Source organism: Rosa rugosa, chromosome 1 (assembly GCF_958449725.1).
Source record: "Rosa rugosa chromosome 1, drRosRugo1.1, whole genome shotgun sequence".
Taxonomy (NCBI): Eukaryota; Viridiplantae; Streptophyta; class Magnoliopsida; order Rosales; family Rosaceae; genus Rosa; species Rosa rugosa.
In genome coordinates, this window is record NC_084820.1 from 70909285 (window position 1) to 71051119 (window position 141835).

General features: G+C 38.4%; 10 protein-coding genes, 5 long non-coding RNA genes and 1 pseudogene across 19 annotated transcripts; 9 read left to right on the forward strand and 7 right to left on the reverse strand.

The window, feature by feature from the left end:
• Nucleotides 1–5739: 5739 nt before the first annotated feature.
• On the forward strand, nucleotides 5740–9992 carry LOC133706866 (uncharacterized). Its single transcript, XM_062132416.1, has 17 exons — nucleotides 5740–5990; nucleotides 6106–6209; nucleotides 6291–6399; nucleotides 6485–6549; nucleotides 6642–6680; nucleotides 6924–7020; nucleotides 7118–7214; nucleotides 7323–7386; nucleotides 7473–7549; nucleotides 7670–7748; nucleotides 8275–8354; nucleotides 8546–8630; nucleotides 8735–8803; nucleotides 8882–8949; nucleotides 9032–9080; nucleotides 9211–9715; nucleotides 9817–9992. Exons 1-16 carry the CDS (start codon nucleotides 5924–5926, stop codon nucleotides 9595–9597), a joined length of 1536 nt encoding a protein of 511 aa, XP_061988400.1. The 5' UTR covers nucleotides 5740–5923; the 3' UTR covers nucleotides 9598–9715; nucleotides 9817–9992.
• A 1612-nt stretch (nucleotides 9993–11604) lies between these two features.
• LOC133726615 (mitogen-activated protein kinase kinase 3) lies at nucleotides 11605–15456 on the reverse strand. The gene is made up of 9 exons (XM_062154201.1): nucleotides 15172–15456; nucleotides 14836–15081; nucleotides 14037–14255; nucleotides 13800–13937; nucleotides 13459–13626; nucleotides 12907–13020; nucleotides 12713–12820; nucleotides 12432–12523; nucleotides 11605–12171 (listed from the first exon to the last, which is right to left on the reverse strand). The coding sequence occupies exons 1-9, from the start codon at nucleotides 15274–15276 to the stop codon at nucleotides 11811–11813; spliced, it is 1551 nt and encodes a 516-aa protein (XP_062010185.1). The 5' UTR covers nucleotides 15277–15456; the 3' UTR covers nucleotides 11605–11810.
• Nucleotides 15457–19420: 3964 nt separating this feature from the next.
• LOC133726616 (protein LATERAL ORGAN BOUNDARIES) lies at nucleotides 19421–21676 on the forward strand. Its single transcript, XM_062154202.1, has 2 exons — nucleotides 19421–19850; nucleotides 20923–21676. The coding sequence occupies exon 2, from the start codon at nucleotides 20932–20934 to the stop codon at nucleotides 21394–21396; it is 465 nt and encodes a 154-aa protein (XP_062010186.1). The 5' UTR covers nucleotides 19421–19850; nucleotides 20923–20931; the 3' UTR covers nucleotides 21397–21676.
• Nucleotides 21677–25868: 4192 nt separating this feature from the next.
• LOC133726618 (oleosin Ara h 10.0102) lies at nucleotides 25869–26951 on the forward strand. Its single transcript, XM_062154204.1, has one exon. The coding sequence runs from the start codon at nucleotides 26194–26196 to the stop codon at nucleotides 26719–26721; it is 528 nt and encodes a 175-aa protein (XP_062010188.1). The 5' UTR covers nucleotides 25869–26193; the 3' UTR covers nucleotides 26722–26951.
• A 59-nt stretch (nucleotides 26952–27010) lies between these two features.
• On the reverse strand, nucleotides 27011–30481 carry LOC133726617 (protein ANTHESIS POMOTING FACTOR 1). Its single transcript, XM_062154203.1, has 10 exons — nucleotides 30342–30481; nucleotides 29976–30076; nucleotides 29370–29479; nucleotides 29220–29286; nucleotides 28741–28840; nucleotides 28519–28635; nucleotides 28282–28419; nucleotides 28004–28085; nucleotides 27872–27921; nucleotides 27011–27488 (listed from the first exon to the last, which is right to left on the reverse strand). Exons 1-10 carry the CDS (start codon nucleotides 30420–30422, stop codon nucleotides 27306–27308), a joined length of 1029 nt encoding a protein of 342 aa, XP_062010187.1. The 5' UTR covers nucleotides 30423–30481; the 3' UTR covers nucleotides 27011–27305.
• A 2379-nt stretch (nucleotides 30482–32860) lies between these two features.
• LOC133734352 (glutathione synthetase, chloroplastic-like) lies at nucleotides 32861–40297 on the reverse strand (annotated as a pseudogene).
• An 803-nt stretch (nucleotides 40298–41100) lies between these two features.
• LOC133734360 (probable trehalose-phosphate phosphatase 3) lies at nucleotides 41101–42906 on the reverse strand. The gene is made up of 9 exons (XM_062161999.1): nucleotides 42811–42906; nucleotides 42572–42724; nucleotides 42394–42465; nucleotides 42157–42282; nucleotides 41982–42038; nucleotides 41782–41883; nucleotides 41605–41682; nucleotides 41371–41514; nucleotides 41101–41247 (listed from the first exon to the last, which is right to left on the reverse strand). Exons 1-9 carry the CDS (start codon nucleotides 42904–42906, stop codon nucleotides 41101–41103), a joined length of 975 nt encoding a protein of 324 aa, XP_062017983.1.
• A 2022-nt stretch (nucleotides 42907–44928) lies between these two features.
• Nucleotides 44929–57252, forward strand: LOC133726619 (protein RST1). Of its 3 annotated transcripts, none has more exons than XM_062154207.1 (25): nucleotides 44929–45342; nucleotides 45480–45761; nucleotides 45928–46011; nucleotides 46176–46452; nucleotides 46569–46819; nucleotides 47112–47292; nucleotides 47428–47615; nucleotides 47731–47831; nucleotides 48499–48574; nucleotides 49195–49326; nucleotides 49413–49494; nucleotides 49937–50009; nucleotides 50274–50442; nucleotides 50784–50914; nucleotides 51025–51116; nucleotides 51587–51678; nucleotides 51782–51997; nucleotides 52090–52167; nucleotides 52845–53027; nucleotides 53206–54102; nucleotides 54199–54495; nucleotides 55018–55668; nucleotides 55926–56076; nucleotides 56432–56550; nucleotides 56663–57252. In XM_062154207.1, exons 1-25 carry the CDS (start codon nucleotides 44944–44946, stop codon nucleotides 57023–57025), a joined length of 5565 nt encoding a protein of 1854 aa, XP_062010191.1. In that variant the 5' UTR covers nucleotides 44929–44943; the 3' UTR covers nucleotides 57026–57252. The 3 variants fall into 3 exon arrangements, with proteins under 3 accessions (XP_062010191.1, XP_062010189.1, XP_062010190.1); XM_062154205.1 differs by having other exon boundaries at nucleotides 44930–45342; nucleotides 46173–46452; XM_062154206.1 differs by having other exon boundaries at nucleotides 44930–45342; nucleotides 46173–46452; nucleotides 46581–46819.
• Nucleotides 57253–59123: 1871 nt separating this feature from the next.
• LOC133726620 (protein RST1-like) lies at nucleotides 59124–64741 on the forward strand. 2 transcript variants are annotated; one of them, XM_062154208.1, is made up of 6 exons: nucleotides 59124–61649; nucleotides 61746–62046; nucleotides 62565–63158; nucleotides 63444–63593; nucleotides 63940–64058; nucleotides 64171–64741. In XM_062154208.1, exon 1 carries the CDS (start codon nucleotides 59265–59267, stop codon nucleotides 61119–61121), a length of 1857 nt encoding a protein of 618 aa, XP_062010192.1. In that variant the 5' UTR covers nucleotides 59124–59264; the 3' UTR covers nucleotides 61122–61649; nucleotides 61746–62046; nucleotides 62565–63158; nucleotides 63444–63593; nucleotides 63940–64058; nucleotides 64171–64741. The 2 variants fall into 2 exon arrangements, with proteins under 2 accessions (XP_062010192.1, XP_062010193.1); XM_062154209.1 differs by having other exon boundaries at nucleotides 61122–61649.
• A 131-nt stretch (nucleotides 64742–64872) lies between these two features.
• Nucleotides 64873–72679, reverse strand: LOC133726621 (uncharacterized). Of its 2 annotated transcripts, XR_009854890.1 has the most exons (12): nucleotides 72295–72679; nucleotides 71559–71617; nucleotides 71140–71259; nucleotides 70608–70649; nucleotides 69940–70003; nucleotides 69774–69829; nucleotides 68683–68755; nucleotides 68492–68564; nucleotides 67220–68197; nucleotides 67028–67108; nucleotides 66820–66883; nucleotides 64873–65828 (listed from the first exon to the last, which is right to left on the reverse strand). It is a non-coding gene; the product is annotated as an uncharacterized LOC133726621 (long non-coding RNA). The 2 variants fall into 2 exon arrangements; XR_009854889.1 differs by having other exon boundaries at nucleotides 67028–68197.
• Nucleotides 72680–73372: 693 nt separating this feature from the next.
• LOC133726622 (uncharacterized) lies at nucleotides 73373–75204 on the forward strand. Its single transcript, XM_062154210.1, has 2 exons — nucleotides 73373–74511; nucleotides 74906–75204. The coding sequence occupies exons 1-2, from the start codon at nucleotides 73537–73539 to the stop codon at nucleotides 74942–74944; spliced, it is 1014 nt and encodes a 337-aa protein (XP_062010194.1). The 5' UTR covers nucleotides 73373–73536; the 3' UTR covers nucleotides 74945–75204.
• A 6276-nt stretch (nucleotides 75205–81480) lies between these two features.
• Nucleotides 81481–83938, reverse strand: LOC133706882 (uncharacterized). The gene is made up of 3 exons (XR_009844774.1): nucleotides 83501–83938; nucleotides 82726–82796; nucleotides 81481–81766 (listed from the first exon to the last, which is right to left on the reverse strand). It is a non-coding gene; the product is annotated as an uncharacterized LOC133706882 (long non-coding RNA).
• Nucleotides 83939–84495: 557 nt separating this feature from the next.
• On the forward strand, nucleotides 84496–96719 carry LOC133726623 (uncharacterized). The gene is made up of 16 exons (XR_009854891.1): nucleotides 84496–85006; nucleotides 85126–85206; nucleotides 85976–86251; nucleotides 86473–86574; nucleotides 86863–87470; nucleotides 87920–88044; nucleotides 88195–88290; nucleotides 88395–88466; nucleotides 89307–89377; nucleotides 90316–90408; nucleotides 90668–91620; nucleotides 92939–93180; nucleotides 95735–95784; nucleotides 95942–96031; nucleotides 96178–96225; nucleotides 96476–96719. It is a non-coding gene; the product is annotated as an uncharacterized LOC133726623 (long non-coding RNA).
• Nucleotides 96720–98946: 2227 nt separating this feature from the next.
• LOC133734371 (protein FAR1-RELATED SEQUENCE 5-like) lies at nucleotides 98947–101241 on the forward strand. The gene is made up of 2 exons (XM_062162008.1): nucleotides 98947–99183; nucleotides 99241–101241. The coding sequence occupies exons 1-2, from the start codon at nucleotides 98947–98949 to the stop codon at nucleotides 101239–101241; spliced, it is 2238 nt and encodes a 745-aa protein (XP_062017992.1).
• A 12750-nt stretch (nucleotides 101242–113991) lies between these two features.
• LOC133706890 (uncharacterized) lies at nucleotides 113992–116482 on the forward strand. The gene is made up of 3 exons (XR_009844783.1): nucleotides 113992–114480; nucleotides 115185–115263; nucleotides 116226–116482. It is a non-coding gene; the product is annotated as an uncharacterized LOC133706890 (long non-coding RNA).
• A 931-nt stretch (nucleotides 116483–117413) lies between these two features.
• LOC133706895 (uncharacterized) lies at nucleotides 117414–119533 on the reverse strand. The gene is made up of 3 exons (XR_009844788.1): nucleotides 119159–119533; nucleotides 118528–118604; nucleotides 117414–117666 (listed from the first exon to the last, which is right to left on the reverse strand). It is a non-coding gene; the product is annotated as an uncharacterized LOC133706895 (long non-coding RNA).
• Nucleotides 119534–141835: the final 22302 nt, after the last annotated feature.

Here is a 141835-nt window from a genome sequence, read left to right on the forward strand (position 1 = left end):
TAGTGATGGTGTCTTGGCTTCTCCTTTCTAATCAAGTATACTTCATCTCTCAGTTTTCTCTTTCTGTCTTACCCCCCACAATTACTAGTTTACTACCAAGTCAATCAGTTCTTAAATCAAAATGAAAAGTACTTCATTCATTTATTTATTTTTATCATACACGTTAGGCACACATGGTATGTAGCAGATTAGAGGATGACAGCAGTTTTTGCATTTGTTCATCCCAAGTTCCTGTAAATGGTTTTCAATGGGACTACTTTGACCTCAGATGTCTTCCTGTTTTCTCTTAAGTCCGGACCTGTTCAAATGTGTTATATACAGTGTATCATCAAAGAAGAAATACTAGAATTGAACCAGATTAAGTATTTTCTTTTTGTGAGCAGGTTTCCCGCTAATGCTTTTCTTGTTTTCCATTAAGATTGTTTTACTGTAAAAGGTACCCTAACTTCTTTGTAAACTTTATCATTAGGCAGATGCTGCATGGTTTGCAGAAGGGAGGTAGAAAACAAGCTCGACCATCACCCAAAATGGGTGGGTGAATCAGCCTAGCCTGAAACTTTAGATAGAAGACCATGTGATCCTAGTGCTAGTAGCTTTCAATCATGTGTTTCGAGTGAAGCACGGTTGATTGCCCTTTTAGGCACAGCACTTGGTGGAAGAGATCAATGGAGGATTAGAAGAGTCTACTATGCATTATGGCCAAAATATTGTAGAAGGTGACAACTGTGTCACAATGAAGGAAGCTTTATCTTGTCAAATATGTGACTAGCTATAGCTTGACCTCCCTTTGCTTTTTGATACCATCTGAAAGAACCATCTTTTGGCCCTGTTTCATGACCTCCTCAACAAATATAGCGACAAAGTAACTTCCAACAATCCTCCAGTGATTGTTTCAGACTGTTCCATGACGCTGGTGAAGAACTTGGAAATTGGAATACTTGGTGCACTGTTCTTAGTTTTCAAAGTGTAGCAGTTTCAGTTTGGTCGGGGTGCAGCAAATAGCAAGCATCCCATCAAAGAGTTGGAACGCATTAGTTGATCACCAGCCAGAGATTTTGTTTCTGATAGTCATGTAGTTTTTTTTTTTTTTTTTTTTTTTTTTTTTTTTTTTTGAAGAAGAAAATAGTACTCTACTGCCGGGAAGGCATGCATTAATTCGATCCATTATTAGTAGCCTCCTATATGCCCTATCATGTCACTTCAACGTTTGGGCTTTCTTAGCCAACTTGGTCACAATTTTAAACAAGATTTTAGCCAAATTAGTGCATTGTCAAGTGCAGTAGGATGTTATATGACCATCAGAGCAGGGTAGCAGTCATATCGCCTCCTGGATATGAAGCTGCATCTTAGTTGCATAAAGGATACTGTCTATACTCTATAGCCCAATACTGAGAAAAGTTTAAGCCTCATAACCAAATTTAGACCTTTGTTTATGTAGACGCACGATAAAAAATGTGGGGGTAACTTTGCAAGCTCTATGTATACCGTAGATTCCAGTCGGTTTAAAGGGAGTTAGACCTGCAACAATTTAACGATATCGATCAAGTGACTTAGTACGTGTAGAGGCTTAATTTGGCCCTATGACTTGGTAATTTAAGACTCTGTCATATGCTTTACGTAAGTACTAGATTGATTAATTTTTGTTTCAGAAATTAATATGCTAATAAAATCCTAGCAAGTCTTGGAAAATTATACTCCTCAAATGGTTTGAGGAGATGGATAATTTCCCAGAACACAAACGTGGCATAGACAATGTTCAGTTACACGAAGTTGGGTTGGTAAAAAATCGTACAAATTGATCCAAATCCAAATTCCCTCCACAGTTTCCAGTACACAATACCTTTTCATACAGTACACGATACCTCTTCATACGTTTTACGTTATCCACCAAAAAATCCACTGCTTGCGACGCGTGGCGCACAGTATTCACCAGACCGCGACCCAAATCCAAAACACAAACGGGCCCCACCCATCCGCACCCATGATCAAAAGGGTCGCGGTCCATGATTCAAAGGGCTATATTATTCGCGGTCCATAGTAATTAGGTCCCTCCCCACATTATTCAGTATTAGGTCCCTAAACCCTAAGCCCGAACAATGTTCCGCCATTAGCTACTACTTGAAGAACTTTTTTTTTTTTTGATCGGGTTAGTTGTTAGTAACGCACACACCCATGCAGTGGTATCCCAGCGCCAGGACACCTGCACCGACAGTGCGGCGAAAGCCTGGCAAAGCCAGACTAATCCACTGCACCGCAGACGCACGAACCCAAAGGGTCCCTCAAATCTGCTGGCCACAGGATGGAGCGGGGATTCGAACGCTAGACCTGGGGGTTCCAGACTAGGCCATTCGACCAACACACCACACCACGTGGTTTACTACTTGAAGAACTTGTAACTCCAAAATTAAAAAAGAAAATTTTAATATACACCCAATTGATAAAACCAAACAAACATTTTTTTTTAATAAACACCCAAACCGTGACAACTAAGATAAATATTATGTCTAATGAATATTGGTCTAGCACTATGTACAAAAAACAAAAAACCATCTAAAGCAAAGAAGGTCCTTCTTCAGTGTCTTGTACTCGAAGAAATCTCCTAACCCTAGCAGTAAGGGCAAGGAGAAAGTCTAGTTTTATTTTGAACTATGCCTATTACTATGTCCTAGTTTTATCGTAGTTAATAGACTTGCTTTAATAAGTGAGCACCAGATGTCTAATGAATGGTCTAGCAGTATGTACCATGTGTTACCCCCACAACCTCTTGTCTATCTTTGAATGGTAACGGAGGAGTATGTAATGGTCATTCTGGCTTGAGCATTGAGTAATATAATCATTGATGGATTAATTATATAAAAAAAAAAAAGATAAATATTATGTCTTATTTTTAATAAATTTATACAAATTCCCACAACTTATAATTAACATAATAAATTAGCATAATTGACGCTATGCTTTTAAATACCTTCATTAATACTTAAATATTTTGTTATTTTATTTTTTTCATTATTATTTTGAGAATTCATGCCTCCAAAATCGGTAGTTTGACCAATCAATTTTTGAACATTTCATAATCCTATTTTAACCTTGCTACAATTAAGCTGAAAAAAAAAATTTGAAAAAAAAAATAAAACTCTAGTTGGTAATCCTCTCTCTCTCTCTCTCTCTCTCTCAACAATTGCCTCTAAACGAGTTGGGGGTGGCAATAACACAGGAGATGAGGAAAAGAGCCACAAAAGCTGCTAAAAAACATTAGGCTTCTAGGTTCTCTGATATGGTCCAAAACAATTGAAATAAAATAGACAAATAGATGTTGCACAGATTGTTCTGTTTCATGTTCTCGTTTGAATAACATAGGATGTTGTTGATGCTCTTGAGATCGTTTTTATAGACGTAGGGGAGTCAACTTGAGTAATGAAACTACCGTTTGGAGTGGGGAGAAAAATCTCTTCGATTGAAGATGTTGATGCGGCAGATCGTAGTAGAGGTACAAAGGGAGCAGAGAGGTGCAGAGAGAAACCAATAAGGGAAAAACTGAAAAAATAGTGGTAAAAATATCATTGGAGGTCCAAATACAAATAATGGAGGTATGAATATAAACACTCTTTTGAGAATCACGGAGTTTTAGTATAATTTTTTTTTTAAAAAGGTGAAAAATAATTTATTCTGTTTGTGGTATATAGGTTATTTTCGACTATAACCTAAAATTTTGTATAATAAGGTACCTAATCATTAAAATATTTTTTTAGTTAACTTGATTTCAAATATGTATCTCTATATAAGAATTACTTTTTGTTGTATCATACCTGTTTGTTAGGTTTTCTACTATATTGCATATATAATTGTGGAAGATATATATGTATCATTGTAGATTGATGCGGTGGATGAGTATTGGTGTTTGGACCACTTAACTTGAAGACAAGAAAGTTACCTGCTTCTAATCTAGCTGCATTGGTACGTGATGTCGCTGAGACACAGCCCTAGCAACAATGTGACGTTTTCCTGATGCTATTACGGGCAATTTGGTCTGAAATAAACATAGTTCTTTGGAATGGTGGCTCTTTCAACCCGTTGAATATGGCATGTCGGGCATCTAAGCTTCTTTATGATTATTAACAGGTGCACAAGGTTATAGTTTCGAAGCAGAAACATCCAATGACTCGATGGCAACACATATTAAGTGGTAGACTAAAATTGAATGTTGATGGGGCCTTTCTAGACCTATAAATGGACCGGATTTGGATCGGATCGACCTAAATCCAAATCCGTTTACTTAAAAAAAAAATTTGATCTAAACCCGCTCCGTTAACCCGGCGGATCGTTGATAGCTCGATCCAAATCCGTATCCGCCGGGTTAACGGATACCCGATCCGCTAATCCGACCCGTTATAATTTCAAATATTTTAAAATTTTAAATAGTAATATTAAATTTATATCATGATACCTCATAAGATATTAATAAAATATTAAAACAATATGAAAAATATCACCAAAAGTAGAATTACATTATCAAAATTTTTAATGCTTCTTAGAATCTTGGGTGATAGACTGTCCTTTAGATTTTTACAAAAAAATTGTATTAGAAATTCTTCATATTTTATATTTTATATTTTTAAAAAATAATAATATATTAATAAAAAATAATATTTTATTATTACAAAAACGGGCCGGATCATTAACGGATCGGATCGACCTAGATCCGTATTTGATCCGTTAAATAAACGGGTTAACGGATTCGGATCATTAACGGATCAACGAATCAAAACTTTCGATCCAAACCCGTCCAATAGTCACGGATCTGGAGCGGGTCCGGATCAAAATCCGATCCATTTACAGGTCTAGGCCTTTCACGCAAACAGTGGGTGCGGAGGAATTGGGGCAATTATTCGAGATGAAAATGGTACATTTTTAGTTGCTATTGCACGTCCCTTTTCTTTTGCTCAGTCTGCCTTACACATGGACATTGAAGTTCTAATAGCTGGTCTCTTTCTTGCTATTCACCAAGTTATGATCAATATTGATATTGAAACTGATTGTACTATAGTGGTTACTGCACTTAATGGAGATATGGAGGACATGTGCGAAGTTGGCTGTATTGTGGAGGATTGCGCGCTTACATACAATTTATTATTTCAGTTAACTAGGATACAGTCTATATATCGGAAGCGAATGGTGTTGCACATAAATTGACACACCTCGCTAGTATGTCTTACTTAGATGAGTATTGGTTAAAGGAGACCTCTGTTATTACTCACGACGGACTCTATAAGGATTTTTGTACTACTACTCGAGGTGAAGTTTATTTGTCCCCCTCGTTGTGCAATTATTCTCCTATTATTAATAATATTCAAGCGTAGGGCTGATCCTCTCAGTTATTTTAGGTTCCAAACCCCTTTAAAAAAAAAATTGTGATTCTATGAAATTTGTCTCTCATCTTTCGAGTGAGAATAATTAACGTTTAGTTTTTTTTTTCTATTGGTGTTTAACTGTTTATAGATGTATTCTCTTAATAGGAGTTGTGAATGCGTTCAGTCCGTAATTAAGTATTTTAGAAATGAAATTTACTTTGATACAAATAAATTTTGGCATGTTCCGTTATGCTTTACATTCTAAAAATCAGACCCTACTATCGGTGAGCTTACGATATTCTTTTATATCAAGAAAAACGTTTAACATGATTTGGCCCGATGATATGATCGGGTCGGATCACATTACCTCCACCATATTTTGGTGCGGCTATTGGCGCCACACCGCCAAACTTTTCACGAAATCAAAACCTTCTTCCCGCCAAAAATTTCCCTTCCCCCAAAATCCCCAAAAGTCAAATAAAGATTATAAACCCTCATTCTTTGACCTCCGCCATTTCCCCTATCTCACATCTCCGTCTCCTCCTCCTCCTCCTCCGTCACCGGAAGCTTCACCGATGGAGACCTCAAATCCCCGGTCGTTCTTCCAAGGCATCAGATCCAGAGAGCTACACGGATCCCGAGGTTCGGTTTTACTCTTTTAACTCTGCATCTTCCATTTCTCGCTCTCTCTCTCATTTTTCCGATCGGAAATCAATTCCGCTCTGAACCTTAGGCTTTTGATTTCTCTGTGTTTCAGTTCCGAAGCGGTCCTACATCGATTGCCTGGCTTCGGATTTCTCCGAAATCGGGGCCATTGCCGCCGAGCACAACGGACCTCCTATGGCAATTTCGTTCGGCAAGGTATCAGAATCAGTTCGCCGCCGCGTTTTTTTGACTCGTGTTTTTCAATTTTGACCTGATTATCTTTCGCGGTTTTGACAGACCAGTAGAAACTCTCACATCGTCGCCATGTCTGATGAGGATGGGTACTTGAGCTTGTTTGACACGCGTCGCAAGTTCTCGGCATCTGCATCTCACCGGGAAAATGCAGGTATATCATTGGGTATGGATTTTCAATTGCTATTGTTTTCGCTGTGTTTTGAAGCAAGTTGATCTTTTGTGTTGTTGATTTTCAGATAGAACCAAGGTTTACGATTGGGTTGCACATCAAAATGCCGTGTTTGACATCTGTTGGATAAAGGTATAATAAATGTTAATGCGATTCTTATCGTGGTGAAAATGTAGCAGATGTAATGTGATGGTTATGCTTATGCAATGTGATGTTTTTTACAGGATGATACTCAGATTGTGACAGCTTCTGGTGATCAAACTGTAAGTGGTTTAAGTCCATTTCAATTTTCCAGACCTATAGTGCTTTGTTTTCGCTTAGAGGGAGTTCAGAAAAGTTGAAATTGACTAACCAGGATTAAGGACTTGAGTATTAACACATGAATGACGAAAAAAGTAATGTAATCTGGTAGGAGGAAAGTTATATAGAAGTAATTCTGCCTCGTATAGCAGTTGGTTTAGTTACTAAGTGATTGTGCTGTTTCTTTGGATTTTTGTTTTCTCCAGGTTAAGGTATGGGATATTCAGGAAAAGAAATGTACTGCAGTTCTGGTGGGGCACACTGGAAGTGTGAAGTCTTTGAGTCCTCATCCGACTAATCCCGGTAGGTTTAGATTTTTTCCTGCAAGCTGATTTTTCGAGTGATCCTTTTGTATTATGAGAAGCACAACTGATATAAGGTCTTATTTCTTATCTGACAGAGATTATCGTCTCCGGTTCAAGAGATGGCTCCTTTGCTCTCTGGGATATGAGATGTAATTCAACATCCAAAAATACGCTTGCGGAGCTCTGCATATGGTAAATTATTTCATGTTTTGATGTGTTAAGTATGTTACATCTTCATGGTAAAGTGAGTTTTATTTCAAGAGATTCCATCCCACTAAAGTTCAAAATTAATTCATGTAGCCCAACTGCTGTGGTTAATGGGGCTCATCTAACCCCACGAGCAAAGCGTTCACGGCGTGGAAAGGTGTGTTTCTGATTATAGTTCTTATTCAATTCTTTTGTACTCTTCATTCAGATTTCAGCCTCATTTTTTTTTTCCTTTTTTCCCAGGCTGCTCCAAGGAGCATCACATCAGTTCTTAATCTTAAAGATGAGGTTTCCATTGCTACTGCTGGAGCTGTGGACAGGTATATGCATGTAACAGTAGATAAACGTCGTTAAATGCCAAATACTTAGTCAGAGGTTAAATCATATGAAGTGATATGGTATTATTGCTAATGTGATCTTATGGTTCATTCTGATTTCAGTGTTGTCAAGTTCTGGGACACTAGAAGTTTGAAAAGTATAGTCACACAGACATGTCCTCATATGGAGTCAAATGAGAAGGTTAGTCTGAAGTATATATTGTCTCATTCACATTGAACAGCGAGTTAATGTGCTAGAAAGATTTGTTGAGTTAAAAGATGGACCAGACTTTATGACTACCTTGGTGGTGTCAGGATCATTGCAAATGCTTTATTGTTTGCTTCTTTGTTTTCTGCTCTATGTACCATCCACAAACACAGTGAAAATAGCAAAGGCTTTACGTCATTAGTACATGGTAACTTAGCAGAGAAAGCGTTCTATAAGAGACCTACCTCTAGCTCGTCTACTAACTAAAGAAAACCATTTGGGCTTTCAATATTTGGTAAATCATTTGTAATAGTAGCTGTAGATGTGATGTGTGGGCAGAAAATATGTTTTGGAGTATAATTGGATATACTTAGACTACTTGTTTCAGTAAAATAGCATCTGTTTGAGAAATAGCTGGAAACCTAGTGATATATACGTGTGTGGATGTGTGGGTGCTTTCTTTCTGGTCTAAGAGTGTATATATTGATGTCTTGATAGCTACTGATCCTCTTCATTTCAGGAAAGAAGATTTCATGGCATAACTAGCTTATCCCAAGATTTAAATGGAGTGTTTGTTTCAGCCTCTTGTATGGACAACAGGTAGATCCCTTATTTCTCTTGTAAGAACATTCTGAGATGTGGCCTTCAGTGCTCACACATAGCCCTGTACATTGTACAACCTTTAGACAATTTCCATGCTCAAAAATGCATTGCACAATATATAGTTTTGTTTTGTTTTTCTCTTCTTGTCTCAACTTATAACACTTGTTTTGTCTTATGTTTTCTGTCAGCATTTATTTGTATAATGTGCTTCAGCTAGAAAAGGGTCCTATGCAATCCTTCTCTGGAGGCCGGATTGAATCTTTTTTTGTAAAGGTAAGACCAGAAGTATTGCTTTTCGTAAGTCCACTAAGCCAGTTTGTCATCTAGATTGATTTCCTGCATGCTTATAAGTTTTCATTTTGATTATGTAATTACAGTCGGCTATTAGCCCTGATGCTGCTCACATACTCAGTGGTTCTAGTGATGGAAACGCCTACATTTGGCAGGTTAGAATTAGTTCTCCTTTGGTGCTTAGGGATATTGGTCTTGCTTGATGGATGACTCTATTGGCCATCTCAATCCAGGTAAACAAGCCTCAAGAAGATCTGGTAATATTGAAAAGCCATGAAGGAGAAGTTACAGCAGTTGATTGGTAGTCTTTTTACCCTAATGCTGTTGATTAAAATGACTTTCATCTCCTAACAATGATTTAATACTTTCTTAACTTTTAATAGGTCCCATTTTGAGGTTGGGAAGATAGCAACTTCTTCAGATGATTTTACGGTATGCAAGACAGTTCAATGATGAGATTGTACATTTATTAGTTTTCTACACTTGCCATGTTTTACATGCTTGAAACGTAATACTTTTCACTAGCATGTCACCTAAATCAATGTCTCACTTCCTGCAATAGGTTCGCATCTGGAACTCTGAGAATCGTTACTGCCCAAGCACACCATCACCATCTGCAATTCGAAGAAGAATAATGGCAATCCCAGGTGCAGAATGTAGAAGGCTTCTGATGAATGAATCAATGCATATCTCAAAGGATTCCAGAAATTCCTGTCCCTTGGATGAAGGACTAGATGAAAGTAACTCACTTCATCCAATTAAAATGCCTAAAATCTGTACTCCTGAATCACAGAAGAAGCAATCCAAGTTAGATTCTGACATGAGTGAAATGTTTGAAAAGACCCCTGAAGCTACATTGAAGAGCCCCTCTTCTGTTCTGAACCCTCCCTCCTCTCTAAAAAGGAAAACTATCCGTGATTACTTTGCAGCACCTACTCTGAACTTGTAGGTTTTCATTTTCTTTTTGCTGGCATAGTTTTGGAGTTCACTGTACAAAATGCCGATATCCCTGATGGGTATAATGCTTCAGAAGCCGGGTGCCTCAACCCTTTTTCAGATTATTAACGGTAAGTATTTGAATTCTTCTTTAATGCTTTGTTAATGTGTAATTGTATTCGCAGTTGCCATGCAAGATCTTAAGGTTGATTGAGTTTTAAAATTTGTGCAGGGTTGAAGTTGGAGTGTTAAGCCGGCACACAAGGCTTGTATCATGAATTATCACACATCAACTTTCTGCTCCAAAAGGAACAGATTGCATTGTATTGATGACTGAAGCTGAATATGTAATTATTTGACATGCTAAATTATTCACAATGAAGATGTGAAAATATCACTGGAATTATGACTATGATCTCTGTTTCAAAGTGAAACAGACAATGTTGGATCATCAAAAAAAAAAAAGAGCTTAAAATGTTATCTATAAACGTCAGTACTAAATGTCACACTATGAAGAACATCAATCATTGAGACTCTCCCTCTGCTCAGTCATGTCCATTATGACTGCCACAATAGGCAGCTCCGGCGAGGCAGCCATGTCATCAACATCCTGGAATAACTTTCCAATAATACTTGGATGTTCAGCTTCTGGAACACCCATGCGCGAGAGAGACTCAGTCACCATCTGTGTACACTCACTCCTATAATTGGATAATGATTGCTTGATAAGAAAGTAGTCTACCAAAACTTTTAGCCACTTCGGTTTGCCTCTTAATTGTAAATTCACCACCACTCTGACGGCGGCTTCCGCTTATCTTGTAGAACAGTAGTTTGATCAGAAGCTTGTCCTCTCTACCTTCCCCGTTTGGTGTTCTTGATTGGAACATTGTGCTACGAAAGTAACGCATCTCCATAGACATTGTGCAAGGAAAGTAATCAGGTGTCTCCACCGACATTGTGCTTGCAAAATCGAAAGATGAATAGAAAGTAGTTGATGTCTCTGGTTTATGGAGTCCCTATATATAGGTTTTCATGTTCTTATTTCATATTGTTTACAGTACTTTAGAGGCCTTAAAAACTTACCAAATCCATCGTCTCCTAAAATGTGTTTTGGAAAGTTTTCTCGTAGCTTTACTAGGAATCCAAGAGTCTGTTTGTATTGGGGTAAGAAAAGAAAATGGTTTAGGATTCCGTTTGTAGTATAGAAAGGAAATGACTCAGGAAAACGAACTTGGCTATTGCTATGGACTGAACTTTACACTTCTCTAGGAACTCAGAAGCTTTTCCAGTCCCTCTGCAATGGCTCGAAATAAGGATGCTACAGTTTTGGTGATTGATGTTGGTCCATCGATGCACAAAGCTCTTTCGGAAATGGAAAAGCTTTGTTCCATGCTAGTAGAGAAGAAGCTCATCCACTGCAAATATGATGAAGTAGGAGTTGTTTTGTAACGACCTAGCAAGGGAAGTGGGTGGATTCATATAGTGGTTTCACAAAATATCGAAGTTGTGGATGAACATGTTGTTGAGGCTCTACAACAATTCCCACGAGGCACCTGTAACTATGATTTTCTTAACGCCGTGATTGTTAGGATGGATCTGTTGATAAAGAAATATGGAGAAAGAAGGAACTAAAGAAGATCATGTTATCACCATTCCTGGACGCGTAAAGGCACAAGGCATGAGAATGGAAACTATAGTAGTAAGAAGAGAGCCTAATGGGGAAGCAAGTATAGTGGATTAGAATGATCATCTATTGGATATATTTTCATAGAAAACATGTTCCAAGTTAGTGCATGACTGCAAGTTCATTGCTAGGTGCTCTTAAAATGTATATCCTGTTACAATATTCAGAGGTGAGCCCCAAAATGAAGTCAAGGTATGGGTTCACAAGAAAACATCAGAAGGCAAGTTTCTTACTATACCATCTGCCAAACGGGGTGTGGTCAAGTTCCGAGCAGATCGAAAAGAGTGTGAAACTTGTGGGATTTGCTGATGCTCATCAAAACATAAGGCGACACTATTACATGAAAGATGTTGATATTTTCATTCCTGAACCGGGGTAATGACTATGATTTTGATCATTTTATGGACAACTGATTACAATAGTGTCAATGATACATAGCAAGTTTGTCGCGGTCAGATCATTTTGGCTGTTTCTATGTTTAATATCACATGCTGATACTTGTTCCAGCATTAATCCAACAGTTAAGTTGGATTTTTCAATATTCACTGCATAATATAAAGTTCTTGGCTAGCAATTGAGTAGCGCCCTATAATAGTGCTTGGCTCCATAATGAACTGCTCACGGAATGTACCCATTCGCTTACTCGAAATATCAATGGAAAGATCTTTAATACTGGGCAAGCCCTCTACCTGAACACCGTCTCCACATATAAGGAACTGATTCCCAACAATGAAGGATCCTGATACCCTAATTGCTACTCCATCCTGACCTTGAGCACGGCACTGAAGCTTTTCCACAACATGCACAAGCCTCTCAGGAGGCCAGTCACCAGCTAATGTACTTCGTACACTAGAGAGTGAGGCAAATATATCATTCGCGCCGACTAGTTGCTTGCCAGAGAAACTAACAACAACAAAAATTTATATTAGGGGCAGGGCTTGTTTAGAAAGTTACAGTTCTTGTTCGTTATATTACTCTGGTTCTATAAAGCAGATGTTTAATAAAAAGTTTGCTTGCTATTGGATCTCCTTTTGGTTCTGTTGGCTGACAAGTGCCAAGTAATGGTGTTTAACTGCAACAAAAAACACTTGGACAAAAATGCGAAATCTAAATTTGACTACAAGACAATGATACAAAAAAATTCTCATAACAGTGTTCAGTACCTGAAAACTGAATCTTCATTGTATAACGTCTTTGCATGTTGCCAGAGCTCATCAGATCCATCAAAGAGCAAGTAAAAATGTATGGTAAGCATCTGCTCAGAGAGTGATGAGTTAGAAGATGATTAGTGGTAGGTTGCATTCTCTATTTGGTTGAGATACTATCATACATTGCCCCCACATTCAACTTTGCATTTGAAGCAGATAAAATTCACATGTTTTATGTAATTCTTTTGAGCATAATTTTTGTAGGATAATAAAGAGTGCAAGAGTCAAGTACTCACATCTGCCAAGTCCTTCATCCTTTGCGTTGGATCAAAAACACTTCGAACAAATGCTGCTAAGTCCACTTGGGACTTCTCATACTTTGTAATGAAGGGGTGTGAAAGTAGCTGCAGTTGGAGAAAACTGATTAAACAATTGGTCAACCTATCATGTCTATATTGTATAGCCTGGCTAATCTATGGTATTTGATCACCTGCTCTGCAGTTGGTCTAGCATCTGCATCCTTCTGCAAGCAAGCTTCAATAAACGAGCAGAACTCTGGTGAAAAGTTCTGTTTTGAAGGTGTCGGTGATGGATCATCTAAGATCTGCCATTAGACCTCAGTACTTTAGTGACAAAACAAAGGATCCATGGAGGTATGGAAAAAGCATAAGAGTTCAAAAACTATGCATGTCTAATAGATTTCAAAAGCAAAACATTTGGATTAAAGATTGGACTACCAAAATCTTACCCCTCCCCTAGGAGACTAAACTCTGACATCAGATCCATGGTTCTCAGATCGATACTAAGCTTAACAATTATCAAAAGACATGTTTTCTTGTGGCATATAAGTTGATGCTATCAGAATTTGTCTAAGTAAATGAGTTTTAGCAGATATGACCTACATATGAGCATACATGGCAATTATATGAAAAAACTTAATTGAATCTGTCCTCACTCGTGGTTAGGAGCATGATTTCATAAACCATGAAAATCTAATGCAAGGAAACATAATGGTGATTGTAGACAGGTTTTGGCACGTTACCTGCAACATAAGATTGACAGGTCCATCATTGGCTGTATATGGAAATTCTCCAGTACCACACTCAAAGAGAGCAAGCCCAAGACTCCAAATATCAGCTGGGTAAGAATAATTCTCATTTCGAATTCGCTCAGGCGACATGTATGTAACTGTCCCAACAAATGTTGCACACTGGTAATTAAATTGTGCGAATGTCAATACCAGAAAACCAAATAGATATGGCTCAAATATAGTATGAAAGTAGACACTACCCCACTGACAATTTGTAATGTATAAACTAAAGAAAGCAATGATGAACCATGATGATTAAACCAAAGCACAAAGATGCATCAACTATCACCAACCATTGCCATAGAATTCTCCAAGCCAGCACTTATACCAAAGTCTGTTATCTTTGGCTCACCCTTTAGATTTATAAGCAAATTGGCAGGTTTTATGTCTCTGTGTACTAGATACCTAACTCCATGCAAGTAGCTCAGTCCCTTCCAAAGTGAAAACAGAGAGAAGCTAAGTATAACAATAAGTTGCATCAACTCACAATTAAATGTAGCCAAAAACTGAGTGCAAATATGCATGCTTACATGTAGAAGCTTCTGAAACATAGAAGAAAGTAGAGGTTCGGGTATTCTTTTCCGCAACCGTAAGATATCTGCCAGCGATCCTCCATCCATATACTCCAAAGCTATGCTTATCTGTCCGGAATCCGGCGTATAAAATGCACCATGAAACTCTACAAGACCTTGGTAACAAGGTGCTTCACATAGTGTCCTTATCTCAGTAAGCAGCTGCTGCCTTTTCTCCTAATATGTAACAAACAACAATCTAATTCAATTTCCAAACTCAAATTTTACTGAATTCTAACACAAACTGCAATTGGGTCACTAGCCACTAACATACTTTGGATTATACAGATTGGTAACTAATCACTCACATATAAACTGACACTGGGTAAATTCAAACCTCTGAAAAAGTAGACCTTAGCAATCGGGTCACTACTAAATGGCATTACGGCTCTAAATTTGGATTTCACAGATTGGTAACTAATCATTCACATGTAGATCAGTATACCTTCCCACACTCAAATTCTGCTGCATTTTAACACAATGTGCAATTGGGTCACTAGTAAATAGCATAAAGGCTCCAAATTTGGATATTACAAATGGTAACTAATCACTAACATGTTGATTGAAAATGGGTGAACTCGCAAACTGTAAAAAAGTAGACCTTTCCACACTCAAAATTTTGCTCAATTTCAACACAATGTGCAATTGGGTCACTAGCCACTACCATCATAAAGCCTCTACATTTGGATTTCACTCATCGTTAACCACTCCATCACAAACTGGGTAAGTCCGAAAACTGGTAAAAAAAAACTTATACCTTTTCGAAAATGTTGATCCTTTTTAGCGCTATAATCCGATGAGTGGGAATGTGAATAGCTCTCTGCACAACACTGCTGGCACCACTCCCAATGGCCCCAAACACCCTCATCTCATGCGAAGCGCACCGGTAGGTCTTCTCTGTGGTATCGTCCACCGTAGAAGACGTGCACTTCTGCAGTCCCAGCTCGTTGATGTTGTACACGCCGTACGATCGGCTCAGCAACTCCACCGTTCTGTCCGAAAGCTTCACCAAAAACCAAAATATATAATGTTATCAATTTTCCGAAAATGAAAATGAACCGAAATTTCAGAATTTTCAAAGCTTGTTGCTTACTGTGTATGAATCTGACGGGTCCAAGGTGGACGATCCCAAGCCCAGACCCTTCTCTGCATCGAACAAAGGTGTCAGCTTTTTCCTCAGTTCTTCTAGTCCGGCCATTTTCGATTGCTGGGGTGTCTTCAAATCCGGGTTTGGTTTGGTTTTTCTGGAAGTTTTGTGTTGGCCATTGTTGAAGCTCAGGTTGTTCGAATCTGAAGGCAACCTCAGTTTAAACTGCTTTCGTTTTCTTTTGTGTGAAGCTCCGTTGAAGCCACACGGTGTTAGATTCCTGGAGTTGTCGAAGGTGACCAAATGACCAATTAGAAATTTACAAGTGATGGTTACATCTTTTACACCCGAAAATGATCAGTGTCACGATAAACATAATTTACTACCACTGCATCGAAATTTTTGGATGAAGTTAGTAACTTAGTAGGGCCAATGATATGGCTCGATAGTAGATATATGTTTTGAGTGTCGACTTGCTTCTTCTTTTTTTGAGAATAAAAAGAAGATCAAATTGGTAATACAAAATTAATAGTCAACTAAACGGATCACGCCTGTCTATTTTTTAACATGCTATTAAAGTGAATTATTTTCCTAAATCACATAACTTCAGTATTGAAAAGATGAGTTAGCTTCAAGTTAAAGGTATTAGAGGAATGATATATGTGTTTTCAAAAAGATCTGTTAGCTCCAATGAATATATGATGGATGGATATTCTAATTACTTTGATAAAAAAAAAATTGTCTTAATTTTTAAGTTCTCTCTGTTCAAAAATTATTATTTGAGGATAGCAAATTTTGATGAAAAAGTAAGAACATACGATTGTAACCTAAAATCGTGGGGATTATAGTCCACAATTTTACATAAAAATCATGGTCTTTGAGTATTTTTTTTTTCTTTAAAAGTTATGGGATTCAATTTACATAGGATTGACACATGACAATATAGCTATATTATAGTTTTTCACGTTATTTTTCTACTTTAAGATTAATTAAACAGTTTTATATTTAATATTATAAATTACTAATTAGAACCTAAGTAAAGTAACAAATTAAGAATTAGAGATTTTTTTTTAGGAAAATGAATAATTATATATTTGCACAGCTTCACTGAGCCACCACTAGGAAAATACATACACCAGAGCAAGCCTAAGTCCGGCCTAAGCGGGGTACAAAGCCCTAACAAGTAAAAACTCCATTAATTGTAGAGCTAATTGCCCACTTATTCATGATAACAGACAAAACTAAAAAAGAAAAGTATGTTTTGACTAACTACACAACTCTAAAGAGAATGAAATGGAACATTGTGTCAATGCACGCAATTGCGGTTCGCAAGCTATCATCCTTTCAAGTCAACCCTAAGTTATCCACAGTCAAAATCAAAGAGACCAACTCAAGAGCCGACTTGCCCTTGAGTTGAGAAACAAAATGATATCAGTAACTAAAATGATATCATTTATGAGCACATTAAAATTTATATTTAATTAATTCATCCTAAATTATATGATCAATTGGGCTAAGTATGCACTTGAGGAACAATTATTTGAGAATCTTTATATTAACAAATACTGCAAGATCAACACGTACCTCCCTTAAAGTTTTGGTCGACTAGCATACAATGATTTCATCTAGTATATTTTACAATTATAGCTAGATTCCATATTCTGAAGCTTGATCATAAGCTTCCTTCATATATAAACATATCTTCCATATATCAACCAATGATTGCCTCTCTAATCATTAGGACCACTCTTTACTCATCAGCTTTTCTGCTATAAACTAGTTAGCAATTCATTAATTCGGGCTTCTTTCTCTGCTCCATACAAATTATTCAATGATACAATCCAACCAACCCACAATGCATGCGTGAAGAGACTTAATATTCTCAGCATGCAGCAAATTAGGAAAGTTCCTTGTGGTGGAATCACTGGGGACATTGTATAGTTCATGTTCATCACAATAATTGTATGATTCATGATTGATTAGCGGCGGCCATTATGGATTTAAAGATCGAAGTAGAACATACATAAGAGCAACTCCAACAGTTTCCCTATAATTTCTGTATTATAGGGAAGCAAAAGTCAAAGCTTTAGCCTCTTTTTCTTCTCCAACTCCAACATATTCTCTATTTTACAACAATCTCTAAAATCTCCATATTCTTCCTTAAAATTTTAGAGTTTGCTGTAAATATAGGGAATTTGGTTTTCTATTTCCTCACTTTCCCCGAAATAGAGATAGTTATAAGGAATCTGTTGGAGCAAAAGCGGCTTATTTTTCCCTAAAGTAGAGAAAAATCAAAATATAGGGAATCTGTTGGAGTTGCTCTTAAGCTCACCGGCCACTTCTTTACACAGGATTTTGTAAGTATGATCCTTTGTAATTAAGAGAATTTATAAATTTTGTACATGATCTAATTATGTATTTTTTTTAAAAGAATTTAGAACTCAGCATAACTGGAAAAACGTCATTTTCTTTCATTTTCTATCGTATATATAATGTATCTAAATATTGGTTCACGGGGTCATGTAGCTAGCTCGATCTCCATTTGATTACTTTTCCTTGATTACCAAAGATAAACCCCAGATGTATATGAATTAGTAACAAACTACAAAAAAAAAATGCTGTATGGTACGGTCGACATTACTCGATATTAATTAGCCTAGCCAAACGAGCTATTATTGTTGGCACATTTGTAGATTATTTGGCATAAAGTTTCCTCGGCAACGAATATCTCACACACATATATAAGGCAAATATACATGCATATGTTTGACCCAAAATTTATATGACAGGGGGGGGGGGGGGGGAAATCTAATTAAAGGAAGCTTATCATTACATCATCAATAATTTCATCATATGTATGATTATGAATTAGATAGTTATTTATATATGAAAGTATTAGATATGGAGCTAGAAAAGTTTTGATTCTGTATCTGACTATTTGGAGTGGTTTAAATATGTATTCGGTGGCGGAAAAAAAGTTACATATTGGGGTATCTCATGTTTAACTATTTGATCATGCATACTCAACTAAAAGTGCTCGATGGTTATATTCTACTCGATCGTTATTTAATATGTAGAATTATCAGCCCTATACATACCTTTGTGGCTTTTCCAATTAAATAGATAATTATATAGGCTAGGCTACTTTTTTAGTATAGTTGCCAAAGGGGACTGAATACTGCCACTTTTTGGTATGAACATTCATCTCATTCCTAGATATAGCCTTTTTGTTGGTATCAACAAAGTCATAATCTATAAATCGAAAAAAAAAAAACAAAGTCATAATCCATCTTATCAAAGGCTCATGATGTGATCGATCAATAATGTGTTATGTGTCCTAGTAAAGTGTTAGGGTGAATGGATGGACTATTGTTTTTAAGTTGAAATTTGCATTTTGTACGGTCTATTTTTAAGTCAAATCTATACATATTGCATAGCGTAAAAATTACATAAACAACATATATGTTACAGATATAATTATGTGATTAGTTTTATGAGGTAAGACTATGGAGCAGATATGTAACGTTTATTTCCAACTCAAAATAGGATCATATTGTGTAACCAGGCTAGATTTAATTATAAGGTAAGACTATGGAGTAGATAGAGACTCTGGGTGCGTATGATCATATACTGCTACATACGTACATTAATCATAACGTGAAATTTATTACCTTTGTAAGCTAGTGACCAGGAGACCCTAGAATTTAAATTGGAGAAACGAGTAGTACATTCAATTATTTTGTTTTAATTCACCCTCATGGTTTCAGCTGATTTGTCTGTAGTCTGTACTGAAATTTAATAATGGAAGCAAACAGTAATGCTGGATTGATATGAAAGCTTTCTCTGCAGCTTCATAATTCATCTACCTACCAATTAAACTGTCAATAATACAATTGCTGACAGTACCAAGTTTATATTAAAGTAAGGAGAAAAAAAAAAAAACGCGTGTACATGCATGTGCCACAGAGAAAAATCATGACTTCGATCTATAGCGCTCTCTTCTTCCTCACTTTTCTTTCTTATAATTAGGTTATGATCATAGAGTCACTATGGAAGTAGAAGTGAAATCCTTTAATCTTCTTTTTGAAAAAAAAAAAAAATTAGGTTATTATCAAGTATCCATTCCTGATCAATTTGCTTGTTGCATTAATATCTGTATTCAATTGCAGTGTACGGGCGTATTCAATATGTATGTACGTACGTAGGAGTATAAAGGATATATATGGGACAATCTAGTAATTGGGGAAAGTTTGAGATCATTCTGCCAAATTTATAGCAGTGCATGATGATTGATGTTATTATAAAAGCAGTGTCATACGCATCCTTTTCCCTTGATTTGTATAGAGCCCTCATGATACTCTCTTGTCTTTTGCTTTTTCCATCCACTGAAAATGCTCTTTGCCTCTCCCCCGGCCCTTCCCCCTCTTCTCCCCCACTCATCACTTTCAATAGCTTTCTTACCTAATTCTGTCACTGTGCTTTGCAGCCCCCCCCTCTCTCTCTCAGTCTCTCTGTCCTGCGTTTCTAGGGTTTCTAGTTTTCTTTGAACTAATTTCACAGATACTCATATATATATATATATGTATGTAACAGTGACAGCCATTAATAATTGTCTCTGCAACTTCAATTTCTTGGGAGAGTGTTTCAGAGGAGAGATCTTGTAACAGTACGCTGCGCAATTCAAGGTAATTAATCTAAGTCAGATTATCACATTAGACTCTATATTATCTATGTATATGTATGTGTGTGTGCATGTGTAGATCTCATCATAAAAATCTAAGTACAAGCAGCTAGCTGGCCTCTTTCTTCTATTTCATAATTGTTTCAATCATCGACATATTCATTTCTTTTCTGTGAAAGCTGCTTCATTAATTAAAATTGGGTTGAAAGGGTTTGATATATCTAGGGCATTAACTGGGTTGTTGAATTGGTAGGTGGAAATAGATACTACAATAATTATAAGATCGATGAAATGTCCTTGATTTCAAGAGGAAAATGTATAGAAGCAGCTATCTGTAAAGAAATATGATCATACTAGGAACTATACTTATACCAGATCCATCAATCAGAATCAAAATAATGCAAAAGAAAGAAACTTTATCCGCGTAAAATTGATTAATATAACTTTCTTGCTAATATTAATCGTTTGCCCTGTTTGGAATATTTTCATGTTATAACTATTTGTCAGGTTTAATTTCAACCATATGTCTCTCTTTTTTTGGCCTGAAATTTCAACCATATGTCAGAAAAAATGTTTGAGACACATATATTTTTCAAAGCATATGCATGCAGTAGCTTTCAAATTCAAGAAAGACTGCTCATTGTCTGGCAAGAGTAAAGGAAGTTTGAAATTAAACAACAGGGTGATGTTTTTTAATGTACACATCTGTCAGCTAGTAGTGCCAATTATTTAAGCTGTAACCCTAGATTACTGAATACCAAAAGTTTTTTCCTACTTAAGTACTGATTCATCGAATATATATGGTTCATATAATGATCCTTCTCCTCATTGGTTTACTCTCAGAAACTTGGTTTGATTTTCATGGTGTTGGCTTTAGAAATGGTAATTAGATGAAAAAGGTCCGAGTATTCTTCCCCCTTTATTTGTAGAAATTAGGCTGTCCAACTCAAAACTTATTGGTAATAAATAATGAGGCATATCACAAGTACTAATGGATGCATGAAATTCTGTATATTTACAAAGGCACTAATGGATGAATTTAAATTTCGAATGAATTTCTAATTAATTTGCTGCAGATAGTATGCATGGCTTCGTCTAGTAGTTACTCATTATCCTGCAATTCTCCATGTGCTGCGTGCAAGTTCTTGAGGAGAAAATGCATGCCGGATTGTGTATTTGCTCCCTACTTCCCACCGGAGGAGCCGCACAAATTTGCCAATGTTCACAAGATATTTGGGGCCAGCAATGTTAGTAAGCTTCTCAATGAAGTGCTCCCTCATCAGAGAGAAGATGCAGTGAACTCTCTTGCCTATGAAGCCGAGGCAAGAATTAAAGATCCGGTGTACGGATGCGTTGGAGCCATCTCAGTCCTCCAAAGGCAAGTCCTTCGCCTTCAGAAGGAACTCGACGCCACTAATGCCGATCTCCTCCGTTATGCCGGCGCTAGCTGCAACCGTGGAACCGGAAGAGGGTCTCATCATGGTCAAAATTCGGGTTTGTATAGCTTCTCTTCTCCATGGAGTAGTACTCATGACCCTTACGGAAATTAACCAGAGATCATGAGGACAAGGAAACTTGTAATCGATCAGTCATATATATGTTATGTAAGTGTCCATGATTATGAGGAGAACTAGACTTGTATTATTTAGGGTTACATTGGTTAACATATGCAGGGTTTCTCCTGGCTTCCTAGCAAGGAACCTAGCCTGTATAAACTCTTCTGTATGTCTATTTATTGTCCGGACTGGGAGAAGATAGTGAAGGTCAGGATTAATTAATTAAGGTGTTCCTGTCCTTGGCTAAACCAGGAAATATTTATTGGTTTGTTCATTGTTCTCTTCAAAAATGGTCATATATTAACTAACTAGGAAATTATTAGGTGGTTCCGGACCAGACCATAGTACACGTGGTGGTCCTGATTGGTATTATTGGCCAATACAATTTGTGTTTGTTTCTTATTGGTCTTTTAATTTAATTTATCTTTTATTTTTTCACCATCCTACATGGTCCTCACGAAATTAGAGTGATGTTATTGGCTTGGACAACTACATGGCAGTGCCACGTAGTAGTCGAGGACCACATAATAATTCCCCTAACTAAACATGGAAAAAGATTTAGAGTTTCTGTTTTAGAGTTTAAGGTTACTTTGCGCGATGCTGCGGGTTTGTTTTTTTTTTTTCAAGCTTTATATGTAATAGATAAATACTCGCAATCTAAAAAATATAGGCGCTACTTAGAATATCAATCATGTTAATAATAGATTAACAATAAATTGGATACAACAACAACAACAAACTTTTTCTATGATTTGTAGAAATTTACAAATACAAAACAGAATTGTTCTCCCTTAGAAGAAAAAAAAAAATAACAAAAAAAAAAGAAAAAGTTGTGGCAAAATTGTAATTTGAGTCAAAAGACGGGATAAAACCGTCACTTCATTTTATGAACAGTGATAAACAGTACTAGAAGATTTAGTATATTTAGAATAGCCCCGTTCTAACAATAGCTTTTGCAAATTTGAATGAACTCTTCCTTTGCTAGTTTCCTGGCCTGTAAGTGAGTAATTGAAATCTTTTATGTTGTAGCAAGGATCATTATAAGCTTGATTTAATTAGGATTTTCATTCTCAGTTTAGTTTTACGTGATCAAAGTTTTAGCTGGATCAATAATTCATTAAAAATTCATTAAACTAAATTGCATGGTTTTATAGGAAAACACTGTCTTCAAACTGGACCAATATATTTATATAGTAGTGTATGTGTCTGTGTACGTTGATATCGATATATCATAAATCACACATAATCTATCACAGTGAAAGGGCAAAAGGAAATAGATGGGTCGCATCCATAATACCCAACACATGGGCTCCCTTGATTCCTATCTTGTTCATGCATTGTATATATCAACCCTAGCCTAAATGTGATACAGAAAATGAGTGATTTAATTAGTTTGCTTTTTTCTTGTCAATCTTCAAGTATCAACCAAAAGCATATAGCTAGCTGCTGCCTCTACTTGAATTGTTTTTACCCTGTTCTCCAGATCGAATAATCTGATTTAAAGGATTGGGACGTGGACAGATAAAAAGTGACTTCTATACACCCATATAACTAAATTTCTTTTTAACGTTATTAATTATACAGGTACTGGTAGCTCAGTAGGTTGTGATAGATGGAATTTAAGCCTCTCTGGTCCTCTTCATCATAGCACTACGTACAGCCACTACTGTGACCGACCACTGTAGATCTGAATAAGCTACAGAGGTAGCTCGCAGGTCCTAATCCATGAAGTGAATTAAGATCCACAAAACTCGAAAAGGGGATTGTTTGCCCATGTGATGAAGGGTACCTGCACCTACAGAAAAATTCAGTTTCCCGACCCCAGAACGTTGCTTTGGAAGTTTGGATTTTTATCCTTGTCTTAATGCGTGCATGTCTTTCCTGCCCTAGCTATAGATATATAAAATATATATATCTCAGGTTTACTGATTATCATCATATCATGTCCCCTTTGAGCATATATATGAATATATTATGCTGTTCAATTTTCTTGTATCATGGAATGCTATAGCTAGCTAGGGCAGGATCTAGGGATATTTGGTTGAACACTCACACTAGGCAAAAAGATTTTGAAAAAACAGACAGTGGTAGTAACTATAGTTTTTTGTGTGTTACATTATTTCCCTTCAATTCACAGATGCATGCATGCATCCAATGATTTGGATATAAGTCTTTGAAATAATACTATCGGGTCAATATTAGTGAGTACTAATGCATAGAGTTGAACATATATAGGTGTATCCATACAGGTTTAATTTATATAAAAAAGAAAAACTCAAACTTTAAAACAGGAACCCTAGATCCTATATCCTAATTAACAAATGCCTTTGTTTTAGTATATATGGAACAGAAATATAAGTTGAATGATACATCACTCGATCACCTTTTATACCAAATGTATAACAGAATTTTTCATATATGTCCATGACGACACTTGAGTGAGTAAAACTATGTTAATTCTCAGGCTAGGAATTGATCGACCTGGTTTGTGGGTGGTGAACTAGTGATGTAATGTTTGCTCGAATCATGTAATGAGGGTTTAGTGCAATGTATTACTCATCAGATGAAGTTGAGAGGTGGACAATGAAATCTGAATAAAATTGAAAGGATGATATGAAAAGATCCCATGTCTCTCTTTTAGCAATGCATAAAGGAGCACGCCGAACAGAAAACAGTGTAGAATTAAATGTCAATTAAATTGTGCGCGTCTTAATGCATGATGATGAAGGGAGTCCTCCTAGTTTATAATATAGTCCTACTCCTAGTCCTAGCTAGGCAGATCATGTCTGTATTTCTATCCAAATGTTGGGCCACCATAACCGCCCAAAAAGGTAAACCCAGAAACATGCCAGGAATGGATATGCCTTCTTACACAATCCCAATTCTTTGACCGATTGATTTAACAGTTCTTTTAGTCTTTTTTTTTTTTTTTTCATCCTGTAATATTAAGCGATTGGTAGCTAACCACTGGTGTGATAAGATTGGTCGAGCGACCTAGCATAAAATCATATGTCTAGTCTCAACTTCTATAAGTTTGTGAATAACATATTTAAAGGGCTTTCGGGTTCGTGTGCCTGGGGCGGAGGATTAATCTAGCTTTACTGAATTATTGGGATATCTTTGTAGATCTCGATCTGAATACTGATTGGTAAGTATGTTACTAACTCAGTCCCTTATCCTTGATGAAAAAAAATGTGATGGGTAGTTCTGTTGGTCCAAGCCTAACCAATGTTGGGGCTGACCTGAGCAAAAAGGTGAAGGCCCATTACTAATGGTTGGGCAGCCCAATCCACTAGGAGTTGGCGATCTGTGATTGCTTGGATCAGAGGGAGGGAGTGGGATTTACAATGATGGCAGAGGGCCGGGCACTGTCCAATTAGTAGAGCTTGATTGGTGACTTGTCTGGCAAGCTTAGGAATTGGATGTGTCCGACAGTCCGACAGTCCGAGTGTGTGATTAGACTCTAACAAGGACTGATTACTTCTCATTTCTCAATCACTCAAATCGCTAAACCGAAGTTGCCCCAATCGCTCACCCTCTGTCTCTCTTTCTACGTACCTAGCAAAAAACTGAGAAACGAAAATTGATATAAATCGAAAATCTCCGAAGCGGTGCGATAAGGACAAAACAACCGGTAAGAACGATTCGGCGCAAAAAGCAAGGGCAAAAAAGTCAGTCAATTATTCATAAGAAGTTTACAGTTCGGAAGGGACTCCGCCCTTTAGAATAGAGAACTAGTTCACGACTTGATGTGGGATGTGGTTTCTCACTCTTGTATGGTGAATGAAATCTAAATTATTTTGTTTCTCTTCTAAAACGAGAGTAATATGTAAGAATTATATAATTTTGATCCGAACTTGTTGTTAGATAAATGCAGATTGATCTTGATAACATCATATTTGAAAGTTCTATTTTCGGCCGGTAATACTTAAAAATAAAAAAATACTATAATATAAGACACGCAATATTAGTTATCTCAACTCCATTGTCGACCATTTCTCATTAACACAATGTCACCCGCGAGAAACGCAAGCATGTTTCTAGTAAATATATAATGCTTTCGTTTATATTTTGGATGAAGCCGACCACTGAACCAACTTGCTCGGTTCGCCATTTCTGGCACTGCGACCAAAACCGAAATCAACTGCTTAATCAAAGCGATCTTAAATGAGGACTTGGTTTTGGCATATTTAAATTTCACGAATTTATAATATGTTGTTTGATTTGGTATCTGTTTAACTGAAATAAAAATTTCTATTTTTGCACCATATAAACAACTCGACATGAAGCAAGTCTGATTCCTCATGAGGGACTTTGACATTAATTGACCATGAGGTCAAAACAGTCTCTAAATTGTTACACTACGCAATATTATGATGCAATATGCAGAAAATTACACATGCACGATATGATTTATGACCTAATGAGAAGTTTCGAGTCTGGACGATGATGATCACACACAACGACAAGTCGAGCAAAACCCCCCGTTTAACAAGAAGACGACAAGCAAACAATGTGATCAGAACCGCATGCAAAATGTGGCAGCAGAGTCTCTTCGACATGAAGCCACCTCATTTTCACAGCTTTAAACGCTTCTCACCGTGTTAGGGTTGAGTTCCCAAAACACCACCCTGAAACTTGTTCCTCATGCACAGCCCCAACTCACCCTCCTCCCCACTACGTGTCACCACCTCTAAACCTTGAATCTTCTATAAAATATGACCACCTCTACCTCTCTGATCTCAATCACTATCCTTACACTACTGAGAAAGCTAATTAAGCATATCAGTAATGGCCGACCGTCCTCAGCCACACCAGATCCAAGTCCGCCCGGCACAGTCACGATTTGACCAGGTCGGAGACTACAAGGGCATGCAGGTTCACCAACAACAGCGTGGTCCATCGACCGGAAAGATCCTTGCCGTGGTGACTCTCCTTCCGGTCGGTGGAACCCTGCTTGGTTTGGCTGGACTCACACTCATGGCCACCATCATCGGGCTTCTTTGTGCGGCACCGGTTTTCCTTATCTTCAGCCCGGTTCTCGTTCCGGCTGCCATTGCTATAGGCCTTGCCGTCACGGCGTTCATCACGTCTGGGGCTTTTGGGCTCACTGGACTCTCGTCACTGTCTTGGGTCACAAACCACCTCCGTAGGGCAACTGGGGGAGTGCCGGAGCAGCTGGACTCGGCCAAGAGGCGCATGGCAGATATGGGGGAGTATTTTGGACAGAAGACGAAGGAGGTGGGTCAGGACATCCAGCATAAGGCGCAGGAAACGAAGAGGACAACCGGATACGAGCCGGGTCGTGAGAGCCGTTGAAGGAAGACTTGAGAGTATTATGAGAAATGGAAGGGAAATAAAATGTGTGGATGTTGGTTTTCATAGGTGCTCCTAGTTCTGCTGTGTTTTCATAATTTGGTCAGGAATTAGGGAGGTAGATAAATTTGGGTCACTGCTACCTGTATGCGGCACTTCCTGTTTTTCATACTTGTGTTTAAATGTGTTTACTGCTTATGTCTTTAATGTAGTGAATTTGGTACACAATGTTTTCCTCTCTCAACAAACCCAGTTCACAAAGAGTCAACTGACCACAAACACGAAATATAAATAATGAAAAAAATGAGGTGTGGATAGCTATTTTCCAGTAATGAGCAAATATTCAGTACCTACACAACTGCAGATACACCAATATACCAATGTATCTTCGATATTTCTATTGAATGTATCCTAATTTTAACCTTGGTACACTAATACATAAAAATAAAAAGCAAAACGAAACAAACCAACCCTGAGCATCTTCTTGAATGCAGTACTGATATCGCTACAGGATGTATATATAAAAGCACAACAAAACAATACAAAACAACCATCCATATCCACAGGCAGGAAGCAGATAATCTACTTCATTGAGAAGGATGTTGCGATTCAGCACCGGCAGTGAGCTCAGTGTCCATAACAGTGGGATCAGCGTTTGAATCGTTTGGTATCCAAAAGGTGAGAACAGTCGACGCAGCAGCAAACATAGCTCTGCGAGGAGCCCACTTCAAACATGATGGGACTCCAATATGGCTGTTCCAGCTTGCGACCTATGCAAATGGAAATATAAATTATTGGATTTGAGCATGTTGGCTCTGTTTTTAAGCAGATACAACTAGCATGATTCTGCCCAGAAAGGGTTTCCGGAAAGATTCTAACACTAGTGTGCAAACTATGTAAAACAACTGAAAAACTGTAGTAAATGGATGTATCACATCGGAGACAGGTAGCAAATGGAGTAATCAGGATGCTTTTTTATGTTAAAACGGGAAGAGAGAGAGAGGGTGACAGAAGCAGGGACAGTCAGAAGGACATTTTGCAGGATAGCAAGCCACGCTCATGCACAAAATCAGAAAGGATAAGCAAATAGTCATCCTGATTTATGACATAGCATCCAAAACCCATCATAAGTAGTGTATAAAGAAATTGATACCTCATTCCGCCTGTTAATGCTCCAAGCATGCAAATTTCCATCTCCAGAGCCTTGCGAAGATGGAAGAAAAAGACATTTAGAATACATACATATGTACATTTATAATATATCAGCCAGTGTAAAGACGTATACCTGACAATACGTACTGGCCATCTGGGGTAAATGTTGCCTCTATACTCGTATTTGGAGATGGTTCCATGCTGTAACCACATCGCTGCAGAAGGCAAAGTTCCAAACTGTTATACATAGGATCAATTTAAAACCCCTAAACTTCAATTGAATATATAGCAGAGAGGCTTTTCAGAAGTGTGTGTGTGTGCACGCACTATTTTGTTCAATCTATTCAAGGATAACAATGCAAGGACGCACCCAAATAGTAAATACAAAATAACCTAAACAAGAAAGTAGACCTTCTCTCCTGCATAGGCATCAAGAACATAGATGTTATTGTTCGTGGTGGTCAGGAGCATTGATTTGCCATCACTGCTAAATTTGATATCGCAAACTTCAGCTGTATCTCCACCAACTAAAAACGTATCAAATGGGCCCTAATTAGAAAAACTTTGGTTAAATTCATACTATGAAACAAGAAAAAGAAAAATGAAGATACACATATACTGCAAATCAGTACTTGATTAGGTTATAACCTTGTCATAGGAGCGTGAATCAAACAACTTGATAGCACCCCCTTCCATAGCTACAGCGAAAACAAGACCTTGTTGGTCATAGGCCACTGTCGGTCTACCACGAAGATGTAAAATTCCCTGTAAGTATAAATTACAATATTGTCTTTAGAATACTGTGGATTGAGTTCTCTGGTTACTCTTTATTCAACCTACAATCAAGACATGTTTTAACCAGAAGCCTACCTGGCATGTATTTACACGAAGATCCCATATTCGGACACTGTGATCCAATGAACCAGACATGAAGCTATCGTTGATAGGAGACATACAGAGCGAAACAATTCTACAGCAGCAGTTAACAGAAATAATGAGTAAACTTCCTTGCAAGATAAAATAATGATAAAGATAACTATTGAACTCTTTACTGTACTTTTAGGATGTCTGATTTTAAGATAAAAGAGATGGACAATATGAAGAAGAAAACGAAACGATGGAGGAAGAAAATACATTATTGCATTGTTTGTAAACTCAGAACTTGATGTTCCTAAAGCAATTTTAGTGATTTTCAGCAAAACCTACAGATCCTACTGCTTTAAACAGAACTTGATTACAATAAGCAGTTTATGAACAATTAACAACTGCTTAAGTGTTATAATCACATTATCTCCTTATTGTGACAGACTGACAGTAACCAAAAGTAACAGGCAGAGAAACAGATCTACCTCTCTTTATGGCCTTTGAAGTAGCGAAGGCATCGATTATCATACATTGACAAATACCGCAGTGATTCTGCCAGAGAAACAGTTGACATCATTGCTCAAATATGTTGAGGGATAAAAGGTTACAATCAATGGCACGTTATAGAAACTTACCTCCGGTAGAATCCAAGTTGTATCTTGAAGAGCATATCACAGAGCTTGGGTGATGAGTAAAGCATATGCGATCTGCTCCATGTTTCTTATGATATGTGGTCTTCAGCAACCTGAAATACATGAAGAAAAGTTTTTATACAAGTAATGTAAAGACATCGATACACTTTCCATTCACTGGTTTATGTAAGCTACACCCACAGAACATAGTAAATTTCATACTGAGGATCAAACTTGAAAGTGGACAAGCACTAACAAGTGCAATCAGTCGGTCAATAATAAATACACAAAGACACCTGCAAATGTCTTAAAATCAACGAAGTATCACCACCACAAAGTTACAAACCAGGCAAAAGCGCGGAGAAAAAAAAATCTTAGAAACCGCAATCTCTTCCACTTAGACCACTAACGCTCAAAGCCGACCAACATTCAACTTCAAATTAGACAACATTGTCCCCTCAACTAACAACAACATTATCCAATTTCACAACAACTTCACACTTACTAAAGCAAAACCGTCAATATGAGTATCGATGTGTACACAGTAACTAGTCGAACCCTTGCAAATACAAACAGTTAGTTACTTCTATCTAGTAAGAGTGAACTCACTTAGCAGTTGCAATGTCATAGAGTCGCACAGAGTCATCCTCACTGGCAGTAACAAGTAAATCTTCCTTTCGATGAAAATCGAGTGAGTTTATCTTCCCACCCTGCAAATTTCACCTCATTGTCAAAAAACCTATACTTACAGTTTACTACAATCACTGAATAATCAAACTTCTCCATTGCTAAACCTCTTACTTCATTTAAAAACATAGTAATCAATTTCTCAAATTGCGCATTCATATATGAACAATCACAGTAAAACTAAACTCTAGCCCTAGGCTCAAAATCAAAACCTAAATTCACAGTAGTTGAAATAATATGGATCGATTTTGCCGGAATAAGAAATTAGAAGAGCAAACTGAAGCTTACGAAGTCCGAGAAGACGGCGCCGATGGCCATGCTGCGCACCGTTTCGTCATCGAGCTCCGTCATCGATGACGTCTTCATCATTGTACAAAGAGAGCAAAACCAGAATTGGTTATTGATTATTGAACTGAAGGCGGAGCTCAGCAGAGGAAATTAACCGGGTATGGAAGTTTGTTGTTGGGCTATCGAAACGGGCCGGACATTAAAAATTGGACGTGCCTGGTATTGAAATGGCCCGAATAAATTCTATGCTAAGCCTGCCAACTCTTTTTTTTTTTTTTTTTGGCAATTACTAGTAGGGGAGTGAAATCCCCACTCCCCATTTACAATCCACATTCCATATTCCTTCTTTTGACAACTTAAATGTTGTCTTTTTTTATGAGAATTTGGACCAAAAAAGGAAATATGGAGTGTAAATTACAAATTAGAGTGCTTCCCCATTCCCCTTTATATATGATCAGGAAGATGAAGTTTTCGGGCACGACTTCAAATGGTTGCTTTTTTTATAAAAACTGCCACTTAGTTATAAGGAAAGGATCAAGCTGATTATCATAATGCTGATTTGTTAAGGAAAATGTGGAGGCTTAATATACCTCCCAAGGTCAAAATTTTTAGTTGGTTGCTTATAAGATGAAGACTTAAAACTAGTGATTAAATTAACTAGATTTAGCTTACTAAATGATAATACTTGCCCAATTGCCCCTTATTCAAAAATGACAATGAAACTGCGGATCATATTTTTGGCTATTGTGATGTTACTATGGCAATTTGGAGATTTGTAGGTATAATTGACACCACAGATTAGAATGCTGGTATTATCACGGATCTCAGGAATTTGTTTATCAATAGACCATATGATCAAGGTTTATTCGCCAAAATACTCATGTTATGTTGACAAATTTGGAAAGGCATAAATGACTCAATTTTTAAGAATACTACACTCAATCCTCTTAGAGCATCTTTAGCAATGCTAGCCATTTTTTAGTTAAATTTTAGCTAAAATAGCTAGAAAGTCATTTTGGCTAGCCACTTTAAAAATACGTCTGTATCAATGCTCTTTATTTTAGCTAATTTTGAATTTATATTATTTTTTAAATGATGATTAAAGAGTTTAAATGTATTTATAAATTACATAAAATAACTTAAAAATAATGTTTTAAATTATAGAGAGTCTCATCTCGCTCTCTATATTTAGGAGCGAGATAACTAAAAGTTATAATGGATAGCCACTTAGGAGTCTGGTGCAGCTGTTAAAATAAATAAAAAGCTAAACATGCTCTCCAAAATAGCTAAGGAGCTCAAATAAAGAGTCTGCTAAAAATGCTCTTAGTGTAGGTTCATGTTGCCTCTACCTATTGGAATATATACATGAGTCACACCTCAGATTGTGGGGGAAAAAAAAACAAAAAAAAACCAACATGCCATCATTAAATGGCATCCCCAACCGTTTGATAGTCACAAAATCCAATTTTGATGGTTCGGTGAATCAAGCAATGTATTCAGGAATTGGCTTCATTATCAAAGATCAACATGGCGTTCCTTTTGTGGAAGGTGCCAATTGTGTTGGAAAAACCTTTGTTCTAACTACTGAAGCACTTGCTCTAATAGAAGGACTAATTAAAGCAAAAAAGAAGAACATCAAGAAAATCATGGTGGAAGGAGACTCCATAATCATTGACTGCATCCAAGAAAAATGTAGTACTCCTTGGAGACTTAAGGCAATCATTCAAGACATTAAGAAGATTGCTAGCTGCTTTGAATGCTTTTTTTTTATATAGGAATAGCACGTGGAACGCGTTCCTGTATTTTTAAAATTGGCTAGTATGTTGGAGATACCCTAAGAACCTCTCTTATATGTATAACTTAAAAGCATCTTCTTGAGTTTTGTTATCTTTACATCATTGCTTGAATGAGGATGGCATCAGTGCATATGAGTTTAGGGACTTCTTTCCACAATTTGTGAGGTTAAGAAACGTCAGATTATTCGGGACCATTTAACCGATGGCTCCTATGACTTTGTAGTTGTTACACTTCGCATAGAGCAAGCCATACTTAATGATCTATTAGGGATGGGTTACAAGCTTGACTTTGTCAGTTCAGGTGAAATGTATTTAGAACCAAACTAAAAGAGTCTTGTTCGTGCCCTAGCTAATTTTCTTCATCTTTTTCTCAGTGATAAATAGTCTTCTTCATATATATGCAATAGGTGGAGATTTCATAAAAAAAAAATAATAAAAAAAAAAAAAAAAAAAAAAATTAGTTCCAAAGAATGAATATAGAAAGAAGGGTTACAAAGAAAATTCAATCTTAACTAGGAGCCGTTAGTGGTCAACACAACTTCTAGAAGAAATTGTGCACTTGGTTCTAAAACGGTTATGCACGAGAGATTATCTTCAGTTTCCTCAACTGCAAATACAATCGGAGGGATGCGGGAGCTTCCGGAGAAAATGTTTTAATAAAATCGATCATAAACTGTTTAGCTCTATTGATAAACCCAGTTAGGCAATAGGAAGCAGGCTTCTTCAAGTTAAATATAAACTATCTAAAACTGCAAATCCAGCTGCAACTCCACCTTCATCTGATGATGAAACCTTGGTTCGCATTAGGTAGCCACATTGGTCATTCAAAATCACTTTCTCGTTGTTCCTCAAGTAGACACCATATACTCCAAGCTCAGATATATTGTCTTTATAACAAATTCCCTCTCTCATCAAGAATGTGCGAGAAACAGGAGGGAATAACCTCTGCATCAAGATATAAGCAGCGTCAGCTTCTGACCCTTTCTTCTGCAATTTAAGGAGGGTTTCCCTCACATCATTGCCATAGATATTGTTCCCTCCGCCTTCTCTTTGGGGCTTCATGACAAATAACTCTGGCTTTTCCATTGCTTTTCTAACAATTTCTGAGTCGTCCAAACTCCACAATCCTGCAAAGCATTTCCACAATTTTGCAATGTCTTCTATATCATCAAGGAACCTCTCGAGAACATTAGGCTTAGCAAGTTCTTGTTGAACTTTTTTTGTTCTAGCTAGATGATAAGATATTGATGGACACTTGATGGCGGGTGATTGCTCCATAAGTAACCTAGCTTTCCACTCTGATTCAGAAGGATAATCATTTGGGGTATACCCAGCTCTGAAATAAACTATTCCAATTACTTGGCCGCCAACAACAAATGTTCCATCTGGTAGAAACTCCGCCTCGGCGTCAATTTCAGCCAAAGTTTTTCGAAGAGTTGATATGTTATATTTTTCCTTCAATGAAGTAGAGAGCCAATGTTGGTCATACATGTTGTGTTCTTCAGCCTGAACGACAAATAGAATAGCTGCCCTAGGGTTGTTGTATTCAGTCCAAGCTCTGGCCAAAGCCGCTGAAAACTGACTGACTGCAGCATTATCAGGAATCCTTTTGGGTTCTAATATAAGAAATTCTCCATAGTTACCAAGTAAGCTCCTGTGAAGTTGGCAGACAAGACTAGCCCTGCAAATGAAGATGAAATTGTGTTCATCTCTATCTAAAGGAGTAATTTAGACTGTTCATCAAACATATAATCTGAGCGATGCAAACATAAGTGTATCTCCTCTTTCTTGTTATTCTCTAGCATCTTGGCATGAATATCTAGAAGTCTAGATGTAAAAGGATCTGCTTTCTTCGTTCTGGACAATGAATCCTGCAGGAATCTCGTATCCAAACTCACTCGATCAACAAGTTCATTAAATATGGGAGCCAACTCTTTTGCTTTATTCAACTGACTTTCTGGAAATGACATTGGAATTAAAGCGAATGGTGCATGTATCACTATAGGAAAACTGATCATTCACGACACGTAATTTACGGTGTGCATTGAATGTGCGCCGTGAAAGAGTATTATTTACGACGAATAAAAAAAGCACGTTGTGAATGATACATTTCAATTACATATTTTACGGCATGCGTCGCATGCGCGCCATTAAATTTGCAGTATTGTTTGTATTAAAGGCTTGCTTTGTTTGTGTCTCGTGATTCTGCGAAAAGCGCCAAAAAATTTTGGCCAAATATTGAACTTCCCTCTCGAATGAAAAAGAAAGAGATAGAAGGCCAGTCAAACTTCCCTCCCAGAGACTCTCTCTCTCTCTCAAAACCTCCTCCGCTCCCAAAACCCTAACCATTGCCGTTGCTTCTCCTCCTCCACTTGCAACCCTTTCCCCGCCGCCCGGCCTTCCTTCCTCGTTTTCTCCGGCGGGACCGCCTTCAACAGTGTCGTCGAGGAGCTCAAGAATTTCACCACTGCGACGGAGGAAGCACCGCCGAGATTGTCCGCATCCTCACAGAGACTCATTATCTTAAATCTCCTCTTCAAATTGGATTTTGGGAGTCCGATGCCGACGGTGCAGGAAGATCCGCCGACGGCAGAGGCGATATCCAGAAATCTGACGCTGTTACGGCGATGGTCCTTAGAACCGAATAGAGAAAAGCCAGCTACAGCTCGTCAAACGTGAAGACATCGATGATGAAGATGACCTCTTCGAAGCCATCGATAAGAGTAAGCTTCCCAAACATTCGGTTCCGTCAATTTCTGTTACACGCTTTGATTTTAGTTAATTTTCAAATTCCCGATGGATTTTCTTAGTTTTTTCTCGACTTCTCGCCGGAATTGAGTGTGTTTGCTCCCAATTTTATGATTCGAAGTAAATTTCAAGCGAAAATTGTTTCAGAAGTGACTAAATCGAAGTTCTAATGGAGCGATGAGATTTATGTGCAATGATTGCTCAGGGAATCAATGTCGGAGATGTTGAAGCTTCAGGACGCAGAGATCTACACCTGGCAACTTCAACAAGAAGGTAAAGCCAACTCCACCTCCGAATTTTTGAAACTGTAAATGTTCAAGTTGGATTTCCATACTTTGATTGTTGTTTGGCAGAACTTGACTGGAATTAAATGTTTATCTGAGGCCAAAGTCGATAAGATTTGTAAACTTGCTGAGAAGATAGTGGTTAGTGCTCAAACTTGTCATAATCTGAAATCCATTGTCTTAATCAGGTACTTATTTTTAGTTTCATAGTTTGTTCTATTCTCTACAAAGCAATTCATTGGTGTGTGTGTCAATACAGCTTCTGGCACAATGACAAGTCTATGCATTACAATTTATTTTTTGCACAAGTGTTGTGGCTAATGCAAGAGGCTCAAGCACCTGTTCGGTATTCACACTGGTTCAATTTATTCCTAATATCTAGATGTAATTGAAATCCATGTTATGTGCTTGCTTGGAAATCTGCAGAAGTATCTTCTAGGAAGATGTTATTTTGTTGCATTACTTTGAAACTCCATTTAAGTTTAATCTAATGAAATGCAGTTAAGGAAATCCCTTATTGTTTAGGGGCCGTGACCACTTACCCAATTTTACTCTACAAATTGCCCACTTACTCCACCTAGAGTTTTTTAACCCTATTTACCCAATCAACCATTCATTGACAGTTTTGCCCCCTAGACTCCTCTCAAACTGACTCTCTCTCTCTCACTTTCCGGTTACGAGCAAACACACTCTCGAGCTTTCTCCCTCTCTCATCCTCACGGCCCAGATTCTCAGTGCCCGCCGATGATCTTTGTCGGCGTCGTAGCCGTCCTCGTCGGTCACCCAAACCAAACCTCCTTATCTGATGGTGGCGATGTCGAAGTCATCGTCTGAAACTCTCTCTCTCTCTTCTCTCTCTCTCTCTCTCTCTCTCTCTCTCACTCTTGCTCGTCGACGACTGATCATCAGAGCAATCCTTGCTGCTTCTGCGGCGGCGAAGGCGATGAGCTCGTTGTCAATGGCATCGACGATCGGAGCGTACACCATTCCTCTGATTCGCAGTGAAAACCCCAAACCCATCGGAAATCGGCGACTCCGATTCGCAATCGGACTCGGAATCCTGATCAAATTCAGTTTCTTCAGAACAGCCACTCGATTCAGAGCGAAGGCTATCCAGATCAAATTCAGTTTCTTCAGAACAGCCACTCGATCCAGACCATTTTTTTTTTTTCGGTATCCTGAGATTGCAATGTAACTATGGGGTTTGTTTGATGGTCTACTGGGGGCCAGTAGACACATTATTGGCCCCCAGTAAACTTTGATACGAGGGACAGGGATCACTATAGTGTGGTGTTTTGATAAGTTACCTGTTGTTTTCTGTGTATTAAAGTCAAATTATATGTGAATCCTACAAAATGGTGCATTTTTGGTGGTCTATTGGGAGGCAGTAGAGACATAGTATTTCTATTGCCCACCAATAGACCAACATAGTACACTACATTTCCATACTATAAACACAAATAAACGTATCAGCTATCAAAAACATAATTCCCACAAATAATAACATAGTGTCAATAGATTATTGGGGGGGCAATAATATGATTATTGGAGGGTAATAATATGATTATTGGGGGAGAGGAAAAAAAGGGGCCAACATGAAAATCAAGGAGAGTGATTGGAGATTTCGATTGGAGGAAATCAAGGGAGATTTTTAAGGGCAAAAAGATATTCTTGGAGGAGTTAATTATGTGTTGCCGTAAAAAGCCAAGAGAGAAACAAGGAAATAACGTGGAAAATCAAGGTGATTGACGCCACACAAGGAATGATATGCATAGAGATTTTCAAGGGAGAATTTTAAGGAAATAAGAAGTCCAAAACAAGTCTAGGTTCATCCTACAATTCCTAAAGGAATTTTGGCCGAAAATAAAGAAGAAAATCAGAATTAATTCATGGATATTTCGGCAAGAATATATGCAGAAAATTATGGACTTATTTTGGATCTTTATGATTGGTTGGATGACATAACAAAGGTGACATGGCACTCTGTGATTGGTCGAAGCTATGATTATTAGGCAATAATATGATAGGCAATAATATGGTTACTGGGTATTATTGGGGGGCAATAAATTCAGCCGCCGGAATCCGGTCACTAGTCCGGTAGCCGGATTCGAGATTTCGGCGACTATTTACCGGATTCCGGTGATCCGTTGCCGGAATCCGGTCACCAGAGTCCGCGGCTACCACTGGTCACCGGGGCTTAGCAAGGTGGAGGATGACTTCTCTCTCTAAGTGAGAAAGAAGGAGAGGGCAAAAAAGTCCCAAAAATAAATAAAAAGAATTAAAAAAGAATTAATTGGGTAAAGGGGAAATAATCCCTTAGAGTGTTTTGGGTAAATGGGGTTTTTAAACTCTTCGTTGTGTAAGTGGGCAATTGTTAAGCTGAAATTGGGTAAACGATCATTTCCCCTATTGTTTAACTTAAAGACTTAGAAGGTGTTTTGGAATTTGATTAGAACATAAAGTCATTAAAGTGTTCATGTCATTTGTACTATGAACCATATTAAGCTGTCAATTATCAAGTTGTTAAACTAAGACCTTGTCAAGCTTTCGTTTTGTAAAGTTTTTAATTGTACCATCAAATAATGAAATGTTTATTATTTACAATTATCATGTATTCAGTGTGTTTGATAAATAAATTGAGTTACCTCTCTAGGTTTCTCTCTCACCTCAGAAACCCTAAGGCCTAAGCCGTTCGAATTCTTGATCTCGTCCGGCAGCGCCCGGATGTTGGGATGGCCTTTGGCCTCCTACCGTCATAGGGTTGCTGCCGGACGGGAGAACTACTGCCCATGGTGACTTCGTCGGAGGAATGCGCTCTGGCTTTTCAGTTGGTTCGGCTGGGATGGTTCAAATGGTGGTCGGGCTGCACGGGCCGGTATTACGATCCCCACCGATGGGTTTCCTGGATCGCAGGCGTCAGGGATCTCGATCGATGGCGGTGGGGTTTTGGGGCAGCCTGGATCGGGGATGGTTTTGGTCTGTAGTGATGCAGGTCGTGGCGGCGTTGCTTGGGCGTCGTGGTGATGCAGGTCGGTGCGGTTTGAAACACCAAGAGGATGGCGTGGCAGTGCACAGCGTAGCGACGTGGATCGGGTGACGTGGATCGGATGGATCTTGCCGGATGGTGCTGTAAGACAGGGATGGGATGAGCAGGCTGACTGGCCCGAACTGGTTTGATGGGCCTGGGGCGAACTTCCTTGCGGATTACCATGTTGGGCTGCAAATTATTGGGCTGGGTTTCTGCCCTAGTCCAATGTTTATTTGGGCTAGGGTTTAGGGCCTAGGCCCAACCCTATGTTTTTAAGCTTTATCTAAATTACAATAATTCCTTGTATTAGGAAACTAGGCACCGATGTGCACTTTATGCATGTCTCTGTAGCGTCTCTGAAGTAGTACCGAAGGAGGATATCCGCTATCTCTACGATCTGAAATGTATAATAAGTGGGTCTATTTCTGCGTACCATTGTGGGTACTACCACTACCTTCTTGTCTGTCTATGTCCTTAAATGACAGCGGCAGGGTATGTAACGGCCTATTCTGGCTTGTGATGAATATACTATTTCGCCCCGTGGGCTTGATTCAAAAAAAAAATAATAAAAAAAAAAAATTGAGTTGTTAACCTTAAAATTTTTGGGGTCCTGCAAGATATGCTTTGAAGAAACACACCGCTAATAGACTAGTATATTGCTTCTCCCCATCTACTGAGCGTATTCCAGATTGTATAGCCTCCTCATTGTCAAGGTAACTAGCTCTTATAATCAATCGCATATTAAATTAGGTTCATTTGGTGTTTTCATATTTTTTTTTTATGATTCCCGCCCAGAATATTATTTCCATTGTGATAAAAAAATTCATATCAAAGTTTTAATAGTTAATTTAAAATCTAAGAGTCTTAGTAGAGCTGTTAACTCATTAGAAACCCCAAAAAATCTCTCCATTGAATATATGAATGAAGCAACCATGCATGTTTCATCTATTCATTTATTAATCTGTATAGATGATTACATTGGAAGGATAGGAAGGTATACAATTTCACCTATGCAGTTACTGTACTAAAGAAAATGAGAAGTAGTTTTCTATGCTAGTTCATTAGTCTGTTTGAGAATGTAAGCTTACTTGGTTTCTGTTTGGTGTCTAGGCATTAGTTGTATTCTTAAACTCTGATAAACTCTACTTAGAAGCTTTGACACTTACCAATACCACTTGTTGGTTCTGTAAATTCTAGGAATTTATCTTCATTCTAGGATGTATGTGTTGATAACTTAGCAGACTTATGACAATCTATTTTATTAATGTCTTATTCAATATTGTCCAGTTCCAACTTCAATGGGGACACAAGAGGCATCCGTAAGTGTTGAAATTTATCATGAAGATCCAAAGTGAAGCTGGCCTCTTAAGAAACAAGATGTATTTCAAGTGGAATGTGCTATGAATGTTTGAGGCAATCCACCCCTATGTACTTTAGGTTTATTTTTTTTATTGGTTTTGCTATAAGCTTCATCTGTGATTGCTTTCACAACATTTGTTTGCATGCTACTCAACTTTTGATATAAGTGAAGGTTCTTTGCAACAAGTAAAGAATTAGTCAGATTTGTTATTCTTCTTATTTATAAATTTTTGGGTGATATTGGAACAATAGAGCATTGATTTTTTTTTTTTATATTTAAAAAAATTAAATTTACGGTGTGCAAAGTATGCCTTAAACTAAATTTTATGGCGTGCAAAGCATGCCTTAAAGCAAATTTTACAGCATGCTTTTGGGTCATTTAATTACGGCGTGTAAAGCAAATTTTACTGCGTGCTTTTGAGTTATTTACAACGTGAAAAACAAATTTTACGGCGTGTTTTTGGGTCATTTACGACATACATTATGCACGCCGTAAAAAAGTAGTTACCATTCCTACTCCAGGTATTGTTGATGACCTCTGAACAGAGACCTGTCACCAACAACAAGGCCATGAATTGAGCTCTAAACAAGAGCATCATACACCATCTTGTCAACCAGTCCCTGATCAATCCCATCAACATTAATTGGCCTTGTGCTACTTTCATCCTGGGTCTCCCTAGCTACAAATTTGCCACCATTGGCAGGCAAAACTTGAGAGGGTTGAGACATGGTCTTCACCATCTTGTCAACCAGTCCCTAATCAATCCCATCAACATTAATTGGCCTTGTGCTACTTTCATCCTGGGTCTCCCTAGATACAAATTAATTTGCCACCATTGGCAGGCAAAACTTGAGAGGGTTGAGACATGGTCTTCACCATCTTGTCAACCAGTCCCTGATCATCCCATCAACATTAATTGGCCTTGTGCTTCTTTCATCCTGGGTCTCCCTAGCTACAAATTTGCCACCATTGGCAGGCAAAACTTGAGAGGGTTGAGACATGGTCTTCAACTGGCCGGGTCTTGAAGATTTGGTTAGTGGGGTTCTGTAATCTTGATTGAGAAAATAAGGTGGTACTGGGATTTGAGTGGAGAAGGGTGGTGGTATCAGCGGTGAGAGGAATGGAAAGTGAAGCACCCATCTTTCATGATTCCTATTTGAAAATGCGAAATATAACATCTTCGGCATAATATTTAAGCGTTTAATTAACCGTGTCGACCTAATTAATTAGTGAATCACGTAGGTTAACCATGTTCAATCCGAACTGGGAAATATGTTGTATCTAGCAACGAATCAAACTCCAAATATAAAAAGGATCGACTAAGTAAGTTGAATCCGAGCTGGGAAATATGTTGTATCTAGCAACGAATCTAATTCCAAATATGAAAAGGACATACTAACTCGCACAAAGTGATGAGATTTGCAAGATATATAAAAGGTAACCAAAAATGGGTTCAACCAAACAAAGACAATAACAGTAAAGTTTTGTTAGCCATTAGTGTTCATAAGCCCTAAAAGTTTTCCAGTAAGTTCATGCAACTTAATTAGACGGAGCCTTCTTCCATCCACTTCGCAAGTTGTAACAGGAAACGCATGACTTCCGTTGGATCACGTAACGAGTAGGATGCTTCGGTCTCCCTTGGAGTGGAAGAAACAACAATGGGAATACCTCGCCCAATTGTCTTTATAGCCTGGGAAAAACCACAACAAATCATTTAGGTAATAAGCCACTTAAGGCCAATATGTCCTTCCCAAAAGATAAAATACAGCTCTGAATGACCTTAAGTGTAAGAACCTATCTTATATAAGTATACCTTAAAAGCATCTTCATCAGTTTTGTCATCTCCTATAAACACTGGGATAACATCATTACTTGAGCTGCCAAAATCGGGTGTGTCTAGCAAATATTGCAAGGCCCGACCTTTGTCCCAGTCGATCTTAGGGCGTATTTCCATAACCTGCTCAACACAATTCTGATTAATCATCCACAGCCTCTCTGGAAAAACATTCATGGTCGATCAAAAGCACATACATAATTGTCACAATACCTTTTTCCCTTCCGATATGCGAAAGTTATCGTAAGCTTCCATGAAAGATTCAACCGTCCCTTTAAGTTTGTCCACCTTCTGCATGAGCATATATAAATACAGTCTGCTTTAGCCTTAATTGGATCAGTTTGATAATTAACAAAGTATACTAAGATCAAAATTATAAAATGTGCTGACCTCTTCTTTGACGCACCGATAGTGCACAGAGATGCAGAATGTATTATCTTCTATCATGGCACCTTCTATACCCTTTATTTCTTCTTCCAGTGCCGTCTTTATCTGCAGCATGTTATTTTCACTAATAAATACATGATGAAACATCAATGCAGTTAATGAAAATTCTTAATATATATGTCAAAAGTCAAAAATATGTTTACCTTTTTAATGGTGGGCAAAAAATCTACGGCTGGACGAAAGACATCGGATTCATTTCCCTTAAAAATAAGATCTTATAAGATATTTTTTTCTTTTTCTTTTCAAAATATAATTCGAATTAAATATGATCCGTGGAGAAATTAATAATAGTTAATTTAGACCTAGCTAGCTACTTACTTTTCCATCAGTGGTTCTAGATTGATGCTTATGGTTACTATATTTTGAAGAGGCTGATGGGGTCGATATATCCAAGCCGTGGCTTCCAGCATAACAGAGATTGTCTAATTTCACAAAGTCATGGACCTAGCAGCATGAATAACCATTAATATATATGAGAAAAGGAGAATTAAGAATATCGATGACAAGAATTAGGTTAACTAAATAATTAGTTGACAGACTAATATGATTGATCACCTTATCTCGACGCCTTCCAGAAATGATTGCAGTAGGGAAACAGTTAGCAACTTGATCTACGGCTGATCGCATCTGCAAATTTTCATCAGTGAATTGGGTCAAATTTCATATCGGTATGTACTTTGATAGTATGGGCATATTATGAAGTACGTATTATTAATTAGGTCGTATTACATACTGCTTCAGTCATGAAAGCTTGATCAGGGTCTGGTACGATATGGGAAAGAGTACCGTCGTAATCCAACAAGACGACGATTTTCTTTCCCTTGGCAGCTGCCATGCTCGTCATCATCATGTCTTCAAAACCATCTAAAGCAGATGGATGATTTGCCTGCACTTCATGTATTCATATAGTAAATAGCCGGCCTTAACGATCTTAAACCCTAGACTATGAGCATGGCTAAGTTAAAAGATTACCAGCCATGAAGTATGAGATCCCACATCATCAGTTGGTTCTCTATTATCTTCGTGGCCTCTTGCTTTCCAGGACTCCGTTTCATCTTGGTGTCCCATACAGAACTATATTCTTTAGAACAAAAAACCAAAATCAGAACAAGTAACGCCTTGGCCACCAAGTGATTATGTCATTTATAAAGATGCAAAACATTGGCAAGGTAGGTTCAATATATACATTTCCATGTACGGACCAAATACGTAGACATACATATTGACCGAATACACAAACTGACAAACCACGTATAAGTAAGTTGAGAAATAAATTGATTGTAAAGCCATAATTAATACTTTGATATCACGTCATGCGAGATACAACTGTCACAGTTATTTTTTCTTTATTCCCAATCAAATATCGTAATTAGGTTATAGATCAAGTGATGACCTATAGCTAAGTTTTATAGAAGGGATTCATGTGAGATATCTTTCCAAAATAGACATTGATCGAGTTATGTTTTCCCGGAAAGCACGAACTAATTAATTAGTTAAGGGTCCCTAACGTACTCATAATGACTAATATAAGAAAAACATTCCCCATTAGTCGAAACATATACACATACATATTCCGATCGTATACAGAACCCGAGAGTCAATTAAGTATATGAGACCTAATGCACACGAAAGAAGAAAAATCGTACTTAGCTCAATAATTTAAAGTAAAAAGAGGATGGAGATGTATCAGACAATATCAGAATCACTAGACAGACTGCATGTGATTTCCAAATAAACTGAGCTGAAAGTCAGTTTGAAGATTTGAAATAATTTAGATTTGAGAAAAGTACATGCAAAGGTAGAGCTATACATTAGGGCTACCCTTAAACTGTAGCTCGGAGTCTTAATTTGTGGAAAACAGAAAGTTTAATTACCGCATTACTTTACCAATTTTTTTACGTAAATTCCAATACTAAGCCACCTTATTATTCCACATAGATTAATTTAGAGCACTAAACTCACAATTAATTTTGTTTAATTATGTAAAACATGTATCGCACCGACGCACCTAGATTTAGCCCACCCTATTAAATTCCTAATTCCGTCTTTACGCACTTGCAGCTTGCAGCAGGCATATGTAGGAAGAAGATTATATATAGAAGCGAGACACTAAGAAGATTTAGCTAAAGGGAGCTAGGTTAATATATGCAGGAAGGAGATCGAATAAAAGCAAATTTACCTTGATTGAGCTTGGAATGTTGAACTGTATATGTATGATCGACTAATAATGAGAGAGTGAGAGATAGATAGATCGATAGAGATTTTGAAGCCTTATAGAAGCTTTGAAGGTTATTTATAGGGCTTTGTTTTCCTAAAGATATATTGGAAAGTTAATTACTCACGTAATATATACTTGCCTTAAATTGTTACGATCTAGTTTTTATAAATTTTCTTCTTTTTTTTTATTGATGATTTCTTTTTGGGATAAATTTTTAGACATTGATTGTCTAACTATCTATAAAGAGACTAATCAAAAGTGTGTATATGCAACACGTATAAATTAAATATAAAAGAGGTTATTTTAATTTGTTGACAATGGGACATCAATCGTGGCACCCTGAATGGGGTTCCTACAACGCCGTTAACTCCAAGCCAATTTCGAGTGACACCAATTTGGGTAGGTCGAGGGACAACTACGGCAAAAACTCTTGGGTTCCCTCGTTGCATGCGGTAGTCGCCAATGTTTGATCACGAAGCGTTTGGTTCATCCAGGTAAAATTCAGTCCAGAAACAAAAATTGAAAATAGGTTAAAGTTTTTCCATCCGTATTTTGTTTTAATAAACCACAAATTAGCATTGGCCTTCCATGTCCACACTTATTTTGTGCTGAATTAATACAATGCTCAAAAGCTGCCAATGATAAATAAATAAATAAACTGAGAAAAAAAGAAGAAGAAAAAAAACAACATAATGCAATAAAAAACCTTAAATTTGCATTGGGCATTCTAAATGGACTTTTAAACTACAAGATCACAGGCTTTTACACACCCGAAAAAACACCCGGCCCAAGACCCATCTCCCAACGCCGTCGTTTCGTGTTACCGCCACCCCTTATTCCTCTTCCCTCCTTGAAACGGTAACTTCACTCTCTCTCTCTCTCTCTCTATGGACTCCTACACTCCCCTACTGGAGAAAACCCGGGTTCCCCAACCTTCCCTCCAAAAATACGCCGTGATTTCAATCTTCTCGAAGCTCCGATCCGCCCCGAACTACCTAGACTCCGACTCCGAACCCGGAAGAGAAGCCATTTCTCAGTGCCTCCACTCCGCTTCCCCCGCCGTCGTCGATCAATCGGTTCGCGAGCTCTGCGGCCTCGTCGCCGACGACGGCTCCAAAATCGATGTCCACCGCGGCTTGCTGGAGCTCCAGTCCGCGCTCGAAGGATCCGATTCGAAGTTCGTCGACCTGTTTGTGAAAGGTTTGGGGTTTTTGGTCCGGTTAGGGTTTCAGAAGAGCAATGGCAAGTGGTCTTTCAGCAACACAGAGTCTCACCCCTTGATTAAGGTAAAGGAAATCCATGATTGCTCGGAAGTTGTAGTTTTAGCTTAGGAATTGTGAATTGAGTTAAATTTTCTAGCAATGCTGATAAATTAGTGAGAGGTTTTGAATTCTGTGAACTGTGGTGGTGGTTGATTTTTTAGGTTCTTTCGTGCCGGAGCGATGTGGAGGCTGAACTTGTGCAGCAAGTTTTACTGTTTATGGCACAGAATAGGCGGTTGGGAATGGTGGAAGTATGTGAGTTCTTGAGACCGTTTATAAACTATTTGATTTTGAGAATACCGTTTTCGGAAATGTCATTTATGTTTGCGAGGCGTTTAGTATCATCAATGGCGTCTCTTTGTTGCTCAATTCCTGTTGATGCAATGCCGGTGCTTAAATTGTTGACAGAATGTCTTCAGTACGTTCCGCACAAGAGTTCAGAAGTAAGTGTACTTGTGTGACTTGTATTGCATGTATTGGCTGATCCTGCCTTCATTGGATCATGGTTGGGGAGGATAGTTTAATTTTCAGGGGATGATGAATTTATGTTAAAGTTCCACCGGTTCGCATTGGCTTGGTGCTAATTAATTGATTCTTCAAAACTGTCAGGATTTCCGGAATTTCATATATTTAGCAGAATGTATGGTGGATGCATATACAGTGGTTTTGAGGCATTTAGCTGGAACTAGATTGGTATGTTTTTGGCCTTTTGATGTAATTTGTATTCATGTTGTCTTTGTGCAGATCGGACAAAGATTGTTTAATCATTCTTTTTCTCTCTTTTTCTTTTTTGGTTCATTTGCTTTTTTCTTTTTTCATGGAATTAATATTTTTTTTTTCCCTGTCCTTGATAGCAGCTGATTGCTGAGGCTCAACTCTGTGGTTTGGAACTGTTTGAGAAAATTATATCGATTTGCACAACTGGTCATAAGCACTCCGGTTCAATCGAGCCTCTAGTTGAACTGTCCAAGAACTTATTGTTGTCCCAGAAAGATAATGGGTTTCCTTATGCACCGAAGTTATCATCAGCTATGCTTTCGTTATTTATTATCCTTGTCCAATCAGAGCTTGAGCATGAACAACTTTCCACATTGAAACTTCTGCACCTTCTCTTGAAGTGGAAGTATGGAAACGGTATGCTTGACAACACTCGTCTAGACAATTTACATGATTGTCATACTCATTGTTTTTGTTGCTGTCATGATTGTTATGTTTCTTTTGGTTATAAGCATTTTTTTTTTTTTGGGTAGAAAATGGTGTAGACAGAAGTGGAGGTGCTATGAGCGAGGAGCTTTTGTTCATATTTCCAGTCGTTGGTCTACTGTCATCTCCTTCTAAACATGTCAAAGGAGCGGCAACAGATCTGCTTGTCATGCTAGAAAGACTTTTAGTAAGAGTTTTGGTAGCACCAAAGGATAAACCAGCAAAAGAAGCAGGGCATCCCTCTCTAAGCACACCTGGATCTATTGTGTTTAGAATCTTACAGCATCTCTGGTTTCAGGTGTATTTTCTTTTCTTCTCATATCTGTGATTCTTTTCCATGTAATCTTGTTGTTATATCCAAGTATTCTGCGACTATTTATCTTATTACTGTGTGAACGTTCTATGGTTCAAATTCATGGTTACATTGTTGTTCTTGTATACGTCCGAGTTTGTAACCCTTATTAAAAAAGAAAGAACATAATATTGGACAGATATAATTGTCAATAATCTATGTTGTGATTTTAATGCTTCTACTATAGGATTTTGTAGCACCTGATGATTGGAGTTTTATATTTTCTTTTGCTTTTCAGGATTCTTCTTCATTGTCCAGTTTGTTTTTAAATTTTTCTTCTATCAGTAAAACTAATGGCGAGGAGATTTATGATGTACCAAGATCGTGGGCTTCTCATTTACAAGAGTATACTCTATCGATTGTTGACAAACGAAAGTCCTCCCTACCTCTCTCGCAGACTCAAGAAATATACATAACTGGTAAACGTTCAGAAAGCAACTTCATTCCTCAAGTTTCTAAGCATGAATACCTGGTAGTTATTTGTTTTGCTGCATTCGTTCTTCGTATTACTTTCACTTACTTGATACTTATGTACTCCCCACTATTTGCTGTAGAGATGCCCTCGTTACTCTCTGCCATTGCTGGTCTTTTAGTGATGAATGAGGTACAAGGAGGCACTGCTCTAGATTCTTTGGCTGCTATTGCCACGATGGATCCTAAACTGGGAGCTCAAATGTTGCTGGCTATCCTATTTTACAATAACATATTCACTAGAAAAGATATAAGTCGCTTTACCATGTTGGTAAGTTTTCATTTGTAGTCTGAACTCTTTAATTTTTGTTACCAATGAATAGTTCCTTTTGGGTTTTTTTTTTTATATATATTTTTTAATTTACTCTATTTAACTGTATCTGCAGCCAAAACTTTTGACAATGCTTCCAGCACTTGCCTCACAGTCTGTGATGATTCCTCTTGTAGTTCAGACTATCTTACCAATGCTTCATAAGGATGCGAAACCGTAAGTATGGAAATCTTTTCTTTTTAGTTATTACTATAATCATTTAGGGGTCTTGCTCTTGCCTATCTGTTCTGGTCAGAAGGTGGCCTTATGTCAAAGTGTTCAAAGATTCCAAATTGTTATAGTAATGGGTTTCATTACTAAAATGAGTATTACATACAGTAAGGTAAATATCCACAAATTTGCATGCTATTGTGCTTGATATTTCATTACTGTCTAAAGTATATTCTATCTAAGGCATTTATATTTTCAAACATCCCAAGGACGTCTTGAACAATACACTTGATTCTGAATGGCAAATTGGTTCAAAAGTGTCACATGTGTCCTTGGTGTCATTCTGGAATCTCAAGTCATGTTCATTATTGTTAATGAAAATAGCATCTATGTTAAGCTCTTCACCAATCTTGAACCTATTATTTGCAGTGCACTTGCAAAAAGCGACACTTTTAAGATCTAGCTCTTTTCCTCTGCATTAAATTCTATTAATTGAACAGAAAAAGTTGAAATTTTTTAAGTAGCATATGGATTACTCGTGCAAAGTAGTAGTTTTGAATTCCTAAACTATTAGATTTTGGGCTTTTCTTAAAGTTAATGTCTGGAGGAGTTTCTTTTTGTGTAATCTATTTTTCCCAAAAAGCCTGTTTTCAATGGTTAATTTAATTTTCAGAACTTTACATGCGACAGCCATTCGCTTGCTTTGTCAGACCTGGGAGACCAATGACCGTGCCTTCGGGAGTTTGCAGGTAAAATTCCTTTTCCGTTGTTCATTATATTACTAAATTCATAATCAACTTGAGTGTTAATATGGTCATGTCAAAATCCATATTCCGTCATGACCTTGGAGAGTGCCAATTTCCGAATTAGGTGTCTAGCAGACTCGGGAAACAGTAGAGCACAATTGAATGCTGGGGTGCCTAATGGGGGCTCTGTAATTGCATGCCAGATCTTGCTCTAGTTGCATATGTAGTTGATGAGCGAGTCTGCATGTTTGGAAATTTTTGGCCCCTGTGATGCTTCCAGAAGTAATCTTAATCTGTTTCCAAATTGTATGTAATTAGTAGGTCTTTTATGTGATTATTAACATTTTGTTCCAACTTTTAAGTCTTACAAACAGTGTTGGAAAAATTATGGGGTTAAGAAACGAGTAATGAAGTTGAAGTGGAAGTAAAGGGATATGCTAGTTGAAAGATTTCTTCTACTCCATCATGAATTCATAATGATTAGTATTTAGATAAAATGATTACTGAATCCTTGACTTGGGAAAAAATATTTCAGATGCCAAATACTACTTATTATGTGCGCCAGCTTTCCTCTGTTTCTGCTAATTTGTTCATATTTGTGTTGTTTCTTGTCAACATTTTAGGGACTGTTGGTTCCAAAAAGGTTCACTGACTTAAAGGCTGAAAGAAATATATGCATCAGTATGGCTGCATCAGTTCGGGATGTTTGCAGAAAAAATCCTGATAGGGGAGTGGACCTCATCTTATCTGTCTCGGTATGGTTTATCTTGAAGCTGATTTCTCTTTGTTTTGGCTAAGCATTCAGCTCTAAGGTGTCTTCTTTTTGTCTTTCAATCAACAGGCTTGCATTGAGAACAATGATCCGATTATTCAAGCTGTGGGTTTTCAAAGTCTTGCCCACCTTTGTGAAGCTGACGTAATTGGTAATCCTGTTGTCTGTAACCTTATTTGTTTCGGTTCATGAGCAAATAGAATTAGTCACCCCAACAAGGTGTAGTTTCTTGGGCATACTATGTTACAAAGTTTCTTTATACATGTCAATACTATCATGTTATCTTAAACTTCTGTGGTAAGTTTCACCTATGCTCCTGAGAGTCATCCTCTGCTGCATGCTCCATTTTAAAATTGAGATACATAATTCTTCAGTTAACAATGGGCATGTTTAGTTGGTCCAGAAACTTTCATCAATATCTTCTTCTCCTTCTTGGATTAAAAAGTGATTTAGGACTAAAGTAGATGGCCATCAGTAAAATATATCTTATTGTTATTTTTTGGTGGATTACAAACATACTAGAGTTGCTTTTCTAGATATTATTATTTAATTTAGTAGTGAGTTTAAAGTTCTGTCGGCATCTCCTGTCTCAGATTTTTACACAGCCTGGGATGTCATCAGGAAGCATGTTCTGACTTACACTGTAGACCCAAATCTTGCTCAGAGGTAAGCATAAGATTGTAGTAAGCTTTAAATTGTGGGTCTGCTTGACTATACCATGATTGACATAATTGTTGGCACTACCGTTAGAAAAAGGTAATGTTAGAGGTTGTGCTCAGTAATCAATACATGTCACAGTTGGTTAATTGTTCTCCCTTTGCCTTTTTAATTCTGTCTAGACATGGTTAAATTCTGATACTGTTCAAGTATAGTAAGTTATCTCTTTGAGTTTAAAGATACCCTGCCCCTTTAACTTCTGCTTAATGGCAGCCTTTGCCTTCTTCTGAGGTGGGGTGCAATGGACGCTGAAGCACATCCTGAAGCCTCAAAAAACATCTTGCAGATCTTATGGAGTGTTAGCATCTCTACTCATCCTGGTCTGGAGACACAGTGGGCAAAGGCAAGGGCCTCTTCCTTTAAGGCCTTGGCTCAATTTGAGGTAAATTTGTTTTTTTTCCTGAATGGCTGCTTATATATACAAATACCTAGGGTAGTGATTTGGCATTCCCCTTTCAGACTTGCTCTCCACTTTTAACTACTTAAGAGGGGAGTCTAAGTGTTAAAATATATTCAAAAGTGGAGTGCTAAAATCACTCCATATATATATATATATATATATATATATATATATATAATGACCTATTCCAGTTTCAGTGACTGCTTACTCTCATACTGGATTGGTTGGCAACTTATCTTATAACAGCTATCTTATTACATATATTGTTTTTTGGCATTCTTCTATGAAAATGTTTTTCTTTATGTTATTAAATGTTTCCCTAGGTATCACATATTGAACAAAAAATTCAAGATTTCAAGAAAAGGAACCTGGAGCTGCTTTCTTGTGAAGCAAACATTACTGTACTGAATGCCATGGAAGAACTTCTGGTCAAGATAATAACATATGAGCACCTGTAAGCAACATAATCCTTTAATAAACTATCGTTGTAGCCCCACATGTTACTGATACTGCCCCCTTTTCTTCTAACTCTTTCATTTCTCATAAATGTTTTAAATGAATTAGCACAAGGCGAAGATTGGTTAAGGAGAAAAGAGTTGCAGGAAGTAAGATCGAGAAGCTGCTGGATGTGTTTCCCCAGGTGATCTTTTCTTCAGGTATCAAGAGATTGGGGTCTTTAATGTTCTTTTATAAACATACCAACATACTAACACTTGCACACACAATCACGGTTGCTTGTTTTGTCTTTATATATATATATATATTCTTTAATGTTTTTATTTTAAGAGGTCAAGGTCCTTTGGCTAAATTTTGCAATGCTATGTCAAAAGAGATACAAAATGAATAATGTCAATCTCATGGAATCACTGGACTTTACTCGAATCTTGAACTCAATTATAAAGGTTCATTAAACAATGAAACTGTGTGCAAATATTATTATTATCAATCACTTAATCCACATGTTAGTTTTGTAGGTTACTTTAATTTTATTAAATCCATATCAGTAATAGTAGAGGTTATAATTGATGGTAATTTATCAAACTTGATCATTCTGATTTGCTCTTGTTATTTGTGACCTGCATAGCATATTTGTATCTTCCTCTGAGAATGGACAGTTCATTTGCAGGGAAACGAAGTGATGCGAGGGAGTTACCTGGTGCAGCCTTGCTGTGTCTTTCCTTTACTCCTAAAGATGTGAACACCCAAGGGCTATCAAGGGTAAGATTGTAAATCAAAATATTCTTTTCTTCGTAGAGCTTCGAATCTTAATTAATTTATGTCTTCCAGCTGTCCTTTGAATCTTCATATTTTTTTGGCATAGGGATTCCGGGATATACATGGTGGATATGAGAATGCTCTGGTGGAACTAGCTTCATCCCTTCAGCTCTCAAGAAATATTTTTGTTGCCCTTATTTCACTGGAATCATGGAAATCCTTCATGCGGCGTTGGCTGAGGGCTGATATCTTGTCCTTTGATGCTAAAGTGTCATCTATCGTCTTGGATAAAACCACTAAAGCTGCTAGTGACATTCTAAAGGTTCACTGTATTGTTTGCTTCAATAGATATACCCTCTATTTTTCTGAACCTGTTCTAACTTTTATCATTTTATATAATTATGAAATGCGCAGAGTATGATAAAAATAGCAGAAGAGGCTCTTCCTAGATCTGCTGAAAACATCGCACTAGCTGTTGGTGCCCTTTGTGCGGTAAGATATGTTATGTGAAATCTTTATGTAAATTTAATGAGCTTACTGCGCTGCAGAATTATTATTATTATTATATATATTTTTTAAAATTAATTTTTTAGTTCAATGGTGTTTGTAATAGAACCATGAGGAATAAACTTTATCATCTTTGATTTCCCCTAGATGAAACATCTAATAGAGAGAATATATTCTACCCCATAGGTGTTGGACATTTTGGTATTTGATAAAACAAAATAATAATTATATTTATTGATCAATATTGTTAAAAATAATTCATGTTCAGCTGCTCACTTTTAGCACCAATTGACTGGTCTCCAGTTTAAATTTAATCCTAGTACCCCATTTTTTGTAGTATAACATTATGCACAAAGAAGCAAAACTCATGCATTGAAAGTATACTAGATGAACACCTTAAAACTGTGGCATGATATTAGAATGATCTAAAGGATTGAGTAAGGAAGATCTAGATTGATCAATGGACAGCACTATCCAATTAAACTAAAGCTTCAATTTACTTGCCCAGAAAAGCAACAAAAAAAAAGAAAGAAAAGGTAGATTACTTACTGATCTTCATTGTCCCTCGTAGTTCCGACCTATTCTTTCTTGCCAGGTTTAAATTATTACAGTAATTAGTGGCTGTTTACTCTGCCCAGCCTTAAGTTTTGGCTCTTTGTCAGGTCTTGCCTCCGTCTGCCCATACTGTTAAAGCAGCTGCTTCAAAATTTCTATTGAATTGGTTGGTCCAGCCTGAGCATGAACACCGCAAATGGTCTGCTGCAATTTCTCTTGGATTAATCTCAAGTCGCCTACATGTTACTGATCATAAGCAGAAGTTTGAGAATATTGCGAGACTTGTTGAGGTACGTAGAGTTATTTGATGCTATTTCTTTCTTTCTTATATTTTTAATATTACTTCTGTTCTCCCCACTTTTCCTTGCCTCTGATCCCAGATCACACAAATACTTTGATATGATAAATATGCATTAGAATAGGTTTGTATATCCGGATGTCATTTTCACAGATATTGCATGCCTTCAGGTGATGTGTAATAGCAAAAGCACCCTTGTGAAAGGAGCCTGTGGGGTTGGCTTGGGCTTTTCTTGCCAAGATCTTCTTACCAGGGCTGATGCCGCTGATTATTCTAGCACGGAGAAAGACTCAGACAAGATGTCAGAAAGGGACTTGCTTGGTGTCATAGTTAAGGCGTTATTACGTATGATAAGTGATATCACTCAAGTGGCTCCTGATATTTTGGAAAGTCTCTCTGCTTATTTCCCACCTAGCAGAGATGATATAGATACAAATATAACTGCTGAGTTGTCAAATAAGAACTGTGATAACTCTCTAGAAGATATCTGGGGTATTGCCGGACTTGTTCTTGGTTTGGCTAGTTCTGTTGGTGCAATGTACAGAGCTGGGGCGCATGATGCTATTTTCAAGTTGAAAGATGTAATGGTATCATGGGTTCCACATATGAATAGACTGGTTCAAGGTTCTGGTTCTTACTCTGGGGGTTCTGAGATAGTTTTGTCAGTAGGATCTTGTCTTGCAGTTCCCATTTTAGTAGCATTCTGCCAAAGAGTAGAATTGATGGATGAGACTGAAGTAAACCATTTAGTAAATGGTTACAGGGAGCTCATTTCTGAATTACTGTCTGTCAAAAAATCTGGCACTTTCTATCACAGCTTATTGATGGCATCATGCATAGGGGCAGGCAGTCTTCTAGCCTGCATACTGAATGAAGGGGTGCATGCTATTGAAGTTGAGCGTGTAAAGGATCTACTAGAATTGTTCAAAAAATGCTATTCTAGTCCTTACCCTCCTTTAGTCCATTTCGGAGGGATGCTTGGAGTTGTTAACGCTATGGGAGCAGGTGCTGGGATCCTGCTTGACAGGCCTCCGCTAACCTCAGTGCAGGCACCTTTTGAACAGAAGGTACATTTATTTTACAATTGCAAGAAAATATATACCTGTTTTTTGTCGTTGGATTCTTTGTTTGCATGTATTTTGACATCTTGTTTCTTCTGATAGGAATCTGGCTATGTCATGGGTCCTCTACTCTCAAATCCTGCTTGTGAGCGGCATTTGACATCGTTGATGCAGGATATATTTCTTGTTGCACAGAAATCTGATGATCATCAATTGCAACAGTATGCTGCATGGGCGGCTTCATTTCTTCGAAGTCATTTGTTGTCCAAGGATGCTGTCAATGTTGACAATAGTCTTAATACTGATTCAGGTGGTTCAAAATCTGTTTCCCAAAGTTTTGCAGATGACAGTTTAGTTATGAAGCTTTCTTCATGGCTAATGCATCTCAACTTTACTAGGGTACGTTTCTTGCTACTACTTTTTCTGTGGTACTCCTTTCTCAGGCAGTTGTCTTCTGGATGTCTATTTGTTTTTGGCTTTTTGCACGTGTACTTTTTTCTTTCTTTTGGATTGATGAGAGATATGAGTGCTTTTGTTGACTTATTTTAACTGTTGATACTACTAGACATTTATTCTCATTGATCTCTATATATGTGACACTGTATGGTTGTTAAGTAAGGTATATGAAGTCTTAGACAATTCCCATTTAATGGCTTTATGCCGATTTTTGCACATGGGATTTTTAATTTACTTATACAGCATAATGTAATTACTTCTATGATACTACATATGTGCAAATTTTAGCAATGGATACACTGGATTAGAGTTCCCCCCCAACCCCCCCCCCCGTTTTTCCTCCTTCCTGCTCTGAGTCGAGTTTTATGTGTACACATAAAAGAAGATTCTGTTCTTTTTAAAGTCTTTTTTTTTTTTTTTCTATGCGTCTTTCACTCTTTCTAATGTATTCAACTATGATTTCAGACAGGTAATGTCGCTCATGTTGGCACAGTAATAACTGTAGTAAGGTGTCTTTCACAAGCTCCTAGATTGCCAATGTTGGACTGGGGATCAATCATTAGACGTGGCATGAGATATGAGGCACAGGTTGTGGAGATGTTACCAACAGAATCATCATTCCAAAAAGGAATTCTTAGGGAGGAGTGTCTAAAGTTCTCATTAGCTCATGCAAATAAATTTGACCAACTCCTAAGTTTCCTAGATGAGCTATCTGACTTGTCCAGATTCAGTACACTAGAGTGGAATCTGCAATATTGTGTTCTCAACCATCTTGCCGACCTCATAAAAGTATTCTCCGGTTCCAGGCGTGAAAAACTATTTGATGATCTCTGCAACTACTTTACTTCACGTCAATCATATGACACTGATGAGACAAGTTTGTTACGGATTTCATGCTGGAAGGGTCTGCACAAGTGTTTAGACGAGGCTTCTCTTGATTCTCTCGAGTACATATCCGACATAGAAAAATGCATGGAGGTGTTGTTTTCCTTGTTACCTGCAAGGCAATTAGCTGCTGTGGTAGGAGTAGGTCGGTTGAATTCTATAAAGGAGTGGTCTGAGGCAGTTAAATGCTTAGGAAAGGCTCGGAAAAGTTGGTTGGCGGATTTCCTACTGGTAAGCGTATGCTGATAATTTGTTTCTATGCTATGCTGTTTCTTCAAAAATATATTAATTGCTTGTTGTTGAATGAATATGCTGGTCAAGAGAATTGGTCTGTAAATTTGGTAGATTTTGTTTCCTTAGAAACTGTATCTCGCTCTGGTCACGTGTCAATACAGCTTCATTTTTGTTGAAAGCAGATAAGATACAAGAATACAAGTTGACTTTCTGTCACATACGTGTTCAGTTATATAATTACATTATCCTCACAGGTTTCACAGGAGGGCCTGCAACAAAGAGATGGTCAGCGTCTAGAAGTTCTGAAAAAAATTCAAGCCAAATCTAAGCTAGTTAGAATTGGTTCCATCCCTTTGACTGAGCTGGGAAGACTAAAAGCTCTGATATTGAATATTGAATCCGATGGTTAGTATTTGTTTCTTTTCTGAACAGTGATGGTCCTTTTCTATAATATATCCATATATTTTGCTTTTCAGTGACCTTATTTTTTCTTATAATGGTAATCTCCATTTAGAAACTAGTGCCTCTTTGAGAACCATTATGTAGGAATACCAACTATACCCCTGTTACTTTAAACAATTATAAAGTAGACACAAACACTTAAAACAGTATGGATATCATGGTGTTTCAACAAATTCAATCACCTAGCACACCCTGCCTTTCTCACCCTAGTACAACTCCTATCATATATTGTAAGAAATCACGTGTATGATCTTCCCAAGCTTTATGTAATTGTATCCTTGATGTGGATTGTTTTCAGGCATATGGGACGTGCTTGTAGAAGTTGTAGCAGCTTTGCAACATGCAGAGGGAAGTATCAAAAGACAGTGGCTCATTGATGCAGCTGAAATTAGCTGTGTATCAAGTTATCCATCCACGGTAGGTTCCCTTCTTAGTAGATATTGAGAATTGCATTTGCTTTCCTTGTCTGGTAGCTTGAATTTCATGTCTATTTGTTATTTATTTGAAAACTGACCTTCTGCTCGTATAGGCGTTGAAGTTTCTTGGATTGCTTTCTGGTAGCTGGAGCAAATATATGCCATTTCTGATTTTGGACCAACAAACTGTGCTGAGTGATTTACCAGTCACCCTTTCTTCGCTTCTCTCAAACTCTAGTTGGGGAGGAGTCGTGGAATCTGTCGTTTCCTCTCTTTTTGCATCATTGGAGCGCATTTACAATTGGACCACACACGAGGCACAGGTTAAGGATATGCCGCCCGGCATGCAACCTATCGATGAAAGCGAGAATCCCATGGCTGGTTTCCTACTGCGCGTGATGCATTCTACCTGTGTAACCTTGAAGGATTACTTGTCTCTTGAGAAGCAGCTTAAGCTTGCCAGTATGGATATATAGTGTTTACTTCACCTTACCGACCGTAAATAGTGTAACATTTGTTGGAAGCTCTGAACCCAAACCTTTCCTGCTCGGCTGCTCTTCTATTCTGTATTGGATGTATTACTAGACATGGGAGCTACTAACCCCATGATTTACTAATCTTAGTTAGGATAACCAACTATGGACTGATTGTCGAATATGTTTTATGTTAGTCCTTAGTAGTATATATTTCTGATTTCCTCGTAGTCACTTGCATTAACAAATTTTTTTCATGACTAGAGCTTCGAGAAATTCAAATTGGAAAAACCAAAGGACCACATTGGCCTGTGCTAGCTCAGACAGTTTAATTTAACTACTTAGTCCTCTCTCATCAAGAAACATTGAGTAAGACAACAACTTAAACAATCAAATCCGCATGTACAGGCGTAACCCGTGCATATTTACATGTGCTAAATCTTGTTAGCACTATTGTATTTGACGTACTTAAGCATGTTTTTCTTTGTTCATTAGGATTAGCAATCGAACAAAAGTTTTAGAGAGATCAAAGACAATAGATAATATGGTGCAGAGGGACTCGGCACCATAGCCAGCATAGAAGACCCTCCTTAGTCCTTACTGAAATTGTTGTGCTCTTGCCAGCTCGACCTCTTGTCCGATTCAAATGCATCTCCAAGCATTGGCTCTCTCTTATCAACAACCCCAAATTCTTCCTCCATCTCCGCTGTCTTCCCTAGTAAATCCATTGCCTTTTCTTTCATCCCTCTTGATCTTGATAATGACCGTCGAAGTACCCATGGAAACCAAAGTCTATCTGACTTTGTAGCGTGTGGTTCACCCAACTACAGTTCTCTTAACTTGGTTCAAAACCTACATGACATCATGATCATCCAGTCCTGTACGTAGTGGCCTCTTCTTATGTACGTTGTCCCCTCGAAGAAAAACGTACGTAAACCCCCATACTGTATTACTATTGCAGTTTTTCCACACTAGCTTATTCCTCCAGCTCCTGCTGCTTCTGGTCAACCATGTATCCTCCTCGGTCAGGCTTTGGCTTTTGACCCTTCCAAATCACCTCATTACAAGGTGCTCTATTCCCTCAGATCATTAACGGACCGACCAGAAGGTAAGTATGGCCTTAAATACCATGTCACATGCATGAAGATATAGTCATCTGAGACTCGATCGACTTCTTTTGGTAGGCTACCTCATGTCAGCTACGACCAAGGGGTATCAGTGATCAATGGGTAGGGTTGAATAATGAGATCTCGTACTATCACATAGATGATGAGCGTACGTATCATACATGCTTTTAGTCCTCCTCGATGCAATTCGAATTGTTTAAGTTTACATATTTTCAGGAGTCTCATTGTGGCGGCCATTTGCATCTTATATATTGATATCTATTTTTCGCGTATTACTCAATTCCAACCTCCAAGTGTTGGAGATGGGGAAAGCCTACTCTGGTCTGGTTCATGTTGATCTTGATCCCATGCCATATTCACTTCCTTCCCGCCGTTTTCATACCGCAAGAAGAGATTTGTTACTCTCTTTCTTACTCGAGAGGAAATTGAAGGAGATGAAAAAGTTAGCCCTTGTTGCTGCATATTCGTGATAAAGTGATCTCTTATAATCTCAATAGCAACTTCTTAAAATCTTTTGAGCTAGCCAACTTCCAGGCCCGGTGTTAATGATTCCAAACTACGAGTTCAACAACAGAATTATCGACATAGGGAGACTTTGGCTTGTGAATGATGGAAGTAATCTGTTTGCTGTTGTAAGTCTAACGGCAAGGAATGTTAATTTCTTAATCATTCTATACATGTAATTGATATTTGACATCATTGAAATATATATCGTTGAACTTTATTTCCATTGCTTATTTCAGTTTGCATTAATCCTATTTCTGCAAATTAAGCTAGCATCGGTCATCACAATTAATCTAGTGTTAGAACTACTTTCTTGAGAGAGACAAAAGGTGCAGTGGGAGACGAAGTAGACTGCACGTGTAGGAGACAATGACCACATGTTAGAACCACTTTCTTGAGAAAGACAAAAGGTGCAGATGGTTGTATTGACTGTGTTGATAATTGTGCTTATGTTCTGGCATGGTCTCAACATAGATGCTCAATCTTATATAATTGTAAACGGATGCTTTTGGGGGACAGGAATGAAATGTTTGAAGTTTAGTTATTCTTTTCTTTCTTTTTACTATTATTGCTATTCTGGTGCTATCATCTGGTATCAGAGACCTTGACCCATGAGAGGCCTGCAAATCTCTTCGACTTCACACAACCAAACCCCACCACCACCACCTCCCCCGCCACCCCTGCGCCAAGATCCCCCCACTTCAACCACTATACCACCTCAAGATGATGACCCCTACACTGTGTTTCAAGCCACTGTCGACCTCATCCAATCACAGCAAGAGGATATCCACACCTCCATTGAGGCATTATCTCGGAGCCAGACCACCATAACACATCAATTTGCTGCTTTCCAGCAGCTACTCATGAACCATCTCCAACCTCCACAACAACCTGCCTCCACGACTACATCACCATATGATTTTTCATGGCAATTGGGTTCCTCCGTAGCCCAATCCATCGCCCAAATTCAACCTTCAACACCAGCTACACACCCACAAATCTCCTTTGGATCAATTCCACCACCACCCAATTCTTGGTCGGCTCTAACCATAGCCCAAACACCGCCACCACTCTCTGGCCCCGGTCCCAGCACCTCCCAGCCTTCACCTGCAACTCCCAGACCTCCACCATACTCCAACCACCTCTCTACCCCACCCCGATACTACACCTCTTTCTCGGCCCCTCCCCACTACGCCACTACCCCTGCACTAGCCCAACAACTTCCACCCCCACTGAGCTTTGCCACATCATTCCCTGCATACACCCCAACCTCCAGACCCCCTCAGCAATACAACACCCCACCAGACCCACATTTTTTCCGGCCACCCAAGGTGGTGGACCTTCCGCGCTTCACGGGCGAGGATGTAACCGGTTGGCTAGCCATGGCTGAAAGGTACATACGCTCCCAGCACATCCCTCCACAAGAAAGGGTATCCACAATTGCATCACACTTTGGACCGGATGCATCCATTTGGATGACTGCGTCTGCGTTTGAGCAACGCAACCCGGCAGCGAATTGGGATTGTTTTGTAGCTGCGTTCTTAGAGCATTTTGGGTCCGGCAATGTCACCGACTTCAAGGCTGCGTTGTCACACATTCAGCAATCATCCTCTGTCGATGAATTCATTACGGCCTTCACCAAACTCTCTTGTCGTACTCCGGATTGGTCAGACGAGCAACTACTTCCGATCTTTCTGGGTGGCCTAAAATCGGAACTCCGGCACGATGTTATGGCCCTCGAGCCCAACACTCTGTCCCAAGCCCAGCGTCTAGCCCGACGCTACGAAGCACGCCTCCTCGATTTCCGCGCCATGCGCTCCCATCGCACGAGTTCTTGGTCGTACTCCCCCAAGCCACCAAGTGGTCCCCATTCCTCTGCCACCCAAAGCATAAACAATACACACATGCAGCCGACCAACTCTACTTTCCAACCTGCCACCAACAATCAGTCATCTCAAAGACCCCGTCAAGAGGCAACTTACAGGCGCTTGTCCACACCAGAACAGAGAGAGAGAAGAGCCAAAGGGCTCTGTTTCCATTGCGATGAACAGTGGTCGGCAGCCCATGTCTGCAAAAAGCCAATACTAGCCATCCTCGAATGTCCCATTGCTCAAGAGAATACTGTAGAAAACAATGTTGACCATGATAACATAGAAGAGCTGACAGACGCAACAGACCCACCCCTGCCTCTCAACGCTATCACCAATTCGTCGGTAAGCGAGATGATGCGCTTCAAGGGTCTTGTGAATGGCCTCCCAGTCAATATCTTTGTGGACTGTGGTTCCGCAATGAACTTTCTTAATCCTGCGATTGCCAAACAATTGGGCTCTCTTCGGTTTCCCGTACAACAGCCTTCCGTTTCTCCACAGCCACCGGAGAACCAGTTACACCATCAGGCATGGCGAACGACATCACCGTTCGCATTCAGGATTACGAATTCACCGACTCCTTCCTTCTTCTGCCTGTAAGTGGATGTTTGGATCAGTGCTGGGAGGTGTATGAGGGGTAATGGTATCATGGGTTCCACATATGAATAGACTGGTTCAAGGTTCTGGTTCTTACTCTGAGGGTTCTGAGATAGTTTTGTCAGTAGGATCTTGTCTTGCAATTCCCATTTTAGTAGCATTCTGCCAAAGAGTAGAATTGATGGATGAGACTGAAGTAAACCATTTAGTAAACTAAATGGTTACAGGGAGCTCATTTCTGAATTACTGTATGTAAAAAAATCTGGCACTTTCTATCACAGCTTATTGATGGCATCATGCATTGGGTCAGGCAGTCTTCTAGCCTGCATACTGAATGAAGGGGTGCATACTATTGAAGTTGAGCGTGTAAAGGGTCTACTAGAATTGTTCAAAAAATGCTATTCTAGTCCTTACCCTCCTTTAGTCCATTTCGGAAGGATGCTTGGAGTCGTTAACGCTATGGGAGCAGGTGCTGGGATCCTGCTTGACAGGCCTCCGCTAACCTCAGTGCAGGCACCTTTTGAACAGAAGGTACATTTATTTTACAATTGCAAGAAAATATGTACCTGTTTTTTGTCGTTGGATTCTTTGTTTGCATGTATATTGACATCTTGTTTCTTTTGATAGGAATCTGGCTATGTCATGGGTCCTCTACTCTCAAATCCTGGTTGTGAGCGGCATTTGACATCGTTGATGCAGGATATATTTCTTGTTGCACATGCAGAAATCTGATGATCATCAATTGCAACAGTATGCTGCATGGGCGGCTTCATTTCTTCGAAATCATTTGTGGTCTAAGGATGCTGTCAATGTTGACAATAGTCTTAATACTGATTCAGGTGGTTCAAAATCTGTTTCCCAAAGTTTTGCAGATGACAGTTTAGTTATGAAGCTTTCTTCATGGCTAATGCATCTCAACTTTACCAGGGTACGTTTCTTGCTACTAGTTTTTCTGTGGTACTCCTTTCTCAGGCTGTTTGGCTTCTGGATGTCTATTTGTTTTTGGCTTTTTGCACGTGTACTTTTTTCTTTCTTTTGGATTGATGAGAGATATGAGTGCTTTTGATTTTAACTGTTGATACTTTTAGACATTTATTCTCATTGATCTCTATATACGTGACACTGTATGATTGTTAAGTAAGGTATATGAAGTCTTAGATAATTCCCATTTAATGGCTTTATTCTGATTGTGCACATGGGTTTTTAATTTACATATACAGCATAATGTAATTACTTCTATGATACTACATATGTGCAAAATTGAGCAATGGATACTCTGGATTACAGTCCCCCCCTCCACGTCTACATATGTGCAAAAAGAAGATTCTGTTCTTGTTAAAGTCTTTTTTTTCTTATGCGTCTTTCTAATGTATTAAACTATGACTTCAGACAGTTAATGTCGCTCATGCTGGCACAGTAATAACAGTAGTAAGGTGTCTTTCACAGGTTCCTAGATTGCCAACGTTGGACTGGGGATCAATCATTAGACGTGGCATGAGATATGAGGCACAGGTTGCGGAGATGTTACCAACAGAATCATCATTCCGAAAAGGAATTCTTAGGGAGGAGTGTCTAAAGTTCTCATTAGCTCATGCAAATAAATTTGACCAACTCCTAAGTTTCCTAGATGAGCTATCTGACTTGTCCAGATTCAGTACACTAGAGTGGAATCTGCAATCTTGTGTTCTCAACCATCTTGCCGACCTCATAAAAGTATTCTCCGGTTCTAGGCTTGAGAAACTATTTGATGTTCTCTGCAACTACTTTACTTCACGTCAATCATATGACACTGATGAGACAAGTTTGTTACGGATTTCATGCTGGAAGGGTCTCTACAAGTGTTTAGACGAGGCTTCTCTTGATTCTCTCGAGTACATATCCGACATAGAAAAATGCATGGAGGTGCTGTTTTCCTTGTTACCTGCAAGGCAATTGGCTGCTGTGGTAGGAGTAGGTCGGTCGAATTCTTTAAAGGAGTGGTCTGAGGCAGTTAAATGCTTAGGAAAGGCTCGGAAAAGTTGGTTGGCGGATTTCCTACAGGTAAGCGTATGCTGATAATTTGTTTCTATACTATGCTGTTTCTTGAAAAATCTATTAACTGCTTCTTGTTGAATGAATATGCTGGTCAAGTGAATTGGTCTGTAAATTTGATAAATTTCGGTAAGTTATACAAATTAAGTAAAATTTGTTTCCTTAGAAACTATATCTTGCTCTGGTAATGTGTCAATACAGCTTCATTTATGTTGAAAGCAGATAAGATACAAGAATACAAGTTGGCTTTCTGTCACATACGTGTTCAATTATATAATTACATTATCCTTACAGGTTTCACAGGAGGGCCTGCAACAAAGAGATGGCCAGCGTCTAGATGTTCTAAAAAAATGCAAGCCAAATCTAAGCTAGTTAGAATTGGTTCCATCCCTTTGACTGAGCTGGGAAGACTAAAAGCTCTGATATTGAATATTGAATCCGATGGTTAGTATTTGTTCTTTTTTTGAACAGTGGTTTCTATAATATATATGTATATTTGACTTTTCGGTGACCTTATTTTTCCTTATAATGGTAATCTCCATAGAGAAACTTGTGCCTCTTTGAGAACCATTATGTGGGAATACCAACTATACCCCTGTTACTTTAAACAATAATAAAGTAGACACAAACACTTAAACAGTTGGATATCATGGTGTTTCAACAAATTCAATCACCTAGCACACCCTGCCTTTCTCACCCTAGTACAACTCCTATCATATATTGTAAGAAATCACGTGTATGATCTTCCCAAGCTTAATGTAATTGTATCCTTGATGCGGATTGTTTTCAGGCATATGGGACGTGCTTGTAGAAGTTGTAGCAGCTTTGCAACATGCAGAGGGAAGTATCAAAAGACAGTGGCTCATTGATGCGGCTGAAATTAGCTGTGTATCAAGTTATCCGTCCACGGTAGGTTCCCTTCTTAGTAGATATTGAGAATTGCATTTGCTTTCCTTGTCTGGTAGCTTGAATTCCACGTCTATTTGTTATTTATTTAAAAACTGACCTTCTGCTAGTATAGGCGTTGAAGTTTCTTGGATTGCTTTCTGGTAGCTGGAGCAAATATATGCCCCTTCTGATTTTGGACCAACAAACTCTGCTGAGTGATTTACCAGTCACCCTTTCTTCGCTTCTTTCAAACTCTAGTTGGGGAGGAGTCGTAGAATCTGTCGTTTCCTCTCTTTTTGCATCAATGGAGCGCATTTACAATTGGACCACACACGAGGCACAGGTTAAGGATATGCCGCCCGGCATACAACCTATCAATCAAAGCGAGAATCCCATGGCTGGTTTCCTATTGCGCGTGATGCATTCTACCTGTGTAACCTTGAAGGATTACTTGTCTCTTGAGAAGCAGCTTAAGCTTGCCAATATGGACATATAGTGGTTACCTTACCTCACCGACTGTGAATAGTCAAACATTTGTTGGAAGCTCTGAACCCAAACCTTTCCTGCTCTTCTATTCTGTATTGAATGTATTACTAGACATGGGAGCTACTAACCCCATATCTTAGTTAGGATAGCCAACTATGGACTGATTGTCGAATATGTTTTATGTTAGTCCTTGGTAGTATATATTTCTGATTTCCTCGTAGTCTCTCGCATTAACAAATTTTTTTCATGACTGGAGCTTCAAGAAATTCAAATTGGAAAGACCAAAGGACCACATTGGCCTGTGATAGCTCATAGACATATTGTAATTTAACTACTTAGTCCTCTCTCATCAAGAAACATTGAGTAAGACAATAAGTTGTAAACAATCAAATCCGCATGTACAGGCGTAACCTGTGCATATTTACATATGCTAAATCTTGTTAGCACTATTTTATTTTGATGGTCGTTTGTTTATACGTATTTGACGTACTTAAGCATGTCTTTCTTTGTTCATTAGGATTAGCAATCGAACAAAAGTTTTACAGAGATCGAAGACAATAGATAATTTGGTGCAGGGACTCTGCACCATTGCCAGCATAGAAGACCCTCCTGACTGAAATTGTTGTGAGCTTGCCAGCTCGACCTCTGGTCCGATTCAAATGCATCTCCAAGCATTGGCTCTCTCTTATCAACAACCCCAAATTCTTCCTCCATCTCCGCTGTCTTCCCTTGTAAATCCATTGCCTTTTCTTTCATCCCTCGTGATCTTGATAATGACCGTCGAAGTACCATGGAAACCAAAATCTATCCAACTTTGTAGCGTGTGGTTCACCCAACTGCAGTCCTCATAACTTGGTTCAAAACCTACACGACGTCATGATCATCCAGTCCTGTACGTAATGGCTTCTTCTTATGTACGTTGTCCCCTCGAAGAAACACGTACGTAAACCCCCATACTGTTGCAGTTTTTCCACACTAGCTTATTTCTCCAGCTCCTGCTGCTTCTGGTCAACCATGTATCTTCCTCGGTCAGGCTTTGGCTTTTGACCCTTCCAAATCACCTCATTACAAGGTGCTCTATTTCCTCAGATTATTAACGGACCGACCAGAAGGTAAGTACGGCCTTAAATACCACATGCATGAAGATATAGTCATCTGAGCTTAATTACCAGAAAGAATGAAGCAGCAGGTTGGGATGACATGATGAACTCGGAATTGAAAAACTATACATAGGCCAATTCTTGAATTAAGGAAAATTTACAATCTGAGTCTTTCAAACTCAGAAGGGCAGTGAGATAATAGAGCCTGCAATGAAGAGAAAGTTAGAAGGTGGGCCAGAAGATTGGGGAACGGAAAGATGAAGAAAGATAGATCAATTCATCAAACAGAAATCATGGATTCTTCACACTTTCTGCTGAGATTTAGGGATTTGCAGAAAGACTAAGAGAGAGATGAGGACGAAGATGAATCTGTATTGCTTTTTCTAAAGAATGATTATACAATGCTAAGTACATGGTTTTAATGCTTAACAGTTTCTGTTTTAGCCTAACTAATTTCTCTAACTTTATTTTCTTGCAATGATGATGTGACACGTGTTTGGGTCTGCAACAGAATGTTGTTGACTTGGGTTCTTCATTGACTTGTTGACTTATCTGATTCATCCTACACTCTCAACTCTCCATATACAAATCATCACATGCAGAAAAATCACAACCCAATTCTCAAATATCGAAATCAACTAACAAAAATGAAAATTCGAAAAAATATTCAAAATCAGTTACAACTGAATAAACACATACACCTAGCAGCTCACCCAACCCAAATCCATCCCCCCCCCCCCAAAAAAAAAAAAAATTGCAAAATTCACAATCAACCACCTGCATATCAAAATAAGGAAAAGAAAAATAAAGCACCAGAGAACAACCAAATCAGGAATCGAACGAAAAAAAAAGGCCCCAGACTCACTATCCATTCTCCCTTTCTCTACCTCTCTCACCCTCATGTCCGTCGCCTCTCTTTTTCTCCCTCTCATCCTTCAGTTAGCTTAATTAGTGAAAAATGATTCAAGAGTTACATAGCACTGTGGATTTCAGCAAACAATAAAGTTTTAAAGCGTAGCAGATATCAGGTATAAGCAATGAGTCAGCAATTTTTCAAAACACTAACCTGTGTGTGTAAGACAATCGAGCCCCTAAACCATAAGCATTTCATATTTTCATACAAATCAAATGTCACCGAAAAGAGCTCAACAATCATTGAAGCCAAGATTAAACAGAGAAAAGAAGTACTGACTAACCTATGCAGCTTCTGTAGAGGTAACCCAGCTGATAAGTACACCACCGATCAGAAGCAACACCAGCCTTTAACAAAACCAGACAGAGGAATGAGAAACAGGATGGATGGGTATCATGCACCATATATTATATACATAGTTGTAAAACGCAATCAACTGACGAATGACTATCATATCGGCGTTGATTTTATCAAGCCGAAATCTTACCAACCTTTTACTGCTGCTGATTTCCATAGCTTCCGGAAGACAGAAAGAGTTAAGGATTTTGCTTATGCTGGGAAAAGAATTAGGCCTGAGCCGGAGAAAGATGAAATTTGATTGAGATTTGTGAGAGAAATTGTTGAGAAGAAGATCGGCGGACGCAGAAGACGACGTTTACACCGAGGGCAGAAAAGGAATTCACCTGTTACTAATTCTATGAACAGTGAACGCAGAGCAGAAGCTCTGGTACTATACTAGGAATAGTTGCCCGCGCGTTATGCTGTTGCAGAGGATGTTGTAGAGGAGTTATGCATATTTAGTCTGAAACTTGTGGAAGTTGAAACTTTAATTGATGAAATGAGATATTAAATTTTAAGAATAGAGTAGCAAATAAATAACTGGTATTTTATCAACTTGATTTGTTGGTATTTTATCAACTAATTGCAGTGTAGAAGTGCAGGTTCCGCTAATTGAGACGTATTATTCCGCTTTACTTGGTTGCATGAGATATACTCACGGTGATTCAAATGCAGTAGACCCAATTTGAGCATAAATAGAATTTTGTGGTGTATAAAGGAACTAACTTTAACATCTCCAGTCAAAAAAAACTTAAAAATTCATCATTACAGTATACTGAAAACCAGTTCATGAATCAAAAACATATGCCATTATCAAAAACACATACCAGTATGATCACTTCTATATTTCTGAACTTTATAGAAAACAAATAGATATCTACTTTGAGATTGGTAAGAAATTAAGGAAAAGAAAAGAAAACCGATGTTTTTTAGGAGAAATTTCTATATAGTATATACAGAGACTACCAAAAATATGAAGCGATATAAAATTGTAAGGAGAACTAAAAGCTATCAGATATCGATTTCATTAATGACAAACATTTTACATGTTTACTGCAACATATTTTACAACATTCATATTAATAATCTGTCACTGCCTCTTCCTTTGCAGGAAATAACAAAAACAATTTTCAAAAGTGCTGCATTTCTCAAAGAAAGAGATTTCAGACACAACAATGATAGAAGATCTCTCCTATAACAAACAACATGTGAGAAAAGATCTCAAAGTTCCCAAGTTCAGCACCTTTGTGTGACTAAAAACTTTACAACATGAGTACTGAAGGAGGCTGCTATACATCTACTCATAGCTGATCGAGTTATCACTGTTTCACCCAAAGAAGAAAAAGAAAGATGTTCAACTGCAGTCATCATCCAAAGTTAAAAAATCTTGCAGATGGAGAATTTGAGAAATGCTATGAAAACATAATATTAGCTAATGCACACCTCCACATCAAATCAAGAAGAAGTATCTATTTACATCATGAACATCACATTAAACAACACTAAACTACGTGGATATATGCATTTAGCATTTACCAGGCATAAATAGTGATGCAGATATTGAAATTGAAAAGTGTAAAATGATGTCCAAGACTGTAAATACTTTATCGTCTGACCTTTGAGTGCCACAGTGTTGGAGGATAATACAAATAAATCAATGATCAAAATCACAGGAAGCCATTCCCAGACCTGTGGAACGAGTGCTTGAATTAGATTAGACGTGGAGTCTAACCAAGTATACTTAAGGAGAGCATATAGAAAAAAAAAAAAAATTAGAAAAAGAAACCATCAGATTTGCAAATCATACCAGATTCGTAAGAGAACCATGAGTTTTTAGAAGCAATTCGTTTTGTATCTTTGGTATACTGATATTGCTTAACCTGTACAGAAACGGTATAAAGAATACATAACCTTTAATTGTCAAGGCAGCAAGACAGCTTTTATATGAATCTGAAGGATGCTGAATTTTCATTTTCTGTCAAAAGCTTATGCATTATATGTTGTTGCAAACGAATTATTTTTCTAAGCTTAACATCAGATGAAAAACAAAACTGCTTGAAGTTTAAAGCACTTTGGTACAGTAAGAAGTAGTAGTACATTTGTTAGCTAGTAGTGCCTGCGTGTTGATAAACTGACTTTTCTGTAATGGAAATTTGTTTGTAAGAATGATGTAACAACATACTTGGAGCAGCTTTATCAGTATAAACTAAACAAAAGAATATGGATCCGCATGCTACAACTATCTAATAAGCAACATGAATGACATTATCAAAATGCAGAACAATAATCTTGGGAATGTTCTTTTCAAAGATGAATTCCTATTGAATTCATACAGATCTAAAGGATTGTCTCTATGGCAGATAGTGATTTTGAAATAAAAAGCAGCATTGATATATAAGGCATACAGATTCACAAAACAATAAAGATTAAGGAGTTGACAATTGTCAATATTCAAACAATCTTCTAACCCTGTATTTAACAGAAATGAAATACTAAAACAAACATCCATAAGCAAAACAACAATCTTGCTGTAGATACCTCAGTGAATTAATTGAAAATCGAAGAGCTTCAAAATGAGCAAGAATTCAAAATGGAAGGAATAGTAACAACAGATCTAAAATTGAAGCTGGAAACAGAGAGAGACAAAATAGAAAGAAAGTTGAAAACTGAAAGCAGTAGCAAAACATTTTGGATACTGGAACTATTGAAAACTTAAACGTTGGCTTATTAATTGAGATCAAATTGTATGTATTTAAAATTAATAGATAAATAAAAAACGACAATGATAAAGGAAAAAGACGATAAATGTGGTTGAGTGTTTGTTGTGCTTGAAAGTATCAAATTGAAATGGTTTCATAAGATAAACAGAGAACTGATTGGAAAATATCAGATTGTTACCTTCAAAGTATTAGAGTCGATTACTCAGATGCCAAGTCATGGAAGAAACAAAGTTCCTACAATATGAAAACATTAAATTAATGCCTCAATTCTGGCAGATCAATAAATCCATATAAAGTGACCAATGTAAACTAAATTGAAGAACAAATAGGGATCGAAAACGAACCAAATTGAGGGGTGACTTTCTGCAATTTCGGCAGCTTGGCTTCTTTATTAGAAAATCACGTGTTCTGATCACCCAGTTAAATACAATTCAAATGGACATTACATAAACATATACTAAATCAACAAAATTCAGAACTTGGGAGTAGATCGGAGCAGAAAACTGAATAAAAGTAATGATGTGCGGAAGTTGAAAAAATAACCACTTGTTTCAAAATCAAGCCTTTTCTATTTGCTTTTGGTATAAGTTTGTTTTCTTAGATTATCAACTAAATCTCAGTTTGGGAGCTGTACAAAACCGAAAGTGTAAATTATGATAGAAATTAAAATTGTTGAAGTAAACAAAGAAGTTTGTAAAGAAATTCAATCAAAATTCAGCTAGAAGTGTTATTCATCTACAGCTAGAGTAATATTCTATGTTCAGAAACTGGAAACTCTTTGATTCAAATCAAAAAATCGATCAGTTGGTTAACATCACAGACTTGAATGAACTTTTTGGCAAATAGACACATAGAAGATTATGTTGACCAAGCCCTCACTGTACCACCCTCAAAATTTGGTATGTAAGTTACGCAGTGGGTGCGCATTGTACCACCCTCAACATAGAACTTTTTGACCAAGCCTGGCCCTCATTTAACAAAACAAATATACATATAGAAGATTACTTCTTACCTTAATGTGGTCAACTTGATTCTTGTTGAAGAATCTAAAAGCCTGTTTTAGATAGAAAAACAACAAAAGCAAGGTTGTCATAAGTTCATGATAAACAGAGAACAAAATGTTCCGGAATTAAAAATATATTTGGGCTTTATTATAGGTCATTAGAATTTCTACCATTTATCCGAATATTGTCAAAAATTTGAAGGCGTAGCATAAAACAAAACAACAGGTAACAAATCATACTGGTTGCTAGGTTTACAATGTCATTGTGGCAGAATTAATATCACTTGTGAGCCAGGAGTGACATTAACTCCTTTACCAAATTCGAGTGACTATCTAAGTTTAAATTAAACATCTTGATGAAACCAATCATGAGCCAAAACCAATAATACAAATTCCAAATTCGATTCCAGAATTCCATTAAGAATCTAACATGATAAAACCATTTACTTTACATGCAATAGGATACGTGGTTGCCATACATATTGGCATTTAAATCCTTAAAGATTGGTTCCAGTTTAGGAAGACCCTTTAATAAACTTACCAGCTTTTTGTGGCAGATGAATCCAATTGCCACCAGTTCCATGAGTCCCAAGACTTAGCTTTATCATCCTCAGGAGACCACTGTCCTTTTTTGACATTAGCTTTGTCACAACATGGAGCTCTTGCCATGGTCAATAGTATAGAAATGAGATGTGATCATCCTAAACTCTTTATAATGAACAAATTGATTATGAAATTAAAAGTAGTCTAAAAGTATGGAACCTAAGAATAATAAAAATGCAAAAGAACTTCTATAAGTAGTCTAAAAGTACAAAACCCAGAAGGCATGTTAGCAACTAATCCAACCTTATAAGTAGTCTAAGAATAATAAAATGCAAAAGAACTTCCATTCGCAACTCAAACTCGTAAACCAATTGAGCAGCCACACAATTCGTAATGCAGATGTTGAGAATCACTTACCACACTTTCCGCAGCCTCTTTTGGCTGAGATTCTACTCCAAACTCGTTTCTGTCATTGCCTGAAAAAACAAAATCAAGAAAAGTCTTTCAATAACATATACAAATCAATAAAATCTCAATCAATATTAAAATTAAAACCAATTTCCTACTACTTGATATCGTTTACTTTTAGTTAACTATCAAATGTTTTGTATCATCAGGGTATATTGTTGATGTTTCCTAAAAAATTAGTTCCACTTCATGTACCAAATGCGTTGTCAATGCTGCATGAAGAAGTCAGAGAATAAGATCGAATTTAATTCTTGTCATTAGTCACCATTATGTGAGAGACCCTTAAGAACATTAACAGCAGAAACAGATTTCTTGTCATTGATCACCATCATCTGATTTGTTAATAGTCAGATATGTATTAACAAATCTGCAGGAACACACCTTCTCGAAAGTAACTAATTAACCAGAGGTTTTGAAAAAAAAAAACAAAACAGTAATGTCTCCCGAAGAACTCACCAAAAACACCACTCCAACAATATCTCAACTGAAAAGCCTTAAGCAGATGTTGAGGATAAAGGAAAGCTTGAAAATATAAGCTTCACCCATTTTGAGCTATGTCTAATCAGTTTCCATTCTTAGTATCACAATTCAATCACACAAATTATTTTTTCTCCAAAAGTTTGATCTGTGCAGACGTAAATAATCAGAAAATTGAACTAAAGTAATTAAATTGAGCTAATCTTACATGCAGTAAGCAGTGAGGGGCTTCGCAAGCTCAGTGGCCACAATACAGTCCGTCCTCTGTTACTTCACTCGATCAAATCCCAGGTATGTGCAGAACTAATGACAAAAAAAACAAGGGACATCAAGCCGATAGGTGTGTATGGTAATCGATCACTACACGTGGAAGGTTGGAAGGACTGCACATCTTCTACGAACTAAGCTCCTGGTATTCCTCTTCGCTCTGTTATCCTAACCCAAAGTTACACTGATGTAGATTAGGCAAATACAATTCCTGGATCAGCTTCTCCGATTTCTATTGGGCTATTCTGGGCACGGCGGAAACAAACTCTCCGTTTCTCTCCCTCCTCCGCTGCACTCTTCTCTCTCCGCGCAAAAAATCCAAAAAGAGGGAGGATTCTAGAACGACAGAATGGCAGGGCCGTAGTTAACAAAAAATAGAGGGCAAAAGAGTCATTTCATACACCCCCAATATGAACAGTAAAATAAATAGTGCAGGAGCTTTAGTATATAGTAAATAAATTTCCGTCACTCCACTTCAAGTTCAAGCCAAAACAACTGTTAAATGAACAGGAGAAATGAACACCAACCCTCCTTTAGAGCATCTCCAACAGACTAGTTATATTCAAATTTTAGCTATATATAACTATTTTTAAAGAAAAATTCAACTCTAACAGACTAGTTATTGCTAAGTTAAATTTAGCTTTTGCTAAATTGGTTAGCTATATTTAGCTAGAGAATCATGCATAGCTAAAACAAAAGTTATATTTCTCCCTCCTCTTTTGTCCACATATCAGTTTATGATTGGATAAAATATAGTAAATTATTTATAAATAATTACTACTACTGGAGCAACATTGTTAAATTAATAGCTATATTTCACAATTTTAGCTATATTTAACTACAAAATAATTCCTACTGTTGGAAATGCTCTTAGTATATAGTAATAGTAAATTTAGAATTTGAGTTTCTGTTAGTGGGCCTACTTTCTGAGCTGTTGGTGGGCTACTTTGTTTTTCTTTTCTTTTTTCTTTTTTCTCGGTGATTTTCAGAAACGGCCTTTTATCTATTTATTTATTTATCTCTTTATTTCCGATCTAGATTGGTTTCGGAAATCCTTATCCGTGAGAGAAAGGGGACTCCTCGTTGAATTAGAAACCTAGGGTTGGTGAACGATTTAAGTACGGAACCCTCGTTCTTCTTTAGCCGCAAAGATATCAGATCAGATCATCGCTCCGTTGAAGATATGGAAGAGATGCGTTCTTATGACCTTCAAGTGTTGCAAAGAAACCGAGGCTTGGGGGAGGACATGCTTCTCATCAGACTAACGTTGTTCAAGGCAACAGCCGGCCAATTTAACAGCAGTTCTTATGAAGAATGTCATCGAGTAGCTGTAAGACGTTATGGGATCAGTTTTTCAGATATGAAGCGGTATTTATCATCATCATCATGGAATGAAAACGGGTTTACACGAAAAATATCTGAAACTCTTACAAGCATGGGTGTCCCTCATGATTTACTGCCGGCTATTTTTCAAACATTGTCTCAGGTGGTTGAGGCGGCCGTCTCTGCCCACCATATTGATGTGGGTGTTTGCGAAACCACTTACCTCGGGGACGGGGAGGGCGCGGGCGCGGGCGCGGGCGGTGGAGATGTTGGAGGTGGAGGTGGAGTTGGAGTTGGAGGTGTTGTAGTTTTAGGTGTACGTGTAGGTGGTGGAGGTGTTGGAGGTGGAGATGGAGGTGTAGTTGGAGATGTTGGAGGTGCTGTTCGAGCTGGAGATGGAGATGTTGGAGGTGGAGGTGTTGGAGATGTTAGAGGTGTAGTTGGAGATGGAGATGTTAGAGGTGTAGGTGGAGATGTTGGAGGTGCTGTTGGAGTTAGAGGCAGAGGTGTAGGTGGAATGATTCCTGCGATTAAATCATCAATTGATGGTTTGGAGCAAGTGACAGTTGATATTACTATTATCACACATTCACCCTCGTGTTCTATTTGTTTGGAGGATTTTGCAGCTTTTGTAGATTATCAACAAGAACCGATTACTCGGTTGCCTGCGGACATCATTATCATGTACATTGCATTGTGCAGTGGCTGGAGTTCAGCCACCTATGTCCTCTCTGCCGATACCAAATGCCAACTGAAGATGATCAATCAAATTGAGGAGGGAGCCAAGCCAGCATTGCTCATTGATCAAAACAGCACCCCTATGGCATGCCAAGAGGTGCTAGCTGCTGTCTTCTTACATGTCTTCTTAATAATTAGCTGCTACTGTAACAATTTAATTTATTTTCAGTGCATCATCTTTTATTTTGTTTTGTTGGGAATTTTGTAGGTGACATTGGGCTTCTTTACTTTGTTTGTTTAAATTGTAATAAATTTGTACTTCAGTATGCTTATCAATACTGGATTGGTTCTTTAGGGTTTGAGATTACACTTTTTTCGCTTGCTTATTCTTTGGTCCAGAATTGATATATTATATTATAGGGTGCTGTTATGATCATTACTTTGAATTGGCTATGAAAATGCGAGTTTGATTTTATTTATTGAAACAGTAGATTGTTATGTATACATCTACTAAATCCTTAATCCTGATGGGCAATGCTCTCTGCTTTCAGAGCAACTTGTTGGAGGATTACCACAGAAAACATCCTTAATCCTGATGGGCAATCCTCTCTGCTTTCAGAGCAACTTGTCGGGGAATCACCACAGAAAACAAAACAAACTCATTGATTCGTGATAGGTGCACCAAGAGCAACCTGAAAGGGGGTGCTGGCTGCACTTCTTTAGCATAAATGCTGTCAGTTCTTCCCAGACTGCATGGTTGCACTTGGGTTTTTATTTTTATTTGTTTACTTATTTATGTTTTTTTTTTACTATATTATTATTTAGTGAATCACTTGGTTGGAGTTTCAAATGTTGAATACTTCAACTCACTTTTGACAAGTTTCTGTCTGTGGGTGTTGTTTTATCATGTGGCATGCCATATGATTGCACCCTGGGTTTCTATCCCATTTGTCTTTTCTAAGACAATTATTTTAGAGTACAAGAAGTAGACGCCCAGTAGGTTTTGGATTCCTACTGATGAATGGAGTTCTAATAAGGAAAAAAACAAAATATATCCTTATTGATGTAGGATTACTTGTAATCCTTGTCAGTTACAGAGAAAGAGAAGACATAATTGCCTACCATCAATGGGAATGAGTTTCTTAATTGATGAAGAAAACTAATATCCTTATGGCTATGTAAGAGGGGTTCTGTTCTTAGTTTTGCATCAAAGAGACATAGGACAAAGTGTATTCCATCTCAGAGTTGGAGAGTGAGAGAGGGCAAAGAAGAGAGAGATAGGAAGAGTAGTCTCCTTTCTTGGTTGTTTATCAAGTCTGTTAGATGCATATTACAAATATAGTAAGACTAAGATTGGTTTCTACGCAGTGGACGTAGGCAAAAGTTTCGCTGTACCACCTTAAATTTGTGTTCTTGTGTTCTTGCCTCTGGTTGTTTATCTTGGTGTGGTGTGCTTATTTAAGGTTTTGACATCACATATTGACCGATTCATAAAAGTTGCAAGTTATTTTGGTTGTTGACATCACATATTGACTGATTCATAACAGTTGCAAGTTCAAGAGGTGCTAGCTGCTGTCTGTTCAAGCTGCTAGTGCGTCATCTTTTTGTTTATTTGGTTGGGAATTTTGTAGGTGACATTGGGCTTCTTTACTCTGTTTGTTTAATTTGTAATAAATTTGTACTTCAGCATGCTTAACAATACTGGATTGGTTCTTCAGGGTTTGAGATTATACTTTTTTCGCTTGCTTATTCTTTGGTCCAGAATCGATATAATTAGAAATTTTGTCCACGCTTTGCCGATTCAATTAGTGTTATCAATGAATTAGAAGTCTTGATTGAGCTAAAGAAGACCTTAGTATCAGGGGACATCATTAGTTTGACCTCCATTCAAATTGAAACTTAAAGCCATATTATTTTCATTCACGTGTTAATATATTAATAAACAAAATTTAGAGCAAAATTTTAGATAACTGAATGAATCAGTTTTGGATCAAGATTTTAGCAGCCTCTTCTTCTGAAACAAAGCTAAAGCATCCAAAAATTTATCAAAATCTTGGATCTTTCCTAAGGTTCAGTGCATCATTGCCATTATGAAGTTCTACCAATCTCAGTCCCTGCAAGGTAAAATGGTTGATTATTAAGATGTACACGCCCGAAGAGAGCAAGCCCTCACGGTTATGGATCACATTGCTCCAAACACCAGACAAATCTATGTTTTACATGACCAAATCCTCCCGCACCCTCTCTTCTTTGGTTGATGGTGAAGAAGATCTTGCTGATATTTCACCTATATCTCAGCCAAGTGTGATATCAGACTCATATTTAGCTAATGCATCTTTGAATTTCTTGACCTGCAAAACAACGAATCCAATTAGTATAATTTGAATCATAAATACCCACTAATCCTTTTATTGCAATACTTACAGTGGCAATGGTGCAGCAAGCTACATACTCGCCCTTCTGCACCTCCATAAAACCTAGAGAATGGTATCACGTGAATGTGAAGACCATGTCACATAGTGTTGAGCTCTTCATAGTTAACCTTAAGAAAAATTGCATCTGGAATATGTGTTGATTGGTTGCTGGGGCGTGGAGGCGGCAGCCTGGTCTTCTTTGACATAGAGACAAGACTCTAGAGCTAGTGGAGATGTAGAACGGAGTCTAGTTTAGTTTGTTGATGCGAAGTTGAGAAGATGAAGAAGAAATGGTGTAAACCCAGATGCGTTTCTCTTCTGCTCCTCTGTTTCTCACTATCTCTGCAATTTACTACTGTTTCTCCTCAGTCTCTGCCAACAGATCAGGTAATCTTCATCAGCTACTTTTGTTTTGTGTTGTTTAATTCCCTCTTACCCAATACACTCTAAGGGAGTTTTCCCTAATACCCAATAATAATAAACCATCCTTATTCTTATGGAGCCGCCCTGCTCCCCAAATCACAACAACGCCACAATTTACAACTAAAATACGAATCATACAACATAAACCAAATACACATGTGCAACTCCCAAACTCTACAACATATGTCCCACAGGTTATTAGAGCAATCTAAAAGAGAAAAAGAATTCATGTACCAGTAGGTTCAACGATTAACTACAATATGAAAACTACAGCAGCAGATGCTATGCCCCGAATCCTACTATGCCGAACCAGCTACTCTGCAGACTAGGCATTTGAAACCGAAGGGCCCAGGGGAAAGTACATAAAAACGTTAGCGTGAGTGGACAAAAATAAGTAATTGTAAAAAAAAAGGAATTTATACTTTCCCACATTTATTTCATTAAAAAAAAAACCCAATGTATGCAACAATTATAAAACATAATTCTTTAAACCCTGAAATCTTGTGGAAACATACCAACCCCGCTGGTTAAGAGAAATCAGACTAGCTCCGCTAGTCAAGTAACAACAGAGTATGGGGAAGAAATAATCACCATACAAGTAAGGGAGCCTCCCAGGCTCGGGTCGGAGTGTCCCACACTCTTGAGCATCCCATGCTCTACTCAAAAACTCACCCACGAACACAGAGTAAGTGGGGAGGAGTACTAATAGGCTAGCTAGCAATAAATATGACGACCTAGGTATGGTGGGTTAAAATCATATGAAAATCGAAAATCAGTAAGGCTTCCCCCAATATCTCACGAGAAAATACATATTCCAACGACGTGGCCCCCCACGCCAAAATATTCTCGAATTCATAAACCAATATGCGAGGTTAAAGTAAATCCATGAATCCCAACGAAAATCCCATTTTCGAAGATCATTTAGGAAACTCAAAATCGATGAATGAAAATATAAATAATTCCGGAAATCACCTCGGAAGATACTTCATCGAAATTTAATATAAATCACAAATTCAAAATCGAGCATAATAAACTTCCATTCGAAATTCCAATCGATATGGTAATGAATACTTAAATCCAGAAAATATACTTGATAAATTTAAAACACTAATTTAAATCACTAATCCATTTCCCATGTCAAAACCAAGATAAATCAATATCAATTTTCTGAAAGTAAATTATGGTAAAAAGATAGTTAATTAAATAAATACTTATTTCGGGAAAAAACAATTACATGCATCATTATTTAGAAACAAAAGTCCACTCACAGTATACGGCTAACGTGGTATCCAATCGTAAGGATCTTCGTCGAGTGATGAGTCAGTACCTTGTCCTGTACACAATCATTCGTACCTAAATAATTACTGAACGGAAAATAATTTTACGATAATTAAAATTCAATCACAAATCCCATAATCTCAACTCCTTCAATCCTCTTCGATATCCATCCAAACTTCAAATATAAGTTCTACGACATTTCTAGGATTTAACTAGCCAGAAATCGCAATTAAAAAGCTGCCCTACGCGCCGCCACCACCACCATTCCAACGGCCACCAAATTTTGGCAGCAGCACCTACTCAACAAACCCAACAACTTTCTTAACTGTGACAAAGTCAGAAAATGAGTAGAAGTACCTCAACAATTAAGGAGAAGTTTGAACCCGATTTGTGAATAGTGCCCCCAAACTTCAAACCGTCGATTCTTCCTCCACACTTCAAATCGCTGCAAAATACTTGGGGAGCATCATCTACGTCTCAAGGCGCTTCCAAAGGACTAAGGTTTGTCGTCTGTGGTGGTCGGAATAGGGAGAAACCGGCGTTGACCTCAATCTGCTACAGTGACCATCCTCTTCTTCTGGTTGCTGCACCTTCCACAGTTCAAATTAAGCTACCAAACGAACCCCCAGAAATGAAGAGAATGAAGAGAGCTTTCCAAGGACACCTTATGCGTCAAAATCCATCGCCGATGGAGGAGTTATGGCCGGAAGAAGGTGAAGAGGTCGGAGAGGAAGAGAGAATCAGGGAGAGAGAAAGAGGCTGGGTAGAATCTGACCTACCCACAGTAAAGTTCAATATATATACTAAATACCATAAACAGTAACTTTCGTATTTCACTTATAACTTTAGCATACGAACTCCTATTTTTACGTACCACATATGCACATGCTCGGTTTAACGTCCTCTACAACTTTCATGAAGAACATTTTCTCAAATTTTGACTCCAACAAAAAGTCAACTTTTAAGGCCACTAAAAGTACCAAAACAGAGTAAAAAGTTAAAGTAGTTGTCGTTTACTGTCCAAATGACTAGTAAACGGATAAATTGAGATACGGGACGTTACATCTTTGATTAGGGTTAGGAGATAATGGATACACAATGAAGGGAAATTGAGTTTTAATTTCGAGGATGGCTCCATTTGGATAAACTGTCCCTTTTGCCCTTTTATTTTTGGAGCACGTGCTTGACATGTCAGCATTTAGACGGAGCCGTCACTAAATTTGGACGGAATGACCACGTTAATACGAAATTAGAACTTCATGTATCACAGTGGTGTACTTGAGAGTCTGGATATTACGTTGGCCTTGGCACCTAAGTTCAGGTAGTAATTGGAACTTCATGTATCACAGTGGTATACTTGAGAGTCTGGATATTATGTTGGCCTTGGCATCTAAGTTCAGGTAGTGAATTTTTCTCCCTTCAATATTATATACCCCATTGTGAAAATCCCAAAAACAATTCCATGTTCTCCCTACCAAGGACTTAAAAATCGAAATTATCGTCGATATTTCGGCGATAATTTCATTTTTTTCACATGGCGATATTTTAGTTACGTCCCAATTAAATTTCATGATATTTTATCGAAATCTCGCCAATATCGACGAAATCCCAATAATTTCAAGAAAATCTCGCCAATATCTCAAAATTTAGGAAAATATCGGAAACTTTGCCGAGATATTAGCATTTTTTCAGCAAATAAACCAGCCAAAATTTCAAGGCTGGGTTTCGAACCTGTGCTAGCACCAAATAAATTGGAAGCCTTCGCCAATCCAACCAAACTGACGCTTAGTATGCATGCACCTTGGATTATATTTAAACCATCAGCTCTTTCTTTCTTTGCTTTACCACCCTGTTAGTTTCTTACTTAGCTAAGCTCTTATCAGACTCGTACTCCATATTTCCAAAACGAAATTAAATTAGTTAGAGCTTCTAACAATTAACAAAACCCAAATTTCTTGGACAAATTTTGACCAAAAAATAAAAACCATATTAGCCAAACAATTATTTCTCTCTGTAAAAATAAATGAAAATGTGTGATTAAACCTGTCTTTCATTCTAATTGATTAGTTTTACATTAAGATGTTTCGGTAAATAGACGTAATAAAATACATATTATTTTCATCTATATTACACATAAACTAGGATGTGTAAAAGACTATAGGTGTAATTTTATGTTTCAAATTGTGTTCCAATCCATATTTACTATATACTAATTCTCAGTTAACTGTTCATCGGCTTAGCCACTATGCCAAAAAGGCCTTCAGATGACACACTTCAGACGACATAAGTTTTGTTTTATGTCGTCTGAGTTTTTCAGACGACATAATTTTTTTTTATGTTGTCTGAATATACACTAAAACCATACTGGTTTAATTTGGAAAAATGGTGAGCATTCGGACAACACATTTGTGTAGTTGTAGTAGGTGGTGATTTCCTATCTCAAATTTGGATAAATAGTGACCATTCAGACAACACATTTGTGTAGTTGTAGAAGGTGGTGATTTTCTATCTCAAATTTGGAGGGATATCCAAAAGTTGATTGAGTCTTTTCCCTCTCAAATAGCCACGCCCTAGTTGACTGGAAAATGTTGTGATATTCAGACAACATTTAAATGTTGTCTGAATGTGGGGGTTGTTTTAAAATTTCCCAAGTTATTTTGACTTGTGCTATTTGACACTCAACAGGTCCCTCGCAATTAAGTCACTTTCTGTCCTTCTCACTCAGTTCGACCACGACTAAGCACTCAAACACCACCCCGCGCGCTCTCTCCTTCTCACTCAGCTCTCTCAACTCGACCTAGAACCCGCGAAACTAGAAAACTCAAACACCAGCCTCTCCCCATCTCACTGTGCTCTCTCAGATCTCGATTCTCACTCTCTCCTTCATCTTCTCACTCTCTCTATTCTTCTTCGTAGTCTCTCCTTCTTCTTCTTAGTCTCTACTTCATCTTTCATGTTCGTATTAATGGAGCTCTCCAGCAAGAGCTGTTTTTAAATAGGATATTTGTCACGCCCCGAATTTTGAATAACAAATTCAAATCCGAAGCATGAAAAATAAAAAAAATTACAAATAACATCCTGAGTTTATTTTCTCACAAACAACCACACTTCACACCTCTTAATAAAACAATAAACCAAAATTCTCAAGTTATTTATTACAGCACACTCTCACCAAATCAAATTGTAAGGCTCAATTGAGCTTAACTCACCTCACTATTACAATCACTGTAAAACTATAACAATTACTCTAACCCGCACGATCACCGCCCTGATTCTCCTAACCTGCAGGATTACCCGCTACACAATTTGAATAGTGTACCGGGATTGCAACAACACCAAACCCGGTAAGCTTTTGACAGCTCGTGAGTAAATAAGAAGGGAATGTTGATTTTATAACATATTTATTTTAACTCAAGTAAAAATCAACAATCAAAACATTTGTGATGAAACATCAAACAAAACACGGGAAATCCACAACGAATACTTTTCCACACTCTTCTAACCACAATATCACCACTTTGGTCCATCCCAACTATTTGGACCCAACACCAATAACACGTTAGATTTCTAACAACATCGTTATCTGTCACCTCGGTTAAGGCTTAAATAAACGATATACATCTCGGTTATTATTTAACCGGCGTTCTTCGGACTCCCTGTCCTCAGAGCACTACATCTCGGTTATTATTTAACCGGCGTTCTTCGGACTCCCAGTCCTCAGAGCACTACATCTCGGTTATTATTTAACCGGCGTTCTTCGGACTCCCCGTCCTCAGAGCACTACATCTCGGTTATTATTTAACCGGCGTTCTTCGGACTCCCTGTCCTCAGAGCACTACAATTCTACCCTCTAATCAACTCAGAAGGTCAACATGATTATCACACACATTTATCGGTTAACATCATCATAAATAATCATGGCAATTTCCAATACAATATCATATCACAACCAAATTATCGTAATTCCATACACACCTCAATGTCACACCATTCCAAATATATATCCATGTAAATATATATATACGTAATCATCCGCTCAGGGATAATCACTAATACCAACTATAAATCAAGCACAAAAATCGTGAAAATCATTTTGTATACTTAAAATCATTTTACTTACCTATGGACCGTAGTTGATCAAGTCCATATGATTTAAAACAAATATTTATTCCATAAATATTTTTCACACAATTACGACAAAATAAATTAATTAAAAGTACTCGGTTCGTAATATGAACCACGTGAGGTTTACTCACCTTTAATCCCGCTGCGTCTTCAATTTCACAAAACACACCAAAACCGCTCACCAAGGAAGACCGTCAATCACCTAAATCCAATATGATCATAACTTAGCCAACAACTCATAAACAAAATTAAACGACGATCCAACGGTCAGATCGAAAATAAAGGTGATCCAACGGTCGGATCGAAATTATATGATGATCCAACGGTCGGATCCTCACGGATCACCCTTAGGATCATCCTCCAAAATTATCACGAAGATCCAACGGTCGGATCTTCCTGAATCATCCTTATAAACATCTCCACAAAATTTCATGAAAATCCGACCGTCGGATTCTCACGAATCGCACTCCGAATCACTATTTAGCAATTATACGAAGATCCAACGGTCGGATCTTCGCCCATGACCACACATGGTCACTGGGACAGTCATACGATCAACATATCAAAACTACAAGTCCATCGGACGGTCCGATCTTCACAAAACATTAATTGGATTATCGAAATCGATCGAAACCGTAAAAATTCATAACTAAATCATACGATATCCAAAAAATGCGTATAATATATCGAAATGATCGTATTGAAATGTAGAATCTAAAAATGTAAAGAAATCACATTTTTGACCCCCGGAGGTGGCCGGAAAAGGGCCGCCGGAATTTGGACAGCGCCGCCGCCGACCACCGCCAATGGTGTCGGGGCCTGGCTGCTCCTCTTCATCTCATCAAGCCCAACAATTTTCATAACTAGCATGAAGTCTGAAAATGACCGGAAGGGGTCGAAAATTACCTAGAACAGTATGAAGGTGGCCGGAATTTTCCAGAAACCGGCGAAGAAATGCAGAAACCGGCGAGCTCGATTTTCGACGTAAAAACTTCAATTTCAGGCCTCGATTCCTTCTAGAGAGTTGTTAAGAACATCAAGCCGAACTCACTGGTTCAAGAATCAATCAAAACGATGCACTACAGCTCGAGATATCACGATCGAAAGGTTTTGGTTTCGGATCGAAAACCGGTCGAGCTCCGACGAACGTGAAACCGGTCACTCCAGGTGCGATCCTTCTAGTATGATGATCAGAAGATTGAGGCGAGTTCATGGAGCTAAGGATCGGAAGTTTTGGTGGCCGGAGCTAGGAGAAAACCGGCGTTGACTAAAATCGAACTCAAATCGAAACAAGGTCGCCGCCGCCGCTAGAGGCCGCGCCGCCGTGAAAGGTTGCCACAGACGGCATCAGAAGAGTGAGGCGAAGCTGATGGACGTGGTTTCTCGTCCAGAGGTGGCCGGAAGAGGAAGAACTCGGCCGGCGAAAGCAGCCCAGTTCTGTCGGCTCGGGCGCGCAGGAGAGAGAAAAAGACCGAGTTTCCCAAAAGGGCAAAAAAAATGAAAAATATTTTTGGAAGTTTCCGAAAATGGATGCTTTATACAAAACTGGGAACTTTTTCGAAAAATCATAACTAATTCATACGAACTCCGATTTTTGTGTTACGCATATGCACGCGATCTTATCGACGAGCTCTACAACTTTCATGAAGGAAGTTTTCCCAAATTCCTCACGTATAAAAAGTCGATTTTCGCGTACCCCGAATTAACGTACGATTTCGAAATAAAATTGTTCGAGCTAAATTCACAACCCTCAAAGCTTCGTACTTCCTTTCATGACCACGAAATCATTAATAAAAATCCTCGGAAAATAATTTGAATTTTCGGGGTATTACAATATTGGTAAGCAATTTAGGGTTTCAATCATTTTGTAGTTTAGGGTTTTGACTGGGTTCAATCTTCAATTGATTTTAAGTTTTTTTTTTTCTGCAAATGATTTGTGTTTTGGGGTTTTTTCGACTGGGTTCTTCCATGTTGTCAAACAAGAACTCTTTCTTCTTTCAATTAAAGCTGATTTGTGTTTTGGGGTTTTGAGTTTGGGTATAGTTCTTCAATTTTGTAACACGTTTCTTCTGTTTTGTTGGTCTTGTTAGGGAAACTTGGTGCTGCAAAAGGATTTGCTGGGAAGGCTCACTGCTCGTAGTGTAGTGCAGAAAAACAGAAGGCTTGTTTGTCTAAATTTATGGGGAGTATTTTTCCCCAATCAATTTATGGGTCTTGTTAATTCATTACCTAGACTCTTTGACAGCCAAACACTCAGTTAACAAAAACCAAGCTATCTCTGTTCTCTTTCCATTCTGCTCCCACTTCTCTCCTAAGCTCTCAAATACTTGAATCTTCTCACTTCATTTTCATCTAAGGTCGAAAATCAGTAGCTACTTTACCTCTATGCCTTGCTTCTCATCATGTTAAGAGGTATGAAGATAGGATTGATCAAACCTCCTTCTGCACATTTCCAATTTCGCAGCTCCAGGTCTTCTCTTGCCTTGAATGTCTTGTAAACCTCCTCTAATTCACTTATTTCACTATGACAGAACAAATGGAGGACATTGAGATTTCAAACCACTGAGCTTCTCTCTATTTTGCTTCAATACCAGAAATTTTCTTTCCTTTCGGTAAGAACTTCTACTTTCTGTTAAATTCCAGTTCCTAAAGCTATTCAAGGTTGTAATGGAATGCACTTTTGATTATTATGTTTTGGTAAATCCATGAGGATGGATAGGACTGGAAAAGACCAAAGTTCAATTACTGCACTCCAAGTGTTTGATGTTATGCCTCAAAGACAACACCAAGCTGAACCAGTGGGCTATTCCATGATTTTCGAAAAACCTATACTTCTTGTTTTACTCTCAGTTTTTGACAGCTTAAAGTAGACTCTTCAATGATCATTTTGAGCTTGGTTTCAAGAAAAACGGAGTTAAACTGAGATACTTGTGCTATTTTGAAGTTACTGCACTGTTTCAGGATTTCTGCAGAATCAGCATTTCTGTCAATTTTAGATTCTTGTTTGACCCTCCATTTGAACTTCGATTAGCATGAAACTTTGCAAAATAGTAGCTTTGCATGTTTACTTCAAATCTGGAAAGTTTTTCTTGAAATCACTGAAAGACTAATTGTTGGTGTAATTTTCTTACTTGTTACCAGTTTTCTGAAATTTTCTCAAACTTGCAGATTATTGTTACAAACAATTGATTTGAGAACCTTTACACTTGTTTTCTGTCCTCGTTCTTCAGTAAGTTAGATTAGAGATGCAAAGCATGCCCTGAAACTTAACTTCAGTTCGAAAGGCTTAGAAAAAAGTTTTGTCTTTGTCCGAAAGTGACTACAAACCAGTGTTTTCTATGCATTCTGATCAAAACATTTTGATCAATGTTTTCTTCTCAGAATAAGCCCACATATGGTGAAGCTCTAGCTATTGCCCAGTCTCTAATTGAGTGATTTATCGAGTTATGGGATTTGCCCAATCGAAGTATGTGACCTTAATTCCTATACCACTCAGTCATTTGAACAAATTTAAAAGTTCAACCGTTGTACCGAGTCGGGGCCTCCATCATTCGCAAACACATAAGTAGAAGAACCTTACTGTTCAAAGCTCACAATCAAGATTGGTCAGAGGAACAACAAAAACCCTAGAATCATAGTCCTCCACTTTATTGAATAGTAAGTTTCTCTCTATCCCTCTCTCTCAAAACTCTGTACCTTCTGATTTGGGAACGGTGAATCGCAATTCATTTGGGGTTATCTGATTCAATCTTCTTGTTTCTAGGTACAAAGATTCAAGATTTGATTTTGATAATGCCAATAATCACCTTTTGAATGATTTTTAGTAATTGGGTCTAACTCTGAGTGAGTTAATTGATTCATTGATTGCAAATTCGCAGGCATTGTTCCAATGGAGAAGGATCAGAAGGTAGCATCTGAAGACCCCAAGGTGGATATGTTTGAGGACGATGACGAGTTTGAAGAGTTCAACATCAATCTAGGTAATTTGGGGACATGTTATTAATAATCAGCAATTAAGTGATGTGGACTTTATTCTGCTTCTTTTGAATTGAATGTAATGTTATACACGATTGGAATTTAGGAGCTGTACCGATATATTATAGCATACACTGAATTTAGTCCAGATATCTTCCACCTGACCTCCATGTTTAAATCTGCATTTTATATCCCTCTGTTCATATGGTTTCTAATTAGATTAAGCTCTAATATTGCCGTGTTGCTCTTGTCAAAATTAGATTGTTGGTCTAAAATCAATTGTGATAATATAGGTTGCTTGATTTCTGCTATACTTCCCCATGAAACTAGCAAGTTTATGACTGAGCCCGTAAGTGTTAAACGTGATGAGTTGATAATATAGGTATGCAATTAATCCTCCTGTTTTTTTTCCTCTCTCTATGATGTCTATAATTCTCACCTTTTGAATGGATTCTGTGATCAGTTTGTTTTTTTAGATTGATTTGCCAAACGACTGTGGTCACTCAATTCAACTTGGAACTATGATTTTTTTTTTGGGAGCTTCTGTATAATGAATTTGATTGTAATGACACCTTCTAATTATGTTTTTCTTTTTGTTGCGAGGATCATGTGTGTTCTGTGAGACGTTGTGAGAAATTTTAAAACTTTGATTGGCGATCTTAGGCCTTGGTCGCCTGAGCCAAACGGCGCCATTTTGGAGGAGAGGCCGATCTCATCTTCTTCATCCATGTTTTCAATTTCAACAAATCAGAGGGACATTTCCGTCGAGTACTGGCGGAGAGAGGAGGAGGCAATGCAGGGGGTTATAGCTCAGATCCAACGTACTCACGTCTCCGAGCGGAGAAGGAAAGCCGCCATTGATTACGTTCAGAGGATCATTGGAGCTTGTATTGGTTGTTAGGTCAGCATTCATGCCTATACATACCATTCCCCTATATCTGAATTTAAACTTGAATTTAGTGAAAAGCCCTATGTTTTTATGTGATTTGAAGAACTCAGTTTTCGTGTGATGATGAAAATGTGCTTGAATTTTGGCTATAAGTATAGCTTTTTCGCTCCCGAAGGCTTGGGCTTTGATTTTGAGTATGTAGCTATCCAGTTGTATGAATTGCAATCAGTTTGCAGCTCATGAGTACATGTAGTTACGTTTTACTTTGAATTGATAGAGTAACTGTGTGATTACGCAACCAACTTAGGGAGTAATCTGTTTGAGAGATTAGTGTGCTTGTAGGTTTGTTCTTGTTCCACATTATGGTTTTTGATTGCAAATTCTGAGATGTCAGAGTTAAGAAAGCAAAGGGGTGGTAACTAGGTGGGGGGGTATTGATTTCATGTTGGGTTTTATTTCAGGTGTTCCCGTTTGGATCACTACCTCTGAAGACGTATCTGCCGGATGGAGTGCTGTTCTTGAAAGGGAAGATCACAATATGGCTGCTGAGTTTATGGTGAAGGACGTGTAGTTAATTCGGGCAAAGGTTTGTAGGTTTTACGTACCCTATATCATATGAGATATCATTGGTTGAACCTTTATATTCATTACCTAGACCCTCTTACAACCAAACACTCAGTTGATAAAACAAGCTACTTCTCTTCTCTTTCCATTCCGCTCCCACTCTTCTCTTAAGCTCAGAAACACTTGAATCTGCTTACTTCACTTTCATCTAAGGTCGAAAATCAGTAGCTACTTTATGTCTACGCCTTGCTTCTCATCATGTTAGGAGGTATGAAGATATGCCTTGTTAAAATCACCTTCTGCACTTTTCCAATTTTCGTTTCTCCAGGTGTCATATAAACCTCTTCTAATTTACGTATTACACTATGACAGAACAAATGGGGGACTCTGAGATTTCAAACCACTAACCTCTCTATTTTGATCAGTATCAGAAACTTTCTTTTGGTAAGAACACCTACTTTCTGTTAAATCTCTGTTCTTAAATCTATTCAAGGTTGTTGTGGAATGCACTTTTGATTATTATCTAGCTATGGTGACTCCATTAGGATGATTAGGACTGGAAAGGGTCAAGTTTAATTACTGCACACCATGTGTTTGAAGTTATGCCTCAATGACAACACCCAAGCTGAACCAGTGGGCTATTCCATGATTTTCGAAAAACTTATACTCCTTGTTTCACTCTCAGTCTTTGACAGCTTAAAATAGACTCTTCAATAATCATTTTGAACTTAGTTTCGTGAAAAAATGGAGTTAAAATGAGATACTTATGCTATTTTGAAGTTACTGCACTGTTTCAGGAATTCTGCAGAATTCAGCATTCCTGTCATTTCAGATTCTTGTTTGACCATTCATTGGAACTGCAAATAACATGAAATTTTGCAAAATAGTAGCTTTGCATGTCTACTTTAAATCTGGAGAGTTGTGATTAAAATCTTTGAAAGGATGATTGTTGGTGAATTTTTCTTTCTTGTTACCAGTTTTCTGAGAACTTTTCAACTTGCAGCTTTTGGTATAAGATTAATGATTTGAGAAACTTTTACTCTCTTGTCAGTCCTCAATCTTTAGTACATTGGACTAAACATGCAAAGCATTCCTTGAGTCTTAAATTTCAGTTAGAAAGGTTTCATCCATGTTTAAAAGTAACTACAAAGCTCTGTTTTCTGTGTATTCTGATTAGTGCATTCTGATCAGTGTCTTCTTTTTAAAATAAGTCTATAAAAGTGTGGCTTCATCTTAAGGGAGAAAGAACATTGAGACCGATGATGGTTTACATGTTCATAATAGGATCAAGGGCTCAAGTAGACTGAAGATTGGTCCTTTGGTACTTGTTGGGAGTTGCACATCAAGGATTCCAGGTAGGGGGTCTTCACTAGTTAGAGCTTTTCTCGAAAAGATTTCTATGCTTTTATGCATACACATTGCATTGTTGTTAAGTGGTGACCTGAGAGTGAAGGGAGCAAAACGACTACCTTAGGTTTCGATCCCCTAAACCTCCAGAGGGGCTATACGGACTGGAGGATGTCTAACATCCTTTGAGGTGTGGCGTCACTCCTAGGTGGTATGGCGTAAACGGCCACTCTTACTACTTCTTGCTGGCTATTTGTGTACTTACATTGGCAAGTAAGTAATTGGCATTAAGAACGGTTATCGGTTTTTAGGAAAGTGGGTACCCCATTATGCATATGTATCCTTCTATTTCCTATTTTTAAGTTTCTGTCTACTCTTGCTGAGCTTGTTACTTCAGTTGGATAAATCCTAATTGCTGTTGTCATTGCTTGAAATTTTTCCACCAATTGTAGTCTGAAGCCTCAGATTTCAAACCTCTTTGTAATCTATTTAGTTTGACTATCACGAGTTTATTTAACATCAGATTTCACTTGAATTTATGTAGTTTTTTCATCACCAAAGGTTGAGATACATTGATTCCAAATATCGAGTTTTGCAGCTGCCCAAAAGAAAAAAAGAAACAAAAAACTTAGTTAGTCATCAAACTTCACTTGATTAGTTTCGTTATCTTTAACCTTGCGCATCTTAAGAAGTTTGAGTATTACTTTGTCAATACTTAAGCTTCGTAAGATTCACGGCACTGTGACGTCAACCCTTTCGGGGCGTTACAGTAGCACCATCATGTCCATAAAAAATTTCTGTTTCACCGCTAGTATGTCCTTTAATTTTCTTTTCCTAAAAACCTTTAGGAAATGCACGTGTGTTTATGAGATTATTCTTTGTTTCTATTTAGATTCACTTAATTTTAGTTGTCCTCAGTAAAGATTGTTGTATTTTCTGGTGGCAGGTTAAGCTTGTAAAGTGCCTTGTGCAAAATATTGTGGTTCATATATCCTTCAATCAGTTAGGAGGGCTATGTACGTTATGCTTTCTTGAGCAGGTAGTCTTCCACTAAAGCTGAGTTTTATTAGTCCAGTTTTGCTACATATGATTGAATGAGTCGCTAGATTTGGTTCATGTAAAGGATGCTTTCCTAGGAAGCTCTGGTTTATCAGATGCAATTATTATTTTTATTAATTTTTTTTTTTCAAGTCTATTATAGCAAGAAAAAATATTGGACTTTGGTGCTCTTTGCTCGTTTGTGATTTTGGATTTTTTTTTTTATTCTTGATCATCTTCCTGGTGCTGTTACCATACAGGTTGATCGCCTCATTGGCAAACATCATCTCTTTAGACGTAGTATCATACTGATTAAGGCATGGTGCTATTGTGAGAGTCGAATTCTCGATGCCCATCACGGTTTGATATCGACATATGGTTTGGTGACTTTAGTTCTTTTTATCTACGTGTCATTGTTTCAGGTGAAAGGAGAGTGATCCTAAGGGACCACAGTATGCAAACAACACTTCAAAACTTGAATCTGATCTCTCAAGTCAGTGGAGATCGCTCATTCACATGGAGGATATCTTCGTAAATGAAGGCAACCACTTTATGAGTGTAGCCACCTTCTTGTTTTATTTATTATAAATTTACCTATTTTTGAGCATTTGTCATGTTCTCCAATGTCTCAATTTTTATGAAAATGATCCAAACTCTTTTGCTCTACAATCCAAATTAAATAGTCTAAGTTTGTTAGATCCTTAAATCTATCAAAATGTGATCTTTTGCTCTCTCTGTCGAATCGCGACTTCTTTCTTTTGGGGTCGTATTCTGATAAATATTCTTGGTTCTGCTTGTTTTGCTACTTAGTTATTGGTTGCCACTATTATCATCAATTTTGTCAAGGAACAAGAAGGTGCGTAGTTGTACACCTGACTTGCAAACTAAGTTCTAATGTAACCTTCTATATATTTAAATGAATGGTTACATAATGGGAAAATTGGCACATCTCTGTTTACTTTTGCAATTTTAGTTATATTGTTCATTGTGTGATATTCAGTACTGTTGTAATGATATTTTGGGACTTGTGGTTTTACAGTTTCCTTTATCAAGTGTTGAACAAATCCAATATGCTTGACATGATTGGCTTGGTAGACCCTGCTCAGACTGGTGTCATTGGCTGTGGAAATCCGACTAAACGAGCTCGTTCTTTGTCAGCTTCTTATTAAAGAGGGAAGCCTAGTCAGATTTTTTGGGTGCCCTATAACTCAGGGTATGAAACCTTGATTCATGCATATATTTTGTTGGCTGCCCAGATTAATAGATATGAGCCATTTTGAACTTATGCTTATGAATAGGTTTGTGTACATGAGACAATGGTGGATTCATGAAAATTGCAATGAATAATTTTGGATGTGGATATTATGGTTTCATGAATGGGCAATTTTAATTTCCAGAATGCATTCATACCAATTGTAACAGGGGACTAGTAATATGTGTTATCTCAAATTGCAAGCTACAACAAAAGCACACCAAAACATGTGGTTGCAGCTGCACAAAAACAACACAAAAATCAATTAGAAGTCTATTGTCTTTTTGGCATTGGGACAACATAAAATTGTAGTATAAAAGGCAAAACAACAACATAAGTTAGATGAAAGTATTGGCTAAAATGTATAACAACAACAAATAAGTGTGATTGGACGTGATTATAGACAATATAAAACACGTACTATTAGTGGTCTTTTTTATATTCAGACCACAAATATTTGTAGTCTAAATAATCTCAAACGACAGTAAATTGTCGTCGTAATGAGACTGACATAACAGAAAGAATATGATATCTATTGTCTAAACCATTTCCCAACATCACATATGTATAATTTCAAAACTTTTCACACAACACTTAAATGTCATACAAACCTATCCTAGAATGACACTTAATTGTCCTCTGATGCTCTTTACGACCATATATAATTGTCGTTTAAAGTAAATTAGCACAACCTTTAATTGTTGTTGTATGAGAGAAGACACTACATACAAGTCTTCATATTTCTTATTTAAGGGCATTCAGACCACACAAATAAGTCTTGCAAATATGCTTCACATAATAGTACGTATTTAAAAAATACTGTGGTTGTTTTGTTTATCAGACAATACAAAACTGTTGTTTGAATGCTTTTAAAGATACAGATCACAATGTTCCCAAAATGCAAAACTCATCAGACAACACAAGACTTTTATTTTTTTATGTCGTCTGATTTTTTAGACGACAGAAATGCCCACAAGAGACGACACCGTACTAGACGACATATTTTTGTTCATTCAGACGACAGAACTTCTGTCGTCTGAAGGCCTTTTTGGCATGAGTCGGTACTGGAAATGACGATTTTACCCTTCCTTTGTTGGCCTAATTACGGTGTTCTGTTTGACTTGGGTATAAAAGGAGTTGAACTGGTTGAGGTCTGCGCATCTGTTCTCGACATGCGATGGGTTCTGCATGTCGTCATTCTGTTCGATTTAGCACTTATTTGTTGGGTTTCTGTGAAGGATTGTTGGGTATGTGTCTGATTTGGTCTTTTTTGTGACAGATTTCTAGGTGTGTGACTGATTTGGGCGAGGAGAAGGAAGGCGATTCTGGAGGAAACGGGAGAGGAATTGAATGATTGTATTAAGCCATTAGACTTGATTCTGCATGAAGGAATCCAAAACAAACTAGACCAATGCGCGCGTAATCGAGCTTATTTGGTTTTTTCTCCGTCAACATCACTACAATGAAGCTTCTGTTTCGACGAAAAGCTTCTGAATTTTGAAATTTTCAGCTGTTCAAAAGGTATATTCACTCTACCCAGCCTATATTTTTATTCGACTATATCAGATTGGGTACTTGATGAATCTGCATGTTGATCTTTGCTAGCGATCACAGTGCCCATGATTGTTTTCCACCTCTATAACTATGTCTGTTACATTTTCAGTTTAGAAACAAATTGAAAAAGGTATATTCACTCTACTCCAATCATATTTTAACTGGACTGTATAAAATTGGCCGCTTGATGAGTCTGCATGTTGGTCTTTGCTAGAAATCACACTACCCACAATTGTTTTCTATCTCTATAACCAGCTCTGGTTGATTTTAATTTGAAAAGAATAAGGAACCCGGGCAAATAGCGATTCAATAGTGTATGATTATGTTTTGGGATTGGGTCGGTACATTTTGAAATGCATAGGGTGCCTTGGAGGTGAATTGTGTTCTGCATGTCAAGTGTGATTGTATGTTGGATTTTATGTTTGAGATTCAACTAACATTGTCAGTATTGTCCTCTTAGGGAGTTAAAGTTGAGGGTGGTCTACGATTTCAGCTTGAAGGGTTTTTGCTTATTATATTTAAAATTTTCTTTCTGGGATTCAACCCTTGATAAGCATTGAGAATTTTAGCTACTGGATTCTTCTCTGTTTTTGTGTTCCTGGTTGGATATTGTTATTAAAAGAGTGTAGGAGGATATGGAGCGGTTTGAGAGTGGGAATATTATCCAGGAGGCTCTCTGTTCTGTTACTCAGGATCTCTACCAATTTGGAGTTAATTCTTCGGTTCAATTCTTTTAGTTTTTTGGGTGTTCTTATTTTTTGTTTTCACGATTTGATGTGGTGTTTTGCTGTTGTTGTGTGTTATTTGGATATTGGGTGTGTTTTGTTGCTGATAGAACAAAGTAGAGTGAAATTTTGAAGCTTGAATTGGGTATTGAAGAATTTAATGCTTTATTGCTTGGAACTAAATGGAACAGTGTGGAGAGTTGGATGTCTAGAGTGAAGGTTTTTGATTTTCCTGGGTGTTGGGATCATTTTTGATGGTGCTGTTTACGTATAGATGTTAACTGTTTGTTGCTTCAGTATAAATACATGTAAATACATTAGTCTTTATTGAGAACAGCATAATGCACATGATGACGTCGTCCTCATGGTATTTTCTGCATATGTATACTTGAGTAGAAATGGGCAGGTTGCAAGCACTTGAAGGATAGACCAGGTCGAGAACATAAGGAACCCAACAGTGAGTAATAGGCCACCTTTTACCCAATTTTTTCCTGCTGTAGTGGATGAAATAATTGGACCCATAAAGAGAACTACTACCAATGCACCTGATATTGATACTAAAGTGCCCATGACTTTGGCTTGAGTGCTGCTGCTTTTGAAACTTAGCCTTTCCATCTTATTGAATTATAGGCAGCCAAATGAAAAAAAAAAAAAAAAACTCATATGTACTAATTAGTCAGAGATGAGACATGAAGAAAATAAGTGAAAACCTTTAACTGTTAGTTATTTTTTACAGTGAGTTTTAAAGTTTAAAGTTTCTTTTCAGATTTTGTTGTTCGCCCAGTGCAGAGAAAGAGAAGAGACGAAATAAGTACGAGAGAGAGAGAGAGAGCTCTTACTCAAAACAAAACAATTGTGTTGGTTTGTAAGTGAAACTATAGTACTCTGCGTGAAATTGTGTATATGTGCGTGACTTGATCAATTTGAGATTCTTAATAGCAGGTCCTTGTATGTATTTTGGTTAGAAATAACATAACTATTCACTTCTGCTTCCTTCTAATTGGTTTGAGATAACATGTCTAATCACTTCTGCTTCCTTTAAATTGGTTTGAGATAATGCAGTCAGTGATTTAGCTGGTATTCCTTGAGCTACAACTTTTGAATTGCCATAAACATTTATTGGAGGAATTGGTTTGGGTTTATTTTGGGGTGTTATTTAATGAAAGCCAATTAAGAACCCAGCCTTATGACAGATTTAGATTGACTATTTTTGTATCTTGCATTATTTACTATACAACTAAGTTTAGACAATTAAGTGTTCTGGATCTTGATCAAATACGACTAAATGGATCAAATATAATTAAATTTTGATATATTTAAATGGATCAGATACGACAATTAAGTATCTTGCAGAACCCCCAACAATTTGTTTTCTTTGTCTTTTCAATATAACAATATGTGTTCTTTAACGGAAAGTACATATAACTTTTAGTTACTAATATTCAGAACTGAGAAACTTTGTCTTTTAGTACTGCCAATTCAAAACTGAATGTAGTAGCAGCAATATGCAGACTATTTAAAACTATTGACTATGAGCATATTTATAAACTTGCTAGATGTTTATGATAAAATTCTTTTCTTTGATGAATTTAATACATAATGTGGACAATCATTTACTTTTCTAAGGTGTTAGCCTATTTTGAAACTACATTATAATGCATATACACTTATTATATGTCTTAAAGTGTTCCCTATCAGGTTATCACTATTATATACCATATGAGTTCATTGCTGTTTTCTTTTTTGTATTTAGTTTATACATAACTAACTAATAAATTTACTGTTTGTATTATCAGCTATACTTGAACCATTGAATCAACTTTTGTCACCAGAGGTGATCAACTTGGTAATTCTCTTGCTTCTTCAATTCATATGTGAACTGTTTAGTAATACGTTTTATCAAAAAGTAAAACGGAAGTAAGAAACTGGCTACAGAAATGTAACAGTAAAGAGTTATATGATTAATTTGATAATTTTGTTGCAGTTTTGTTCGCTTTTTACAGATTTTATGCAAAAAAGTGTACGTATCATTGCAGTGCCACTGTTCCTTGGTCTGCTGTTTATCGTTGTCTCCATCTTTTATTCTTATTCAGGTATGAACCTTGAATTTTTGTTAGGTCAGCCAATGGTTTCATTTGCTTTCATTGTATTGTGTTGTTTTTCTACATTGAGTTTATGGCATCCGCAACTATGGTAACTGTTTTTATAAAGTTTCAATTGTTCCTGTTTTAGTTTACAGATTTTGGGAACAATGTGCTGTCGGATAGTTTAATTTTCTGCAATTCAGGTATATATATTTGACTTAATGTGTTTCATGTACACAAAAGACATTAAGTATTGATCCTAATATTTGAACAGTTAATTACCTTAGTTTTAGTTTTCCATGCATTGATGTTTCAATAGCCTTGGTAAAAAAATTGATATGAACTGCAATATTGGTTTGTCGGTTTCTTTAGATGAGTAAAAGTATTGTGTAGTTTTTTTTTTTCCATAATCTAAAATGTATGGTGTGACTTTTTGTGTAAATACAAATGGAGGAAGCAGCTTTTTGGACAACCTCCAAAGCTAATCATCACTAGGCTAACAACTTTTCAGCAACTAATGTCACTTTTGGTAGACATCGACATCTCTTTTTGGTACCCAAATGAAGCAACGATTGTAACTAGGTTAGCCTAGGACAATATATTTTTGATAAGCTGTTTTAACAGCAGTTGTAATATATATTTGAACATTACCCGAATATCTATATTAATGGTAATGTTAGTCAAGCAATATCTATGTTAGTTTCGAACTAAATTCTCTGTCCTTTAAGACTTGCACATTTTCTTCCAAAATAAATTCTCTATCCTTCAAGACTTGCACATTTTCTTCCAAAACCCGCAGCAACGCGCTGACACGAATGCTAGTAACATCAAAAGTTGAGAACTTGAGATGTATTAAGTTAAAATGTCAAAAATCTTTATTTTGTCAGTGCATATGAATTTATCTTATTTCACTACAAATCCATATGCAATGAGTTTGCTCAACATTTTATTGATATAAATACAAAAGATAATTGATCAAATAAGCATTTCTTAAAGCTTCATTTCAAATTTCCATATGGGTGCGTCTGGGCTACGCCGGGCGTAAGTTACGCCCAAGTGGGACCGGGACACGTGGCAGGACGCTGTCCAGTGAATTCGAACTCGAGGACAGTTGTGTAATTACACGGGAGGGAAACGTTTACCGATCAAACACTTCTGTCAGTGTGAAAAATTAAGGGTAGCAACGTAATTACACATGGAAGAGGTAAAAGGTGTAGTAAATTTTGTAGTGAAGGAGAAGCAGCCACGTCGTCAGAGTCTTGCTTACAGTGGTGAGAGGAGCTAGGTAAGGAGGATACTGTGACCCGACATGGATGAAGTTTTTTCCGAGCGCCGCCAGACCGCAGAACCCAGAGGATTTATAGTTCCACAGTTTGTTTGGATAATATGAGGTCGCTGTAACCAGTATCAGATTTCGGAGGTGTTTAGATCCGGTAAGTAAGAAACCTTTATGTCAATGCATCCGGGGACTATGAAAGTGAATCTGGATTTGGCAGGCCTATAAACTGATGAGATGCATACAGGGGATTAATTGCATGTATTTTCTTTGTGTGATTGATGGGTCGCTTGATTTACTGGGTGTATGCATTATGTGGTTGAATTAACCCTTAGGTCATTTTACGGACTCTGATTAGCAGAATTTTTGTGAAGCTATATATTTCCAACCAAAATAAGCATGCCTGCAGTATCGGAATGTTTATTGGGTGAATGAATTAGTGTTTAGGAGAACCTCCTAATACTCCTAATAATATAAATTTCGGAGCAGGGGATTTATTTTTGTATTGTGTTTATTGTGTCTGCAGGCATGTCTGCATATATGTTTTGGTTGATGCTGTTATTGTTGATAAGATGAAGCTGAATACAACTGAAGACAGATAAATGCAATGTATTTCGTTGCGTTGGTTGTTTCCTGTTTTTGTGGCTCATGGGATACAGTTCAGTTATACAAGCCACTTCCAGCATATAATTATACTGACCATCACCCTTTTAATTGTAGGACAAACTTTGATATAGAAGAACTGATAATAAAGCAGACCGATACCGAAAGTGTGGAGTAAAGCAAACGCCGCTGTTATTGTAAAATTCTTTGGTTCGTCTGAACAGGTGAGAGTCACAGCATTTCACATCTCACATTTGAAATGTCAGTCCAGTTTTATTATTATGCGTTAAGTCTGCCTTGTTTGCCTTGTTATTGATCATTACAATACATGAAAAAGAATAGCAGCAGTTGTATAGCAGTTATAGAAGATTAGTAATTGTTTTGGTTGAGACAGAATAATTTATATAAGTTACATCCACCATTAAGTTAACTGACTGAAGTACATATTAGAACCGGTCTACATTGTGAATCACAATTTGGCTGAAGTAGGTAGTGAAACAGGATAAGTACCTATACTAACCTGTTGGTTATTCGGAACATGCATTTCAGAGTCGTACACTGTGTGTGTGAAGTACATATTAGCATGGAGTCAGACGAAGGGGGGCTTCGATACTCTAACCATCTATATTTTGATTATTCCATATCGGACAGAGAGGAATCAGAAGATGAATTGTCCAGTCGGTTCGGACATGCATATGAAAGAGCACATACAGATGAGGAAAACTTGAGCGGAAGACTGACAGAACCAGGTGGCCCCAGGACTGAATCAGCTAACCACACAGACTGCGCACAGTATAATGAACGTGGTGAACTGAGGACATCACCTAGTAGAGAACCAAATAAAGTAACATCACCTGATGTAACCGTTGATGGGACTGAGTTTGTGAGCAACACAGGGACTGCGCAGCTTAACAGGAAGGATTTTGAAGACCTGACAATGGATGATATGAAGGCAGTATATTTTTGAACCGTAGAAGAAGCAGAAAAGTTCTACAGACTGTATTCACGAACCGTCGGTTTCGGTATACGGAGGGGCAGGCATGAGATGGAAGGGGATGAACTGATTGTGAGGAGGCAGTGGGTCTGTTCAAAAGAAGGAATGTTAAGGATTAAGCCGAGGAAGGAAAAAGATGTGGATAAGGACAGAACCCCCAAGAAGCAGAACATCGGCGAGGCGAAGAAATTGAGGAGGAATATGATACCGCGGGGGAGGAGATACACTAGAGTGAACTACCCAGCTGCTTTCAACATACGGTATTGCAGGGATAGGCAGCTATACAAGGTCACCAGGTTTGTACGCAAGCACAATCATGATCTTGCCATGGCCCATGAGCTGTAGTTCTTGCGGGCAAACCGAAAGGTTGAAGAGAGAGCTGTTAAGCAGGTGGAAAACCTGCATCGCGCACAAATTTACACTAGTGCGGCTTATGAGCACCTGGTAGAGCAAGCCGGGGGGCACGAATTTGTTGGGTTCTCGGCAAAAGATCTGTACAACATTCTTAATAGGAAGAGGAGAAAGGAGCAGGTCGATGGAGATGCACATGCTGCTTTGACCTGGATGAACATGAGGGGAATGGAGTCAGGTAAGTTCTGGTGCAAGTACAGCACTGACGAAGAAGGGAGACTAGCCAATCTATTTTGGAGGGACGAACAATCACTTTTGGACCACAGCGCATATGGTGATATGTTGGTTATGGACAGCACGTACAAGACAAATCTGTATGGTAAGCCGCTTGTTGTATTTGTTGGCTGCAACAATCACATAGCGACTGTTGTTTTCGGGTTCGCCCTTATACGTGATGAGAAGGAGGATACGTACACATGGGTGTTCAGGAATTTTCTCGAGTCAATGAACTATAAACAGCCTGTATCAGTCCTAACTGACGGAGATGAGTCGGTCAGAAATGTAGTAGTGCTTTTGATGCTAGGAGCTCGTCACAGGCTATGTGCGTGGCACATTGGAAGAAACATAGGGCAAAATGTGAAGGATGATGCAACTCAAAAACTTATTGGAAAAATGATTTATTTGTCAATAAGTGTTGGTGAATGGGAGGCCGCCTGGCATTCAATGGTGGGTAGACATGGCTTGTCTGACAATGCATGGGTGGCTAGCTTGTATAACAAACGGGAAAGGTGGGCGGAGGCATTCTTCAGAGGGCATTTTTTTGGTGGAATGTGCAGCACCCAGCGTGTGGAAGGCATGCATTCAAAACTGAAAAAGCAGATTGGGAGGTACACCAGGCTGTGTGAAGTAATGCCAAGAATGGAGAGGACACTGGGGCGCATTCGGAACCGCGTTCTCTATGACAACTTCCTGTCGAAAAACAGCGCACCTGTGTACAAGACGCAAATGAGGGGCATTGAGGAAGATGCATGCAGGCTGTTCACACATGACATATTTGTCATGATTAAGTCTCAGATCTTGTTTGAGAGGAAGTTTGTGATGGAACGTGAAGTAGCCTTCAATATTTCGGACTCTATGATGTTCTACCTTCGGCAATATGACAGGTCGGAACGGAAGTGGTGTGTTGAGTTCCGTTCAGACCCGGCTAATCCGAAGTGGCTCTGTTCTTGCAAACTGTTTGAATCAGACGGAATTCCCTGCGGTCACATTTTCAACATACTAAAGTATCAGCTTGTCTCTAGATATCCCAAAAGCCTGATATCCAGGCGGTGGACCAAGGCTGTGAGTGAAACGACATTTGCACCAACACTGAAGGGCCGAACTGATGATAAGTCGGCAAAGGTTGCATGGTATTCTGGCCTCATATCAGAAGCCTCGAAAGCATGCCAAAATTACGCATTTTCTGACGAAGGATTCAAGGTGGGAATGACTGAATTTGTGAGGCTCAGTGAAACTTCGAGCGAATTCCGTGTGGATTTACCAACGGACACATCAAATGTGCCTCCAATCAGCAACGTTGTGAGGGACCCAACACTATCCCGTACGAATGGGATGCCTTCTAATCCTTCCACAAACACTGAAAATGGAACCACTGGGCAACGTGTGTGCCGATTATGTTTCATGCCCGGTCACAACAGGTGCACATGTCCTGGTCGAGATGAAATTGCTCCCGCTCGTGAAGAAGTGCCTTCAACGGGTTCAGTACCTCACCCCACAGATTCAGTCAATCAGTCCACACATTCAGTAGCTGATCCGGCATCGTCAGTCCCTTATCCAGCACGGTGCGTCCCTCAGCCAGACCGTTCCTTCCTGCAGCCTGCACCCCTGCCTATGCTGATGGGGATGGCGTTAGCCAGATGTGTGATTTCGCAGAATTCCCACCCTTCTTTGCTTCCCAGTAGTCATCCTCACTTGGTGCTCTGCATCTACCCTTGAATCCTCAGCAGTCCTCAAGCATTCGTATCCCGGCAATCTTCTTTAACCTGAACCAGATTGCCGCAGATAAAGGTCGTACGGTGATGAACTTCATCGATGGATCATATCCACCCACCAACTGATTGTCCTGAGGTACAACCTTGACAGTGAGACCTGTACCATGCTGTCCTGTTTTCTGCAATTTGATTGTGTATGTTTCTGATTTGCCTTATGCAGTGTTCGATTTGCAGCATATGTGGAGTTCTTTGTTACCTGTCATACATATGCTGCATTTCCCATCTCAGAATACAGTATCTTTGATTTACTTATGCTGCTGTTTTAATTACTGTCCATTAGTTATATGATGCAGTCAGTTTACATATATGCCATTGACGCTACAATGTTGTTACGTTACTTCTGATTCACTAACTTCATACACATGACAGTAGCTACGAAGCATTTCACTTAAAATTCTTATATTAAGCTACTATTTTATGTTCCTCCATCTAGTGAATAGTTTGTAGATGGTTGAATAACAACTGTTATCTTAGGTTCCTCACTTCACTATTGTATTCCATGTGCTTAATTATATGTGGCTGAAAATTTGCAAGGTGGAGTTCAATTCAAATGAGTTTAACCCTCTCTTTTTTTTTTTTTCAGAAAACATCAGATTCACAAGAATGATCAACCGAAAGAAAGTGGGTGCATCCCTCCTTCGAGTTTTTTTATGACAACAATACAGGGAAGGTGATGAATATGGATGTACTTGTGATCAGAACATTTTGAAGCCAGGTAGGTTGAAAATTTGTACATTCGGGGATAAGCATTTACAACTATGATTCATGTGTTGCAGCATTGAGTCTGAGAATAGGTTAGTAGCCATTGCAGTGAAGTTAGGTTGTGGAGAATTGTTGAGTTTTGTTCCCCTATCCCCGAAGTGTTTGTTGTATCGGAACCCGAATACTGATCATATTGCATTAACTTGAAGTTATAATTCATGCCATCTGTGACTCCACTTTTGATATAGTCTTTGCTATGACCGATTAGAAAAGTAATGGGATGCATGAACATTATAAAATGGAATGATAGATTTACTGTTTATCTGAATGTTACTACTTAATACAAACCAAATTGTTGTACGATCTAATGAACGACATGCATGAAGAAAACAACATATACTAATTAAACTGTAGCACGGAATACGGATTACATAAAAGTAAGAAATGCTTGATATGAGCTTTAGGGAAATGCCTGGATTAGGGGTAGTCGTCGTCCTCACTGTGTGGTTGTCCCATTCGTTCCACGCTCGATGCCGCCCAGGTCCATAATTGCCAGGAGAAGAACACCGCGTCGGCCAAGCACTTGCATCTATCACAGCAGTCTCCTTTGTTGGTGTCGCCGTCGATGTACCACATTCTTTCACCCATTGGACGGCCGAAATTCTCTTGACCGCAATCGCTACATCTTTCTGGAAGGGTGGGACCGTCAAGGGGTATGTGATTCCTGATATCAGGGTGCGCAGGTCCTCCCACAAACACCTCCCAGTCACATAACTCTCGACAGGACTCTACACTCCACCTGCTTTGCCTCCAGTCCAGCGACTGACCATCTTTTCTATGGTGGCCCTTTGGACGTCCGGATTTCCACATATTATCTGCAACATGCTCAAGACATAAAACGCCGGTCCATGGTAGGGAATCCACCTAAAAGTGCTACTTCTGAAGATTACACCCTCCCTGCATGCCATTTCTAGGAACTGTATGGCCAATGGAATGTCGCCCGATCGCCTCATTGTTCGGACTGCATGGCGGAACAGGGCTTCCGGATTATTCGCTCGAAAGCATTGGAGGGCAAATAAGCTGCGACCCTGAACTGCTTCCAAAGGAAATTGAATGTCGTTCCAGCCACCTATATCAGCCATGTTGATGCATGAATACACATTGTAATCATCAATGAGCGTGCAGAATGTCCTGTAGACAGTCCTGCAGTCCAGTATTCTGAACAAGTCATCCGCGGCAACGAACATTAGAATGTATTGCCATATGTGTAGCGGTAGTCCGAGGTCAGCTTCGTCAGCCCTTGTGCGCAGTCGACGTCTTCCGGGTTCAGAAAATGGGTTAAAGTACAACATGTTGAATTATGTGTGTTATGGGATTCAGTTTCTTTGTAGGGTGTACTCGGATGGATGGACTATGGGAAGGATAAACGGTTTGGGTTGGCGGTATTGGCACCTTGTTCATCACCTTTATATAGTGTTATAGGTAGTGACTTTCAGACAACCGACGTCCAAAGGGGTGCCTTCCAACAGGTGAGGTTCATTAACTGTGTCCACGTATTCAACCGCCGTATTGGTCACTAAATGAAGGTGTCCATTGAACTGCATATGTGGAGTTACTGGGGTTAATCCATCAGTTTGATACGAACGGTTAACAGAAACAGCTTCATAATATTTCACCTTCTTTGTTCTCGTACATGCATATGGTTAGTACATCAATGCCTACTATGGACTACATAGCTTCCTGACAGGATCTACGTTACAATCAGTTGGTAAGTGTGGGATGGACCATCACTCTTACCAGGAACGCCTGGAAGCAGGCCAGAATTTATGGGTTCCATATAACAACTGATACAGACCCGTTAACAACAAAAACCGAAACTATCCTATGACATTAATGTTGCCACAGTAACGGCCCTGTCCCAATGCAGCATGGGACACAACCATTACTTAAGCTATCCGTCATTAAGGCAAGCGATTTCCACTGTCACAAAAGACGCATTGAAGTTAGGACGGCCGGGCAAACTACAACCAGCACCGTATCCAAAAAATACCCTATATCGGGTTCACTGATGGAAGAGTTCAGTGGGAAAATCGTTGGTGAGATCGTTATTCCCCTTGAACGTCACATAATCCTTCCCTCTTGCCAAGCTCTGTAACCCATCTTCACCAACACCCAACCCAGCACCCACCTCTTCGAGCTCAGCCAAATCAATGGCATCCCATCCAGCGGATCCCAATATGTCATTTGGATCCTTTAAACTTCTGCCCAAGCCATCAGCAGCAGCAAATCCTCTTGCCTCCCTAAGTGTAAATTTTTCCCTCTCATTTGCGGGGGACTTGAGACAGCGAAGCAGGACGTTGCATCGAAGCTTATGTGAGGTGGCCTGCATCATAAATGACATTCTCAAAATGTCAATGATGTCTGTAATACAACAGCAGACGTTCTATTGTAGATATTATGTGTGGTAAATTGTAATCTTACCCCTTCATTCCACTTAGTCTTAAAGTGCATCATGTTCTGGATGACGAAGACGCCACAATCAACTCCATTTTTCTGTGTTGGAACATTGTCAAGAACAACATGATTGAACATCCCAAAGTCAGTGCTACCTTTCAGCCTCATCTTCTCAAAGTAGAAGCAATGGTCAAGATGGCGCAGCTGCAAACAATACAGAGGATACATTAACCATGGTGGATGGCAATACATTGTCATTCGAGGATCATACCATAAATTAGTATTTGGACTGAGGATTGACCCACAATTCTTATTGCAATTTCCCATCTCCGACTGTCGCCAAAGAAACTAGGGAGACTGTCCCAAATCTCAGCAACCTTGTTATGCGTATCAACAACCATCAAGAACTAATGTCCCCCATTCTTTTCATCGTGCATCGGCAGGAAAATCGACATTCAGGTCATAACTAATTTCAGATGGCTATTTTAACGACTACAACACACTTTCTGTACAATCTCATAACTCTTACCCTCTTGCACTTCTCCAACAGACCATTGACCCAGTCCAAATTGCAGAGTGTGCGGGTGTGCTCAACCCAATCCCGAAATGACGACTCCCCTGCGTCATACGTGTTTGCCTTCTCCTAATGATGAGAACCGATTAAAGGTGTTACATACAGCAAACATAGCGACAACATTTCCAATTACAGAACAGAACGACACAATCACATTTGCAACTGATCGAGAAGTAAGTAGGCAAAAACCAGTCAGTAGACTCTGGAGTGTTCAATCCATCAGCAGCAAAATTTATGACCTGCCACATTTGTAAATGCACTATGCCAAAAAATGCTTCAGACCATACTCCTCAGACGATAGAAGAGGTTTTTTCTGTTGTCTGATTTTTTTGAACGTCTTCAGACGACAGTTTTAACTATTTCTGTTGTCTAAATAGTGTCAAAATCAATACTAAATCAATTTTTTCAAGTTTGTTGTAATTTAGAAAACTCAAACAACAGAATTCTGTTGTCTGAGTAAATGAAGAAATTATTTCTTCTTGTGTGGACAAAAACCAATTTTTGGCTGAACTAAAACTTATCTATCTTTTAATAGACCTAGACCCGGCCCCGTGCTTTCCCACACTTGGTGAAAAAAAATCAGAAAACTCATTTTCCATCTCCCAAACCTAGCAGCACCTCTTCTTCGATGTTCTTCCACCCTCGTTGGTCTCTCATATCGGTCTACAAACCAACAACCAAAGCCGGGTCAAGTCAAGTTCTTCAAGGAAATAGAAATTGAAGCGTAGAGATGAGAGAAGACAGTACGAAGAGAGAGAAAGTAGATCTGGTTTCTCAATTCTCCATCTTCTACCTCCGAGCATCATCCGGCGACATCGCCACTACCAATGGACTCTTCGGCCTCCAATTAGTTGACCCAGGCTGCGTCATCCAACGATATCGAAAGTCAGCACCACATGCTTCCGACTGCGAGTCCGGATCTACACCCAACAGATATCATAGAATCGGGAGTGATTTGGGGATTTAGGGTTTCGAAATCGAAAGCGTCGTCGTTTTCGAAATGGCGTTGGGCAAGGTGAAGGAGCTCGTCTCGTCCAATCCGGTAGTCATCTTCAGGTTCTCTCTACCTCTTCATCTTCTTCTGTGTGTCTATATATATAGAATTGTCGATCGTTTTGAACCAATTTGGAAATTTGACAATGAGATTTTGTTTCGCAGCAACAAGTTTTGTCCTTACTGTGTTTGCGTGAAGCAGCTCTTCGTTCTAAAATTGGGAGTCCAGTACAAGGCCATTAAAATTGTCCTTACTGTGTTGTCGATCAGATACTTTCGTTTGTGTTCTGTATATCTAGTTATAGTTCTGTAATTTCTTTTCCTTTGTTTGGTTCCAAGACAGCAACTTTAGTCCATTTTTTGTAAGTGAGAAACCTGGAATGTAATGTCTGTCTTACTCTTAACATGGATCATACTTATATGTGAGCAGAGAAGATTATACTAGTTTGATGAGTTTTTAACTTTTGATTAGTTGTTAATCTTGTTTCTGTTTTGATGACTGCTGTTCTGTTGCAGATTTTGAAAATTAACAAGCACTCTGCTGCACTCCTCAATGGAAGACAAAGTCAGTTTGGTCGGGTTATTGGATCTCATGTTAAGGACGAATTGAAGAACTCAAATTGGTTTTGAACAGCAAACTGAATAGAAAAGGTAATTGGGAAATCCATATTTAGAGTTATGTGTTGTTGGTTAATTGTCCAGATTGTGATTTTGTTAATGATTTTGTGTTGTAAATTGCATACTTTGGATACCATTTTACCCCCACGTTTTGGTTAATGGTGACAGCAACCAAGTTTTATCTCACTAATCCTCCCAAACGTGTGTACCGAAAAGAAAATCCTGCTCACCGTGGGGTCAATATACTGTTGAAATGTCACCAATGTTAGAAAGTTCTATTGCCCCATTAAAGATTATCTTTCTTTTTCTTTCCTTTGCGGTGTTAACCGTGGACTCTCTCCCTCCCTCTCTCTGCCCTATTGTTTCTCCATCTCTCAAGTGTTGAAGAGAGCAGCAATCTCTTAAGGTAACATTATCCATATATTCATTTATTCGCCATCACTACTTAACGCAATTACCCAATCGATCACTTTCTAATTTTCATTAACTATGTGGGGATACGGACTAGGGTCATCCCATTTGCAGAGAAGAGTTTTCAGGTTTGCACCGCTGTTCAAGTCGAAAGAACAACTCTCCTCTAAGTAAATTTTGTTGATTCTCCTCGTTTAGTTTATGGGTTTGGTGATTTGGATTGGATTCTACACTAAAGTTTCATATTCGAATTCAATTGGGTTACTTTAGCTTTTGTTCTTTGATTTCTGCTAATTTATGCAATTGCGTTATATAGCACAAGTTTGGCAATGCTTATGCTTTAAAGAAAGTCTGGAAAGGGGTGGAGCTAATAAGAGAGCGCTTGCTCAGATTTAGCTTGGGTGTTAGTTTGTTTAGTATGTTGGGGATGTTATAGTTAGGGAATTAGTATGTAATAGTTTGGGATAAAATGAGCAATGAGATTACTGTTTTCATGCTCCTTTTTAACTCTTGACATGATTTCAGGTGATAGAGGCTGATAATGTTATGGGCTCAAGTAGGGTTGATGAAGATGCTGAACCCATTTTACAATATGGACACAGGTAGAAGCCTGTTGCTTTCAATTTCTATAATTTAAGGTCTTCAGCTGATCCAAATTGGTAGAACTGTGTTGTTAGAAGTTGAGTCTCACTTTCAGCAGCTAACATTCGCTCTTTCCTCTTTTATGTTTTTGTAATGTTGTTTTTATTCTCTAGGTTGTGCTTATCACTTATTTCGTCTCTGTTTCTGTAAAATATATGTTGTTATTTGATGGTTGAGTTTGCTCTTTTTTTTATTTTTTATTTTTTTTATGTGCATGAGCTTATGCTATGGTTTTCTCTGGCCCTTTATTTATATACACATATACTATTCACACACACAATTGTAACTTGGCAGACTTGGAGACACTGAACTATGTAATCTGGATAGTGTTTTAAACTTGCAGAAATCACAAAGGTTTGCTGATATAATGCACGTGTGTTTCAAAATGACTCATTTACTTATTCTCGGCAAATGTTTTGGTCTCCATAACTTTTAAGTCTCTATAAGTTTGAATTATATCCTTTCACTGTTTTATTTATCATTTGTTTCTCATCCTGTGTAGTTGTTTGAATGTTTCTTCAGTTGAATTGTATCATCGCAAAATAGGATAATCCTTTGTTTTAATCAAAGAATAGAGAATCCGGGGATGAATCAAAGATATCTTTTATGAGAGTTGTGAACAGAAAAGATTTAGTTATATTTATTTGCTTCCCCAAAAGTAGACAAATACAGTATATCTGTATATGGTATTCATCATTCATAAAATTTCTCAATGTATGAGAACTGTACATAAAATTTTTTAACGGCAATTGACATACCACAGAAATAGCTTTTTATTCATTAGACGTCTGTGTATAAACTGTATTAATTGTTTCTCTATGCTAACTGGAACTTGCATGTATTAATTGCCTTTGATGGGTCGATCGTTTATCACAAGGTCTTACTCTCAGTAAATTTGTACCAAGAACTATATTTAAAATGTGAAATGACTTATTGCTTCCCCCACTATAGTTTGTTTTAGTAGTCTCTATTCTCTGACAATGTGTAGGTTTGTCTTTGCAGCATTTCTAGGAAAAGAGGTTTATCATGAGCTAAATTTGATGGTTTAATGGGTTTGAGCTGTTAAACAGGCAGTACAATCTTTGCAAAGTAAGGTTCTGAAGTGGTTTATGTCATATATTCTACAGACTTTGCTGACTTCTTTGTATGTCATATATCAAACCATTTAGGGGTTCAGAAAGGTTTACTGAGATGGTTCAAAGGATATCATTTGTTTTAAAGTTTGTGAGCTGTGTAACATTCTTTATATTGTTTTCATTTTATGTGATGTAGTTGTCCATTGAGGAGTAGAGGAGAACGCAGACATCATGCCTAGAATTAAAGGTCTTTGCAGAATTTTCTTTTCTCATTAAGTGGTTTGATTAGAATTACTGTTATTGTATATTAATTAGAATTTTTTTTTAATTTGAAATATTGTCTGTCACTATTTTTCACATTGGTGGGTGTATTGTATATATACAATAAATACATCAGATTGCTTTTTAGTTGTGGGACCCATGCTCTAAGTGTCTGTATATATATATCTCCACTAGTGGAATTAACAAATTGGGTATCAAGTTTCAGAATTATGGTAAAAAAATGGTCATGGTTGAAGGTCTATGGTTTTAAATTTCTGGTTGGCTCTCCCTTTGATACGCATATCCAAATAGAAATTTGATTATTTGCCTTGGTTATAATGGACTTGCTGCATTTGCTTCTCAAATTTAATGAACCTTATTATGTCCAAATCTGAAATATGCCTATAATATGAAATCTGATTGCATCATAATAACTTGCTGCATTTGCTTGTTTCAGTGGGAAAGGAAATCAAATCTTGCTTACACACATAAGGATATTGATGTGGTTCGAGCTGAATGGGCAAATCATGTTATGAAGTTCTAACTTTGGTTCTGTTTAAGGTAGATGAGTAGCATCAGGAACTGCTTTTGTGCATTTATATATAACTGATGGAAAGTGTTGATGAACCTAAATTATGCATGCAGTTGCTTTGCCTAGCTACTCTTTCTTTACCTTATAGGTTTTTGACTTAGTGCAATATTAGGTAAATGATCGAGATCGATAAGATGGTTTTTTGGTTCTCTTGATCATTATGTAACTGTTGGCTAGGTTTAGAGTTGGAACTATGGATTGTATTTTGGATGATGTTGATGCAATGAAACGTAGCCATCATTTTCAATGCAGATTTTAGTCCAATTTTATGGTTTTGATGATTGTAAATGACTGATGTTGAAATGGTTGAAAGGCAACATATATATGCAGGTTTATGTTGTATCAAGAAAATAGAAACAACATAAACAAATGATCATCTGTTGTTTCTATCAAGTTCAAACAACAGAAAAGTAGAGTTCAAAGAGCTCTCAAACAACAGAAGTAGGTGATTGATATGTTGTTTCTATCACGTTCAAACAACAGAAAAGTAGAGTTCAAATAGCTCTCAGACAACAGAAGTAGGTGTTGATATGTTGTTTCTATCACGTTCAAACAACAGAAAAGTAGAGTTCAAATAGCTCTCAAACAACAGAAGTAGGTGTTGATATGTTGTTTCTAGCACGTTCAAACAACAGAAAAGTAGAGGTCAAATAGCTCTCAGACAACAGAAGTAGGTGTTGATATGTTGTTTCTACCAACTTCAAACAACAGAACATAACTAAAACAATGGTTGAAAGTGCAAACAAACAACAGAAAAATGAGATTGAATACTACTTCAGACAACAGAAATTTGAGTAAGACTATACTCTAAGTGACATTCAAACAACATAAAAAAACTAAAACTGTAGTTGGAAACCAAATCTAACCACAAGAATCAAAATTATCTGTAGTCCAAACAAATCTCAAACAACATAACTCATGGTATAAATGTTGTTGCATACGAAATCAGTCAACATATAACTGTCATTGTTCTTCAAATCAGACGACAGAAGCATCAACTAAGCTTAATATTGGTTCAATCAAACGACAGAAACAACAAAAACTCCGTCATCTTACATTAACTACATCGACAGTTATTTTTTGAATCTGTTGATGAAGTGAATTTCCAACAACATTAATATGTAGTGGTATAGTGTTTCAGACGACAGATAGACTCCGATTCTTCAATATTAGGTACTTCAGACGACAGAACTTAAACTGAATCTGTCGTCTGAGTAGCTTATAAACGACGGAGAATATCTGTCGTCTGAATGGCTTAGAGACGGCAGCCACTTAGACAACAGATTTTTACTTCATCAGACGACAGATATGGTCTGTCGTCTGAAGCATTTTTTGGCATAGTGATGGTTGGAATAAGTTCGGCTACGTATGGCCACTTTCATTACATAACTAATCATATAGCTTCAATGACAGTATAGAGAACACGATAGGCCAACGAATATTAGCGTTGTTATGGGCGGAAGACTCACAAAACTGGTCACAAATTTGTCAGGTCCCAAGCAGGAGATTTCATGGCGGTACAGCAGAGCCCTGTTATTCCCGCATGCTGCAACAATTGTTCTGCAGGAACCAAGGAATTATAAATAACCATTACTACAATCCAATTTGAAGGTACCTATTACTTGGAAATGTGGCCTCATCAGAGGAGGAGGATGTTCTACCTTCATTAGCATATGTGAAGAATATAGTTTGTAAATAATTTAGCTACTGGCACTACAACAGAAAGGCTTTTTAGCGACTAAGTTTTTTGCGAGGAATTTATTTTCCTCAGTAAAGGTCACTTTTTACGAGGAATATTTCGATTCCTCACTAAATGTCATTAGGTTTTCTGCGAGAAACATATTTTCCTCACTATACACCACTTTCTACGATGAATATTTTAGTTCATCACTAAAGGTGACCATAATTTGGTCTTCTAAATCATCATGTTATTGGCGAGGAAATATGAAACTTGGGTGAGGAATGTTTTCATCGCGAAAACAATATTCAACGAGGAAATAACGATTTCGTCGTTATTTGTTTGGCGGAAAATTATGTAAAACCCGCCAAATTCAAGGGCGACAAAAGTATGGTTTCCTCGCTAAAAGTTCATCTTTTACGAGGAACTATTTCCTCGTCAAAAGACGCAATTAGGGAGGAAATAACGATTTCGTCGTTATTTGTTTGGCGGAAAATTATGTAAAACCCGCCAAATTCAAGGATGACAAAAGTATGGTTTCCTCGCTAAAAGTCCGTCTTTTACGATGAACTATTTCCTTGTCAAAAGAAGCAATTAGGGAGGAAATAATGATTTCGTCGTTATTTGTTTGGAGGAAAATTATGTAAAACCCGCCAAATTCAAGGGTGACAAAAGTATGTTTTCCTTGCTAAAAGTCCGTATTTTACGAGGAACTATTTCCTCGTCAAAAGCATGTATTTTACGAGGAAGTATTTCCTCGTCAAAAGAAGCAATTAGGGAGGAAATAACGATTTCATCGTTATTTGTTTGGCGAAAAATTATGTAAAACCCGCCAAATTCTAGGGCGACAAAAGTGTGGTTTCCTCGCTAACAGTCCGTCTTTTACAAGGAACTATTTCCTCGTCAAAAGAAATAATTAGGGAGGAAATAACGATTTTGTTATTATTTGTTTGGCGGAAAATTATGTAACTCCCTCCAAATTCAATGGCGACAAAAGTATAGTTTCCTCGCAAAAAATCTGTCTTTTACGAGGAACTATTTCCTCATCAAAAAGAAACCATTAGGGAGGAAATAATGATTTCGTTGTTGTAGATTTTGGTGGGAAAAAAATTATAATTAAGGGGGGAAATTGGCTGTACTGAAAAAAAACCTACCATATTCTTTTTTGGCTTGGCACAAAAAAAAAAAAAAAAAAAAAAACCAATATTATAATTAGATGACGGCCAAACCCTAACTAACATAAGGGTTTCTCTCACAGCAGCTCTCTTTAGAACTCTCCTCTGTGGGTAAACATCTTACATCCTATTGTTCTCTTTTTCTTCTATTCAATCACAGTTTGTTTTGTTAAATTCAAATTTGATATTATTTTGCTTTTGGCTTTTCTGTTTCTCAATGTCAATTGAAGTTTTCCTTTATATCATATCCATTACACAATATCTCTCTCCTAGTATAACATTGATTCGTTGTGGAAGTTCGAGTCTGGGTATGGATCCAATTGATGTATATTGATTGCATGCATATCGTGGTTTCATTAAACAAAGAAGTCACGGTACCTTTTTTGCTTAGTTGAATATTGATTATGCAATACTAGCTATCTAGCTAGTTAGTTCCTTTATATTCAGCCAAATCTTCATGAACTTTTATAAAGGAGGCTAACCTTTCTTTGTAGTTTCATGAAGAGACTGTAGTTAGATTAAATATGTTATCTCCAAGAATCTATGGGTTAAGTTTCATATGTAGTTTGTTTATAAAGATTATTTAAAAAAAATTGTAGAGATTCTCATATTAATATTCATGATCCATATATGATTGAGAAATTTTGTCATAATCTGGATTGCTATTGAGATACATACTTGTATTTTATGTTTGTTGGCATCATATATGCCTGTATGATGTTTAGCAATTGCTATTGATTCATTCATTTATTTTTATTTTTTTAAAAGTTATTGATTCATTTATATATTTAAAGTCCTCTGTACAATTTCCTAACTTTTTTTATTATAAGGTATTAAGCTTATATATATGCTTGGTTCATTACAAGGTTTGATAGGTTCCCTAATTTTTGTAATATATGCTTGGTCGGTTTGATAGGTTCAAGTCCTCTGTTAGCACTTTATGCATGTGCTTGGTTCAGTGCTTTAATTTATAGATTTATCTAAAAAATAATACAACCAATAATGACAATATTTTGTTGTGTACTTATTTAGCACTTATAACAACAGGTGTGATAATGTGTCTTCATTATCAATGTAATACCCGGTTGTTTTCTTTAATCAAAATAAAAAACATAATTATGGCATTGCTTTACTTTACATGATGGCAGCGCTTTACCTTTCATGATGTCAATGCTTTAACTTTCATGATTAAGCATAATTGTGTTTTACGGCTTTTTGACCCGTCCTTAGCTAGAGTGAAGCTCCGGTGCTTAAGCCTTAAGCACTTCATTTTCTCTTCAAAAAAAAAAAAAAAAACAAGAAATACGTATCTTTCTCTCTCTCTCTCCCTTCCAAAGCCACCGAAACAGAGCAAGTTTCTCCAGCCTTGTTCTCCCTTCATCGACCATCTCTAGACGTCTGACCACTCCCCTTGGCTTCGCCTTGGGTCGCTTTACCTGCTGGACGTCGTCATCCCCTCCGGCACAGCCTCAAAGTCCGGCAAACCAGCTCGATCCGGTTGCACCCGAAAACGAAACAACTCATCCTCCTCGTGTTTCCGGCCACCAATTCCCCCCAAACTTCATCCTCGAGCTCGCCTCAACGTCCTGAAGCTCCCAGAAGTAACCTTGCGCGGCGGCACGGCCGGCAGCGACGGCGGCGACCCCGAGTCCGGTTTAGCTCGTTTTCGTTCCAAACTCGATATCTCGAACTACAGAGCACCATTTCACTTGATTCTTGGCTCATTGAGCTCGCCTCATCTTCCTATACAAGCACCAAGAAGGATCGGAACTGGATCGAACGTTTTTACGTTCGTCGGAGCTCGACCCGTGCGGATCGAACAACCAACCTTCGGATCAAGATATCTCGAGCTATACACGATCGTTTCTTGTGATTCTTGGCTTGTTGAGTTCATAAGGAAGTTCTGAACAATTCTCCAGAAGGGATCGAGGCGTGAGGTTGTAGTTTTCACGTCGATTTTGGAGCTCGCCGGTTTCTGGAAAAATTCCGGCCACCGACTGATTTTTGGTACATTTCGATCCCTTCCTGTCATTTTTTGGTCTTGTGCTAGTTATGAAAAGTGTCCAGAATGAGAAAACGAAGGGGACAAGCACAGCCCCGATACCAATTGTGGTGGTCGGCGGTGGCTCTGTCCCTAACTCCGGCGGCCCTTTCCGGCCACCTCCGGAGGTCAAAAATTTAGTTTCTGTCCATTTTATGATTCTATGTTTCGATACGATCATTTCGGCGTATTATACGCATTTTTCGGTTATCGTATGAATTAGTTATGAATTTTGAGATTTCGATCGATTTCGATCGTTAGATTTATGATCTGTGGAATTAGGACCGTCAGATGAACCTATAATTTTGATATGATGATCGTATGACTGCCCCAGAGGCTTTGTGTGGTCATGGGCGAAGATCCGACCGTTGGATCTTCGTATAATTGCTAAACAGTGATTAGGGAGGCGATTCGTGAGAATCCGTCCGTTGGATTTTCGTATAAATTAGCGGAGATGTTAGTAAGGATGATTCAGGAAGATCTGACCGTTGGATCTTCGTAATGATTTTTGGAGGATGATCCTAAAGGCGATCTGTGAGGATCCGACCGTTGGATCATCATTTGATTTCGATCCGACCGTTGGATCATCATTTAATTTCGATCCGACCGTTGGATTGTCGTTTGATTTTGTCTTTGAGTTATTGGCTAAGTTAAGGTCATGTTTGATTAGGTGATCGACGGTTGGATTTGGCGGACGATTCGTGAAATTGTATTTTGAGCTGTTAAGAAGACGCAGCGGGAATTTAGAGGTGAGTAAACCTCACGTGGTTCATATTACGAACCGAATAAATTTAATTACCTTATTTTGTCGTAATTGCGTGAAAATATTTATGGAATAAATATTTGTTTTAAAATCATATGGACTTGATCAACTACGGTCCATGGGTAAGTAAAATGATTTTTACTATACAAATGAATTTCTCGGTTTTATTGCATGTGAACTATAGTTGGTATTAGTGATTATCCCTGAGCGGATAATTACGTATATATATATTTACGTGATTATATGTGAATGGTGTGACATTGAAGAGTGTGAAATTGGGATGATTAAATTATTATGAATTGACATGTGACTTACCATATTTATATGTGATGAACATGATTGATGAGTTCTTGTTAATATTCATGATTTACATTGGAGGATGTATAGAGTTAGAGAATGTAGGGTTCTGAGGATGAGGTGTCCGAAGTTCGACGGTTAAGGATAACCGGAGTGTTTGTGTACTGAGGACGGGGATGTCCAAGGTGCGACGGTTTATTATTAACCGAAGTTGTGTGCTGAGGACGGGGATGTCCAAAGCGCGACGGTTTATTATTAACCGAAGTATATGGTGCTGAGGACGGGGATGTCCAAAGCGCGACGGTTATAGTGTTAACCGAAGTATTTTTGCCGTTGCTTGACCCTAGGCCAAGGTGTCAGAGGTAACGAGGCAGTTAGAGCTCTAACGTGTTATGGGATGGGACCAAAGTGGTGATAGTGTTGTGAGTTAGGACCAAAAATGGTGATAGTGTTGTGTGATAAGACCAAAGTGGTGATATTGAATGGGTTTGACGTTTGCGTCGTGGATGTTGAGATTGTTGGTTGTGTTGTTGAGTTATAAGAATTGTAATTTAAAATCAACAGTTCTTTCTTGTTTACTCATACTGGCTGTAAAAAGCTTACCGGGTTTTGTGTTGTTGCAACTCCCGGTACACTATTCAAATTGTGTAGCGGGAAATCCTACAGGTCAGGAGAACCAGGACGGTGATCGGGCTGCTTAGAGTAGTGTTATGTGAATTACAGCATTATATTGTGAGGTGTGTTATGCTCATTTAGAGCTTTGCAATTTTACTTTGTAAGAGTGAATTGTAATAATTAACTCGAGGTTTTCGAGTTTTTGTGTTGAGTGGCGAGTGGTGTGTTTGTTTGTGAGAAAAAAATTCAGAACGTTATTTGTATTAATTGTTTATTCATGTTTCGGATTTGAATTGGTTATTCAAAATTCGGGGCGTGACAATCAAACTCTTCACAAGCCGTTGACCATTGCTACAACTGATGAGTTAAATGATATTATAACGTCAGTGAATATTCAAAGGTCTACTATAGGTACGCATAGTATTATATTTGTTAATTACAGAACAAGCTAGTTATGTGATCGACTAATTAAAACTTGTGTTAAATGTCTAGAAAGAGAAGTGCGGCGAAAGACAAGACGGTTGAATTCTGAGAAGCTGCATTCTCAGCTTAATGTTAAAATACCGGTCACTTTGATACAACATAATGAAAGGCCCACAGGTCCATATGCAGAATTGTTCGTGAATGATATTAGCTTAATAGTTAGGAACTTTGCACCTATGAATGTGGAAAAATGGAATGACATTGAACCAGCTTGTGTGACTAAGATGATTGAAAGAATAACCGTAAGTGACAATTTCTTATTTCTTATTTCTTACAAATTTTACATTTCTTATACTATTAAAATATTGTGTTTGACATGAATTTACTAATACATATGCAGAGTAAGTTCGACATTAACATGTCTCTTCCTTGGGTCAAGAGATACGTAAACAAGATGTGTATGGCGGCATTTTGTAAATTCCGTTATAGGCTAAAGAAGTATTTTGAGAAATACTCAACAGTGGACGAAGCACGAGAAAACAAGCCTGAAGCAGTTAAAACTCAAGCAGAATGGGATTTTCTTTGTATTCGTTTTTCTAGAGAAGAGTTACAGGTATCTTAGTTAGCAATTATTTCTAATGGCAACTTGATTGGTTTTTAGATTGTACACCAATTTGTTCTTATATTTTTCTTAGTTTTGATTAATAAGAGAGACTGAAGAGAAGTATCCGAAAATAATCATTTAATTTGTTATACTTTTTAGATCAATACACAGAATGCTGACAAGAAGTTGCATTTGTCACGCCCCGAATTTTGAATAATAAATTCAAATCCGAAACATGAATAATTACAATTACAAAATTCAAATTATTATTTTTAACTTTCAGAGTAACACGCCTCACACACTCAATATTACAATTCACTCTCACAAGCAATATTGTAAAGCTCTAAATGAGCATAACACACCTCACAACTTACAATTGCTGTAAAACTATAACAATTGCTCTAACCGCACGATCACCGTCCTGGTTCTCCTGTCCTGTAGGATTACCCGCTACACAATTTGAATAGTGTACCGGGAGTTGCAACAACACAAAACCCGGTAAGCTTTTTACAGCCAGTATGAGTAAACAAGAAAGAACTGTTGATTTTAAATTACAAGACCACCACAAACCCACGTTACTTTCTCACTCTCATATATATATATATATACACTTATGAATTACTCTCAATTTCCCTCATAAGGTCACTCACTCTCATATATATATATATATAGTCACTTATGAGTTACTCTCAAATTCGCTCATAAGATTTCCCAACATTTGGCAGACAGACTCATATATATATATAGACCCTTATGAGTTACTCTCAATTTCCCTCATAAGGTTACCACATATATATAGACACTCATGAGTTACTCTCAAATTCACTCATAAGGTCACTCCACATTTGGCAGACAGACTAGAGCTCTAACTGAACGTAACCACTCGTCCGGCCACAGACGTGATTACGATTTAATACTATTAATAACCACCAGCCCGGTACGAGAGCGTGATTCACTAATAGATGCCATGGTCACCTCGTGACCTAGTGATCTCCACAGATCACAACAATTTATTGTTCCTCAACAATAAAACTCAACACCTCTCACAATATATTGTTTCTCAACAATAAACTCAATACCTCTCACAATATATTGTTTCTCAACAATAACTCAACACCTCTCACAATATATTGTTTCTCAACAATAAACTCAACACAACTCCAACAATACATATTATTTCACGTAATAATATATATACAGACATTCACACAGGAATGTCTAGTAACACCAACAATAGTTCATATGATTGCAACAAAATAAAGCAATTAATTGTATTGGGTTCGTAATATGAACCACGTGAGGTTTACTCACCTCTAATTCCCGTTGTGTCTTCTAAACAGCTCAACAACGATTTTACGAATCGTCCGCCAAATCAATCCGTCAATCACCTCATCAAATGTGACTTGAATTTAGCTAACAATTCCAAAACATACTTAAACGACAATCCAACGGTCGGATTCTAACTTATATAAAAATCCGACGGACGGATTCTCACGAATCGCCTCCCGAATCACTGTTTTGCAATTATACGAAGATCCAACGGTCGGATCTTCGCCCATGACCACACAAGGTCATTGGGACAGTCATACGATCAACATATCAAAACTACAAGTCCATCAGACGGTCCGATCTTCACAGATCATTAATCGAACAATCGAAATCGTTCGAAATCGTAAAATTCATAACTAAATCATACGATATCCGAAAATTGCGTATAATATATCGAAATGATCGTATTGAAATATAGAATCTAAAAATGCACAGAAACTATATTTTTGACCCCCGGAGTTGGCCGGAAAGGGCCGCCGGAGTTAGTGGCAGAGCCGCCGCCGACCACCGCCAATGGTGTCGGGGCCGGGCTGCTCCTCTTCATCTCATCAAGCCCAACCACTTTCCTAACTAGCATGAAGTCTAAAAATGACCAGAAGTGGTCGAAAATTACCTCAAGAAGAAAGAGGCCGAAATCGCCCAAAATCGCTCAAATCTGAAATTCGTCTTCCTCGGGTTGAATCGAGATGTGAAACTTGGTGAGTTTATAGAGCATGGCAAGGCGAACAAAGCCCAGTTGGTCTCCCCTCCTACCTTTGCCGGAGTTGGCTGGAATTTGAAGAAATGCATGAAAAATGGTCTGACCTTCTTTGCTTCGATTCGTTGTCTATGGTGAATGATAGGATGCAAGACATATATGAATGGAAAGCTGGTTTCAAGGCGAAGAGATTGATATCAATTTCATGGCCATAGGTGGCCGGATGAAGTCGTGGCGACGCCGTGAAGCCAAGGCAGCGAGGAGGAGAAAAATCTGGAAATTTTCGGGTTTCCTTATTGGGAAATCTGATTTTTTGTATTTATAGAAAATTCTCAATTTTCAAATATTCATAACTTATTCATACGAACTCCGAATATTGGGTTCCACATATGCACGAGATCGTATCGACGAGCTCTACAACTTTCATGAAGGAAGTTTTCCCAAATTTCGAACGTATAAAAAGTCACTTTTTGAGACCTCCTAAATAACGTTCGTTTTCGAAAATTAAATCGTTCGAACTAATTCCACAACTTCTCCGAGCCTCGTACTCGCTCCCACTATCGTGAAATCATTTCTAAAAATCCACGGAAATTAATTTGGATTTTTTTCGGGGTATTACAGCATTTGACATATCACCACAATGCTTGGTCGAGGTATTTCATATCCCATGAAGATGAGATTGTAAGATCTGAAGAACTGAAGGAGCATGCCAAAATATTTGAAGAACTGAAGGAGGATGCCAAAAGAATGCAAGAATTGATTGCAAAATTTCCAGCTTAACACCAATAGTGTAGCTTCTTTTATGTTAACCAAACAAGATTTCTTGATTGTTTGGAGTTAGTACTGATGGTTTATTTCTAGTTTGTTTCGAGTTAGAAATGATGATTTATTTCTAGAACATTTCGAGTCAGCAATAATTTTACACTACTTTAAAAAGATAATGTTAGTACGATTGATTTATCTCTTGATCAATAGCAAATACTTTTTTTCTTATCCAAAAGATAATATTGGTATGATTGATTTAATCGTAGAAACTTATGAAAAAAGCAGATAAGAAAAAGCCAAAAAAAAAAAAAAGACGAAAAAAACAGTAAAAGTAATTAAAAAAAAAGGGTACCATTTTATATTAAGATTTATGAATGAAAAAATTATCAAAAAAAAAAACATAGAATAAGTCAATTGAGACAGAAAAGAAAAAAAAATAGAGAATGAAAAAAAATCAAGATCTCCTCGGGGATTCGAAGACTGAAAAATTGTGCAACGGTCTTGCTAATTGAAGTAGCAATCTATCGTTATACATAGCTTCTAACAGAGACACACACACACACACACTTGTTTGGAGGCCACTGATTTCAAATATATATAGCTCAGTGATTAGAGCACCCACTACCTAAGATCCAGGTTATGGCTTCGAGTCACCATGAGGGTAAGAGTGAAATCCTTTGATCCTCTTTTCAAAGTAATGAAGAAAATATATATATATATATACACATATCCTATCTAGATCGAGCGGAGCTCCGATTTAAAATTAAGGTGTGAAGTTTGAGTTTTGGGTCACTTTTCGGTCGCATATCCATATCTCGACCGTTCAGTTTTTAGGTACTAGTGTATTGATCATCTCTGCAAATTTTCAGCCAAATTGATGATCGTTAAGGTATCTAACTCGCTTAAACCAATGGACAGACTGAATCTGTCTACCCTGAATCGTACTAGCTTTAAGGCAGTTATCAATGCCTTAACGATCATCATTTTGGCTGAAAATTTGCAGAGATGATCTATACACTAGTACCTAAAAACTGAACGGTTGAGATGTGGATAGGTCTGAATAACTATCCAAAATCAGTTTCATTTATTTGCTTGTGTGCAAACCTTCCTTCCTCAACTGTGCATTTCCTACCCCCGATGAATATGTAGTTGATCAATAGGAGGTCCTCATTGCAGACGGCCTTCTGTAGAAGGTAAGGACCCGCCGCATATTCAGCACAGTGGCAGGACTCCAATCTCTCGCTTTGTGAAACTGCGTATGTGAAAAGGGCACGTGCATATGGAGATGCGACGGCCCTGGATGCCCCGGCACCTATTGCCTTAGACCTTCTGATTGGCATTGATGGGGGTTCACCCGGGCTACTTGAGGTGGCTGACACAGCCCGCACAGCCTCGCCGACATCAGATTGTGAGACCTTCAAAATGGGGCACCGGAGAACACCAAAACATAAGTTTGCACATTCATTATTGTGAACTGTTGACACAAACTCATCACATAATTGCAGGTTTATATGGATATGCATTTCGTATACTACTGGCCCTGCATATATGTATCACACTACCTGCTTGGCATTCATTGTTCGCGTGCCCATGTTCTCCTCCACCTATATTGCAGCATCCCGCACGGACTTCCCATTTTGCCTAACGTCGTTCCGCGGCGGCGTCCACACCGGGACAGATCGAAGGTTGCAAGTGTCCCATCTTTCGGACAGTACTTGCCGCGTCTCATGCCTCACCATCTGTGCAGCTTCTTTCTTCCTGCTACGTAACTCCCGTGCTATGATGTCCACTTTCCCTGTCAGGTCGGCCATGTCTAGCTGCAGCCTTCCGACAATCCCATTAAGCCTGCTGATGTCACCCTTAACACCCATCATGTCTAGCTTGATATCAAAAATGTCCTCATGAACCCCCTTCCTCAGTCCAAGCCCAAACTCACCGTCATCCACATCGCACTTTGTTGCCATCTTCGAACGCTTACTCCTTTCCATCAAAACAATTGGGCTCTTGAAGCCTCCAAGGCACCTGATCCTGCTAATCAGCTCCCTCACCTCAAAGTCACCCCACCCTGTGACTAGCAAGACAGACCTATCCACGTGAAACATGGAATCCCCAACCTTATCAAAATAAAGGGTCTGCAGAAACAGAACGCACCCACCAATTACACCATCACCAGATCCCCGCTGAGCAGTCACAGCTTCCAGTAATGTTTTCACACAGAATGAAGCCCAATTTTTGTTCCTAATCTTCCCCGTGTCCAGAAGCTGGAGTACGAAGGACGGATCGACGTCCTCTCCCGTGCCTGGGCAAAGCACGAGAGCAATTGCAAGCATTGTAAATGCAATACGGAACGTGTCGTCCACATCACCCCGGTTAATGACAATCTCCTTCATCAGATAGACCTGTATCCGACCTTCTCCGTCGCACAAGTCCTGCACAAACACACTGTATTCTCTCGCATTTGTGGTAGCCCCCAGCTCGATCTCTGCACCCCAGTCAAGCACTCCCATTATACCGCTAAACTCCAAGGCATTGACGGGAAAGTTGTGACCGTGAATGGACACGGTGTGGTTTGAAAGGTCAATGTTGTGCACCATCAACCTCCACACAGGGCCGACTTGGGTAGTGCACCCAATATCCAGTAGACTCGCAAGCCCCAATTCAGATATCGCAGTCACCTTTTCAGGGGACAGACCCCAGGTGCTCAATACGAACTACTGGATGCTGGACTTAGTCACCAAATCTCCGGGTACCAGTTGACTCGATCTCTTCAATACTTCGCTGTTTCCACCTCCCCCGAAGAATGGACCGCGCATCACCGTCATCTGTACCCATGAAATATGTGGACATTAATGGGTTGATCAATTTGCACAATAGTAAACACGAAGCAATCCACGGGCCGATTTGACTGGCCCATTCCATTTACATTCCCACCCTAATTAATCATACAAAATAACTGATATGATGACCCAACTCGACTACACTGAAATATGAGGCCCAAGTTCTAACCCGTTTGAGGACCCCAGTGTTATAAGCACAACTGCTAATAACACTATACTTCCCAAATCTTCATGCAATAAAATCCCTTTTTTGACCATCTGGAAAGGAAAACACATCTTCCCTACACCCATAGGAAGTCTCTATTCACACCCAAGCAACACAAACAAGCTATGCAGCTAGCTGCACAAACCACAGCAGCAAAACCCTTGACATTAAAGCCCGTATATTAAACTACTAACACTGGAGCTTCAGTAAAAGTGTGATGCAAGTATATTTGCGGATAAACCAAATGATGTCCGTCTTGGATTCCTACTACACTACAAACCTCCTAGTTTTGGTCCCCCACTGACAGTCTGGTTCTCGATTCTCTTCACCCCCCCCCCCCCAAACAGAGACATGAAATGATAAAAACCCAACAGACAACTACCAGTTTTGGACAACCCCAGTAAATGACTCCGCAGACCCCATATAACCCCACTCCAAATAAAACAGAAAAAGGAGTGCAGCCATCAACACACAGCATGTGTGATTTATTGCTACTCCATATGATCCCATACAACAACCCTATTAAAGAACTACCACAGTCGTGGACCGACATTTAATATAAAATGTAGTGACAAGTTCCCAATCTGGGTCACATATATGACATACAAGCAGCCTTCCTTCTTTAGTTTATGTTTTCGACCCTCAGACGTGTAGTCAACAACTCAGGTGATTGGATGATAACCGCACTGCAGACATATAAAACGTTAAACAGATGCAAAAATCAAATGCCCACTTATGGTGGGGAGGAGATCTGAATCTCCATACCTTGGATGAAGAACTGCCTAGCCCGAGACACCTTCGGATTTGGGATCTGGCTCTTTCTGTAGTCTGTGATATGGCTTTGAACCGTCGAGTCGAAGACAAAAGACCCTTTCTACACCAACAGTTGGATGTCCTACTCAAACGTGCTGAACTCTTTGAGATTACAAAGCTGGTGTGGGAACACAGTTTGAAGTGACTAACGCCTAGCGAATGAGGAATAAGTCCATTTCTGGAAGGAACGTTGCCAATTGAACGATGAACCTTCATCCACGTATCCCCTACAGTGATATGGAATAGTCTAGTTTTGATACTGGGCGCGTTCCCCAAAATATGTAGTTCCTATTTCCCGCCAATTGATCACCGATGCAGAAACCCTACTTCTGCATCTCCAATTTGAGTAAAACATGGGATTGTGGGTCCTCTTTACGCAGATCACACCGTTGATCCGCTGGTTTCCATTTACCCCAAGCATACGACGACATTTTGGTCTCAATATTGGCAAGGTAGTTATTAATATAATCCAATACTGCACAAATCCCACGTGACGGCTCATTTTCTGCTTAGCCACCCCACAGAACAGAGTCATCATTACATTTATTCAGTTCTGTGGTTGTGACGACACTAGCATGGCAACGTCATCTCCAGTAGCTTAGGTAATTACGTCACTGTCGTGTAAACATAATTCATTCACTGTCACACGTGATGGTCCTCGGCCCGATTACCAATTGAGCTTTTAAACCCATCACCTCTCTCCTAAACCCAACACACCAACCCCCCCCCCCCCCCCCCACGTGTACATATCTAAACCCGTAAATGCCCTATACCATAACCCTAAACCGTAGAATACCATCAACCCTAAACACTTTACCCTAAACTCCACACCGTAATGCCCAAAACCTAAACCCGATATAACCCGTAAACCCTGAGCCACCTAAGGTGATGATGAAATCAGCCATGAACCCTAAACCCGAACACGAAACCCTATATATCAGTACGTTGATAACGTACTGATTCATGAAACCTATAGAATTTCGCCCGCTGTACGTAACGATAAAAATTTAAATGAACATAACCCATATCTTAAGTTTAACAACAAAACTGTTGATATGAAGAACTCTATCCGTTCATCATATTAAACCCTAAACCCTTCATGAAGAACTTCAACCGCAAACTTGGACCCCATCACAGTAGACACCCTAATGCCCATGAATAAGCCCCATATCGTTATAGCTAGGGGCCATCATTTGGCCCTTAGGCCCTAAACCCGACCTGTCCGTAGGGCTGAAGCCCAACCCGGCCCTTGCATTAGGGCGGGCCGGCCCGACCCTTTTTAAAATAGGGTGGGGTATGGGCCATGAGAATGAAACCCGGCCTGTTTGAGCCCTTTAGGGCCAAGCCCGGCCCGGCCCGGCCCTATAGGCCCGCCCGAATAAGCCCTAATAATTTTCTATTTTTTAATTATGTTTCTCTTTTTTCTATAATATGCAATTTATCTCTTTCTTTGTAATTGATTTCTTAAGCTTTGTTTTCTTTAGTTTTTATTTTCTTTGTTACATAACAATTAATATTAGAAGATTTAGAGAGATAGTTAATTGAATATAACCACCTTAACTAATATTAATAAATGTTATAAGTTAATTCCTACACACACACACACACACACACATATTAAATATGATAAACTAAAAACAATGTCTTATATTACCTATATAACCATTGAGCCACATTTTGAGGAAAAAAAAATAATGTAAGTTTTTTTTTTATTAAACAAAATAAGTCCCTATTTGGCCCTATTCAAAAGGTCGGCCCGACCTGGTCCTTTCGACCCTAATAGATCGGGCTTTTAGGGCAGGTAAGGATTAGCATATTTAAGCTCCGGCCCGACCCTACCCGGCCCTAACTCTTGTTGACTTTGACTAGGCCCGGCCCGACCCTACCCTAAACCCTAAAATTTAGGGTAGGGCCGGCCCTAGCCCGGCCCATGATGACCCCTAGTTATAGTGAAAACCATAAACCCTAAAAGTTTCCTAACCGTGAACCATCGGGAAAACGTACTGATTCATAAACTAGCCTACACAACGGAAATGTAATTGCATATCATGGAGATAAGTTTGACAACACATTGCACTCCAATTATACAGCATGAAATATACATCAATAACTAAAAAACTATTAGCATTCCAAAATTTCTTCCAAAAATGAATCAACGTAATTATATTAACGCATTGTAAGTAATATACTATATGTAAGATTGTCTTATGCCCTACGTAATCCTCTCTAAGCATGATCAGTCTAACTTGTCCCGCGTACATATGTAAGATTGTACTATTTACATAATCGACTACTGATGCTTTACTGTTAAACCAAACGACGATGGGCTTGTGCATCAAAGCAGATCATCGCACAAAAAATACATTAACCCCCACACACATTACATATCACATACGATCCAACAACCAATGTCCATTAGGATCCGTACATACATGTCACAAAATAACAAATATCAACACTGGGTCATCTTACCCAAACCCAACCACACAACCATGATATAAGTTCGATGCCCTACATTCCACTACAGATAAGAAGAAAATAGATTATGAGGTCATAAGTCATAACTGAAGTCCAACCAATTACACAACAACATTACAAATTCCGGTCCAAATCATCATGCTTACCATTACCTCATATGTCGAATACGAACATCCGTTTTGAGATGATATAGAGTCGGAGCAGCTGACCCTTGCGTAGTCCATTGAACTCCTTGAATTTACTGTAGCCCCTTGTGAGGTAGTGAGTATCGTTCGTAGGCGCGACCCCCATATCCCATTCGGCTCCGTCTGACCTTTGTAGCTTAACACATGCGTTACCCTTTCTAGGAAACAGATAACGAGCATCTTTTGTGAGAAACACCTGCACCGAAATTTAGTGTTTCAGATCAATGGTTAAGGTCCGGAACTTAAAATCGAAAGGACAAGTACTTTATTGAGACCGAGACTGAACTTACTCCATGACCTTGCTGAATCCTGACATCACAATGACGGAGGCGTTGGTAGTCACCGACAACGTCCTCGTACACAGGCCCATTAGTAGAAGCCCCCAAACCGGCCCCCTCTACACCGCCAATGTCCATATCCTGCTCAGCCTCATCAGCATTTACCTCCTGCATCCCCGGCTGAACCATGGCATATTCATCGACCTGCTGCAACTCTGGAACTTGTTGTGGTGGGGGCACAGCAGCGAATTGGCTGACATTTATCATCAACGTACCCCTTCGTTTATGGAAAACAAGGACGGAGAACTCACGGCCACCCCTGTAAGTGAAGACACAAAACCGCTTTCCATCAAGCAGCCGATTGTGGGCTGCAAATCTGTTCCACCCTTCACCAAAAGTCATGCAACCTACTCCTCTAGTCAGCTCAACATGCCAGAATATCAACCCCTCCCTTGACTCCCACCTTAAGAGACACAGTCCTAGAGCACTGTCATTACGGATGGCCGCGTATAGGCGACCCCTTGGGATGGCAGGCTGCGATTGAGCACAACACATAATGGTTGATTTAATTCATACTACATGCTAAACTACTCGGGTATAATCATCGAAAACCATTACAGAAATTAGATTGATGTCACCCATTTATGTATATACACTTACCACAGTGACATCCTCAGCCCAGACGTCGGAGACGAAGGAGTGGAAACCGGCGGTCTGATCTATTAGGTACCCTGGGGGGGGGGGGGGGGTTTGGGTTTCTGTACATCAGAGTCCCATCTGATCAAAACTGGCGTATTGTGAACCGGCCATGACCACGGTATGGGAAAACCAACAGCATCATCCCTTCGTGGTTACGAATCTTTTCGATGAAGCACTCCCAACTTCCATGCATCCACCGGTGATCCCCTTGTGTTGTCAGGCCGATGCGGTATGGAACCCCACGCAGTCAGGTCAAAGTGAGCTCGATCCGCATCCCGTTAAAGTCCTTCATGTGCCTCTCCATAAATGCCGGAGGAATTTTCTACAAGGACAGGAATACAAATCCGTATAGATCTTAAACAGATAACCGAATTCAAAAACAACAATACAACTCACCGCCTTGCCCACGTTCTGAGTCGGCAACCGAACCATCACTGAGAAGTATGGGTAGTTGACATCGAGGTGATGCTCCATTCTGGTTGAAGTTGTATGAAGACCACGGGCAGCTTTGTTTCACTGTCCCCTTGATCTACGGCAGCTATCCAGAGAGAAACGTTTACGAGTGCCTAAGAGATATGATCGCGATACTGTCTAGGGAAGCGTCAACATAAAACCTCAGCTTGTACTCCCAATGGTTTTTCCCAAAAAAAAAAAAAAATTAATTTCAGTATATTTACTTGAAATGGCTGCAATGTCCCTTCAAATAGAGCTAACCTCCCATGGGGTAGCACAGAGGGGTAGTTTGGTGTTTTCGCGTATCCAGTTCAACTCCACCTATAGTAAGTATGAAGTGGGTTGAAGAGGAAAGGAAAAAAAAAAAAGGTGACCGCCATATACCACATAGTTCAACGATTACATTATACGAAAAGTAGATATATCCCCGCAGTTTAATCGTAAGTTCGCATCACATAAAAATGACTGTAATAGAATTTGATCAATTAGGATGAAAACAGGCGAATTAGGATCGCGGTTATTTTAATTTTTTTTCCCCCATTTTCAAATTAGGATCAAAGGATTTCATGAACGTGTAATTTCGAATGTCTATCACGTAAGATGTCAATGATTATGGATGCGGCCAATTTGGTGGTTTAATTAGACGTATGCGTAGTTCATCCGATGCTGAAGTAATAATAAAAAAAAACGGTTATGTATTTGCTCACCTAAAGGATAGTTTTAAGGAACTATGAGTCACAAATGCATCTCAATTATATGTATTAAATATAAACACAAAAATTATAACAACATAAAACTGTGTGTTTGTTTTCAGCCATCATATTAAGTTGTTCCTCACAGTCCCTTAAAAACTGTCCCGTAGGTGAGCAGTCCTCTCTAGGACCAAAAATGTGTTTATATTGTGCAACTAATTGAATATCAATGGCACCAGTGGTGTTGGCAGGGTGGGAATAATTGAGTACTATATGTTACACACTAAATGAGGTAGATACATGAAAGTTGTGACGCAAGTTCAACGATTGATAAGTAATTCACTTACAGTATACCTAAGTGTACATGAAGGGCTGAAAAATTACATGGTATGTTGTCGAAATTTCAGTCATGATTCCATTCTTTTTAGAGTCTCGATGTATCTTTGAAATACTATATGTAACTTAGTATGTAAACTTTTCATAAAAATTCATTAATTATTTCCATGTTACTTTCTGAACTTCCATTAAAGTTTTTCCAAAAACTTACTTAGACCTGAACTTTCTCTATAGATCAATGTAAATGTCGACATGCTAGACTATCGATATTTTCTCGATAAGTAATTCACGTCGTTAATGTAAATATTAGCTAATTGACCCCAAACTATTGTCACGAACGGAGGTTCCACTTACCGAAAGATGCAGTTAAGTTATCAATGGGTGCGTTATTAGTAAAAAAGTTTTTTTTTTTTTTGGGACCCACGGTGTTTCTAGTTAGACCTCAAAATTTGATATTTGGACCTCCAACATTTTTCAACTATTAATAGACTTTGTCTAGTTATATGATAAGACAAATAAGGACAGAGATAAAAATCGAAAAATCAAGATCGAGAACCAACTCTCTGATTAATTTTGGTGGAGGACAGACCATTTAATAAGAGAGCAATATATCATGTAATTTTGATTCATTCTTATTCTCATGGTTGAAGATAGAGATACAAAATACAATAACAAATTAATGTATTTCATGTTCAGTGGCGTTTTGATAGAAATAAGGACGTCTACTTAGCTTTTCAAGTATGCTAAAAAGTAAATTAAAGGTATACTAAGCATGGGAGGTCCAAATAGCAAATTTGGAGGTCCAAATAGAACCAGACCATCATTTATTAATTTATTTTACTCTTTCTTTTTCGAAATGCCATTAATCATGATTTTATTTTATTTTTTATTTTAATTTAATGTGTTATATATATATATATATATATATATATATATATATATATATATATATATATATATATATATCACCCATAAATTACCGGAGTTGTCTTCAAATGCATTATAATTCGAATTAGTTGTATTCGTCTTACTTAATTATATAGGAGATTGCAGCTAGACTTGCTTCCCAAATCAATACTGATATATCTGTTATTTGGTTTAGGATGAAAGAACTCGAAAACATTGTACACATAAATCTCTAATGCAAAAGATAGAGGGAAAAAAAAACCGACTAAATATATCTAAAGTTAAGTAACCTAGAGGGATTATACATGCATAACTGGATATATATTAGATAAACATTAAACTGTTGTAGAGAAACTGAATTTGAGAGGAATTTGCTGTGTGTTCTCATTGATAATATGGGCCTCTTTATATAGAGGATTACAATGCATAGAATCTCAATCATACAAGGAAAGTAATTCTACATTGATTAGGATTCTAGATCCTTCTAATTAAATCCTATTACCACTAGGTCAAGTAACCTAGAGTTTGGGCTAAACACAAATTAGGTTTTCCTTCAACACTCCCCCTTGTGTTGCCCAAACGCGGTGCTTCTCTCGTTGCCTTGTTAAAAACCTTGCCGAGTAACAAAAACCCAGTGGGACAAAAATAACCTCGGTCGAAAGGGAAAAAGAGCACAACACACCCTTCACGATTCGAGACGAACATGTAGACATCTCCCCCTGATGTCTGCACCTCTCCCTGATGACTACGATCATGGGAGTTCAGATAATTTCCGCAAGCCAATTCTTGCCACATGTTTCTCGAACGTGGTATTGGGCAATGACTTAGTAAACAAGTCTGCCTCACTGTCCTCAGATCGAACCTAGTTCACTTTGATCTCGAGGAGTGTCTGTTGTTGCTGATTATGCTTGGTGTTATCGCTTTTGATGTAGCCTTGCCTCATTTGTTCAAAACAAGTAGCATTATCCTAAATGCTCGTAGGCTCATCTGTGGTAAACTTCAAACCACAATTGTTCGAACATGCGTAATTATGGATCAAATCCATATACATTCACGAACCACTTCGTGAAGAGCAATGATCTCTGCATTGTTCGAAGATATAGCGACTAGGGTCTATTCTGTAGACCTCCAAGATGTCACGGTCTTTTCCCATGGTGAACACTTAACCGGATTGGGAATGACCATTGTGTGGGTCAGACAGATACCCAACATCAGCAAAACCTTCCAAAACACATGTCGTTTTGGAATGGGGGTAGAGAACGCAGGCCAGCGTTGGCGGCGTTTCTGGTGTGTGATGGGTCCGAATCCATCATCTCTTCGTAGGGATAGAACAAGCCCATATCAATCGTACATCTCAAGTATCGAAAGATATCTTTTACACCAATCCAATGGTGTCGCGTTGGCGCAGAGCTATATCTAGCTAACAAGTTCACAACATATGAGATGTCCGGTCTTGTGCATTGAGATAAGTACAATAATGCGCCTATTGTACTAAGTAAGGCACTTCCTCCTCTAGCACATCTTCGTCATCATCCTTTTGACGAAGAGGATTCTTTTCAGGATCAAGACTACAGATGATCATGGGGGTGCTTGAAGGCTGGACCTCGTCAAAATGCATAAGCATCTATCGACACGATGCTCAAGTTCCAAACCGAGACATAATCGTGTTCTCCCAAAATCCTTCATCTCGAACTCAGATTTCAAGTGTTCAGCGGTTTCCCTTAACTCTTTAAGGGCTTCTAATGAAGATCATGTCCAACATGAACCGCGATAGAATTCGAAACTTGTCATAAAAACGCGTGGGCATATCCCTTCCCAATCAAGTAGTCACTTTAGTGAGCGTTTCAACCTCTTTGTAAACGCGCTCCATGGTCTAGAGCCACTTGACTTGGGTAAATGAAGTTCACCATGAACCTTCATGTATATTCCGTATCTAGATCCCTATGGAGATACGTAGTGACCACATTTGTAAGCTGCATGTTCAGTTATTCGGAAACTACCAAACTGACAGGGTAGTGGAGTGCAATGACATCCATTACGAGAGAATATGTCTCATCGTAGTCAATTCCATGGCGTTTTGTGAGAAGCCTTGCGCCATAAGGCGAGATTACCATCTCTTTTTCTCACTACGCTTTCTAACGAAGACCCATTAGTCAACAGGTTTTATGTTTAGGAGGTGTTGGCATCTCTAGCTCGAAAACCTTCCTCTTCGTTAGAGAATCATCTTAACCTGGATCGCATCTTTCCATTTAGGCCAAAAACTCTCTACGTTGGTATTCATTCATCAACGGAGCGTGGTTCGATATCATCGGACTCAGCAAACTCATGCGCAACAAAATGCGTAACTACATCATCAATTATAATGGAGTTTCTATCCCACGTCTCATGTACACTAGTGTAAGTTTCATAGAGCTCTATATTCTCAGGAATAGGGTTTGACGTTGAGGCATCCCCCAACGATAACCATAACCCGGAAGATACTCATGAGACGGATTTTGAGTCTTGATGATTAAAGGATTGGAATGTGCCAAAGTATCCTTCGAACCCACGGACCTCCCACGCATCCTAGCTGGGGCCATGGCCTGTAACGCCAGAGTGCCACTCTCTTTGGCATTGGCGCCATGCCTACCTCCGTGTAGGGTGGCGCTACGTCCTCTCGTAGGGACGTCCTTCCTTGCAGGCATATTTGCAGCATATTGTGTGATCTCGTCACTTTAATAGGGATCAAGATGAGACATAGTGGGGACAGACTACGACAATTCCTGTCGTTCCTGTTGAACATTCGTGTTATTATCTCCCCCTAACGACGGGAAGACTGTCTCATCAAAGTGACATCCGCAAATCTAGCGGTAAGGAGATCGCCTAGCAAGGGCATGTAAGTGGCGGACGATGGTTGGAAGCTCAAATCCAACGTAGTTACTCATTCGTCTTGTAAGGACCCATCATAGAGCGCTGTGGCTGCGCAATTGGCACATAAATGGCTCACTCAAATGTGCGTAAGTACAAAAGACGTGTACCCAGTCACTAGCTGTAACGCAGAGGTACATTGAGTGGCAGTAGGTCGTAGACGAATTAGCATGGCTGCATGCGATATCGCATCACCCCAAGCGGATGTAAGAAGATTGGTGCGCATTACCAATGTTCGGACTACCATCGTAGTCATTTCCGCGAGACCATTTGGGTGTGCTCATGGGAATATGATGTCCAACATCAGTCCCAAATGCAATAACCATCGAAAGTCTTCGATGTAAACTCTCTAGCATAGTCAAATCCAATTGACTAAATAGGATGATTCGGGGAGTGAGCCCGTTGTTGTATGATATGTGCTAGGAGTGTAGCGTAAGCAGCATTTATAGGTGGACAATGGCACAACACGTGACCGGCGTGTTTGCGTGTCAACCAACATCATAAAATATTTAAGCGTCCGCAAGTTGGTTGAATCAATCCACAATATCCCTACGGATTCTTTGTAAGAACAGAATGAGTATTGTCATATCCTTTGCATAGGACGGTCTCAGTCCTAATTTCCCTAAGGAACAGGCTTAGTAAAACGAGCGAGAGGCTTTAGAAGCAACCAATGAGAATTTTGGTTAGGCCTGAGCGTCTGAAACGCTATTTTGAAGCAAGTTGGTGATTGCAACATCACCTGGGGCGCCATCACCATGATGGACGCTATCCATGGAGTCATGGATAGGGACTATGCCAGCCCTAGGCTGGTGGTGGACGGAGGCGGTGCCCTAGGCAGCAGCGTCGGTCACACATAGTATGAGAATCAACTTTTGATTCATGCTTCGTTTCGGTCGAAAGAAATGATGTCTATGTGAAGTCTTTTGTAGACGGATCATCATATCATGACTAGGATGATCTATCCTGTCGTGACAAAGCCAATATGTGTCTAAATCCAAGAGATCTTCTCTCATAACTTTATTGGATTTAATAGCTCGAATAGTGACATAAAGTTCACTAGAGAGACACATAAACTTCTCTAAGATGCGTCTTTGTTCGCAATCATTAGAGGTAATGCAAAGGAACTCATTTCCGTTCTCTACATGCATTTTCGCATGGAATTCGTTGGCTATTCATAGGGTACTATTTGCCCTAAGAGCGTAGAGAGTTTCTGTGACAACCGTAATCAAGGCGCCATTTGGCAAGTGGAACTTGGGCTATTCCATGTCCTTAAATTAATACTGATGGTCTAGCCATCGTAGTCACAAAGTCATATGCTCAGAATCAAAATTGAGTCATAATGAAAAGAACTCGAAATTTTATTCATAAGCCAACGAAATACATCATTGTTTCTATGATCAAAGAAAATCTAATCCAATAAAAAGGAATATGGCAATCGCCTACATCTCTTGGAAAATAAAAAGACTTAATCAAAATCGCCAATTTCTGGGTCTTGATCCTTGTAGTCTTCCACCCTTAGATCTAGATCACCATCTTGATCTTCTTGTGCCATGTAATTTGCTTCCCTTGCTTCACGATACGTCTTGTATGCGTTTGCAACATTCTGGGGTGCGGTACATGTTTTGGCCCAATGTTCAGTTGATCCACATCGAAAACAAACATCATGGTGGTCAGGCTCCCTTGATCGAGGCGCCATTGGGGCGCGATTTGAACGACCTATCCTTTTGGTGGCGTTACCACCATGGTCGGAGGCTCCGCCTCTCTCTCTCTTCACACGTTGACCTCCACGGTTTCGTGCACGCCTCTCTTGGTGATTTCCTTCCTCTTTAGGGCGAATATATGGACCAGAACGTCCAGAATTGTCCCTATCCTTAGGGTTTCGCTCCTTGCGTCCTCCATTGGGGGCGCGACTATAGTTAGACTCCGGAATAGGCTTAGTTCCCACGGGTCTAGCATTATAGTTCTTCACAAGGATATTATCGTGCTTTTCAGCTACGTTCATGGCGCCAATGAGCTCATGAAACCTTGTGATACGTCCTGCAGTTACATCAATCCGATAATTCTTTGAAATCATCAGTGCAGAGACGGGGAAGGTAGAGAGAGTCTTCTCGATCAACATCGTATCAGTTATGGCTTGGCCACAATACTCCATCAGAGACTTGATACGAAGAGCTTCCGAGTTATAATCAAGCACAGACTTGAAATCACAAAAGCGGAGGCTATGCCATCGCACTTCTAAATCAGGAAGCAGGGAGTCACGAACGTTGCCAAATCGCTGCTCAAGTTCTACCCATAGCTTTCTTGGGTCTTCCTCATTGAGGTATTCATTTTGGAGCGCGTCATTCATGTGCCTTGTCATGAGAATTATGGCTTTAGCTTGTTTTGCTTCAAAAGCAGTAGCTTGCTCTATTGAGAGCACGTTCTGACTAGGCTCTTGGATGGTTTCCAAAATTCCATCAGCCTTAAGATGTTGGCGCACATCTCGGACCCACCTATGGTATCCTGCGCCAGTTGTCTCGAGTGGAACAAAGCTCAATTTGTTCAGGTAACTCATCCTGGAAAACAACACAAGATTAGGGTTAGTTTCGGAGCGAAAAGGCTACCACGAAAAACTATTAAATTTCTGAGCGTAGTCGCTTCCAAGAAATTAGGAATTTTCTGAGCGTAGTCGCTTCTAAGAAAATCCGATTTCAAGAGGGGTTTTTGGATTAGATAGAAACGACGATGTATATGGTCGATCGTTTTCTTCTCAACAAACTCTAAGTTTGGAGGACTCTACAAGCTCTAAGCTTGGAGTGAGCGCGAACCCCCACAGTTCGGTTTTTGGTCTCCCCTGTGTAGAGAAAGGGGGGTAGAAGAAGAGATTTTGGAAGTCCCCGAGAAAAGAAGAAGAAAATAAAAAAAACTTCAAAAACGGGAACTTTTAGAAAAATTACCTTAAAAGATGGTCGGAAAAGTCGTCGCCGGGAAATTACTGTAGCGACCGGAAAGTACTGTAGCTGACAGGAAAAGTCGCCGGAAAATGGCCGGAAAAGTGTCCGGAAAAGTCTCCTGAAAAGTGGCCGGAAGTTGGCAGGAAAAGATACCGGCGGTGGTTGACCGGAGGGTTGACCGGCGTTGACTGTGGTTGACCGGCCTGCTGACGTGGCGCGCTGACGTGTATGCTGACTGGGTGCCTGCGTGGTGCTGACGTGGATTGGTTCCGGGCTGACGACACTGGGCTGCGTCACTAGGCCGGGCTTGTTTTTTTCTGCTACTGGGTCGAACAGCTGCTTTGCTTCTGGGCCGAGACTGGGCTTCTTCTGGGCTGGGCTGCGCAGGTTGACTGAAGGGCAAGATCTGGAATGGCAGCCGGCGGTTCAAGACGGAACAGGTTCTGGTTACCGGTTGGAGGGCTATTTGACCGGTTCCGGGGGAAAAATTTCCGGTTCCGATAATCAGGGGTCAGATTGCAGCTTCTGGTAGAGTATGGCTGCAGGAGGATGGGAGAAAAACCTTGAACCGGGCAGAGAAACTTTCGTCAATTCTGGTGGCCGGACCGGTGGTTTTCCGGCCGGTTCTGGGGATGGGGCCGCCGGTTCTGGACTCCTGGAGTTGAGATCTTCAAGTTGGGCGGCTGAGGTTTCTGGGATTTGAAGGCTACTAATTTAAGGTTTCAGGGTTAGGGCTCGTGCTGATAACGTGTTGTAGAGAAACTGAATTTGAGAGGAATTTGCTGTGTGTTCTCATTGATAATAGGGGCCTCTTTATATAGAGGATTACAATGCATAGAATCTCAATCATACAAGGAAAGTAATTCTACATTGATTAGGATTCTAGATCCTTCTAATTAAATCCTATTACCACTAGGTCAAGTAACCTAGAGTTTGGGCTAAACACAAATTAGGTTTTCCTTCAACATAAACAAGAGTTTTTCTATTTGAACCTCCAAATTTGCTCACTTAACCTCTATGCTTTTTACACCTCTTATCAAATTTTCAAATACTAAATTTACTCACTAAACCTCACTAAACTTCCTCAAATAACCTCCCTCATATAATTTGCAAACAAATTATTAATTATCTTTAAAATAAAAAATTTAGTCATTTCAATGATTTAATCACTCTATAAATCTTAACTAAATATACATTTCTTAATCAAACTTGAGTTTCAAAAATTAATGTCTAATCAATAAGAAAATGCCATGAACTATTATGTTTTTTTTTCTTCTATTTTAGCTGTGCAAAAAAAAAATGAAGAAATCATTTTGTTTTTATTCTAAAAAAAAATCATTTGTTTTTTAATGTTTATTTTTTTTCTGTATTTTTTGTACCACATGATTAATTATTTAAATTTTTCCCCAAAATATAATGGATTGACTTAGATTTAGGTCATAAATCATAAGAGGATTTATTTTGTTTTCCCTCACCAATATGCATTCAACATATATATCATACATTTTTATGTCACATGATTTTAATCATATTTTTAATTCTTATTAAATATATATGAATGCTTTAATGAGTATGTAGTGAAATTGGAAAATGAAAATATATAAGGAAAATAATAAGGAATACAATCTAATATTATTGAATTGGAAAGTTTACAAAAAATAAATATAATATTTTTTGGTATAATTATTGTCCTTAATAGTCATTTTATAGTAGGTTATATATGTCATTTAATAATTCATAATAGAGTGAGGTCAAGTGAGCAGATTTGGAGGTCCCAATAGAAACTCTCTTAAACAAACATTTTCTTAAACGTGGATATATATTAGATTATAATTAAATAAGCATTTTTCGTAATCCAATACATTTATTAGTTTTTCATTAACAAGAACACCTTATCAAACAAATGTGGGTTTGGATGGAAAAAAAATTGAAAATAAAAATGTTAGTGTTAATATGATTTTCAACGATCGATAAGTTTATAGGAACAGTGTTAAAAAAAAAAACATAAGCTTAAGCAGGTCATATATAAAATATATATATATAAATGTTATTCAATCAAATTTTTTTTAATATACATACTAATATTGGTATCTAAAAAGGTCATACATTATCATACTCAAACTTTTCCATATCACTTGATGAAACTGAAAATAAAACCGACTGGCATTTACTCTATCAAAGGATACCCCAACAAAAATGTGGCTAATAGGAGGGGTGTGGCTATTGGCTCAACTCCTAGTAGTGAAAATTGCTGATTAATTATTTGGAGTTGGTTGTGCTTGGATCTACAAAGGCCCAAACGGTTTCCACTTTCAATTTCAACTCCTAAACCCAAGATAATATGGGGAAGCACGCAATCCCCCATTCCCCATCAACAATCATTATAGCCTCCTTTGATCGTTCCCAGCCACGAGATTGTCCATTAATGCAGCGGTCATTCCAACCTAAACCCGCCGTCTTCGATGTGCATGCTACCCTATGTGACGGATCTTATCCCTCCCCATTGAGGCTAGTGAGATTTGGCACAAATGGCAATATTGGTACAAATTGAATGCCCTTGTGGTTGGAGATGTCAACCGGCCTGGTCAGTATTAAACTCAAATACAATACCCACCGTTGTTATTAATTATGTCGGCCCTAGTTCCAATAATGTTCTTCCTAAACCCTTAATTCCCATTGCAAGCCCCTGAGTCCACCCACTTTCTCTATCTCCACCCTACAGACGCCATCCCACATTCCTCTTTCTAGGGTTTCGACGTTCACTACTGCTTGCATCCCTAAATCCACTCTCTGCCTGTTATACACCATGAACATGAGGAATCCCCTTCCAGTAGGCAACTGTGGAACTCCCATGCAGTATGAGCCACCCGAGGTCCCTCCGGCTCCTTCGAACTCACCGACTGGTGCGGTGGAAGTCCATGCTCATCCTCCTTTTACTCTTCATGCAGACGATCCGACAAATCCATTTCGTAACCGCAACGTCGAAGAAGAACTGGTAATATCATGTCTTAACCATATCTTTATCTCTGAAATTACTCAGTCCACCCTTAGAGTCCCTTGTTTGTATCGACAACTGCAGGAGGCTGTTGCCTATGGTGGATATTTTGAAAATCCTTTCTCCCCAACTTCACATATGGAGTATGCTTTCTTCGATCAATATGGCACCTTCCTTGATAGTAATCATGAAACTGATTACTTTCGCCTGCAAGACTTCTTTGTTGACGATGACGATGATCCAGGGTTGGATGATGATGATGAGGTGAAAGCTGATGGTGAAACGGAAGGCAGTACTATTGAGTTTCATGATGCTACTGATGAAGATGTGCCAACCGGTGATGCTATGGATGATACCCCTCCTGCTGTTGGTGATTCAGATGGTAACCGCGACGTATGATCGATCCCTTGTCCCTATGGGTTTATGATACTATTGACATGGATGTTCCTAACTCCATTATACCTGCATGGACTCCCATTGCTATTACATGTATGAATGTGACTTAGGGAAGGTAGCTTCTGGTAATGGTACGTAGCTAGTATGACTTGGTACAATTCCCGTTGGATTCTTTTTATCATATGAATGAAGGTCTTCATAGACTCTATTTCGTCATTCATGTGGTACACATGATTATATAAGAGGTTATGCATTTTTGTTTAATAATAAAATAAAAAACGTACTTTAAATATCGATCAACACTGTTTATTGCAATAGCATTATTAGTCAATACTTAAATATTCATGTGGTACACATGATTATATAAGAGGTTACGCATTATTCGTAAACACTGTTTATTGCAATAGCATTATTACATTTTACTCTAGTTTGGCTAGAATAGTGATATGAGTCAATCTTAATAGTGTGTAGAAAGACTTATAATTATTTTGTGCTACAGTTTGCATGACTCATTTCTATGACCCATATTCTAGTCATATATGTTTTACCAAATTTACATTCAGTTGTTATTTTGCTCCATATACATAGTATGAATAAGACGATGTCAATTTTGTATCAAAAGTGATTTTCCGTTGGAAATATAACAAAAATTGCCCAACAATGAAACTACGTTGAAAATAAATGTATTCTATTTTTTTTTTTTTTTTACCGTCAGAATTTTGAAACTGCAATGAAATTTCATTTCATTGAAATTTTACTGAACTTTATGGAATATTATACGAAAGGAAAGACATATCTATAAGGGATAATTATGAAAGAAACGATGAAGTCGGCAAGTTTGCATGATTTTCATATAAAAAATAAAATAACCAAAAAAATAAAAAACCAATAAAGCATGATTTCATTTATACGGTTGACCCAAATTTAGTTGTACCCCAATTTCATTATAACAACTGTCCAACTTGGAGGTCCCAGTAATTTGGTTCGAATTAAGTTTCGGTAATCTCTTCACCGACCCGCTTCACTTCAATTTGAGGAGAGTTTGTCGTCTTAGCCTAAACTAAGGCCCGCATTTCTTCGGATCCATTGTACCTAATTTCATCTAATTTTGGACATAAGTTTAACCATTCAGCTCAAATTTGGGTCCCTACTGCAGCTGCTGTAACACACATCTACATTGTTATGAATCTATACTTTCACATGTTGGTCGTCAAATGGAATTTTCAGATACAGTAAAACCCACCACTAAGGTTAAAATTTTTGTCTACGGAACAAAATGATACGCGCGCAACTTTTAAAAGTGACATAAATGATACATACATTTATAATAGTTGTCAAAATTATACCTAAATATTAAAAAACAAATCAAAATGATACCCAACTTCAGAAAGTGATCAAAATGATACATAAAGTTTTTTAAAAAAAATCAATTTGATAGCTCGGTTTAATTGTTTGTAACTTTTTGTTCAAATTGATCACCTATATGTACCTATTATATAGGTGGTGCTGGTCTATATGTCCATATTAATTACAATTTGCGTCACGTTTTTTAAATCTCCGTACCAGCAATCCTCATCAAGGTGTATGAGTGCCTACATAGGTCATCTATAGAGGTTTGAGAAATGACTTATGACGTGGTGTTCTCCATCAATTGTGAAATACGAGGGATGGAATCATTTACAGTAGTAGTTACATAACAGTATTTTCAAACTAATTCATACTCTGACATTACTTCACCTATTACTTCAGGGAAATTGTAATGTGAAGTCGTATGTGTGACATCATTTGCGTAGGAGATTTTGTTATATTTAAACTAAAAATATATATAGATATATATATATATATAAACAAAAAATTCAGATACTTCACACATTAATTGGTAACGAGGCCCAACGACGTAGGGGATGGGCCGTGTGAACTTGCCTTCAACGTAATGCAGCCTGGTTATATGTCTAAACCCTATACTTAAAAACCACTTAATACCTCACAGTCCAATCAGCACAGGGGCAAAACCGTTGCTCGCCGACACAATTCGTCCCCCTTGCTATCGCCTTCGACGGTGGCCTGCTCACTGACATACGAGTATGTAATGAAGTCAAGCTTTCATTTACGTCATTCAGGAGTATATGGGTATGTAATCATGTTCAGCTTTCATTGCGACTTGCCCGCTTTCATATTCAGTGAATGATGAAACGTATGTACAAACTTTTTCAGTTTATGGTTAAACGATCGGTCTGGGTCTACGTAACTCCAGGATATGGACTTCCATTTATAGATTGCAGTTTTTTGGGGGGTGCATCATGAAATGCATTTCATATGTGGCTTGATTGTTTGTGTCAATTGCCAGATTTGAGCTTATATGATGCGAACATTAGACTGCCAATTAGATTAGGTTGAATTTAGTTGCGCCGTTGTTTTTATTCTTCGAATATATTAGCTAATCCAACATGTCTAAGATGCTAAGCCACTTACTCTTACCCCTGTACAGGATCCGGGTTTGCAGTGTTGTACTGAATTAGGACATTTATTTTCCTCGCCTGAAAGAATGTCGCAGACCGACGACAACTGCCCTCTTCAGAAATGGTGTCACTTGTGCGGTCAGATTCAGCCTTATGCGAGGGGACCTATGGCCGCAGAATGCCCACCTCGTGTAGGTGAACACCCTCGTCAAGCACCACCAGATGAGAGTCCGAGATGCCCTTTATGTGACGGGAA

Excerpts from the sequence above, each read along its gene's own strand:
- LOC133706866 (XM_062132416.1), top strand. The coding sequence starts at position 5,924 with ATGGAGACCTCAAATCCCCGGTCGTTCTTCCAAGGCATCAGATCCAGA. Across the intron at positions 6,550-6,641 it reads TTGACATCTGTTGGATAAAG|GATGATACTCAGATTGTGAC; the intron begins GTATAATAAATG and ends TGTTTTTTACAG. Across the intron at positions 7,215-7,322 it reads CTTGCGGAGCTCTGCATATG|CCCAACTGCTGTGGTTAATG; the intron begins GTAAATTATTTC and ends TAATTCATGTAG.
- LOC133726615 (XM_062154201.1), bottom strand. The coding sequence starts at position 15,276 with ATGGCCGGACTAGAAGAACTGAGGAAAAAGCTGACACCTTTGTTCGAT. Across the intron at positions 14,256-14,835 it reads GGATCAACATTTTCGAAAAG|GAGAAAAGGCAGCAGCTGCT; the intron begins GTATAAGTTTTT and ends GTTACATATTAG. Across the intron at positions 13,627-13,799 it reads TGGAGAATTCTATGGCAATG|TGTGCAACATTTGTTGGGAC; the intron begins GTTGGTGATAGT and ends TTTAATTACCAG.
- LOC133726616 (XM_062154202.1), top strand. The coding sequence starts at position 20,932 with ATGGCTTCGTCTAGTAGTTACTCATTATCCTGCAATTCTCCATGTGCT.
- LOC133726618 (XM_062154204.1), top strand. The coding sequence starts at position 26,194 with ATGGCCGACCGTCCTCAGCCACACCAGATCCAAGTCCGCCCGGCACAG.
- LOC133726617 (XM_062154203.1), bottom strand. The coding sequence starts at position 30,422 with ATGATGAAGACGTCATCGATGACGGAGCTCGATGACGAAACGGTGCGC. Across the intron at positions 29,287-29,369 it reads CAACTTGGATTCTACCGGAG|AATCACTGCGGTATTTGTCA; the intron begins GTAAGTTTCTAT and ends TTTCTCTGGCAG. Across the intron at positions 27,489-27,871 it reads GCATTAACAGGCGGAATGAG|GTCGCAAGCTGGAACAGCCA; the intron begins GTATCAATTTCT and ends CCATTTGCATAG.
- LOC133734360 (XM_062161999.1), bottom strand. The coding sequence starts at position 42,906 with ATGGGACACCAAGATGAAACGGAGTCCTGGAAAGCAAGAGGCCACGAA. Across the intron at positions 41,683-41,781 it reads ATCGGTGCGTCAAAGAAGAG|AAGGTGGACAAACTTAAAGG; the intron begins GTCAGCACATTT and ends ATGCTCATGCAG. Across the intron at positions 41,515-41,604 it reads GCATATCGGAAGGGAAAAAG|GTTATGGAAATACGCCCTAA; the intron begins GTATTGTGACAA and ends TGTGTTGAGCAG.
- LOC133726619 (XM_062154205.1), top strand. The coding sequence starts at position 44,944 with ATGGACTCCTACACTCCCCTACTGGAGAAAACCCGGGTTCCCCAACCT. Across the intron at positions 47,616-47,730 it reads TAAGTCGCTTTACCATGTTG|CCAAAACTTTTGACAATGCT; the intron begins GTAAGTTTTCAT and ends CTGTATCTGCAG. Across the intron at positions 51,998-52,089 it reads CTGCTAGTGACATTCTAAAG|AGTATGATAAAAATAGCAGA; the intron begins GTTCACTGTATT and ends TGAAATGCGCAG.
- LOC133726620 (XM_062154208.1), top strand. The coding sequence starts at position 59,265 with ATGAGAGGCCTGCAAATCTCTTCGACTTCACACAACCAAACCCCACCA.
- LOC133726622 (XM_062154210.1), top strand. The coding sequence starts at position 73,537 with ATGGAAGAGATGCGTTCTTATGACCTTCAAGTGTTGCAAAGAAACCGA. Across the intron at positions 74,512-74,905 it reads CCCCTATGGCATGCCAAGAG|AGCAACTTGTTGGAGGATTA; the intron begins GTGCTAGCTGCT and ends CTCTGCTTTCAG.
- LOC133734371 (XM_062162008.1), top strand. The coding sequence starts at position 98,947 with ATGGAAGGGGATGAACTGATTGTGAGGAGGCAGTGGGTCTGTTCAAAA. Across the intron at positions 99,184-99,240 it reads GGGATAGGCAGCTATACAAG|TTCTTGCGGGCAAACCGAAA; the intron begins GTCACCAGGTTT and ends CATGAGCTGTAG.